This window comes from Castor canadensis, chromosome 10 (genome assembly GCF_047511655.1).
Source record: "Castor canadensis chromosome 10, mCasCan1.hap1v2, whole genome shotgun sequence".
NCBI lineage: Eukaryota > Metazoa > Chordata > Mammalia > Rodentia > Castoridae > Castor > Castor canadensis.
In genome coordinates this window covers 1267518-1400709 of record NC_133395.1, presented here as the reverse complement: position 1 = coordinate 1400709, position 133192 = coordinate 1267518, and the positions used below count along the sequence as shown (strand labels likewise).

At 46.5% G+C, this 133192-nt stretch overlaps 1 protein-coding gene and 1 pseudogene across 3 annotated transcripts; one reads left to right on the top strand and one right to left on the bottom strand.

Moving 5' to 3' along the window:
- Positions 1-67116: 67116 nt before the first annotated feature.
- Positions 67117-132980, bottom strand: Tubgcp3 (tubulin gamma complex component 3). 3 transcript variants are annotated; one of them, XM_020163775.2, is made up of 22 exons: positions 132804-132980; positions 123892-123999; positions 120851-120918; positions 116699-116776; positions 115659-115876; positions 113869-114041; positions 111779-111897; positions 111032-111157; positions 106807-106875; positions 106333-106465; positions 104790-104956; positions 96176-96286; positions 95542-95650; positions 92394-92583; positions 91160-91295; positions 90458-90526; positions 86492-86627; positions 79585-79673; positions 79370-79501; positions 75865-76005; positions 74795-74911; positions 67117-72941 (listed from the first exon to the last, which is right to left on the bottom strand). In XM_020163775.2, the coding sequence occupies exons 1-22, from the start codon at positions 132877-132879 to the stop codon at positions 72783-72785; spliced, it is 2724 nt and encodes a 907-aa protein (XP_020019364.1). In that variant the 5' UTR covers positions 132880-132980; the 3' UTR covers positions 67117-72782. The 3 variants fall into 3 exon arrangements, with proteins under 3 accessions (XP_020019364.1, XP_073899071.1, XP_073899072.1); XM_074042970.1 differs by lacking the exon at positions 123892-123999; XM_074042971.1 differs by lacking the exons at positions 111032-111157; positions 111779-111897; positions 113869-114041; positions 115659-115876; positions 116699-116776.
- LOC141413225 (small nucleolar RNA SNORA51) lies at positions 69383-69505 on the top strand (annotated as a pseudogene).
- Positions 132981-133192: the final 212 nt, after the last annotated feature.

The window sequence follows — 133192 nt, the reverse complement described above, 5'->3', positions numbered from 1 at the left end:
CCCTTTTCTGGGCATCAGTCAGACTCAGCTTCTGGCTCCATGTGAGTAGAAGCCACAGAAGCAGGTACTTCCAAATGTGGGAATACCACCATCTTCGCTCACATCCTCAGTGTCTACACCTTGCCTTCGTCCCAAGCATCACACTCTCGTGCTGCAGAGCCACCATCCCTGACTTTATGACTCAAAATAACTGCACACTTTTACCTCCCATGGTCCTGAGGCTCAGCGGGGCGGTCTGAGGATTCCTTGTTGCTTGTCTGGGCTGCCCAGAAGTCAGTCTCTTCTTCTTCTTCTTCTTCTTCTTCTTCTTCTTCTTCTTCTTCTTCTTCTCTTCTTTCTTCTTCTTCTTCTTCCTCCTCCCTCCTCCTCCTCCTCCTCCTCCTCCTCCTCTCCTCCTCCTTCTTCTTCTTCCTTCTTCTTCTTCTTCCTTCTTCTTCTTCTTCTTCTTCTTCTTCTTCTTCTTCTTCTTCTTCTTCTTCTTCTTCTTCTTCTTCTTCCTCTTCCTCTTCTTCCTCTTCCTCTTCTTCCTTCTTCTTCTTCTTCTTCCTCCTTCTTCTTCTTCCTCTTCTTCTTCTTCCTCTTCTTCTTCTTCTTCCTTCTTCTTCTTTCTTCTTCTTCTTCTTCTTCTTCTTCTTCTTCTTCTTCTTCTTCTTCTTCTTCTTCTTCTTCTTCTTCCTTCTTCTTCTTCTTCCCTTCTTCTTCTTCCTTCTTCTTCTTCTTCTTCTTCTTCTTCTTCTTCTTCTTCTTCTTCTTCTTCTTCTTCTTCTTCTTCTTCTTCTTTCTTCCTTCTTCTTCTTCTTCTTCTTCTTCCTTCCTTCTTCTTCTTCTTCTTCTTCTTCTTCTTCTTCTTCTTCTTCTTCTTCTTCTTCTTCTTCTTCTTCTTCTCCTCCTCCTCCTCCTCCTCCTCCTCCTCCTCCTCCCCTCCTCCCCCTTCTTCTTCTTCTTCTCTCTCTCTCTCTCTCTCTCTCTCCCCCCCTTCTCATTCTCTTTATCTCTGTCTCTTTCTCTTTTCTCTCAACAAAAGACAGACATCCCTGCATCTTGGAGAGAACTCCAGGGAAGCTGGGTTTCAGAGGTTCTGTGTGCCTCCTGGTCTGCAGAGATGCTGTGGCCTGCTTTCAGATGAACACAGATTCCTCCACTGAAGCCCCAGTGGCCTGCCAGGTGGCTGCCATGCCTCTGCAAGGAGCCTGAAAGTCAGGGAGGGGTCCGGCTGGATCTGGAGAAGCATCCGCACACAGCACACAGCGTTGACATGTCCTCCAGCTCTTGATGGGGATCCTGGGTCTGTGCTGTACCCACCGGCCCCTGGCTTCTCAGAGAGCAGCAGGGCAGGCAGGCAGCTCAAGTGCTGGAAAAGCCCATCTTTTGTGACCCTCTCCAGCATCCCACAGGGCACTGGGAGGTGTGCAAGGTTCCTGGAGTCGTCATCTTCCAAAGGTGCCATCATAGCTCAACACATCCAGGAACATGGAGACTTTGGGAATGTGACACCATGCCCTGGGTAAACTTGGGGCCTCTGAGTCTCACTCCAGAAGTACGGGGACCTTCACCATGGAGAGAAGACCTCCCTGTGCCAAGGCAAGGCCAGGGACAGCAGGCCTGGCTATAAGGAAGCCTCACCACACTTGGAACAGCTCTTCGGGTGAACACACTAGTATGTCTGCCAAGGCTAACTCTGGTTTTATAAGCACAAATAAGTTGATTTTCTTTCTTTAGAACTTTATCAGGAGTTGTTCAGTGTTTTGGAACATCGAGGCCTAGATTGGAAATCCATCCCTGCTGGGTGTCTGATCCTCCCCCCACAGATCATCAGGTGTCTGTCTGCATTTTTCTTTCTCACATCCTGAGAGATCTCCCCGGGTGTGCACGGAATTAGACAGACTTCTTAGCCCCTGCTGCAATCATTGAACCTGAAGTGCTAACGACAGTCAGGGAATGTTGCTTTGCTTCTCTTGAAACCAGATTCACTCACTAAAGGAGCTGCAAGCACAGGCCCACTTCATCTTCTACACGTACGAAATCATATTTGGGTATTTGCATATATATACACCAGTCTAAATTAATTTTCCTTCATTACACGATTTTGATTAATTTCCCATGACACATTGAAGGCACAGTGCCACTGTCACGTGTGTTCATTAGTCACCCCACCTGTGACCTGCAATCCAAGCAAAAGGGAGTTTCAGCATGTTTGTGAAGAGAACTGGAGGCTCTCTGGGGATGCAGTGGGGCCCTGCATGTTCGGAGGGCACAGCCTTTCTTCATGACACATTCGTATTACCGGCTACTATACTATGAGCTGGTAAGGCCACTCTCCACCCTCTCCCTGGGAGATGCAGACCCTTCTGTGATAAATAGATAAATAACCTCTTTGAAAAAGCAAGAAGCCCATCTCCAGCTCCCCAGCTCCAACACTGAGGCACTGAGGGCTTAATGGAGCTGTCAGAGTTCTTGTGTTCTGACCCAACCACACAAACACGGTAAATAGCCCGAAATTTGGCTTTTAACACAAGCAGCACTGTTTTAAGAACAAGGAGCTCTTGGAGGCCTCAAAGCAGAGCCAACGCTGGGGCTCTTGTCCTTGGAGCCGCACATCTGTCAGGCAATTGCTGCCTCTAGTATAGTGCTGGCTTTTTGAAAGAGGTTTATCGATCCTGCTGCTTAACTCTGAACATCACTGTTTTCAGCAAAAGCTTAAAATTTTATTTCAGAAATTCTTGTTAGCGTGGCCTCCAGAGCACACTTCACCTGGAGCCAGAGGACCGTGCCCAGCAAAGGAACCTAAGGTACAATGAGGTGGATTCTCTTTTTCAGAAGACAAACATCTTAAAATGCTTTCCGATGTTAAATCAGCGGCAAGAAGATAGGATAAAAATGAAAGAGACAAAAAAGAACGGCACGAGCCGGCAACAGAGATGTTTCCAGTTAAGTCTGAGTAGATGGGGACGTTAGAAAATTTCAAAACGTTGAAATGCTCTTCAAAGGCGAACTCCACATAACACGAACAGGCCTGTTGTTGAGCTAGAGGCCAGGAGTCGGGGACACAAGACCGTCCTGCAGGGTGGGACACGGGTCCCAAGTCAGTTGAAGGAGCCACATGTCTCAGGGTCATCTCCAGATGAAGCTGTGTTATGACCATCAACCAGGTAAGGCCAGGCTCAGTGAAGGACCCATCCAGGTGGGCATTCAGAATCATGGAAAACAAGATCCCTACTGCCCCAGGACATGGATGAGCCATCTGCACTGATCACCAAAGTCTGGTGGAAGCACCAGCTAGAATGCCCAGCGCTGCAGCCAGGGAACCATGCAGGGAGGAAGACGAAGTGAGCCCTGCAGACAGTGCAGCCTAGCCTGGGGGCCTCCATGGGCTCAGGGACAGCTCTTGCTCACTGAGCAGTCAGAACAGCTCTCAGGAAGTGACTGTGACCTTGGAACTCCCTCTGTGCCCCTTGTGGCTCTGTCTTAGGCCCCTGCTGGCAGGAACACCCCACAGGACAACTACAAGCCGCTCTGGGGTTTGGCCTCTAGAACACATTCTCCAAGTTCAACATCAGCCTCCCTCCCAGGCTTTTCTCCTTTGGGCCCGGCTCCAGCCAAACTTCAAAGGGGCGAATGACGTGACTCCCTCTCCGCTCACCCATCATCCCTTCAGGGTCTTGTTTCCTCATGTCTCCCACCTGGAGGGCTCACTGCCTCTCAGACAGGAGCTGGCACAGGCAGAGGCCATGAGTGTGGGAGCAACACACAGGAGGATGGAGAGTGACCACAACACCGGATGCTTACTGTCAGAGCGCTGCTAAGGGCTCAGACCTACTGGGGTGACCCCACATGACACATGAAGAAATCGAGGCACAAGGAGCGTGGGGGACCTGCCCAGGCCTCAGAGGCTTTGAACATAGGTGTCTGGCTCCCAAGGCTGTGCCCTAAGCAAGTGTTCCCTGCCCCTACCAGAGGTACAGATGTGGAGGGGACTGGGGGGAAGTGCACAGGGCAGTGAGGGGCTGCAATGCTAGCCACAGGAGGGCCAGGTGTGGAGGCGTCCTGGGGGAGCCATGGGTATTTTATTGGAATACACCTTGTCAGGTGTATTTGAGGTTAGCTTGGTGCTGGGAAGGACGGGTGTCATTACACAGATTCAGCTGCAGATAGAGACACAGAAAGCCAGTGTCCAGGCCTGGGTGGTCCCTGGGGGGGTGCTGGCTCTGAGTGTTGGCATGTTGGCCCCCTGAGGTTTGCCATCTGGAGAGTCACCACTCTCCTTCTTTGTCAGTCTTAGTTGCTTTGGCTGCTGTGATGAAACACCACAGACCGAGGTGCGCACAGCTCTACAGGCTGCAAAGTCAATGCCAAGGTAGCAGCCAGTCTGATGACTGGTGAGGGTGGCTTGCAGTTCAGAGATGGTGCCTTGCTGTCCTCACATGGTAGAAGGTACATGGGGGCTCCCTGAGGTCACTGATCCTACCCGTGAGGGCCCCACCCTCGTGACCTCAACTAAACCAAATCACCTCCCAGAGCTCCCACCTCCTAAGACTGTCACCTTGGGGTTGGGGATTTCACCCCAGGGGCACACACTCAGACTACAGCAGCTCTACCATCTGCCGCTGCCTGGACTCATGGATGCCACACTGGCTCCATGCTCCTTTCCTTCCTGGCACACTTCCTGTCCCATCCCTCTCTTTCTCCATCTCAGTTCTGATCCAAAATAGCACACTAACCAGCTGGACTGAGGGGCAGCACCTCACTGGCTGCACTTCCCTGGCACACAGAAACATCCATTCCCAAGCCGGGCAGGTGACACCTAGCTTCTCCAAAGCCAGGTCAGCAGCAGGTAGCACTGGACAGGATGCAGTCAGGGGCAATGGGCATCCTGAATGACAGGTCCTTTTGTGAAATTTGCATGACCAAAAACAACACAAACCAAACTGATGAAATCTCATTCCCTTCAAAGTAAAATGATATCAGAAAACTTTTAAATTTAAAAAAATCCTGTAAGACAGTTTAGGTTTGGTTAATTTCAATCCTTACACCATTTTCACTCAGGTATTCTCTCCTGTGGGCAGGCTTCTCACGCTAGCCACCTGCAGAGGACCTCTGAGTGTGGCCAGGCCACCCCTTCCTGCTACAAGAGGCAAGAGCAGAGCATTTGCCCTGGACAGCCAAGTCTTTGTGCACCTCCATTCCCAACGTGACCTCGCTATTACAACCAAAATTAATTTTTTTAATTGCATCAAATTATTCCAAATAAAGATGAGGAAGGACCCGCAAATAGATTTGTGTTAGACGCACGAGCCAGTGTGGTCGTCCTGCCTCCCATTTCCTGTGGTCTCAGCATCCCAGCCCACCCACCCCATGCTGTGCAGCAGGAGCCAGGGGCTCACACTCCTCACACAACCCCCGCAGCTCTGTGCACCCCTACGTTTTAAATGCCCTGTGCTCCAAGCCCTCGGCACACCCTGCTAAGCTTTGAGCAGGAGCGTGATCTGAAAGTAACATTAACCTGGTGGAAATCCTATGACTTCCCCCCTCCCCCCGCCATTGTCTCATGGATCCCTTACTGCAAAGCCCAACTAAATGACCATGACCATGTAAGCCCTCTCCAGGATATGGAATTAAATGTACCTGGGGTAAATCGATAGAAAGGAAATCAAAACTAAAAGTCTACATTGTTTTTGCAGACTGCTTTGTACAAGAGGAGTTTGCACTGATCCAACCCTGCAGCACCTGGAGCCCAGGAACGACTCTGCACCCAGGGTCAGGAGCACTAATGGAATGAAGTGACTTTTATGAGCAGAGGTTAATGACAAGATCTATTAAAATGGAATTACAGGCTGGCCCGTGGTCCTCCCAGAGGCAACAGAATGATAACGCTCAGCATTATAAGGTTTGGTTTCAAATCAAAAGAACACTGCACTGTGACTGTGTTCTTGTCACTTCCCTGCTCCAGGTCTCACGGTGCTTCCTGTTGGGGTGGGTTTTAAATGCTCCCAGGCAGACGGTGGCACACACAAGAGGGAGCCCAGGTGTTCCTGGAATCAGGTGCAAGGTGTCCTTCAGAGCCAGTCCTTCCTCCTGCCTCCAAGAACAGGGCCCTTTGGGGGCTCTCTCCTGCTCTGAACCTTCAGACCTGCCAACCCTCCATCCTTCTTGCTCTTAGCATCAATGCTTGGCAGCAATGTCTGCTCCATTATTAACACACTATCTTTTCCCAAAGCGTGTAATTTTAAGTGGATCCACAGGACTGAAACATATCAAGCAAAGGAAAAACTCTCTAATGGTAAAACTTCCGCACCTTTGGTAAGCACCAATAAGAAGGCCACTCTGTGCCTGTGGATTGCAAGGAGCTGCGTACTGTGTCGACATCTATGGTTGGTTCTGTGAACTGCAGAGGCCCTGCTGAGTTCCACAGAGGTCAGCTGGAGGTGGGAGAAAAGAGCAGAGATCTCTCAGAGTGCACACGCCAGAAGGTAGATTCCATGTCCCTTGGCCTCTGGCTCTGAGGCTGCAGGACTTTCCTCTGCATCGTGGCAGGAAATAGCTCCCTCCATGGAGCAAGAACTGACCAGCAGGGCTGCCCATGGATGGAGGTGGCAGATCCAGGATCCTCAGGGCCGGGCATCACTGGAGGTCAGCAAACAGGAGATGGCTTTTCCACTCATTCATGCAAAATGTGCCAGTCGTCAGGCAGGGTGAAACTTTTTCAAACTTATCTGTAGCACAAACAGATCTTCAAACAACAACAGCAACAACCCTGCACATTCAGCCTCTTTCCTACAGCCTCAGCGTCTGTCTGGGTGCTCCCTAAGTGAGGAACTGAACGTGGGAAAACCCGAGAGAGGTGAAGCGAATGGTGACTTGGGGCTAAAATACAAAGAGAAAAGTGAGCATTGTGTGATGTGTATGTGTGTATCTGTATATGTTCCTGTGCGTGTATGTGCATGCATGTGTGCACATGGGGTGTGTGCATGCGGGGGTTTGCATGCATGTGGGGTGTGGTTCATGCACATGGGGTGTGTATGTACAGTGTGTACATGTGTGGTATACACGTTGGTGTGTGTGTGCATGTGTGTGCCATTTTCATGTGTGGTGTGTATCTATTATGCAACCATGTGTGGTGAGTGTATATGTGCACAAGCATGTGGGGGGCACACGTGTGTACAAGGGGTGTGTACATGTGTGGTCTCTGCATTGTGCAGAATGTGCACTGTGCACGTGTGACAATACATGTGTGTGGTGTACATGTGTCTGTGTGAGTGTCTGTGTATACATGTCTCTGTGTGTGAACATGTGTGCACATGTCTGCATGTGTATATGCATGTGTCTGTACACGCATATGTCTGTGCACGTGTGACAACACATGTGTGTGCTGTACGTGTGTATATCTGTGCACATGTCTGTGTGTGTGTGCAAGTGTGTGTCTGTACATGTATGTGTCTGTGCATGTGTGTGACAATACGTGTGTGGTGTATTTGTGTCTGTGCACACATGTGTTTTTGTGTGTGCTTATGTCTGTGCACATGTCTGTGCGTGTGTGTCTGTGCACGCATGTGTCTGTACATGCACATGTCTGTGCACATGTGGTGTATGTGTCTGTGCATGTGTGTATGTGCACGTGTGACAATACATGGGTGTGGTGTATGTGTGTGTGCACGTATGTGTCTGTGCACGTGTGTATGGGTGTGAGTGAGTTGTAACAACTGACTGGATCACTACGTTTTGAAAAGCAGACCATTTTAATTCTGGTGTTCTTTTGTAGTGATGCCCTTCTCGTGGGAATTGGTATTTTGTGGCTTAAGAACAGGGATCGACTCAGTACAACTTTAGACATTTCTTCTAGAATGACTTCAGGTTAAAAAACACATTCCATGTAAAGCCAAGGTCTCAGCAAGTGTAAAATAGAATTTTACACCAGTTGACGTGCTCCAGCCAAAGACTCCTTTAAGTTAACTATACATTATCGAGCGCGTGCACACACGTTCACATCTGTACACGTTTGCGAACTTTTGTTCTGAGTTTTAAGGAACCTTGACTGATTCACTTCAACGTGAAGCTAATCCTACACTATAGGACTAAGTATAAAAGAAGTGACATTCCCCAGTGGGTGACGAAACGAGCGGGAGGAGAACATTACGGATCCTTCACCACGTGCTGTCACGTTAACTGGGGTACAGCACCAATTTTCCCTTCTCTGCCACTTGCCAACACTATCCCCTTTAACGGGAGTGCACCTGGCAAGGTGAGGCCCACCATAGCTGCTCAGCTCTGGGCACGGCTCTCCCTGAGCGTCACTGTCACGCCATGATCCCAGCAGCTGCCCCAGACCAGGCTGCCGCCCTCCTGTTTTCAGCAGAGCTGGCTAATGGAAACAGCCGGGAATCAGGAGAAAGAAAGGGCCACGCACCCCACATTGCAGCTGTGCGTGCCATGGTGTGGGGTGGAAAGTTCGGGGCCCCCCGTCTTAATCTTTGGTGATGGCCACCCAGTGACTGCAGTCCCGATGGCTGGGCGTGTCCTGGTGGACGACTGTTCACATCTGCAGCTGTGAGGGAGCAGTTCATGGCCTTTCGAGCGGTCTGTGCCTCTGGTGAATGATGCTCCTGAGGACAGCAAGGCTGAATTTCAGCTGCTTCAGCTGAACCCAGCTCTGCAGCGCTACAACTTGCAAACGGCGACCTTAACATTTCTGGAAGTTTTATGCCCGAGCCCTGATTCTTTTTCCCTCCTGGTTTCCAGTGACTGCTGACTTCTCTTAGTAACATCTTTCCTTTCATGGAAGGTGACCCCATCCTCAGAGGACTGCACATTTCGTGTATTACACAGCCATGTTTCGGTCCACAGCAAGCTATGTAGCCGGTGGTGATACCATAAGTCTGTGTGGCCTAGAGACACGGTAGCCAGCTGAGTTTGTCTAAGCAGACTTCATGACATCTGTACCAAGACACAGTCACGTCACAATGCTCCCTCCAGATGCACACTGTGGGTGTGACATGAAAGTGTATTTGATTTTGTCAAAATTATTTCTTAAAGCAAGATCGGACTCCTTATGTGAATTCAAGAAACCAATACAAAGAAATGAATCTGGGCCTGGTTGTGGCAAGCACACCTGTGAGGTGGCGGGCTGTCAGGCCAATTTGAGGACCTGTCACTTTATGTGACCGGCTTCCCAGTGGCTAGACTGGCTAGTTTGATCACCACAGCAGCAGCTGGGATGGGTTGGATTGCAGGAGAACTTTACATCCAGTGTACTGTCCAGTGACAGCAGCACGGATCCTGATCTTCCCAGGAATCAGACTCATGAGAAGACAAGAAAAATGAAAGAGTGACCGAGTGAGTAAGTGAAGGAATGAGTGAGTGAATGAGTGACCGAGTGACTGAGTTAAGTGACTGACTGACTGAGTGAACACAGAAGCAAGATACAGGATTTCCTTACTCAGCAAACCTTTCACTGTTGCTTCCCCAGAAGAGGTGTCGTTGTCCTTGTTCCTCTGTTGTCACCAACCCTTGGAGTTCCCACTAGAGGGATCTTTAGAACACAGAGCTGTTGTGGCCCATTGAGGTCAAGGCTGGTGTCCCCAAAGACGCACCCATGCCCATCAGTGGCCTTGGACGGTCCAGCAGCAGGGCTGATCTGCACGGACATCCCTCCTGTGGACCCTCCCTGCATGGGACAGACCCTTGGCCACAACCCCCAGTGCCCTCCGGGACAGACCTGGGTCCCTCTGCCTGTCAAAGCATCCACATCACATCTCTAGGATTAATCCAGAAAGCTCCAGAACTTCGTGATTCTGTCACAGTTAACCGTCCCAGGATCTATTTACAGCTTTCTAAAGACAAAAGTGTGGAAGACAATGATGCAGATTGCAGAGACCAGAGCGAGAGCGTGAAGAAAAGGAGAAACTCAAGCGCCAACAACAACGCGCCATAAACGGCTCTGCAAACAACAGTGTGATCCCGGCTAACGGAGCCCCACACCTGAGCCACTCACACGCCCGACTAAAGCCAGCACAGCCCACAAAGGAAGATTATAAGTTGTAACGCGTCCTCGCTCGGAGCAGCGTGTTAACCACTGTTTGTAGACCCCTCCAATTACGTTCCTTTAATTCTTTCATTTAGAAACCGGTTTACATTATAATAGCCCGCGCTGCTTCTGTTTTTAAACAATTGGTTATACGCACATTCCAAATTGTGGGTCTGCGGGGTGTTTTCATGAGCAAAACAACTGTAAACGTGCTGGGGACGGATCTGTAACTGGGACTCCGGTGACCCGAGCACATGTGGTCTGATGGCCACCACTTCCCGCTGTTCCGGTGCCCCCAGTGGGGTGGAACAGCCCGTTGTCTCTTCCCCGGTGTTTTGGGAGCAGGGGTTTGTTTAACGGACTTGGAGGAGTGGGAAATGTGAGCCAGGCAGAGTCCTCTCATTGCTCTGAGGCTCTGAGCCTTCCAGGCTGCCAGCCCCACCCTGGGGGACTTCATGCTGGGCCCAAAAGTGTCTCCACTGAATCTGTCCTAGGCGAATCCCCAATCCTGCCACCCCCACCCAGCTTGGTATTGGGCCAACACAGTGTCTGCCCTGCACCCAAGCAGGTCAGAAAACCTGGCATGGCACGCCCAGCACACAGCAGCAGAGCTCCATAAATAGCAAAAACAACAATAACCACACAACACCATCAGACAGAGCAAGCCAGGAAGCTCCTCCCAGTGACAGGCAATGGGAAAGTGCAATGGCAGGAAATGAGCCCAGAGAGGTAGGAGAGGAGCCAGCGGGAGGGTCAGGGTGAGTTTGGGTGGCAGGCGCTGTGTGGTCTGCCATGTGAGGCAGGCACGTACAGGGACAGGGTCCTGACTCCCGGAGCACATCAACATCAACAACACTATTACCAGAGCATCTACAAGAGGGCCAGGCCAAAAGAGCTCCACCAAGTTCAAAGACAGCAACTTGGTGCCTTCATAGATCCACCCGAGGTACCCAATTGCACCTGGTGTCCTGGAAAAGGCTGAAACCAGAAAGGGGTTTCACTGCCTCTACTTAAAACCTTGGAAAGGATGTCAAGACTTCAAAGAGGAAATCAAGAATCCCAGCACTGCCTCACTCCTGGGGACTGAATGGTAGGTGGAGCCTCACTCCAATGGGAGGCCCTGGGAGGAGGGACCTTTGGAAGACAACCAGGTTTTAGAGGAGGTCATGAGGTTGGAGCCCAGGATGGGCTTAGTGGCCTCATAGGGGACACAGAGCTATCTCTCTACCAAGAGAGGACACAACACAAAGGCTGCTGTCTAAACCAGAGTCCTCATAGAAATAGAACCCACGAGCACCATGATTGGTGTCCGCCAGCCTCAGGACAGTGTAAGCTAAGTGTCTGTGGTTTGGCACACCCAGGTTATAGTACTTTGTCACACCAGCCTGTGTAAACTCACTTAACCACACTACAAAACCACGTAGTGGAAACAGAGCACTGGAGCCTGACTCTCCATCCCACACCTATGCCCCCCATTTGGCACTGTGGCTCTGCCCCTCCCCTGAACCCTGAGTTGAGCCATGATCAGCAAAGAAGACAAAACAGAGCAGCTGAGGATGCCCTGGTGGGCTTGGGCCTTGCTTGCCTGAACCCCTTTTCTGGTATTGGCATTAGAACCCACCTGAATCAGCTTCCAGGGACATGCCTCACCTGGCCATCCAGCTGACAATCAGGCAAGTGGCCATAATACACAACAGCTGAGTGAGCCTGGCCCAGACTTGAGTTATCTATCTGAGCCCAGTCAAGATGGCATCCAGCCAAGATGGCATCCAATCTCAGAGTGAAATAAACGCCTATTGCCTTCAGCCCTGAATTTTGGATCATTTGCTCTGCAACAATATGGTGGGGAAAATGACTTCACCAATGGGAACAATTATCCTTGTATGATCATGATGCTGACAGGGCTAAGTGGCCATCAGCTACAGGCAATCTGACCACACTGAGCCATTAACCATGGTGCACACGGCCTCCCCAAAGTGCAGCTGGATATGGAGGCCACCTCTTGCCCCCAGCCATCCAAGACATGAGCGGACATCCACTTGAGGAAACTGGAGCGGACGTCAGCTTCCCTGTCCTCTCAGGAGGTACAGAGCCCTGGACACTGCATAGAAAACATGCCTAAGAAAGCTTCAGGAGGTGGAGCACAGCAGATGGACAGGCCAGGACCCTCGGGGCCAGGACCCTCGGGAGCCACGACCCTCGGAGCTGACTGCAGCGAGGTTGGCCTGATGCTCACAGGTCACAGCTGGTGGCAGAACCTGGTAATTTTAAATTTTCACCATTTTTTGCTCCTGTTGCATTCTCTATGGTTTTGCTTTATCACAATTTTATTTATAAAAACAAAAGTATTTTTAAAAAATCAAGCACTCTAAGATGTTGTTAATTTTGGACATCAGAAGTGAGGCCAACCGCTTGTTCCTTTTAATTTTCCTGAATTCTTATATTTCCAAAAATTAAAGCAATAAGGAAAACTTGTTTCTTAATAAAGCTTCATAAAGAGAGTTTCCACCTTCCCCCCTGGAACTCTGTCTCAGAAAGATGCAGGGAAGAAACCGCAGGAGGTATGTGACATTGAGGGTCTCAACCGACAGGGCTGTCATGGAGAAACTCCATGTGTCCGGCCACAGTTATGCAAGTGAATTCAAGTCTGCTTTCAGAGAGACTGGTATAAAGACTGATTTGTTACGTTCCCTCTGGTTTTAATGTTAAAACATAAACATTCAGTGAATGATATATAAAGTTCTTGCTCAAAAGCAGAAAAGAATGAGAGGAAAAAATTGTCACTAAATTGTCACCAGGAGTTGATGGGAGTGTCACCAATTAGAATGGTGAGAAGAAAGGGATTAAGAATTTACCAGGCACCTCAGCCATCAGCAACCTCCGCTTCGCTCAGTGCAGGGACACACAGGGCAGCAGAGCCCTGTGAACTGAGCCACTCCAGACACCAGACCTGTGCTCCTCCCTTGAGTCTGGGCAGAGCCTGGGACTGGCCAATGGCACATTACAAATGTGACATTTGAAGGTCTGTCTGCACTGGTCTTCTGTTAAGCCATGGTCAAGCCCAGTGAACCTATGGGAGGACACGTGAGATCACACTGGGCCATTCAGCCCCAAAGAGCCAGTCCACGGAACTGTGCTGATGGCTTTAAGTCACCAGGTTTTGCAGTGCTCGTGACAGAGTCCCTCCCTGAGCAAGCTTTCTCTGGTCACCTCCTCTGAGCCCTCTTCTCCACTAGGCCTGGATAGCTGAGGTCTTGTCTCCAGCAGGAGTCCTCTTGGGGCAGTTTAGTGGGGATGCCCTCCCTTGTCACAGGGGTTAGTGTCTGACTTCCTGGACTGGTGGCAGGTTAGAGCATGTTTTTCTGGTCATCAACCAGGTGTGTATTCAGTCTCTCATTCTGAACCCTGATCCGGAGAGCCAAAGTCTGGGCCTCAGGCCTGGGTCCCATCCAGACCATTAAATTAACCCAGTGGGAGTTGGGCCCCGTGACACCTGCAGGTGTCCCCCACACTCAGTATGTCTTTATGGACGCTCCAAAAACCTAAAATAGCCTCTCCCCTCTGGAGGTAGATTTGTTACCATATCCATCAATGAAGCCTAAACTCAAATGTGCTTTTCAGCCCTCACACCAGCAATAAAGAGCCAAGAGCCAAATAGCCCTGGTGGCCAGCCATCGTGGGGTCCTCAAACTCTCAGGGGCACTGTTGGCCTGTGTGTCCAGGAAAATACTCAAAGTTGGCACTGTTGTGCAAGAGATAAGGTTTCCTACAATGCACTGACAGGGGAGGTCTGCGAGGAGCACGTGCAGTCAGCAGCGCTGCTCAGAGGGTCCCCTGGTGGCCGGCTGGACACTACCCTCTCCGTGCTCCGATCTGTGCTGCTATCCTCAGGGACAGGGTTTGTTACAGATGGAATTCTACGCAGCCATGAAGAAGAATGAAATGTTATCATTCGCTGGTAAATGGATGGAATTGGAGAACATCATTCTGAGTGAGGTTAGCCTGGCTCAAAAGACCAAAAATCGTATGTTCTCCCTCATATGTGGACATTAGATCAAGGGCACACACAACAAGGGGATTGGACTTTGAGCACATGATAAAAGCGAGAGCACACAAGGGAGGGGTGAGGATAGGTAAGACACCTAAAAATTAGCTAGCATTTGTTGCCCTCAAGGCAGAGAAACTAAAGCAGATACCTTAAAAGCAACTGAGGCCAATAGGAAAAGGGGAGCAGGAACTAGAGAAAAGGTTAGATCAAGAAGAATTAACCTAGAAGGTAACACCCACGCACAGGAAATCAATGTGAGTCAATGCCCTGTATAGCTATCCTTATCTCAACCAGCAAAAACCCTTGTTCCTTCCTATTATTGCTTATACTCTCTCTACAACAAAATTAGAAATAAGGGCAAAATAGTTTCTGCTGGGTATTGAGGGGGGGAGAGGGAGGGGGCGGAGGGGGTGGTAAGGGAGGGGGTGGGGGCAGGGGGAGAAATGAACCAAGCCTTGTATGCACATAGGAATAATAAAAGAAAAAAAAGAAAGAGGCAGTGACATGGTAAGTTTGCCTTGCCCTTGGGTGACCAGCATTCCAAGGAGTGCAGAAGGCATAGTCTCCTTCGCCATTCTACTTTGCTTGACTCCCACGTTCTTGTGGGAGGCGACTTTCTCTGGACATTTGGGTCCCAGCACACAGGCATTGTTGTGTACTTGGTAAGAGCCTTGGAAAGGGAAATGGACATTTCAGTGACATGGCAACTGATGAGATCCAGATGAAGCAACCACAGAGGTGGTTTGCACGTGACACTAATGGAGAAGGTGTAGCAGAAAGAGGTGGAGAAGGATGGCAGATAACAGGGCCATGTTCTCTGTCCTGTGATCAAAGTCCAACTGTCATGGAGCTGAGGCCAAGAAAGAGGAGAGGAGGAGCGGCTGGAACCTGGGCCCTCAGCCCGTGCTTCTTGCAGAACACATGGGAACCTCACCCCTGTGTTTCACGCAGGATGCTTGGGCCTTTATTCCTGTGCCTCATGACCTTGGGATTTCAGAGCTGGGGGAGAGTTTGGGGACCTGAGATCTGGGCCTGTGTCCTTCAAGGCCTCTGGATCTGCCGGCCCAGAAACGTGCCCTGTAACTCATCAAGTGCCCTGAATCCTGGCACGTCTCTGTTCATGGAAGGAGATCCTGCTGGGTTCAAGGAGATTCTGCTGGGTTGGCCATTTGTACTTAGGGTCCTGATTTGCAACCTACTCTTGGATCCTGGGGGTTCTGAGGACTGAGGACACAGAACAGGCCATGGAAGGGAGCAGAGAGGATCTCAGTTACTACAGGACCCCACCAGCCCCTCCTCTTTCTAGGAGCAAACCCTGGGCATGGCCCCCACCCCCACAGGACAGACCCCCAGCTCACCTCCTGGTCGTGATGTCACAGGCCCATGGCATTCCATGTATCCAGGAGACCAAGGCTGGGGGAAGCCAGGGAAGGTTCTCCTCCTTCAGGGGAAGGAAACATGGTGGCGAGTACAGGAGCCAGGACCCTCTCTTTTGTCCTCCTGCTGTGTTTTTGGGAAGAAACCAAGCTGCAGCCGATAAACACAACTTCAGGTAGAGTCCTAAGGAGACTGGCAGACAGTAGCCACGGGCCTGAGCCCCACAGGCACGGCCTTCTTCTCTCCTGGGTGCCTCTCTTCCCTCTGCCCAAGCTTAACATTTACTCCTTGAGTAATGGAGGAAGTTGAAAAGTTTTTCTCCTGTGGAAATCCAGCGCTCCAAAGGAGAGCTGCATACATTTTGTATTTCAGCTTTTATTAACATAATTATTTTCAAACTGAGCTGGAAGTAGAGGAAAAATGGCATGACCCCACATGCACAACTGTTTCTCATTTGGGGGAATTGAGTCCCATCCTAGCTATCTTCATGGGAGTCATTGTCACCCTGATTGATAAAGGCATTATTTTCATATATCCATCTGTCGTTGTCATACTAACAAAATTCTCAAAATCCCCCATAAAAATTAATACCAATTAAAGGAAAAAAATACTCCTGACACCTGTTAACAATGAGAAGGCAAACTTTACTCAAGAAGGGACAGACAGGTGGAGCTTTTAGAGGGGAGAAGGATTCATGTCCCCATGCAGGCACAAGTGGAGGTTTACAGCAAGGACCGTGTGGGGTCTGGGGGTGAAAGTCCCCAAGAGGTTGAGCAATTGCTGACTGGCCTAAGATGCTGCTGCTGTGTGCAGGCCAGGGCAGTCAGACATCGTCACAGGCAGAGAGAAGGAATTGGTGAAGGATTAAGGGTGATCAGACCAAAGATGGGTGTTTTCACTGAACTGCTGCAGGACGCCTGCTCAGACAGGGAAGGCAGACGTAGACGGAGCTGAGAACGGGTGTAGTTGTCCTGAGAAGGACAGTCCTTGTCTGTCCTTCTTTGTGCTCAAGGAGAGAGAATACGCCCTTTGTCCTTTGAGCAGTAAAGTCCCTTTCTAACTTGGTGGAGGACACTAGCTGGTATGTACAGTCAGGAATTTTTAATATGTGTGTGTGGCCGGAGGGGGGAGGTTCTCTGAAAAGAAGGAAAACAAGTGACTAGTTGGACGACAGCAGCTTCAGGGACCATCAGCTTCTTCCTCACAGTTGAAAGGAGCAGTTCAGGGACTCAGTCTCAGAGCCATCAGACACTGGAACTCCATCCAGATGGCCTTACCAGAGTTTTCTGTGGATCTCCTTGAAGATGAAGAATTTTTTGAAGTGCAGCTGAGCACCGTTTCAAGAAAGCATCAAAGACAGTTGGGTGCTGGTGGCTTACACCTGTAATCCCAGCTACTCAGGAGGCGTTTTGAAGCCGGCCTGGGCAAATAGTTCGGGAGACCCTATCTCAAAAACACCCATCACAAAAAAGGGCTGGTGGAGTGGCTCAAGGTGAAAGCCCTAAGTTCAAGCCCCAGTACCTCAAAAAAGAAAGAAAGAAAGGAGGGAAGGAAGGAAGAAGGCATCAGAGTGAAATGGTAATTTCTGTGGAGGAGAACGGACAGAACATCCATCCCAGCGACCAGACAAACGTCCATTACGCTACAATCAACAAGGAATTACGGCTGTTCCTGAGACAGACAATGTTTTACAAGAATAATAACAGCCTTATACCAGGACACACTGATGGCTAGGAATTTCATACAACTTCTGGAGCACATATCACAAATATCTCTACAAACAGAAGGTTAAACATCACTTCCTGCTCCATCAAATCTCCCATGTAATTTAACATAGCAAATAAAGCTGATTAGCTGAATTATCTGTCTTTTCACAAGATAAGAGCACCTCCTTTGAGGTCTCAGGAAGTCTCAAAGTTAGCTTGAGGTCCAAAAGACTTTATTTAGAATTTGATTCAGGGAAGTTGTCAAAAGTGGTTGATTAAATAGGATCCCAGGTTACTATAAAACAATACTTAGTTACCTATTTAACCAAAGTGACAATAGAGGATTTTAGAGGCAAAAAAGAGGAAGTAACATAGTTGGGTTTTTTTTGTTTGTTTGTTTGTTTTTAAAAAAATAACCTTAGGCCTCTCAGTGTTGAGAGGAGTCCAGTTTCTTAAGTAATAAAAACATGACAAGCACAGGAAATTAGCTGGGTAGGAACAGAACCTTTGTTTCCCAGAGAGATTACTCAACAGGTCAGGAGAAACCTGCACAGTCTCTTATCACAAAAAACAACAGGCCAATAACCCAAGAAGACCCTGTCCTTTGAGCAGAAAAAGAGTGGCCGTCAGCACGTCTGCATCAGCCCAGCTGATACGGGCGCTCGTATTCAGACCTTCTAATGCAGTCATTTACCCCAGACCAGCCTGGCCACGGGAGATTAGATTTCTCTCTCTTTCTCTCACAGACCCTTTACACCTTGCCATTTGGGCTTTTGTTCTTTATTTTCTCTTCTTTATTAAACAACCTTCCTTTCCTGACAAAAGCGGGTCCTGCTCATCTCACCTTTCATTATCAAGTCCACACTCTCATTGCGGAGTCTGCTACAAACTTTCCCTGCACACTTACTGCTCCTCGCTGTCTTGATTACCGAGGTTGGCTATAATTGTAACCAAGAAAACTGGAAAGTAGACTGTTGTGAATTACCTGTCACATATCAGCATTTGGTGGCCAGTGCACACCATCTTCCAGTTTTTAAAGACATTTTTTTTTTCTATGGTTTCTTTTTTTTTTAACGTGGCAGAAACAGCACGTTTAATTAACAGACTCAAACATAGTCTCGTCTATCATCCAAAAGAAGCCAAAAGTGACCACTTCATTAACTTAGATCATCTAGAGGTTACTGAGGAAACTCTATTACTTAATTTATCATAACTCTAAGATGTTTTGACACCATCTTTAGGCAGACATTCTGTAACACCAAACAAAATTAACTATTATCTCAAGTTCTTTCTTTAGCCTTAGTCAGCCAAGAGAGCAGGTGGCTTGCCCACATTGTGTCTGCATCTGAAAGCCTATTGTATTGAACCCGCCATCTTGAATTAGCTTATCCACCAAGGATTATCCCAGACAATGTGAATTCAAAGAACATTTGGGTTAGCTTCTATATTCTGATAGTTTGGGGACTACTTAATTTATTTACATATGCACTTATTTTTCATCAAGCCAGTTTGAATAGCACTCCTCTGAGGAATGTTATAAGTTGATTTGGTAATACCATCTGAAGGTAGAAAAATAGCACATATATGTAGCATACCTACACAGACAGACAGACAGACCTAAACAGAGCTCTCATAACTTCCTCTCTAAACCTCGACCATGAAGAGAGAAACTCACTGGTTTATTCCCCTTCATATTGTTTTCCGAATTATACTAACGACAACATGGGATAAGTCGAATGTGTTCGTGACAGCTAAAGCTGAGTTTTTAAAGCAGTTTTCGTGGGGTGACTTCCACAGATTTCAGCTGAGGAGCTGAAGCATGAGGAGCAAGTTCTTCCCAGGGGTGGGGAAGAGCAGCCCATGGGAGGGAGGACCCAGCAGTGAGAGGGGGAGCAACGAGCAGAGGGAGCAGGAGGGAAGAGGACCAGAGACCAGATGCAGGGAGGTCCGCAACTATAGCTGTCCAGAGAAAGCCATGTCCTTCGTAAAACCACACAACCCAGAAAAGAAGCTGCTAGTGCACACAGTCAGCAGGTGTTGGGGAAGGAGTTTCAGTTGACAGACGTTCACGGGGCAAGTGAGGTCAAACAGAGCAAAAAGTCTTGCAAGGAGAGGAAAATTCTCCATCCTGGGAGTCATGGGATGATTCTTAAAAGAACGAGCCAGGGAGCAGATCTTTCAGCCCCTGTGGCACCTGTCAAAGAAGTCTGGGACCCTTGCTGACCTCAGTGAGGGTTCTCACAGCCACCAGAATCAGGACCTTCCTCTCTGTACTTCTAGACCCTGGGTTGCTCTGACAGGTGACTAAGAATGCAGACAAGCTTCGAAGGGGTCCTAGGCAAGGGTCCAGGCATCCAGAGAAAAACCTGACCTCCATCGGTGATGGCACCATAGTTATTCACGAATTGTGCAGTTCTTGGTAAAGACATGAAGATTTTATTCAAGGAAGGCTTCTCTGAAAGCACTCACCTCTGACTATGGCAAGTCCAGGTGGAGATCAGCAGCAAGGATCAGGACAGGGTCTACAGAGGGAGGTTACTAAGAGATCAAGCAATTCTTTGCTGAGCAACCTAAGGGGATGCTGCTGTGGACAGGCCAGAGCGGCTAGACATCATCCAGGGGGTTTGGAATTTGGTCCAGTATCTGAAGTGATTAGAGCAAGGCAGGGGTTTTTCACTGAACTGACTAGCAGGACTCCTGCTCAGACAGGGAAGGCAGGCCTAGACAGAGCGTAGGCCAGGCTCAGAAAGCCACCTCAGAGAACTCTGGCTGGAGGGAGGCCAAAGAAAGAGTCCTTGCCACACCCAGTCCCTACTCAAAAGTAACCCATTATCTCAGAATACCCTTTTGCAGTTAATTGGTCGGCTGCACCCAGGTCACAATCAGGGGTCCCCTGTAGGTCTTTGGCCCTGTCTCTCTCCTTTTGGTCTGACCACGTCTGTGTGGGGAAAGGGCTGTTGGCACCTTGAGGGCAGAAAACTTAGGATCAGGTAGGGCCTCCCTGGCTCTACCAAGAAGTCACGCCCAGGCCACCTGCTCCCCTCCACTTCAGCCATCCTTAGAAGTAAACAAGGACCAAAGCTCAAGAAAGAGGCCCACCTAGGGTCCCCAGTCCCAGCTCTCAGGGTGGACAAGTCGGTCCCGAGCCCACGAGGCTTACAGGACGCTCCAGAGTAGGACTGAGCGCCACAGTCACAGCCAGAGTTGACCTGGGCAGGACAAGCCAGCCTGGCCCTGTAACTGTGGGGAAGGCAGGTGGTCACCATGGTCCAACAACAGTGTGAAGGATGTCAGCATTCCTACCTTGCTTTTTTTTAAAGGAGCTTAGTCCTGAGGTGCTTACTAAGGGAAGTGTTGTGAGGCCCTAGGGGCTGGAAGGATCTGGAAGAGTCACAGGACATAGAGCCTAGGTAGTGTAACTTCCATCTCTCTTGTCTCTTCCAACACCCAGCTCTTGCCTGTCCCCTGGAATTGCTCAGCAGACATTCATTAAGGGGCTCGTTAAGAGAGCCAATCATCACCTCCCAAGACCTGTTGGAAGCCTTGAGTGACCCTCAGGTCTTCCCCAGACTAAAACCTGGCCATACCCATTGATGATCCTCGAGATCTTCCACAGTCAAGTCCTGTTCATAACAACAGGTAACCCTCAAGGTCTTCCCCACCTGAGTGCTGATCACAGTGATGGGTAACCCTGAAGGTCTTCCCTAGCTTGAGACCTGGTCATGACTGTGGGTGGCCCTCTAGGTCTTCCCCAGCTCATGAGTCCACACTGCTCTGAGAGTGACACAGGTCTCCTCACCCACCTCTGGGGTCTTGCCATTTTCCAAGTGAGCTGTGCCGACCACAGTGTGTGCATCCCTCACACGGAGGTGCTGAGCACTGAGAGGAAGGACAGGGCCTTGGTGATGGAGAAGGGCAAGGTAGTGCAGTCCCCAAACTAACCAGAGCAAACTCGGGACGCAGCGGTGAACTTCATGGAGCCAGAGTGTGCAGTGAGGGGAGCAGTGTCCTGTCCTGACCACACTGGCAAGTACCGTCTGGAAACTGGGACTCTCAGGAGGAGGTGACAACAGGAAAACCGTGGTGAAGCAGCTACACTTGACAATGGACATAACCAGCGTGGATTCTATGAACAGAACTACTTTACGCCAGTGCTCGCGGCTGACTTGCACAATGCTCCATTGTAATTACGGGACAGACACAAAATGAATATTTTTAACAAAGCGCTGGCACGGCACAGCTGTGCCCATTCTTAATGATCCGTTAATGCCTCATCCACAGAGGACTGTACTTCTGTTTGTTGCTTTGCCGAAGGTCGGCATGCTGGGAAGATTGTCATCACCATTGCAGACCTTTTTGCACACTCCCCGCATTGTCGGCCTGCAGATGAGCTATTGCTATGCAGATGGGCCTTCATTAAAACCACTTGAGAATCAGCTGTGTCATTGGTTTCCCTTGGAACTTCAGTTCTGCAGACAGAGCTCGGGCCCAGAGAGGAGAGGTGCGGCGGGCCAGCCTGCCATCCTTCGGGCTGCCCACGACCTGGCACTGGAGGAAGAGGCCCACCTTGATCTCAAGCCAAGGAAGTGCACCAGGAAGGACCCAGAGACACCTCAACCTCTGATGGAGAAAAGCTGTAAATGCAGAAGGGAGGAACCACTTGGTGGGTGCTGAGGAGGGAGCCACACTGGGAATTGCCATAGTGTCCTGACCATTCAGGGCACCACTTCCTGTCCACCAGGGAGTGGAGGCCACAGACCAGACGGCCCTGGACCTTGGGAACAACTGACTTCCTGAACCCTTCAGTTCACACACAAGACTCCACTTCCTACATGCAGTTGGGCCCACTCTGAAATGCTTTGCTCATGAAAGAGCAATGATTACTGAGTCCCCCAAATACAGAACCACAGAGTAAATCAGGCAGCACCAGCCCACAGCAGCTTGGACACACGGGGCACATGGGGAAAATATCTGTGAGGGATTCTCAGAGCAAAGCAAATATGGATTGGTGACTGTAGAAAGCCATAGTTAGAGGCTGAGCACAGGTTTCCTCTTCCTGTTTCCGGTGAGCTGGGCTGTGGGGTGCTCAGGTAGGAATCCGAGGTGTGGTGGCCTCCCAGATAATAATCTTCACAGCTCACAAAGGAGGAAAAAGAGTTGCTTTTTAACCAAAGGAAGTGGGTGCCCCTCTTGCTTTGTGTGCCCCAAGTAGTTGAGGTAGCCCTGGGACCTTGTGATTTTTGTTACCATCCACGAGAGTGATTCCAGTGACCAGAAGGGCACGTTCCTCTTGGGGCACCTGAGCAAATCGGGTGCTCATTCTCATAGCTGCCCTGTGGGTGGATGCCTTTCTGCCATTTTCTACACAAGAAACCCAATCCCAGAGGAGTTCCTGTTACTAGTGAATGGGGTGTTTCAGAAGTTCCTTGGTTCTTGGATGCAATGTCTAAGATTTGCACACTGCCCCGGGGACAATAAAAGAACTACAAAGAGTAGAAAGATAGCAAAGCAGAAATACACCTGGAGATATGAGGAGGGCAGTTCAGGTAAGGGCAGACTGCCTGGAAGCTGTCAGGACCTAGGGCTTTATTATCTAATAGATTTGATGACTGCACAGGGACTACCCAGGTGTGGGAAGTCATAACCTGAGCTTTTGAGAAGGTGAGAGCAGGTGCCTGCCACTGGACCGTCCTTGCTCTTCCTGGCTTAGCGCTACCAGTGTAAGGTCATATAGGGTCCACGATGAAGCCATGTGAAGGCTCATCAACACAGTTCTGTGATGATTAGCCTTGATTGCAAACTTGATTAGGTGGAGAGATGCCTGGGAGATTAGCAAAGCACACCTCTGGGTGCACCTGTGAGACAACTAGATCCTGAGGGCTCTGACCTTATGAATGGTTTTAATCCACTGGTGGATTCAAAACTTGAATAGACTATTAGGAGGTGATGGAACTGTGGAAGGTGGGGCTGGTTGGAGGAAACAGATTACTGGGGGTGTGTCCTGGGGTGCTGTGCCTTTCCTTTCTGTTGTTGCTCCTCTTTGCTTCCTGTCCACGTGAGATGAGTGGCTTTGACCACATGCCTCACCACAGGCCCAGAATTAATGGGGACAAATATATCTTTCCTCCCTTAAGTTGTTCACCTCAGGTAACTTGTCACAGTCATGCAAAGTCTAACTAACGTAGAAAGTTAGTACCAGACAAATGGGGCCGTTCCTTGCTGTGACTACACCTGACCGTGTGGTTCTTCAGCCATTAGAACTGGTTTGCAGGAGGAACTTGGAAAGGCTTGGAGATAACAAACTAGAGGAAGTCTAGAATGCTGCAAGCAGAAACTAATGGGTGATTCTGGTGGGAGCCCAGAAGACCAGACTGCTGAAAGGAATGTGGTGAGTAAAGATGTGTTCATGGAGTTTCAGATGGAAATGAGAACTCTATTTGGATTCAAAGTGAAGCCTGTCTGCGTTGCATGCTGGAAAGAAAAAACTTGTGTACATGTTGTCTGTGTCCTGAGACTTTGTGGGAGGCAGAGTTTAAATGTGATGAACTAATTAATCTGGCAAAATTTGAGGCAGCCCACACTCAGGCTATCACATGGTTATTGCTGACTGCTGTTAGGTAAATTTACAGTGAGACTCAGAGCAAAAAGCCGAGTAGAAAGACTTGAAAACCTTTCGGTTTGTTCAGAAAGTCCTGTGTAAAGGTGGGGCTAAGGAAGTCTTGGTTTCTGAAGAGATTAGAGACATTAAAAAGAAGCCAAGTACTTTACATCAGGTCAGCAGAAAAGATGCCTTATTGGCATCTCAGGAGTTAGTCAGACCCCACTCATCACAGGCTCAAGGGTGTGAAAGTCATCGGTCACTCAAAGCCCACTGCAGCTGTGGTCCAAGGGGGCCTGGCTACTGTCAAGCTGGCAGCAGACTCTAGCATCGTCCATGTGATGCTCCTTTTGCAGACATGCAGAATGCACAAGTTGTGGGATTGTGGAGGTTTCCACCCAGATTTCAAAGGAAGGCCTGGGAGGCCAGGCAGGCAAGACAGGTCAAGATCCCTATAGGCAACCCCTGAGAGGGTGATGTATGAAACCACGAGCGGGAGCCTAAGCCGCAGTGGACACCCCAGGATGTTAGAGATGCCAGGAATGTGGAACATGTGCAGAGAAAAGTAACAACAAGCCAGCCCAGGAAAGAGGCCATGTGGGCTGCAAAGCCACAGGGGCAGGGCCGCCAGCTCTCTGGAGCTCCTATCATGAAACCACGTACCCTGGATGTCAGCCATGGAGCTACAGGAATTCACACATGCCCTGCTGGGTTTCAGTCTTGCTTCGGTCCTTCCTTTCTTGCTATCCATCTCTTCCTCCTTTTGGAATGGCTATCGTGTGCAGGAAGTAAAAGCAACTTGCTTTTCCAATTTTACAGAGGCTCGCAGCTCAGAGTTGCCTTGGAGTCTCAAAAAAGAGCTTGAACTTGGGTTTTGGACAATGGTGGAACTGTTACGACTTTGGGAATTCTTAGTTGCACGGAGTACATTTTGAATTATGAGGTGGACATGAGCTATCTGGGGACCAGGGGCAGAATGTTATCATTGAAGGAGATGTGTTTGGGGGTCAGGTTGATAAGGGATGAACTCATGATGATTTATCTTGATTGTCAACTTGATTGGACTAAGAAATGCCTTGGAGATTACTAAAACACAGCTCTAGGTTTGTCAGTGAGGACATTTCCAGGGACGATTAGCTCATGAGGTCTCTGACCTAATGAATGGTGGTTTGATCCATTGAAGGATTCAAAGTTTGAATAAACCATTAGGAGGTGGTGGAACTGTGGAAGGTGGGGCCTGGCTGGAGGAGGTGGGTCACTGGGGGGTGACCTTGGGGACAGCTGGTCCCCTCCTGTTGCTGCTGCTCTCTGCTACCTATCTATCAAGATATGGGCTGCATGGCCACACCCTCCCTACCATGATGGACTGAAACCTCTTCAAGTGTGAGCAAAATTAATCTTTTCTCCCTTCAGCTGTTGCTGTCAGGTATCTGGTCACAGGGATGATAAAACTGACTAATATATGGGCCTCTGGGGGACCTGCACATCCAAACTAGAGCAGAGGGCAATACTTAGGAGGTACCCAAATGGTCTCGTTTTTCTGAAATTATTTAGGGAGGCAGTGGCCTGCCCGCCACAGTCAAGGTTCTCCAGAGAGTCAGGTCCCCGTCCACCGAGCTCCTGGGGTTCCTGTTTTCCAGCCTCTCTACTCACGGCTCCCTGAGGTTCAGACTGCACACAGGGCATCAGCCCTGGGCCAATGCATCTAACATGTTCTTGTGTGTTTTTTCAAGATGAAATTCTAGTCCAAGAGATTTTGAATACGAACAAATCAGCAATGATTGAAACACAAAGAACACCAATATTATCAACAAGGATATCAACAGATAAAAGCAAGTATATTCTGTTTTAAGCCCTATTCTTTTTTGCTCTTGTAGCTTTATCTGTTTTCTTGTGCTACTGGAGATCAAATCCAGGGCCTGTACATGCTAGGCAAGCACCCTACCATCGAGCCACACCCCCAGACCCCATTTTAAAGCATTCTTTAGGAGCAGCTGCACCTGGGCAGAGGCAGGTGGACATGTGGAAGAAGCAGTTGTCCAAGCCACTGTCATAGCCTTCCTGGGACTTGGGCTGTCAAGCCTCGGTGGCAGGGGAGACTTACCTTTATTCTGGGATGATCTCTGGGTGCACATTCACACACGTTCTTGCGCTCGGGATGCAGATGGGATTTAGCTGCTGCAAGAACACAAGGCGCTCAGAAATAAGGACTTCGAGCCCACACGTGCCAGCCCGACCTGTGCTGCTCCTCTGTGCTCACTGACAGCTTCTGAGCCAGCAGGGCAGTTCTATGACTCCATTTGGCAGGAGGTAAAACCAAGGTCCAGCCCGTGACTTGTCCACGGCCACAAAGAGTAGTGAACAAAACAAGCATGTGCTTTTCCAAAATGCTGCTCCTAATCATCAGATTAAAATAAAATAAAATATCATCAGAGCTGTCAAAACCAAATAAAATAGCACAGAAGGTCAGACAGGAGTGATGGACAGCTGCTAAGGCGGGATCTGGGCGTCAGAAATCACAAGCATTTGAGATGTGCCAGCAGCAGGAAGGGTTGGTGTTTCCTCGAGGTTTTGCTTCTGATGTGAATAAATTTCCGCTTCCTGGGATTTGTTTACCTGACACCCGCCCAGGCTCAAACCTCAGGGCTCAAGGCATTCGAATGGCGCTTGACCTTTACTGACACATTTCCAAATAGAACTCAGAAACTCTGTTGTCATCCCAACCAGCAATACTCCTAGCTGTACTGGGTTTTGAACTCAGGGCCTCATGTTTGTTAGGCAGGTGCTGCACCATTTCAGCCATGACCTCACACTTTTTTTGCTTCAGTTATTTTTCAGATAGGGTCTTGTGAGGGCTGGGGCCAGCCTCAGATCACGATTCTCCTACCTACACCAGCACAGCTGGTATTACAGATGACTGCCACCATACCCAGCTTTTTTGTTGCCAAGGGGTCTTGCTAACTTTTTGCCCAGGCTGCTCTCAAACCTCCTGAGTAGCTGGGATTACAGGTGTGAGCCACCACGCCTGGCCCAATTTAACATTTCAAAGTAAAGCACAGGCCAGAATATTCACAAGTGTGTAATCAAGAAAACTTTCCCCATTTTTTCCTTGTTCTTCATAAAAGATGCCGGTAATGACGACAATTATCAAGGCGATGGTTCTGAGAATTACCATGAATTATTAGACAATTCAGACCTCTCTTCTACCAATGATGAAAAAACTTCCAGTAATGGTAAATATGGCCTGCCAATCCCCTGCTAGGTTCAGAAGGTAACTGGGGAGACCGAGTCAGACAGATACGGGTGCAAACTTCCTCTTGGTGATGGGTGGAATGGTTGGCTAGAGGTCATGGTTATTTCCTCCAAGTTGGGCAGATTCCCCAAGCCTTGGGGAGGCTGAGGAACCCCCAGGAGCCCCAGCTCTGCTCTGGGGCCAGTCCTGGATCACACAGCCCAGAGGATCCCAACAGAAATGTTTTCTCATGGGCCCACAAACCCCAGGAGAGAGAAGAAGTCATGAGAGTCCATGTCCTAGACTTGTAGCTGAGTCGCCTCTCCCAGGGAGGTACAGAGAGAGCCAGTGCGGCCCCAGGTGTCCCAGGAATCAGGAAAAGCCATCCTCTCAGTGAGCTTGCTGAGAACGAGCCGTGTGCAAAAACTCAGAGAGGAAGTCTGACAGCCAAAGGGTGACAGATCTCTAAGTATTAAGATCAAGGAAGAGTGCCTGTGTAGCTCACAGGACATACAAGCAGAATCTGTGGCATGCCCCACACACAGGCCCAGGCCTGGACTCCAATCTTGGTGGCCTCAGGCATAGGGAGGGGAGTCCTGGATGGGCCCAGGACTCTGCATTTCAACCCGTTGTCCTTTCTCTAGGGACCACAGCCAGTGCGGGAGGGGTGGAGGGATTGTTTCAGGGCTTGAACAAGAACTTGGTTCTACTTAAAATTAGTGTCTCTAACACCCTGAGTTTGTCCCTCTACCCTGCACATATAATAGGGTGGTGTTTGCCAAGCACTGATTCTTTCTATTTCTTCTATATTTATGAATTGAGATTCTGATTTAAGAGAGAGTTATCCCTCGCTAAGCATGGTGGAACACCCCTGTAATTCCAGCTGCTCCAGAGACAGAGACGGGAAGATCACAGTTAGAAGTCAGCCCAGGCATCAAATTAGCAAGACCCCATGTCAGAAAAGAAAAAAAGCCAGGGTGGCGGCTCAGGTCTGTGGGCACAGCTACTCGGGAGGTATAGGCAGGGGGTTGCAGTCCAAGGCAGGCCCTAGGCCAAAGTGCAAGACCCCATATGAAACATGCAAACTAAAGCAAAAAGGGCTCAAGTGGTAGAGTGCTTCCCTAGGCAGTGTTCAAATCCCAGGACCACCAAAAAGAAAGAAAAGGAAAGAAAGCTGCCCCTTCCCTGTTCATTTACTTACTCAGTTACAGATTAGGCTCCACTCAGACCATGTTTCCTTTAGTCTGTGACCACAGTGAATTAGTGGGTTTTCACTGCGTTGCCCACCTCACCCTACACTTAGCCCTGGGAGCCCCTGCCAGCCACTCTCTTGGCTCAACGGCCCCATGCTCTTGGGCTCTGCCTGACTTTCTGGAACCACAAGGTGTTCAAGGCGCCTCTGGTACCCTGCCCCAAGTCTGGCTTCCAGGGACCAAGGAACAAGGTGAGTTCCAGGGACACCATTGCTCAGCAGACCGAGCTAGGAGGCGTTGTGAACACACATGTACCCCCAAATCCACACCGTCTTCCTGTCTTCCCACCTCAGCTGAGAAAATGTCCTGGGGCGCTCACAGGCACAGCTGTCACAAAGGGCCTGAAGTGCAGGGGTTGTCACCAGCTGGAAATGAATCTGGAGGGCGAACTCTTAGGCCATGGTGAGGCTGCATTTCTCGTAAGTGTCCAGATATCCATAAGCGTAATGCAGAAAAATGTCCCCCTCTTTTTCATGTTCTTCATTAAAGAACCAACCACAGCTGACAGTCAACAAGTCCACGGTTCTGACGACTACCACGAGGCACAGTTCTCTTCCGGAGGTGAGGACACTTGCCTGCCCACCAGGGGACTCGGGTGCACAAGAGTGCGGGTGACTGTCCCCCGCAGCCTCCCCTTGCCAAGGTCTCACCTCTCTCATGCTGAGTGGGGGCGTTCATTTGCAGTTCTCATGAGTGAGTTTGAACGTCTCAAATTCAAGGGCCTCCTTCATATCGTCTTTTAACTGGCTCATGCCAGTTTCTCACATCCGTTAGGTTTGGGGTCTTTTAGCCTCAATTTCCAAGAGTTTGACTCAATTTTTAAGAATATTAGAAATTTGATGTAGATGCAAGGTACATGTCCTTACCATTTTTTAATTTGTCAATTGACTTTTTGACAGTGTTCATGATTGATTGATTGGTGAGTGCTTGATTTGATTTATTTTTCTATCAGTGGTACTGGGGATTGAACTCGAGGCCTCCCACTGGCCAGGCAGGCCTCCTACCACTTGAGCCACTTAACTACCTGTCGGTCATTTTCTCATGCATTAACTTCAACTTTTGTGTAGCCAAGGTTAAAAATCTTTTGTTGCCATGAGCGATTGATCTGCACCTGACAAACCTCTCCCTACACCGAGTGAAGGGTTCCACTGTTCCCCTCTGCTGTTGCCCTGCCTTTGGTTGGTCGTGAGGCCTGTGGCCGGCTGCGAGTCTGTCTGTGCACGCTCAGGGCTTCTGACTTCCTCTTTCTCTCAGTGGCCACCTAGGTATTGCAGTAGCAGACCGTTAATTTTAAAGTCCATCGTGTTCCCGTGAATCACAAAGCTGCACTGTCACCTACTAAACTTCCATACTGCATAGTGTTCTCCTGCCTGTGCGTCACCATCCCAAGGCTCTGTCCGTCAGTCTGTCCAGGCTGTTTCATTTAACATTCTCAGCTCTGGGATGCACTTCCTCCTCCTGGTTTTTTCCCCTCCTTGAGTTTTTCTTTTTTAATACTTTCTGGTTTGTTCTTGTGTTTTCTGGTACATGTCTGATTTCCCTTTTGCTTTTAAAGCTTCCTATTTTTACTGGGATTCGTAACTTTTATAAAATAATTTAGGAAAGAGTTGCTATTTCCAGGAACAGGTGATATCTTTCTTTTTGTTCAAGTCCACCTGCCTCTCCTGCCACAGTTCCTGAATTTCTCCTTGGATGGCTGCGGGTTTTCCCGTTAAGTTTATATCCGAGTGCCCAATCTCCTTCACCAGGATTACCAAGAAGATTTCTTCTATCGCTCATCACTTTAACTGATTTCCACTGGTTCTTATTTGTTCTATTAATTTCCATAGGTTTATTCTTTCTTCTCTCTCTTAAGGAATTTTTATGCTTTTTTTTTTAAATCACTGACGAGGGGCTCCCCACATGAGCTGTATTTCTGCAGAGCAGAAAAGTCGTCACTAGGAATTTCTCTGCATCTCACTCCCTTCCCTCGTCTCGTGGCATTGCTTGTGTGTCTAGGGCAACGCTCAGTGGCCGTGGAGCTCATGATCCCAGTAAGCACGGTCTGGCCTTAGGACAGCGGCATGCATATTTTAACAGGGGAAGAAGGCACCCATCATTTACTCTACATTTCGTAAGTGGTGTTAACGGATAGTGTAATGTTGAGCATCCTTGCATTCCTGGAATGAATCACACTTGGTCGTGTCAAATGTTTTCTATATTGAAGCCTTCTTGTCAGTATTTTATTTAGTATTTTTTACATCCACACGCACAAGTGACATTAGCCTGTAGGTTTTTACTCTTTGTCAGATCAAAGTATCAATGCTTAACAATAAAGAATAAAATTGAATTTCTTCTTTTCATTCTCTGGGAAAATTTATAGAGCATTTGACACTCTGGCCTTTGGTCTTCTAAGGTTTATTAGAAACAACCGTTGCAGCCATCTCAGCTCCTTCATAACACTATTTCCTTTGGGGAAATTGGTTTCTCCATTAGATGGAGTAAGCCCAGGGCATCTGAAATTTCCTGGGAAGTTGTCTGTTGCCTCTGAGTTTTCTAAGTTTTCACAGAGGCAGTAGGATTGTCTTGTGACCTGTACAGCTCATTTATCCCTCTGTTGTTCTCCCTTTGTCATGTCATAGTTTCTTCTTAAGTAAACTAGCGGCTTGCCTTGTGGGTTCCATGCTCTCCCCAAATCCAGGGTTTTGGTACATTAATTAACTCCACTATGTTTCCTTCTCTATGCTAACTACTTCTTTACTTTGTTCCTCTTTGTCTAGTTTTCAGATCTGGGTGATCTGTTATTCATCCTACATTTTTCTAGTTAGTGTTTAATGCTTAGGTTCTGTGTACTCCACAGGTTCTCGTGAACAGCATTTAACCATCACCATCTTCCCAGAATCCTGCCATTTTTGTTTGTATTTCCCTTTCAGCCAAAAAATTTACAGTGAAGTGTTTTCTGACATTTCTGTTAATAATTTCTAGTCGTGTTATACTGTGATCAGAAAGTGTTGTTTGCAATAATCCTATTTTATGAAACCCACCTGTGTTTGCCAAGCATGCAATCCACTTTTGCGAGCATCCATGAACACTTACAAAGAAGGTGTATTTTCTAGCGTCACTATGTCACAGGGATTTGGGTACATTTATAATGCCTACTTTATTGACTGTACTGTTTTGTTCCCTCTTGCCTTACTTATTTTTTGCCCATTGAATCTTTTACTGACAATGGTGTGTAAAATTCTTTTTCTTTTTAGCAGTACTCACACTTAGGACCTCTCACTTGATAGGTGTTCTGCCACTTAAGCCCAATAAATGGAGGTTCTATTTCTTCGAGGTGGAGTCTTACTGTGTAGTCCAGGCTGGCCTCAAACTCACTATCCTCCTGCCTCTAAATCCTGACTGCTGGGATTATATGCTTGTGCCACCATCCCTAGCTATAAATGTTTCTTTCTGTATGTGTCTCATTGCATTTTCTGTAATTTTTACTTCGTAAGGGTGAAACTCTGCACCTGTTAAACAAGAATTCCCCAACTGCCATCCCCCAGCTCTTGGCGCCCACCTCTCTCCTGTCTGTTTCTGTTCTGTAATGACCCTAGGGACCTCATGTAAGCGGAATCACCACACAGCACTGTCTTTTCACCTGAGATCTTCATGCCTGTTTCTAGGCTCGTCTAGCTTGAGGTACATTACAGCATTTCCTTCCGCCTGAAGGCTGGGTAATTTGCAAGTCATATACCTGATAAAGGGGCAATACCCAGGACACTAAGTGAAGCCCTAAACCTCAACATAAACAAACAGCTCAACTCAAAGATGGGCAAAGGACTTAAAAGCAGACATTTCTTCAACACTTGGTGTTTTCCTGTGCTTATTTTATAGCCTTTTGAATGTCGTGGAATGTCCTTGCAGGTGAGTAGTGTGAGCTGGATTTCCCTAACAATTGGGAATGTTTTTATCTTCTCGTGCACGTGTGTCTGCATGAGTATATCTTTGCAGGTCAAGTGTCTGCCCAACGATTTTGGCCTTTTTTTGTAACTCCACTTCTTACATTGAGTTCTGAGAGGCTTCATCTATCCTGCATGCAAATTCTTTATCATATAAGGTGGTTTGAAAATATTTTCTATTGGTCTCTGGCTCATCTTTTCATTTTCCAAACAGTGATTTTCAAAGATGAAAAGTCCTTAAATTTGATCGAGTTCAATTTAACAGTCTTTATGGATCATGTCTTAGTGTCACAAAGAAGAAATCTTCACCTAACTGAAACATTTTCTATGTTCTTTTCTAGAAGTGTTAAAGTTGTGTCTTTCATATCTAAGAAGTGTGAGATAGGCATTGCTTCATTTCTGTTAGGTTTCGGGCATATTGATGTCAATTGCTCCAGCATCATTTGTTTAAAAAAAAACTCAATTTTCACTCTTTAATTGCATTTGTGTGCTTGTCAAAAATCAACTGATTGTATATGTGAGAATCGATTTCTGGAACTTTTATTCCATGATTTAAGACCTACTCATTCTTGACATTACATCATCTTGGTTACTGTATGTCAATAATAAGACTTGAATCCTCCAGCTTTGTCCTTGATTTCTCAAAATGGATTTGGCTACTCTGGTTCTTTGTCTTCACATATAAATTTGAGAACTATCCTGTGATTTCCACAAAAAAAAAATCTGTGGTGTTTTGATTGTCATTGCCTTGGAGCTACTTGTCACCTTGGCAAGACCTGACATTTCAGCAGAGTGCAGACTTCAAATTGCAGGCATTCCATCTACTTAGGTTTCTTTAACTTCTCGGTCTTTTGTAGTTTTAAATATCAAAAATCTTAAATACATTTTATTTAAACACAAGTGTTTTATACATGAGTATTTGATAGCTATCGGTGTTATGACAAATATTACTTTTGAATCTAATTTCCAAATGTTCATTTCCACCATATTTGAAAACACAATCCATTTTGCATATTGACTTTGTAACCTACAGCCTTGCTAAACTCACACTGCATTACAGTGGCTTTTTCGTAGAGTCTTTGGAATCTTCTACGGAGAGTGGTGTCATCTGTGAGTAGCGTCTTCCTTCCAATGTATATGGTTTTCCCCTCCTTTTCTTGCCTTCTTTCACTAGATGGGGCCTCCAGTGTGATGCTGAGTGTTGAACCAGAGCAGAAGAACAAATGCTGCTTTATAACGTCAGGATGAAAGCACTCTTCCTTCACTAGGAAGGTGACACTCGCTGTCAGCGTGGTCCGGCTCCTTTTTTGGCTGAAGAAGTTAATCTTCAGTTCCTCCTTTGCTGACAATCTTGACCATGAGTAAACAGTAAATGTGGACAGTGGCTTTTTTCTGAATCTACTGTGGGCATAGCAAGCCTTTTAAAGAAAAAGTCGTATAGTAAATATTAGACTTTGTGGCTCTGAACTGTGCTTCGGTGGCACGAAAGCAGCCGTGGACGAGAAGGAAGAGTGTTGGCTGTGTGCACCTCATTTGCTAATGCAGGTGCTGACCTGTCCTTGAGCCACGGTTCAGTTAGCTAAAATTTAGTTAACAGTGTTTGCACCTGTGTCATGAGGGGAATTGGTCCGCAGTCTTTTCATCTTCTAATGCTTTTGTCTACTTTTGATCTCAAGCTAATCGTGTCTCATTGAATGCCTTCAGAAGTATTGCCTCGTCTCCCGTCTTCTGCATATGTGTGTGTGGATAACCTTATCCAAAAGCCTTGAAGGAATTTGCCAGCCAAGGCGTCTGGACCTGTGTTTTCTACGTGGAAAGGTTTTTAGCTACAAGCTTAATCTGTCTAATAGACACAGGAGCTATTCAGTGTATCTCTCTTCTGTAGTCAGCTTTAGTACTTTGAGTCTTGTAGGAATTTACTCATTTCATCTAAGTTGGCAAATATTTTGACAAAAATTGTTCATGGTAACTTCTTGTCCATGTCAATGTCTGTAGGAACTCTAATTGTAAGTTCTCTCATTTTTTTGGTGGTATTGGGGTTTGAACTCAGGACCTCATGCTTGCTAGGCAGGTACTCTTACTGCTTGAGTCACCCCACCAGCCATTCTCATTCTTTATATTGGTAATTTGTGAACTTTTAAAAAATCCCTGTCAGCTTGACTAGATGTTTATCAATTTTATTGATCTGCTCAGAGAACCAAGGTTTTTGGTTTCATCTTTCTCCATTGTTTTTTAGTTTGGTGGGGGGGGGTGTTTTGGTTTTTGGCAATGGGGTTTGAACTCAGGGCTCTGTACTTGCAAAGCAGGCTCTCTAACACTTGATTCACACCCCCAGTCCATTTTGCTCTGGTTATTTTGGAGATGGGGGTCTCACAAACTATTCACCCAGGCTGACCTTGAAATGTGATGATTCTGATCCCAGCCTCCCAAGTACCTGGGATTACAGGCGTGATCCACAGTGCCCATCCTTGGTCTTTATTAGGATGATTTCAGCTCTGGAGTCTGTTTCTTTTTCCTTTGCTTACTGTGATTTTGCTTACTCCTTTCTCCTGTTTCTTATGGTGAGTGTTTAGATTGCAGATTTGGGCTTTTTGTCTTTTCTAATGTAAACATTTAGTGCTAAAAACTTCTTCTAAATACTACTTTAACCATAGTCATAAATGTCAGCATGTTACATTTTTGTTTTCATTCAATTCATTAAATACCTTCCTGAACTCCAGGTTATTCAAACTGTGCTGTTTACTTTTCCCAATTTGGAAATTTTCAAATACCATCATTTTATATTAATAAAATAATTTATTTTATTATAATAAAATGATCATTTACTTCCACTTTGGCCAGAGAACATACATTATATGATTTGAATGCATTTTAGAACTTCAAACATGGCCCAGAATACTGGGTGCACAGCAAATGCTTCCTGTGCACCAAAGGGTCCTTCTGTTATGCTATCGAGTCAGTCATCCCTTGTCCGCGCCTTCCGTGTCCTTCGTGACTTTCTGTCCGCTCAGTGGATGATACAGAGGGCAGAATCAACCTCTAAAGCGACCAGGTGGCTTGTGCCCCTGAGGTAGCTTACAGCAGTGCTTGCTTCACACACTTTAAAGCTCTTTTATCAGATGTCATCTCAACAAGTCATCCCTTTAACCTAAGAAATGACTCCTGAAATCCCTACTATATTTTTGCCCCCAAACACACTTTGTCTGAAATTTAAGTGGCCAGTTTGGTTTTCTTTCTATCAGAATTAGCATAGGCAATCTCCCTTCGTTTTATGTTCAACCTTTGTGTCTTTATATGTAAGGTGGGTTTCCTGTAGGCAGCGTACAGTGGGTCTGGCTTTTTTTTTTTTTTTTTTTAATTTAATCTGACTACTTCTGCTTCTTCTGCTTTCTTGACAGGCTCTCACTATGTAGCCCAGGCTGGCCTTGAACTTGCTATTCTCCTGCCTCCAGCTCCTGAGTGTTGAGATTGCAGACGTGCAGCACCATGCTTATCAAAATATGATATCGAGTTTCACAAAAACTCAGTGCATTTGCTCTCCATCGCCACCATCTGTGCATTTTGGGTCAGCTTGGATTGACTTTTTCTTGTCATTATAATTCTTTTTGCTGCTTCCATGTTCAGTCATTTTTCTTTGGAGGCCAGACATTGTGAATTTTACTTGGTTATGTGTTGGAGTTGTACTGTTTTTTAAATAATATTGAGCTTTTTTGACCAGTTAAGTTTCTTTGAAACAATGTCATTCTTTAGAGACTTGGTTTTAAGCCTTTCTTTATGGGACCAGGCAACATTTATTCTAGGTCTAATATTCTTCACTACTGAGGCAATATAAAATTCTAAAGGAGTTTTATTTTTGCGTTTACTGGCAGAAACACCATCTATTTCTGGCCCGCATGAGCTCTGGTAATTGATTATTTTTCTAATGGTCAAGAGATTTCCTCACATCCACTCACTGACCTGTGCTCAGCTGATGACTCAGGGCATCCCTCTCTCTCTCTCTCTCCCTTTCTCTTTTCCTCCCTCCCAACATCTCCTCAGTTTGTTGGGAACTCTGGGCTCTGTGTTCATTCCCACTGTCCAGGCTGACCTGGAAACTTTCCAGGCAGCCACTAGAACACCCTGAGGCTCCACCTAGTGTTTTCCATCTCTCAGGGACCCCTGGCCTTTACTGCCTGATCTCAGGTGTAGGAGAAATCATTGCTTCTTCAACCATCCCTCTTGGCTGGACATTAAAGCTCAATTACTAGCTTTTTCCTACTGTGGTTCCTGTGAGAACCCAACAGCCATGACAGTCTCTGAATCTCAACTGGGAGAGGCTACAAGGATGATCTGAAAAGCGCAATGGCCAGAGACAGTGTCCATGGATTCCTTCCCAGCTCAGCCACATACCATGTCAGTGATCTTGGGCAATGGGTCTGGCTCACCCTGACCTCTTCTATAATGGAGACTAAAGATACCCATGAGTCTGAACAGATGTACTGACAGTTGGGTCATGCAAATTTTAACATGATACATGCTTCCTGGAAATTCCCAAAGCTTAAAGATTATACTCAGCACATAAGCAAACTTAAGGTGAAACTTTTCATATCAATTGATGAGTTATATATGTTCCCACAAATCATTTAACCTGAATTATCTGCCAAAATTTTCTAAGCAATTTCCTCTAAAAATGTTAAGCTTGGCTTTAAATATTCAGAGCATGGAATTGCAGCAATCTGTATGGTCTAGATGTTCCTCAGGTGAGCAATAGGAAACAGACAGTTACAGCCTCCAGGGAGATGCTGGCCACAGGGGAGTAGATAATTAGAAGCTGTTTTATTTCTTTTTACTGAAAGCTTTTTCTAAAATTTAAAAATTATTCCATAAACTTGTAATGCTTATTCAAAATATAAAGCGAGCACCTTAAATAATTAAGATTAATATTTTTCTAAACCTGAAGCACAGCAGGTGTGGTGGTTCATGCCTATAATCCCAGCTACTCAGAAGGTAGAGATGGGAAGATTGTATTTCAAGGCCAACCTTGGGGAAAATTAGCAAGATACGATCTCAAAAACAAGCCAAGCATGGTGGTGAATACCTGTGGTCCCAGCTACTCAGGAGGTAGAATTAGGAGGATCGCAGTCACAGGCCAACTCGGCAAAGTTAGCACAAAACCCTGTCTGAGAAACAAGCTAAAAGCAAAGGACTGGGTTGTGGCTCAGTCAAGCATGAGACCCTGAGTTCAAAGCCCAGTACTGTCCCCAAAAAGAAACCTGCAGCAGCTTGAGGGGTAATGGACACATCTGTGAGTGTCTTCCTCTCCTTTGCTCTGTTCAACTTCCCCTGGAATCCATGATTTCCTGGACGTCTCAAAGGTTCCCGGATCCTAAACTCCCGTTTACGAGTTGGCTTTATTATACCTCAAACTGTCCCGTGGGTCTTCCATAGACTTACATCACAATCACTGATTTCCTACTAACATTAATGTTAGCAAAAGATTCAAGCACTGGTCTAGCACTGAGCACCTGCTTGGTGCTAGAAAGGCAAACAACAAGGAATCCAAGACTGGGGGAGCCAGACCAGTCAACAAACTGTGTCCAAGAAATATAAATGTACTAAACCTAATGGTATTTAAGTGCTCCAGGGTTGTCCTCGCACAGAGTTCTGGGTCTTTCTGACATGCTCAGGCTTAGAGAGGAGGAAGGACACAGACAGGACAAGGAAGAGACCACCCTGTGGGCAGCAGTTAGGACAATGCCCCAGGAGAGAAGCAGTCATCCTGGGCCACATCAGAGCACCCCCTGGTCCTAGGACCCCAGGGTCTGCACCTGCTCCTTTCTCTGAAGAAAGAGCTGGACAGGGAGTGGGCGTGAACGGCCTTCTTGAGAAGTGAAGTGTCTAGATCCAGGGTCAGTGGTCAGCACCAGGAGTGTAAGAAACACAAAACGGAGCCAGGCTCACCACAATGGTGACACTGCTGTTTGTGGAGTGCTCAGCCAGCATCACCCAAGAGGATAGAAAGTGTGACAGTGTCAGACCCACCTGCCACCAAGCACAAAGCCACACTGTGGGTTCTGGATTCACTAAAGAAGACCATGGTTCTCATGACCTCACTGACAAGTCACGGGGGAGATATGGCTGGGTGAGCTTCTCATCTTCTCAGAGCTCACAGGTTTCTGAAGTTTAAGGAAAAAGGAGTTATGCCTGAATTATGTGTCAAAGCTTCATCACTGTGCTTATCCCCTCCCCCTTCACAGAAAAGAATTCAAAGACTAATCCATATGACAAGCTATCAGTTCTGGACAAAATCCTGCAGAATATAGGAAGATCTTCAGGTAACTTCGAGCTGATAGGCAAGTGACTGCTGACCAGAAGTTCCTCTCCTGGGTTGAGGAGGGCTAAAAGTGCCTCTCACAGCTCAGGGTCTCTCCTGAGCAGGTGGCTCAGCCTCTAAACCTCTAACTCCCCAGGGGTTTCCTATCATCTGAGTTAACAAGTCAAATTCATGGGGTCATGGCCCATGTCACCAAGGGGCTCACTCTTTCCCAGCCACTGAGTGGGGCAATTCCCCTTCTTGCAGGAGCTGTTAGGACCCATGAGGCTGCATTACCCATGCCAACCATGTGTGTGGTTTCTTGCCCCTTTGTGACCAGGCCACCCCTGCCCCTCACCTGGGCCTGCCCCTCACCTGGGACAGGAGGCCTCCCCCTCCAGGCTGAGCCTTCCCCACCTCCACTCTCATGGGGGATGGGGGAGGGCTCCACCTGCTCACCCCCATCCCTTTACAGACAGTTCCATGGGGTCTCAATGCTGAGAAGGTGGTCACCTCCTTCCCCTGTGGCTCTGCCCTGGCCCACACTTCTCTGTGGAACTTTCCAGACACTGCCCCTTCTCCAAGACTGAGGGAGGAAGCAGAGGAAAGGAGGCATCAAACAGAAAGGTCAGCTGGAGAAGCAGGTGGCTGCCCAACCCCCTGTGCACCTCTCCCAGGGATGAGTCACACATAGCTCTCCTCCTGCCTCGCTGCTGGTGGCTCCTCCATCTCTAGCAGGGCCTCTCATCCCTCCTGTCCCCTCACTCACTGCCAGTCCACAGCACCCTCCTGTCCCTCATGCCTGGGTCAGCTTCCCCTCTCTGGGGTTTTAAGAACCCCACCCTGATCATTACAAAGGGTGACATCCAGCTCTTCACACTCAGACTGCTCCCTCTGGACTTGCCTCTCTGACACTTCCCTCCTCCTTCTCTTTCCTTCACTGCCCAGCATCCTCCTGGGAAACAGAGCAGGGGATGCCCCTCACTGGGCTCCTTGTCCTCAAAGGGACCCAGAGAGGCCAATTTGGCTTCTGGGAGCAGGGTCAGAGCTAAGAGCTCAGACTTTGCATTTGATCTGACCTGAATTCAAATCCTGCCTTGGCCTGTATGAGGACCCTGGCAAGTGACCACAGGTCCTGAGCCCCAGCATCTTGCTTCTCAAAGGGCATCTTAGCCTCCATCCCAGGCATTGAGGGGATGGAAGGGGATGACATTTGCAGGATATGAGCTGAGAGCCTAGCACACAAGTGACTCTCAATGCTCACCTGTGGAGGACCACACCTGACACAGCCCTCAGGAAGGCATTGGGGAGTCATGGATGTCCAAGGCCCCCAGCTACAAGGACCACAGTCCAACAGGCTAATTATGGAGGCCAATACCCATGAGGACTACAGAGCTGTGCCCCTTTTTTACACCACATCCCATGGGCTCTTTTGGAAACAACGTGCCAGGCCATGGGACAGTGGTAGTTAGTTTGCTTCTCCTTTCCTGCTGGGATTTGGGATTTGTATATTTGCTTTTGAAACAAATGGCTGGGCCACGAGGGAGCTCAGAATTTTGGGGCGACCAGCCAGGGGCTTCGGTGTGGCTGACATCACCAGCCCTTCCCGTCCTCACCCAATAGCCCTTCCTTCGGAGCCCTAAAATAATACACCATGGGGCCCCCATGTCCACAAAATGGGATCTGTCCAAACTGGGCCTTCCAGTGTTGAAGCCAACATAAGCCCAGGGAGAGGTAGGTGGTGGGCAAGGAGGAGAGTCACCTGGTACCCAAGAACCTCAGGGTGTCCCTGTAAGTCTAAAGCAGTCACTGCTGGTGGTGGAGGCCCTGACCCCAAGAGCCCACACCATGCCACCTGCTACCTGCAGACCAGGAGAGGTTGGTCTGTCCTCAGGCTTGTCTGGGAGGCCAAAGGGAATGACAGGTAGATGTCGGAATTCTCAGGAAAATCTCCTCTTTCCAAGCAGAACCCAGCTTCCAGTAAAGAGAAGAGCACCTCGTTCACAGGAGGAAGCTGGTGCAGGCAGAGGCCCTGAAGAGGGTGTGGAGACGCTCAGGGGCCCTCCACCACCCCCACCTTAGGAACAGCACACACATGTATGTGTATTGTTACCCGTTCCATAAAGAAGAATTGTTTTATCTACATAGTTCCACACTGAGTTGCTTTACTTAGGTGAAAAGGTGAAGGGGATATGGAGTTTCATCTTGTTTATCAAAACACCACGAGTTGGTGGCTCCATCCCCTGCACCCCTGATTGCATGGGGCCCTGGTTACGGCAATCTTCAGAAGCAGAGGTTTAATGGATTACTGGTTTGACCACATCACACTATCTCCTCCATGATGGCCCCAAGACCAGCGCAGTCAACGTTGAGTCTCAGTGTTGTTGAGAGATGGTTGTGCTGTAGAGTTAGGAACTGAACGTATGAGCAAAAACACCAATCGCTAGATAGCGAGAAGCAAGTGATGGGCTGGCTTGCAGGTCATAGGGTACAGGTGTGCCTCTGAGCACACACGGGTGCTGCCCAGATGGAGACTGAAGCCCAGGTGACCCTGTTACAGTTTGGGGAAAACATTGATAAGTGTTGGTCTTCACTGTAATGATTTTGGTCTTTCTGACCTTGCTTCATGGCCCAAATATGTGGTCAATTTTGGCAAATATTCCACTTGGAACTTGGAAGGAAGGTGTATTCTGCAGTTGCTAGGTGAAGTGCAGCCACCCCAGAAAAGATCAAAATTCAAGGCACAATTTCTGCCAAATATGTATTATTTTGTCCCACTGTAAACTGAAAAAAAGCTGTAAGTCCACCCATTATAAGTCAGGGACTGTCCATATATATGCATTCATTAATAGGAATTTATTCCATAAACGTGAGAGAGAAACTCCCGACGATAGACGGGTAGAGCATCTGCAATTCCACTGCCACACTGCCGCTCCTCCTCCTCCGCAAAGCCTGCACAGTCCTTTGATGAGCAGAGTCACTAATTCACCCGTGTGCCTCCAGGAGAGTCTCTGCAAAGTGCTGTGTCCAGGCTTCGTGGACACCACCAGCCTTGTGTGGTCTTGGCCCTGCCACCTCAGCTCCCCTGTTACCCTGCCCTCTTGTTCAGTTCCTGGTGCACGTCCTCCTGCTGTTGAATGGGGTCAGGGCTAGGATGCAATGCTCAGGGCCTTCCCAGCCACTCTGTCTGCAATAGGTAGCATTCGATCTGAAGAACACAGAGCTCTGGGCAGTGGCTGGCCCTTGCGTGAGATCCAGCGCTCCCCACTGGGGCAAACACATTTTCCTCTGCGTGGCTCGAGTCTGTGCCTCACCACACTCCAAGGAGAAGCTCCGGTTTTGCCTTCTTGTGGTTTGTGTGGCAAAACCCTGCCTGCCACACTGAGGTCAGGATGTTGCTGGCCAGTGGCCTCCTCAAGGTAAGAGCCCCAGGGCACTCACAGTCTCAGGAAGTGTGATCCTCCATGCCCCTGCACCAGGGTCTCATCCTCCATGGGGGTCCTGCTGCCATGGCCGCAGGCTGTCCTATTTGTAAACATAAGCCAGAATGAAAATCTGAGCGCCTCGATCATGGCTTGGAGACAGATGGCTGGCGACGGTGGCTCTGCATTGCCCTTCATGAGATGTTGGCTGAATACACATCTTGTCACTGTCGTTCACTGACAGACACACACACTGCAGCGAGAACAAGTCCGGGAGTCCTGCCCACCTCCAGCGCAATGCTGACTCCTTGCAGTGTCTGCACAAAGCCTTGCGAGGCTCCGTTCCTTTCAGCTGCTCACCGTGGCTGTCCCTCAGAGGGGCTAAATGTGCCTGCTCGCCTTGATGCTTGCCTGGCACCTTCATGCTTCATGGCTGAGCCCAGCCTCCAAGTGGCTAAAACAATGTCCTCCAGGCCCCCATCCAACACCTCGGCGTGAGTGTTTGCTTGTGCCTTTGGCCCCAAGGACTTCTGCCATCAGTGTTTGCTCTGAATTTTTTAATTGGCACAAAACTGTGAAAGCGTCCAGGGCACGGTGTGATTATTCGATCAATGTATCAATGAGACAATGCGCATTTCTGCCTCTCCCATCATCGGCCATTTCTGAGGAAGCTGAGCTTCTGCAGTTCTTCACAAAATACAACATTGTAAACTGTAGTCCTCGTAGTCACTCTAGTGTACTTAGAACACTAGGGCTTATTCCTCATATCTGCATTCTGGTACCCATTATCCAACCTCTGACACCCCCCCTTCCCGGGCCCTAGTGAGCACTGTTCTCTCTACTTCTGTGAAAATACCCTTTAGCTTCCACACACGAGTGAGAGCATCAGTATTTACCTCTGCGCCTGGCTCATTTCACTGTACATACGTTCTCCAGCTCTACCCAGGTGGCTACAAATGATGGGATTCCATTCTTTCTCATGTCTGAATAATATCCCACCACTATGTTAGTCAGATTTCCACCACCACGACAAAATTCCTAGGAAACTTACCTTATAAAGAGCAAAGGTTCATTTTGACTCCATTTCAGAGGTTCCAGACCATGACATGGTAGACCCACTGCTTTGGGGCATTTGGTGGTGACATCAGGGAAATGTGTCACAGAGCAAACTGCTCGCCTCATAGTCAGGAAGCAAAAGAGGGAAAGAAAGGGGCTGGGACTCAACAACCACTTCCAGGGTACACTCCCAGTGACCTAGAAGGTAACACCCACGCACAGGAAATCAATGTGAGTCAATGCCCTGTATAGCTATCCTTATCTCAACCAGCAAAAACCCTTGTTCCTTCCTGTTATTGCTTATACTCTCTCTACAACAAAATTAGAAATAAGGGCAAAATAGTTTCTTCTGGGTATTGAGGGGGGGGAGAGGGAGGGGGTGGAGTGGGTGGTAAGGGAGGGGGTGGGGGCAGGGGGGAGAAATGAACCAAGCCTTGTATGCACATATGAATAATAAAAGAGAAATGAAAAAAAAAGAAAGCAAAAGGGAAAGGCAAAAAAAAATAAAAAATAAAAAAAACCAAAAAAAAAAAAAAAGACCACCTATTAGACTCCATCTCCTAAAGGTACCACCACCTCCCAATAGAGCCACCATGGGGTCAAGCCTTTAACACACGGGTCTTTGGGGACATCCCAGGTGTAAGCCGTAGCCTCCACTGAGGGACTCCTCAGCTCATTCTGAAGCTGGACTACTGTGAACTGCATTACCGTGGCCATCCACATAACTGAGACCGATTCTCCTCCTTTCGAATGTGACCCAGTAGAGGGATGGCTGAATCGTATGGTATATCTATTGCTGTTTTTTTAAGGAGCCGCCATACTGTTTTCCATAATGGCTGAGCTGATTTACATTCCCACCAATGGCATAAGAAGCGATCCCTCTCTGCTGTTCTAGCTGGGGTGAGATGACCTCACTGTATTTTTGATTTGTATTTCCCTGGTGAGCATTTTTTACATACTTTTTGACCATCTGTGTATCTTTTGAGAAATGTCTATTCAGATCACTTGCCCATTTTTAATTATTTGTTTTTTGCTGTTGGATTTCTTGAGTTCCTAGCATATTCTGGATGTTACCCATCTGATGAATCTCTTGCAAGCATTTTCCCTTATTTTGCAGGTTGTCTCTCCATTCTGCTGATTGTTTTCTTTTCTTCCTAGTTTGACATAATCCATTTGTCTATTTCTGCTTTTTTGTTGCCAATGTTTTTGGGTCATATTTAAAAAAAAGTCAATGCCTATGCCATGTCTTGAAATGTTTCCCCTAAGTTTTCTTCCAATACCCTTATAGTTTCAGGTCTTACAGTCATTTTGAGTTAATTTTTGTATATAGTGAGCTATTGGGTCTACCTTTCTTCTTCTGCATATGAATATCTAGTTTTTCTACAGCCCTGTGCTGAAGAAATGTTCCTTTCTCTTGAGTCTGTTCTTGCTGCATTTGTTGAAAGTCAGTTAGCTGCAAATGACTTGGGTTTATTTCTGGGTCCTCCATTCTGTTCTGGTGTCCAGTGTGTTGGTCTCAATGATTCTGCCTGATGTTTTGGTTGCTATAGTTTGCAGTGGTTGAGCTCAGGTATGTGACGTTCTGCTTTTCCTCTTTGTGCTCAGGATCTCGTTGGCTATCCCAGGCTTTTCTGGACCCACATGAATTTTAGTGTTTTTCTTTTTCTGTGAAGCATCCCATTGGCATTTTGATGGAGGCTGAATTTAATCCACGAACACTTTGGGTAGTAGAGAGCTTTAATAACATCAATAGTTAATACCATCAGTATGGGATATTTTTCCATTTGTGTGTTTCTTTCATCAGTATTTGGTAATTTTCATTGTAAAGTTTATTTACTTTTTTTGGTTAAACTTATTACTAGGTACTGTATTTTGTTTTCAGTTATTGTGAGAGAAACTGCTTTCTTGTATGGGATGTTTTTCCATTTGTTTGTGTGTTTCTTTCATCAGCATTTGGTAATTTTCATTGTAAAGATTATTTACTTTTTTGGTTAAACTTATTTCTAGGTACTGTATTTTGTTTTCAGTTATTGTGAGAGAAACTGCTTTCTTGATTTCTTCCTCAACAAGTTTGTTATTGGCATATAAAATATTACTGGCTTTGGTTTGTCGATTTTGTGTCCTGAACCTTTACTGAATTTGTGTTCACTTCTAACAGGTTTTCTGGTGGAGTCTTTAGGGTTTTCTATCTATAAATCATGTCATCTGCAAACAAGGATAATTGGACTTTTTGCTCTCCAATTTGGGTGTCCTTTCTTTCTTTATCTTGCCTTATTGTGCTAAGATTTCCAATACTATGTTGAATAAGAGTGGTGAAAGTGGACAACTTGTCTTTACAGATCTTAGAGAAATGATTCTGGCTTTTCTCCATTCAGTATGATGTTGGCTGTGGGTTTGTCATATGTAGCATTTACTGTTTTGAGATAGGCCTTTGATACTTAGTTTGAGGTGGGTTTCATCATGAATCACAGCTGGGTTTTCCTGGATGCTTTTTTGGCATCTACTGAGGTAATCGTATGGTTTGGTCCTTCCTTCTGTTGTATGATCTGTTATATGTCCATACATCTGCGTACAGTGAACCATCTTTACATTTCTAGGATAACTGCATCTCACTTGATCCTTTGCTGTGCTGTTGGATTCACTTCACTAGTATTTTGTTGATAATTCTTTGCATCTATGCTCATCAGGGATATTGCTATGTGCTTTCCTTTTTTGTTGTGTTCTTGTTTGGTTTGGGTATCAGGGTAATACTGGCCTCATAGAATGAGTTAGAAGAATTCCCTCTTTTTCTATTTTTGTTTGTAATAGTTTGAGAGGCATTAGTGTATGTTTCTATTTAAAGGTAGGTGTCTTTCACTCCTAACAAGAGTGAAGCCCTGAATTCAAAGCCCAGTACCATCAAAAAAAGAGAGAAAGAAAGAAAGAAAGAGGAAGGCAGGAAAAAAGGAAAGGGAGAGAGAGAAGGAAAAGAAGAAAGGAAGGAAAGGAAGAAAGGGAGGGAGGAGGGGGGAGGGAGGGAGGAAAAGAGGAAGGGAGGAAGGAAATAAAGAGAAGAGAGAGAGAAAGAGGAAGGAAGAAAAGGAAGGGAGGGAGGGAAGAGGGGAGAGGGAGGGAAGAGGGGGGAGGGAGGGAGGAAAAGAGGAAGGGAGGAAGGAAATAAAGAGAAGAGAGAGAGAAAGAGGAAGGAAGAAAAGGAAGGGAGGGAGGGAAGAGGGGAGAGGGAGGGAAGAGGGGGGAGGGAGGGAGGGAGAAAAAGAGGGAAGGGAGGGAGGAAATAAAGAGAAGAGAGAGAGAAAGAGGAAGGAAGAAAAGTAGGAAGGGAGGGAGGGAAGAGGGAAGGAGGGAGTGAAAAAGGAAATAAAGAGAAGAGACAAAGAGGAAGGAAGGAAAGAAGGAAGGGAGGGAGGGAGGAAGGAAAGAGACAAAGAGAGAAAGAGGAAGGAAGGAAGGGAGGGAGGGAGGAGGGAGGGAGGAGGAAGGAAAGAAAGAGAAGAGAAAGAGGAAGGAAGGAAGGAAGGGAGGGAGGGAGGGAGGGAGCAGGGAGGGAGGAAAGAGAAGAGACAAAGAGAGAAAGAGGAAGGGAGGGAGGGAGGGAGGAAGGAAGGAAGGAAGGAAGAAAGAAAGGTAGGTAAAATTTATCAGGGAAGCCATCCAGTTCTAGGCTTTCTTCACGAGGAGACTTCTTTTATTACTTATTCAACCTGATTACTGTTACTGGTCTGTGCAGGGTCTCCACGTCTCCATGATTAAATTGGTGGGCTGCACATGTACAGGAATGTATCCGTTCCTTGCAGATTCTCCAACTTGTGGACAGAGTTGCTGACATGAGGTCTAATGGCCCTGGGCATTTCTGTGGTGTTTGTTATAATGTCTCCCTTTTCAACTCTTGTTTTCTTATTTGAGCTTCTCTTTTTTTCCCCTTGGTTAATGTAGCTAAAGCTTTGTCCAGTTTATCTTTTTGGAAAACCAACTCTTCATTTTATTCACATGTGATATTTTACGGGCTTTATTTCTGCTCTGATCTTTGTTACTTCTTTACTTGTACTAATTTGGGGGGTTGGTTTATTCTTGCTCCTTTAGTTCCTTAAGTTGCATCACTAGGTTGTTCGAAATATTTATTTTATATCAGCACTACTTTTGCTGTATCTCATAGATTTTGTGCTGGAGTTCCCTTTTTTTTGTTGTTTTTTTTTTTTTTGCTTCCAGAACATTTTTAAGTTTCCCTTTTGGTTTCTCCCGTGGCATGTTGGCATGTTGCTTTGCATAATTTCCAATATTCTCTTGGTGATTTCTACTATTATTCCCTTGTGGTCAGAGAAGTCAATGCTATAGTTTCAAGTTTTTTAAAAACAAATTTGAGACTTGTTTATTTTATTTTTTAGTATTTTGTCTAAGTTATTTTAAAAGACCTGTCTTCAAAGTCAGAAATTCTTTCTTCTACTTAATCTAGTCTCTTGATGAGGCTCCAAGTTGGTTTTTGTTTCATTTATTTTGTTCTTTAGCGCCAATGTTCCTCTGGTTTTCTTGTACCCCCTTCTCTCTGAGAAACTTCCTACTCAGATCAGGCATTGCTCTCCTGCTGTCATTGAATTATCTGTTTTCTCTTGTATGTCATTGAGTTTCTCTCAAATCAATATTTCGCATTTTTCTTAAGTCAGCACACCACTTTCCTTTTCCTCAGTGTCTGTCACTAGAGAATTATTGTTTTCCTTGGTTTTTCATGTTTCTTGTGTCCTTGTAATGATACTTGTACATCTGCAGATCACTTTCCCCTAACAATTTTGTAGGGTAGTCAGTGTAAAAAGGCTTCCTTCTGGAGATGTTGCCTGGGTAGGTGACATTGCTTCCTGGTGGGCACGGTAGCATGGTTTCTTCAACTGTAGTCAATGTTAGCAACCCCCACAGTGTCTCAGTGGCTGTGCTGCAGGTCTGTGGGGTTGCTCTGTCACCTGGATGCTGCTCTCTTAGGCAGATCAGGTCCATTGGCAGTTCTGGACATGACGTGACCAGCCTCAGGTACAGGGCATCTGCCAGTCTCTGACAGTCGTGCCACAGCCTGGGCAGGGGTGGTGCATCATGCCCAGTATAGGAGCAGGGTCCCTGTCAGTGTCAGGGCTGCACAGAGGCTGGGCCACACCAATGGTCCCAGGCAGATGCCCATCAGTATCCAAAGAATGCACAGGTGCTTTTGTGGGGCTTCAGAGGGCCCCATTCCCCAGGGAAAGCTGCCTGGCTGCTTCTTGGGCCCAAGGGTGGAGGGTGGTGACATCTTGCTGCTTCCCAGGTGTCGTCCTCCTCTTTATTTCAAGTGTAGATTTTTCCTCTCCTGACGTGTGAGCTCCAGTGACATGCACTTTCTAGAAACAGCCCCAGAGGCACAAATCCATCCCCTGATGTAGTTGGGAACCAAGTTCCTCTTTCTCCAGGGGCCAGGAGGCCTCTTTGTCCTTTTTCTTGACAGGGTTATTCTCTACTCTGGTGTGATCCCATCTCTCCCTCGGCCAGGGATAAAGGACACAGCCCGAGTGGTCCCATTGCCTGTCCTGCCACTCCCCAAGGAGGCATTGCTCTCAGGCTAGCTGGGAACACACCCCACAGGGAGCACACATGCATGCATGAACACATATGAATACACCCAGGCCCTGTGCCCTGTGCCTCCACTGCAGTGCACAGCCCAGCTGTGTCCCCTGCTTGGCATCTTCTGGACCTGCCCTCTCCCTTACACCTCCCACAGGCCCAGTGCCCAGAAGCCCCGTGTGGCCAGTGTAAGTTTGGCCTCAGAGTGTGACATCATCCACCACCCTCGCAGTTATGTGCTCCTCTAAGCAGAGCTCAGAAAACACCCTTTTAGGAAGAGCCAGACAGAAATCTCTTTAGGCTCTCTCTGCAGGTCTTTTGCAGTTCGGCTCTGGGACTGTTGGCAAACATCAACAGACATCCATAAAAGTGGGTGCAGTGATGACTCAGTGACCTCCACTCACATGGATCAGCGGGGAGCTGGATCTGACCACTTCTAGTACAATGTACACTTGAACTGGCTCAGATGAGGGAAATATCTACATGTGCACAGAAACCGCACACTGTGAGGTTCTTGAGCTGAACTTTCAGTATTAAATCTAAATAATAAGTATGACCGGTGCTCCCCTGCTGCACTGCAGCTCTTCATGGTCCAGGTTCCTTGTAGGGCTCCAAAGCTCTCCTGAGAGCCATTTCCACATTTTATACCCAAATAAGTTTCGCTTTTGTGACAGACCAAATAACTGCCTCATTTATCATGAAAGAGAAATTTTTCATTTGAAGCTAAAACTACAGGCCCAGAGAACACTTTAAAGAGAAAATACTACTTTTTAAGTAGCCAAATATTTATACAAACATGTTTTCCAACCGATGACCCCAAGTCAAGGTGTTTTCAACTCAAAATATGTTTCTCTTCTTAATTATAAATCACTGGTATCAGTCAGGCGCAGTGGCTCACACCTGTAATCCCAGCTACTCAGGAGGCAGAGATCAGGAGGATCACAGTTCAAAGCCAGCCTGGGCAAACAGTTCACGAGACCCTATCTTGAAAAACCACATCATGACAAAGGGTCAGCAGAGTGGTTCAAGGTGTAGGCCCTGAGTTCAAGCCCCAGTACCACAAATAAATAATAACTGGCACTAGAGCTTTGTAAAAGGCGGGTCTGACAGTCCAGTAACAGAAATGCCCAGCAAGCCACACGGGATGTTGGTCACCTTGTCACCAGGTGGAGCAAACAGGGCCTGGGGAGATGAACAAGTGGACGAACCCCAACTCCCTCAGCTGGCCTGAATTCCTGTCCAACACCATGACCTCTGAGCAGACTCCGAGTTTTTCTTCTCACTTTGGTGTGCCATCAGCTCACAGATTGCACAAGGTTTGATGTAGACTGTGAAAAAAGAAACAAATTTGAGAGAAACTCGTAAGAACTGACACCCTTGTCACCACGAGGGGCTAAGCGTGGCCAGGAACTGTCCAAGAGTCTGCTCAGTCAGCACAGGGTGACGTCGTGCTGTCTCAGAGAGGGGGTGTCACCCATGATCACCCCTGCTCCTTGGCACAGCCTGAGGAGCTACACCAACGACACCTGTGCCAGCACCGGCTGGGGCTCTCGGGAGAAACAGCCAGCAGGAGGTGGGGAGGGGAGGGAGATATGGGGGTTGGGTGCATTTTGGGAGGTGAAGTTCAGGCTGGAGACCCAGGGAAGAGTCGACACTCCCGATGAAGTCCTAAGTCACGTGAAGGCAGAATTCCTTCTCCTCAGTCTTTTCCTTCAGTGGACTGGACGTGCTCCTCCCCCTTCGTGGAGAGTCGGTCGTCTACTCTACTTGCTCTAAATTAATTGTTAATCTCACATGAAAAAAAATCTTCATGGCAACACAAAGCCAGCTATCTGACTTAGTCATGCAGACACACAAAATGAACCATCACTGCCCTACCATCCTCACTCTGATGTCACAAAAGAGCGCTCAAGACAAGGGCGGCAATCTGCCCAGTTTGAGTCCCCGATGCTGCCCTGGGGTCCAGGACCTCAATCATTGTCCTGCACTGCCTCCCCATGGCTGACTTGAGAATAACAAACACATTGCCAGTCAGGAAGTTCACATCTGACAGGAGCCACAAGAGGGCCACTGTCCACAAGTTCAAGACTGACCAGAGCTCATCCCAGCCCTAGCTCCACCCAGAGAAGCCCTTCACCCCTGAAATGACCACACAGATCCTGGTGACCTCACTCCTAGCAGCAAGGGCCATAAGGGAGACCCTGCAGAGCCACATGTCATCGCTGGAAGACACAGTCCCTGAGTCCCCCAGAGCAGACCACAAAAGACTGTGGAAGTCTTGGGGGTTTGTGTGGTGACAAAGGCCCCAGATTTGCATGGGCTGGGGCTTCAGCCCTGTCCTGCACAGTGCCTGCATCACAGGCACAAGGCATTTGCTCTGTCCAAGGCTTTGGCTCCACCATGCAAAATGGACAGTGAGATGAAGGGAAGCAATTGCAGCACATGGCTGAGCCTGTACATGATGCCGGCTTGGGTATAACAATTCAGGTTCTGTCCATGAAGTCACTGCAACATACTACAGCGCTAAAAATCCCAAAAGCTCAGCCTCTTGTTGTTGCTGAAAGGCTCAGGCTTGTGAAGGGCTCACAGGCTGGGGTCAGATGGTGCAATGCCCGCTGCCTGTGCAAGGCAAAAGGCCTTTGACATCCACACATGAAATTCCAGCCAGGGAGAACATGTTACCCAGGGCAGTTTTTTAAATTTTAATTTTACTTCTGTATATATTTTTTTGGCAGTTCTGGGGTTTGGACTCAATGCCTCGCACTTGCTAGGCAGCCGCTTTATCACTTGAGTCACTCTACCAGCTCTTTTCACTTTAGTTGTATTTCTACATAGGGTCTCAAACGCGTTGCCCAGGTGGGCCTCTGACCGAGATCTCCCCACTTATGCCTCCCATGTAGCTGGCGTCACACACATGCCATCTGTCCAACTTGTTGTTTGAACTGGAATCTCCATAGCTTTTTTCCCGGGCTGGCCTCAAACCATGATCCTCCCAATCTCTGCCTCCTGAGTAGGTGGGATTAAAGACAAGCCACCCTGCCTGGCCCCTATGGCATGTTTTGAGTGATTTGCATGAGGGGTGTCACGGACCTCACACCCATGACCACCTGCTCACTATCCAAGCAGCTAGCTGTGTTTGGTCCTGAGTCCACAGCAGCTCTAACACCCTGGAGCGTGGCCAGGTTTACCTATTTTTTGTGGAAAATGATCACACTCAACTCCAGTCCTCCCGGGAGTGGGATCTAATGGGATAGGTCACTTGGGATGGTGAGCAGACAGGAGGGACAGAGGGCACAGGTCTGTTCTGGTTCCTCAGGCAGTGTCCCTCACAAGCAAAGAGGGGTCAAGGCAGTAATGCCCCCTGCATGCTGGGCAGACTCCAACATCATCGGGGCAGGCGCCACTGTCTCTGATCCCAGTTTGATTCCAGCTTACCGTTAGCTCACAGCTGAGGAACTGCCTTCTCCAGTCTACTGTATGCAGATGGGCCTTCTCCAGAGCCATGTGTCTGCACCTACTGTGTGCAGGTGGGCTTCTCCAGTGCCAGGTGTGTAATCAACTAACATCGGCCTAGAATGATGGGCTGAGGTCTGCAAAATCAAGTACAACAGAAACAAGCTCAGAAAAGGTCCAAGAGAGTGCCATGATGGAAGAGGACCTTGTTGGTGGTGGGGGCAGGTGGGGGCAGATTGGGGGGCAGGAATAGTCGGGGGGCTTGCCATGTGCTCACCAGGGGGCTGGACAGTCAGCGGGATGGGCTGTCACATGCTAATCCCGCCCTGGATGACTATTTTAAGACAGTGTCCGGAGGCAGCAGTCCCTGTCTCTGCTGCGGCCTCTGGAGGCTTGCTGCCAGGTGAGGTTGTCATAATGAAAGAGGGCTATCAACCATTTGGACATTTTTAGGAAATGTGGGTCCCAAGCAAAGTCATGGAGGTTGGGACATGGAACCCTGTGTCCTGGGAGGCCACAGGCCGGAGCTGCCTCTGCAGGCGGGGGAGGCTGGTGGCTGTGGGCTACACAGGGTAGGGAAACAGAAGGCCACACGTGGCCCTCTCAGTGGCCAGCCCAGCCTTGTCTCAGTCCACTGGTGCTGTTCTACAGGTACACGACGAGTTGACTTATTCGTGGGTGTATTTCGTGTGGTTTTGATCAAGCATGGTCAAAATGTAAATTACCTAAAAAAATCAAAAGAAATTTCAAAAACAAAAAATTCTAATTTCCCACCCATGCATCACGAAGCTCAGTGTAGAGTGACTCTCAGTCAGTCCCATGCTATGGTCAGTTTTGTTTAAATTGTCGCGTGAGCTTCTGAGTGTGCCCCTGCTCTTAAGTTTACAAAAATCTGTCTTCCAAGAAGCAAACTGTATGGAAAGAGCAAGGTAAAAACGTGCTCAATTGAAGTTATACGTGAAAATTTGAGATTGTTGAAAGGCGGCCTGTCTTCGGCAGAGTTACGGGGAAAAGCACTGAACTCTACCCATCCTGAACGTGCACGCTTTGGCCTCCACGGTGGGCTCTGCAGGGGTCTGCTTTGCTAGACGTCATCCATTCCTCGCAGCTCTGGAGGCCGGGAGACCAAGACCAAGACCAAGGTGCCGGCCTGGTCTCCGGTGAGGGCTACTTCCTTCCTCCAAGATGCTGCGTCCTCCAGAGGGAAGAACGGTTCCTTCTGTGGCAGAATGGAAACCAGGATGGGTAGCCTTTCATTTACTAAGGCATTAAACCCCCCCTGAGGGCAGAGCCTGGCGGCCTCATCACCTCCCAGCACCCTTACCATTACATTCCACATGAGTTTTGGAGGAGACAGAAAATTAAAATCCACAGGTCCTCCCCTCTCCACAGACACAGAACACCTGTTCCTTCCTTCGGCCAATTTTTCAACAAAAATCAATGAGCAATTTCTCAGTAGCCCTCCCCACCTGGCACTTCTACCTGTCCACACCACTCTGACAGTTGGCACAACAGTCTCTGTGCCTCCCATTAACCTAAAAACCAACTTCCATTGTCTGTGAACTCCTCAGGTGATGGGCAGACCCTCCTGGGCCTGCAGGCCCCCAGCCTCTTGTCTGTCCCCCACCATGACCCCTGCCTGGGGCATGGGCTTCACGTAGTGATGGCGTCTGGCGAAGTACAGAACTGGAGGGACGTCAGATCACAGGAACACTGTGGCTCTGACCCTTTCACATTTTGGCTCTAAGGAAAGGCAGCTGCCATGACTTCCTCTGCAGAGGCCCATGAGAGGAAGCGAGGGGAGACCCTGCTGGCAGTTGGAAGAACTGCACTGGAAGTCGATTCTCCTGGGAAACCTGAGCTGAAGGACCCAGCCTCACTGCCCTCGAGGGCCCACTCACAGGAGCAGTGCTGTGGATCATTTGTTACTCAAAAACAAACCAAGGGCCCAGCAGGTCTTCCTGGACCCAACTGGGAAGCTGCTCTCATGCAACTGGGAACAACAGCGGGCTGCCTTGAGGTCTCCAGGTGCTTGGCATCAGGAGCAGTCACCAGGTTGCTCCCCTACCACCACACCTCTAGTTCTGGACATGGCTGCCATGGCCTCAGACACAGGGAGCACTAGGGGTGGCAAGTTGTACCTTCCAGGTAAACTATTTAAAATACGATGCCTTTTGCTCGTCCATGCTGCCCAGCTCTGGCCCTCCCTGCAGAAGGTTCCTATGAGACATGAATGGTAAACACAAGACACCGAGCTGGAGGCCACACTGAGTCTCACCAGCACGGAGGCCGGCTCCTCGCCGCTCGCCGCCACTCATCACTTAACTGGTGTATTGACACACTGAGCTTTTGCAGTCTCCATTCTATTTTTAAACCCTTGATTTGTGCCTTTCAGTTGGATCTTATTCAACTAAAACTGTGCTGTGTGTTCAGCTGAAACAGAGTAAACATTTTCCACGGCTGTGGCAATGTTTGCACAGACCTCAATTACAGAATTAACAGGGCAGATTGTGCCGTCTGTTAAGCCGAAAAGATGACAATAAAAACCTCTAATGGAGGGAGACATGAGAAATAAGACCTAAAGACAATACTAAAGAGAACAGCTTCTGTATTCACTAAATTTGATTTACTAACCAGCTGTGTGGCTTCAGTTTCAGAATTCAACCAGCAAGAAGAGAAGGGCTCCACTGCAGCAAAGCCCAGAGTCCTGGCTTTGAAGAGGAGGGTGGGGGTTGGGGAGAAGACAGGGCCGGTGGAGGGGATGGGTGGGAGAGAGGCAGTGGGTGGACGAACACTTTCCAGACCTTAATTGTCGTAAGGCCGATCCAAAGTTCCATGTGAGACCTGACAGCATGAAGCAGGTCTTCTGACCAAGGCTTCCTGCCACGGGCAGGAGGAGGCAGGGGCAGAGGAGGCTGCTCACCTGGAGCAGGCAGGCTCTCGAGGTCTGGCCAGTGGGAAGCCTCACCGCTGACATCCCCCAATGGAGGCCGGAGCTGCTTGAAGCCACCCTAGGCCTAGCACAAACCAGGACAAGGCACATGTTCCCCTGTGGGAACAAAGGTTCCACAGATGGGGGTGAGTGTGCTCCATCCAGGAAGCATTGCAGCTAGGACAACAGTAATGGGAATGTCCTGCAAAACATGGACAGTAGGCCTGTCTACCCACTACAATGAATCATGGGAGAAGAGGACTGTCCACCTGCCAGGGTAAACCATGGGAGAGTGGGGCCCATCCATCTACTAGGCTGAAACAGGAGAGCTGGCCTGTTTATCCACTAGACTCTCCTTTGCCAGGAGTTAGGTCTCAGGTCCTTTCTGCCCAGGCTGGACCTTGGCTTACCCTCTCTGCCTTTGTAGGATCTAGTCTGAGCAAGAACCCTGCTAAGTGGGGGTTATAAAGGTCCCCCACGTTGGCTCTGACACCCTGGCCTTCTTACCACCCAGCTGCCTTCTGCAGGAATCCTTTCAGGCCAGGTTGGCCAGAAGTCCCCTACCTCACCCTCCTCTTAAGCCACCTTCCATCACTTGCCCACAGCCCCACCCCCAACTCTACTCCATATGTCCTGTTGGAGCTGGCCACACTCCCTCGGGGCACTCTGAGGAGGACCTTTTGGCCTCTTCAGACCCTGAGCTAGTCTTGGTGCTCCTCAGCTGGGGCCACACTTCTTGCAGTCTCTGCCTCCATCTTCATATGACCTGGCCTCTTCTTCTTGGGAGGAAACTATTGCTGGAAAAAAAATTTTAAATTAAGTTTTGCCAAGGTGCTGGGCTTCGTATCTGTACGGCAACCAGGTCTGAGAGGGGAGCGAAGCTTGGGGGAACACTCAGAGAAACAGGAAGCCAGGATGCCCAGCAGCTCCGGTCCACCTTGGATTTACCTACCTAGCAGAACTCACCTCTGCCGCCCCTTCTATGCCACTCTCAGGCATCCCCCAAAGGCCAGATCAGCATTACCCACTTTCCTCTCTGGCAAAGGTGTCTCTGCCACAGCCTGGTTTGCCCAGGTTCACAGTCCTGTGGCACATGTTGGATATACAAAGCCCAAGAAATGGACAGCCCCAGCTCACCCTGCTCAGGTAGCTCAGGCAGGGAGGAGTCCTCAGGAAGGATATCATGGAGGTGGAGGCCACTGAGCACCTCATGGCAGACAGGAACCGGAAAGACGCAAGAGGCTGTGGACAAGATATGCCCATCAAAGTCCCACCCTCAGAGGCCTACTTCCTCCAGCCAGGCCCCGACTTCGATTCTCAAGCACCTGCCAATCACACCTTCAAACAATGATCCATCAGTGGACCGCTCCAGTGATGAGGTCAGAGCCCTCATGGTCCAATCACTGCCCCAAAGTCCCACTCTGAACACTGCTGCATTGTGAACCACACATGAGCCTTTTGGGAGACACTTCCTATTCACACCACAACACAGACTTTTGCTTTCTTTTTTTTTTACTAAGTTCTTGAAATCCAGGGTTTTTAAGCTCACACTACTGCTCTCTCTGGACTGGCCACACCCCTAGGCTCAGGTCCCCAGGAGCAGTGACTGCCTAGTGGCTCTGAGCCACTAGAACAGAAAGACCGAGGTCTGTGCACTCACAACTGCTCCTTGTGGAGGAGCAGGCTCCGAGACTCCCAGGAGGGCGTTTTGGAGAGAGGTGTGGGTGCCTGCTTCCCACCCACACAAAAGCACCACTCTGGCTGTGAGGACTTTGTGCAGAAACTAAAATTGGTTCCATTGGAGACAGAACAGGTTTCATCCCCAGGTCACCTCAGGCAGGCAGGAGTCCTACTGTCCACCTTGGTTCCAGGGAACAGGACTCCCAGGGAAGGGACACAGCACGACCCTGGGAAGTGCAGGAAACATGGCCTTTGCTGTCCACACACCTAGCACAGAGCACCTGACCCGGCCCTCAGTCAGCAGGCAGGCTCTTTAGGTACTTGCTAGCAGGGGCAGTTTTGAATGGTCTACCTGAGCATTCTTACCGAAGTCCAGCTGGCCTGCCTCAAAGGCAGGTGGTTCATGGGGCTGCACCAATGGAGAATGACGGGAAATGCACACCCCAGTCACATCCAGACCCTGGGGATCAAGAACTCACCTGAATGGTGGTCATTGGACATTCACAGCCACTGAACCTCAGAGCTGCAGGCTCAGGCTTTAGTGCACTTTTCCGACTTCCAGCAGTGACACAGGGCAGATGTTGTCTGTCCATCCAAATGGCCCCATCTCCCTGGGGATCCCCAAACCCTCCCTGTCCACTTAAGAAGCTTCCAGATGGATGCCAGGGGAAGGGCTGTCCGGGACAGCTGGGCTCCGGCTTGGATGCATGGTAGCAAGTGGAACAGTGCTGCCTCGGGTCAGTCACCGATGCACCTTCTGTTATGTCCCTCCTCAGAGCAACAGCTGTGCTCCCGGTGACACAGGAAGGACAGTCTCCTAAGACAGGCATCCCCCATGCCTCTTACCCTGTGGCATGAACCCCCAGGAGCATAGACGCTGGCTTTTAAGTCATCTACAAGAAGCGATACTTTTCGTACCTGTAATACTACAAGAAGTATTATGACATGACATGACTAAAAGAAACTTTAGAAGGACAGAATTTTAAAATAATGTCAAATCGATCAAATTTCTTACTTTGACAAAGGCAGTGAGGGTTGCACTTGAAAAGATTTCATTACTTCTGATATACCTGGCTCAACACTGCAGTCCAACCCATTTGAAGTGATTTTAATTTTTTTTTTTTTTTGGTAGGACTGGGGTTTGAACTCAGGATTCGCGCTTGCAAAGCAGGCGCTTTACTGGAGCCACACCTCCAGTCCATTTTGCTCCAGTTATTTTGGAAATGGGAGTCTCAGAACTATTTGTCCAGGCTGGCCTAGAACCTCGATCCTCCCAATCTCAGCCTCTCAACTATGTGGGATTACAGGCGTGAGCCACAGGCGCCCAGCTAAACTTGGTTCATTTTAAAACACAGTTTTCATGACTCTGATGTCTGGAAAAGAATTCCTCAGGACGATTGCTCACAAGGACACAGAGATAAGGAGGAGAAGCCATCAGCTACACCTTAAGCTGTGCCACATATTATTCAATTATTTAATTATTCTGCAATAATTCAATTGATTCAATGATCGCTCAAACCTGGACAATTCCTTACAGGTTTATGTTAAAATCTGGGCAATACATTTCTAAGTACTAGATGAATGTGTTAAATTTTAAATTTGACAAATCGGTCCACCCAGCTGAGACGCATTGCCTTGAATATTTTGCTGTTCTTGGTGCTTTGGTTGTTTTTTGTTGCCCTTGTTTTTTCGTTTTGCAGTACAGAGTTTGAACTCTGGGCCTCGCACTTGCTAGGTGCTCTACCACTTCAGCTGCACCCCCAGTCCTGCCTTGGGTATTTTTGAACCAGTTTTAAAACTGTGTTTCAGTTTTCTTAAGTGTTTAAGACAAACCTTTAAAAACCCTAAGTGACACACATTCTTATCAATAATAAGATTTCTGAACATTCGTCTTCAAATGTGCTCTCCACAGACGCATTTCTTTTGCAAAGTAACAACTTCCTCACTTGCTGTCAAAACATCATCGGGAGAGTTTGCCTGGAGGGCCGCAGAGCGTGTTAACGTTTTTGAAAACATTTGTTCAGTTGCACACTCTTGGCGCCATTTATCATCTCAGAGAAGAGTGGCAAGTTGGACACTTATTTCTTTATAGCACTTTGGTTTTCTATTTTTTTTTTTTTGCACTTCCCTTTACGTGTAACGAAGCATCTGATGATGGCACAGCATGGTCTCTGCAGTGCCTCTGAGTGCATGGTCTCTGCCACACAGCCACCTGAACCCTGTGTATCGGGAGAAGCTTCACCCCATCCCCTCACAGGGTAGTGTGAAGAGCAGAAGGCCATGAGGAAGGCTGCTCCCACTCTCAAAGTGAGAGCTACCGAGATAACCCCCAAATGCAGGCGTTGGGCCAATGGCCAGGGAAGCTGCCCAGCACAGACCGGCCTCTCCTGTGGAGAACCAGCCAGGCCACGATGGGGAAGAAGCTGCTCCAGCACAGCAAAGAGGAACAGACCAGCTTCAAGCAAATGTGCACAGCTCAGTTGATGCACACGGCTCAGCATGCCTGTGAGGGAGAATCTGCAACTCCAGTGTCCTGGCCATCAGCAGGTGCCCTGTGCCCTCGAGAAGACAGGGCGATGGCAGACGGCTGAGCACAGGAGCTGCAGCCTGCTGAGGACTACAAGTGGGGCTAAGAACTGGGGAGAGCCCTCCAGGAGTCTCGTGGCTCCTGTGGGCCCAGCAGGGACAGGAGAGCCAGGGAGATGGGACGCACCTGTCGGCACACGGGGCCTGCTGAGGGCCAGGGCAGAGGCTGAGGACTCCGAGGCCCTGCTGCACCTGCTGCAGGAGGGGCAGATGCAAAGAGCGGGGGAGCTTCAGGGTGAGGCAGTAGGATCAACAGACACCACCCCACGGCCAATAGGGAAGCACCCCAATCCTGTCCTCAGACATTCCAGGGCACGGAATCCACGTCCTGGTCAGCCACAATGCATGCAGGCTGACCCGTGACCCAGCCTGCCACAGTGCAGCCATCCTTACTGTTCTTAGCACACCGACAAATGACTTCCACAGTCAATAAAAGATGAAGACACACCCCAAAGCAAGAGAAGATGACCCACCACCAGGAGAGGAAACAGTCAAACCCAGAAATGACTCAGATGTTAGCATTTCAGAGAGAAACTCTAAAATGACTGTAACAAATATGGTAAAGAATTGAGGGCTGGTGGAGTGGCTCAAGTGGTAGAGCAAGTGTGAAGCCATGAGTTCAAATCCCAGTGCTGCCAAGAATTTAGGAATAAATGGATAGCATCGGTTAGCAGAGCCAAATGGACATTCTAAAAATGAAAACTAGGACAGGGAAGGATTCTTTCTGTGGATGAACCTGCAGCCCAGAAAAAACACAGGAAAAGACTGGAAGGCATGTAACTAGAAAGAGCCCGAACAGAAGCCTAAAAAAATGGAATGGATGGAGGAGGGCGGGCAGAGCAACCCAGAGGCATAGGTGAGGACTGACAGGTCCTGGTGCAGGTAGTTGGGGCACCAGAAGGTGAAGAGAGAACTGAAGCCATAAAACACCTAAAGAGTAGTAGGCACAGAAACAGGAATAAAGAACCACAAACTGAAGAAGCTTGCCGTCTTGGCCCACTGGGGTGCTGTGACAGAGTGCCTGAGGCCAGTCATTTATAATGAACAGAAGTTTATCCCTCACAGTTCTAGAGGCTGCAAAGTCTAAGATCAAGTCACCAGGGTGTGTCCAAGGACTTCTTGGCTGTGCCATGCCACCCGGGAGTACAAGTGCAAAGAGACAGGGAGAACAAAAGGGGGTGAGCCCACTCCTGCAAAGCTCTTGTGGTCTAAACACCTCTTCACTTTGGAGGATGGGCACCTGAACCACGGCACAGGCCAGCCCAGAGCGGGAGAAACACAAAGAAACCCACTCTACAACGTCACCGTCAAATTGCTGAAAACAGCAGCTAATGGGAGAAACTCTAAAACAGCCAGAGGAAAAGATGTCCAGGGGAAAAGAAAAATTACCACGCTCCTGTCTGGAATAGGGAGGCCAGGGATCATGAGACAGTCTAACGCCATGAATGTGCCAAGCGGGATTTCCACAGCTAGAAGAAACATCCAGCAAAATGCAAGTGAAAGTTCAGTGAAGACACTCTTAAACCAAGAGAAACACTGCGAAAGGCAGGAGGTCTTCAGTCTGTTCTGTCTTTTTGTTTGTTTGTTTGTTTCTTGACAGTACTGGGGTTTGAAGTTACGGCCTCACACTTGCCAGGTAGGCACTCCACCACTTGGGCCACAACACCAGCCCCTAAGGTCTTCAGTCTGGTGACAATGCAGACAGACAGAAATGACAGATGCTGGGCGTACACAGGACAAATACAAAATATCTTTAAATAGACATTATGTTCTACGTGTATGTTTAAACATTATATTTTCCTCCATGTGTTGAAAGAGGTATTGATTCTTTAAGTAAAAATAATAGCACCGAGTGCTGATTTTAAAGTGTGCAGAAATAAAATACAGACAGCAGTGCCAAGGAGAAAAGGGTGGAATCAAGCTATTGAAAGATTTCTCACATGATTCGTGAGGCGGTCGTTTTTATACACAGGGAGTTGTTCCAGATGGACATTTTGATCTCCAAAACCACCATTAAAAACCGGACAAGAAAACAATACCAAAAATTACATAATTCTCCCCAAAAAGGGGCAAGGAAAGAGAAACAGGAAGAAATGCAGGGCAAAAGAGACATGAAAAAATGTACAGGAAAATAGAGATAAGGTGGAATTACCCCAAATACACTGACAGTTACACTGTGTGGAAATGGACCAATACCCCTGTCTAAAGGCAGATATAAAATGAATAAAGATGAAAGTTTGGACGGTCCTGACTTTCCCCGTTAGGATGGTGCGACAGTGTGCCATACTGTGCGGCCACCCTCTGCTCACGTCCACGTCAGCGTTCAGTAGATTGCACGAGCTCGCCAGCGCTCCACCATAACCAGGCTGTGTGCTGGACGGTCCTGCCCACTACGCTGACCTGGAAGGCAGACAGCTCATGCGTGAGGCTCTACAGGTCAGGTGTCTCCGAGGCATTTTTGGCTCACAATATTCATCATTTGTGACGAGTCCCTTGGGATGCAGTCCCAACATAAACCAAGGAGCATCTCTACGGCCAACTATGTGTGGTTTGCAGAAACAATTTAGACGTAAGGGCACAAAGAGACTTAAAAGGAGTGGCAGGGATCTCGCACACACACAACAAGCACAAGAAAGCTAGGGGAACTCTGTCCACAGCAAAGTCAGCGTCCTTCAAAGAGTATTCAGAGGAAAAGAGAGCGACTTCATGGTGATCCAGGCTCAACTCATCAAGGAGCCCTAACGGTCTTCAATGTGTGGCACTGGATATAAAATCCCCAATCATGTGAGGCCAAAGTTGTCAGGAGATGGACTCAGAGTGGGACCAATTTCATTGGCAGAAACTCAGATCCTGGGAGAACTGGCCAGTCCCAGGCTGGACCCTGTGTTTTGGGAGGAAGGCGGTAGAGCTGAGTGATGGGTCATGTGGAAGGGGCAGAGAGGGGCTCCTGCTAGCTAAATCTGGGAGGATTTCAGCATGAAATAATGAGAATGACAGGTTATATCCCAGTTAAATCTGCATACGCTGATACAAATATGGGACTGATTCAAAGTTTCAGTGAGGAAGGGGATATTTATAGTCCCAAAGAACCCCACCCCAAATTGTGCTGTTTCCCAAGAGGGAAAGAGCAAGTCCACAGTGGACAGCTAGCAGACACCTTGCCAGGAAACCAGAGAAAACACCAGGCAATCGACAGTATGTGCCCAAGAGCAGGGCTTCTGAGGGTCTGCTGCTACCGTGAAGTTAGAACCCACGAGAATGTCAGGACGGAGCCAGGCTGAGGGGAAAGGGACGAGGGGACTGGCTTACATTCCTCATCAGCTCAGGGCCAGGAAAGACAGGCAAGAACATGCAAATCCAAGGAGAGCAAGGTGCCTGAGGCCTTACACAGTGCGGGATTGTGAACACACGACACTCAGGACAGCTGTGGGGTCTGATGAAGCCCGAGGTTTGGGCAGTGCCATGGATCTGCATGAAATCCCAGCTTCATGGGATCATGCTACAGTGATGTAGGTAGGACATTGCTTGTTTGTAAGGAAACAAGCTGAAAAACTGGGGAGCGATGGGTGTCAGGTCAGCAGCTTTATTAGATGGCTTCAAAATGATTTTTCCTGTACTTGGAACTCTTCTAAAAGCTTGAGGTTGTATCAAAGTGAGGAACCCTTTCCAATGAAATCAGCAAGTCATAAACAGGATGATCACATTGGCAATACACCTGACAGGAGACTCGCATCCAGAATGCACAAAGCTCTCCTACCAACCAATGAAAAGGAAAAGCAACCCAGTAAGAGTGGAGTGCACTCGAGAAGCACTTCCCAAAGGAAGATGGATGGCCACCGCTCAGACCATGTCCCCACAACCATGAAATCCTACTCCAGACCCACCAAATGGTGAAAATAGAAAAGACCAGCAGCCCTGAGCATGGGTACGCACATGAAGAAACCAGAGCCCACAGATCCTGCTGGTGAGAACACGAAAGGTATGGGCTCTTTCCAAATTAAACGTGTGCTTAGGACACAACCTAGAAATTCCACTTGAAGGAGCTGTCCAAGATATAAAAAACTCATGTGCACACACAGTTTGCACAGAAGACTCATGGTTGCTTTATAAACTTATATTAATAGACAAAGACTGGAAGCAAACTGAGTGTCCATTAAGAGAGAAATGGACAAACTGTGGTGTGCCCACACAGGGCACTGCTTGCTACTCGGCAACAAAAAGCAGCAAATTACTGTCAGAGGCCATGTGCATCTTGGGAGGGAATGCAGCATGGAGCCAGCCATGAGTGATGTGTGCAGCAGGGCTCCCTGTGCCAGAAGCTCTGGATTAGACACAGTGAGTTTGTTTCCACAAACCCCAGCTCGTTCTCTAACAAGTTTAAATGGTACAGAAGGCTTGTGTACACACATATGCACACACAGGGGCACACACACATGCCCGTCAGTCTGTCTGGTCAGGCACAGGTAACAGCCCCACATTTCCACATGCAGAAGACAGGAAGCAGGTTGGACGTCCCACCATTTCTGAGGGCCTCAGAACCCCCCTTTTCCTCAGGACCATGACAATGTGTGCCCCCAGACCACAATATGAACAAAGTGTATTTTACGTATTAATACAGTGCAACTTCCATTTTTGTTTTTCAGTTGGCAGTAAATACAAGCTGCAAACATTCTCCAGTGTGTGCATGAGACAAATACCTGGGGACCACTGGGCTGCAGGACACGTGGTTCCCAGTCTCCTGCCGGATGCTCAGGCTGCCCTGCCAGGCCTGAGTCATCAGAGGCCACACCACTCACCCCTGCAGGGCCTACTCTGAAGGACGCTGCCTGTACACGCTTTCGGCTGGTGCTCAGCTGACTGCCCAAGTATCTCTCTCCTTTCACCCAGCTAGCAGGTGCAGACATCACTACACACAGACTGGGCCCCCCACTCAGGGCGCCTCCTCCAGCACTACCTTCACCTCATGCACACTGCAGAGGGAACTTCTTCTGCAGCACCTCAGCTGCAAGGACATGGGAAACAGCACTTCCTGTCTAGACTGCAGGCCAGAGGCCCAGACCCCAAAGGTGCAGAAGCTAAGACAGGATCCACCTGGTCTGCAAGGACCCCGCCAGCTCCAGGTGCCTGAACTCCTCAGGTAACAGGAGCCCACCCCATCCTCCAAGCAGTGCCAGGTGAGGACTCTGTGGGAGAGGCATGGACACAGTGGTCTCTCAGAGGAGACCCTCTGAGCTCACAGGTTCCCCGGGCCTGGCTGGAGGCAGGCAGAACAACTGCAGTTCCCACCAGCAGTGCCAGACTCGCTCTGACAAACTGTGATTCCCTATTTCCCCTCTGCAATTTTATTAAAACCTCAAGCCCAGAGCAAAGGCAGAAGAAACAGATCTACTTCTCTTCAAGAGACACCTGGCAACACGTCCACAGAACAATATCCATACTCACTTAGCCAAATTACCAGACCATTTTTCTCAATCTTCTAGAAAGTGAGGTGTATTTTGGGAGCACAGAGACCTTTGTGTAATTTTCACTTGCCATCCTGTGCACTGGCCCCAGGAGCCTGCAGCATTTTTGCTAGCTTAGCTTCTGGAAAGGGGCCCTGATCAAAGTCCCTACAGAGTGCTGGCCAGCTGAGGAGGGCAGCGGGTGCTGGTGGACACTTGCGGGGGCAAAGGCCTCCAGCCAGGAGGGGAAGGAGGCACTGAGAGCCAGGCCAGGCCCTATGTTGGCCACCTACGTGTGTCTGAACAGTGCCCTCCAGGAGCCCAGGCCACAAGAGGCATGGGTAGCTCCAATGCTGAGAGTGCAGGTCACAGCTGCCAGACTGGCCTATGCGGGCTGGGCCAGGCAGAGGGCTTGAGTGCTCACAGCTGCTCTGCCTCAGTGGGTGACCTTTAACCTCCTCAGTCTCCCCACTTGGAAACTCTCCTGGTGGTTGTCAGGGTTATAGGTAAACTGTTGAACAGGCCTGGTACACACAGGTGACATACAAGCACTTTGCAACTGCCCAGATGTAGAGAAGCCAGCACAGCCCAACAAGCTTCTGTCCTCAGGACACCCAGAGTACCAGCTCTCCATCTTGGGTAAGGTGCCATTAGCAGGGCAGCTGCTCAGGTACTAACCACACAGACCTCAGATCCCAGCCGGGTGTTTGTGCCCTGACTCAGAGGCTGGTCTCTCTGGGGTTTCTGTTCGTATCAGGAAGGAGGTAAACCTGGTCTCTATTCTCCCATCTTAGCCAGAAGTGGAAGTCCTCCCTTTCTAGTAATATTAAAGTGCAAATTGATAATAGTACATCATGAACACTTGACCTTCACCAAATGAATCACCTAATTTAAAGACAAGAGTACCAAGAAGGTTCTCAGTCATGAGGAAAAATAAGTAGGAAGAGGGCGGATTTAAACCCAACCCACTGAATCATCACAGTTGATGTAAAAAGTCTAGTGATTCCAATGAGAAAGCAGAGATTCTTGGATGGGACAACACACACACACACACACACACACACCAACTACATGCTGTCCACATGATGCCCATTCTAAATAGAAAGTCACCACAGGTTAAAAGAGAACAGATGATATTAATGCGAATCTAGAGAAGTTTGGGGTGGGGTATGACAAAGCAAAGAGCATTACTGGGGACGGAAGGAGTCTCTCTATCACAATGGAGAGGTTAGTTCATCAGAGGACACATGATCTTGATGTTTACAGACTAGCAACAGCGCTTCCACATCCATGAAGCCAAAATGGAAAGAGATGCAGGCAGAAAGACTAATCCTTATTTAGTCAGAGTTCAACAGCCCTCTCACAATAACACAGAACAGTGGACAGAAGCCAATAAGGACACAGAAGCTTTCGGCAATACTATCAACTGGCTCACCCTAATCATGTCACAACACAGAGTAAACATCCCTTTATCCTGTGCTCAGGTAAACCCTATTTAGGGTCATTCTTTAAAGTATCACTAAATTTGGAAGGATTCACCTTATAGGAAGGACCTTATCTGATCACAAAGGGATTACACTGGAAATCTGTAAGAGAAAAAATGTCTGCAAACCAAATAAACTTCTAAATAACTATGGGGGAGAGAGAGAGAGAGGGGGAGGGGGGAGGGAAGGAGGAAGGGAGGGAGAAAGAAAATATTCTATAGTAAAAATGAAATCACGGCACATAAAATTTGTGGAATGGAGACTCATTTAAAATCCATTGGCTCACCTTCCATTTCAAGAAAAAGGGAAACATTCAGAGTGGGCAGAAGGAAGGAAATAACACTCAGATGTCAGTGAAATACTGGGCAGAAAAATAATAAAGAGAATCAACAAGAGCTGCTTCTTTGAGATCAGTGAAGGTGATCAATCTCTATCCAGACCAACCAAGTAGAACAGCTAACCCTATCAGAAATGACAGCAGTAACGTGAACTTCTACAGACATTAAAGGAGTAAGAAAATACTACCGACAACACCACACCCACAAATTCAACGACTGAGATGACATCAACCATTTCTCTAAAAGACAAACGTGATCAAAACTCAGCCAAGAAAAACTGAAGACCATCTGAGTAACAAAACAAAGCAGGATTGTACTATCACGCAAAGTTTAAAGTAAGTCTTCAGACATTCATCCCGACATAACAAATGCTTGCATAAGGAAGTCTAGGAGGGAGAAGACGCCAACCTCCTGGGCAGAATCCCAAAACAGGCCCTTCGCCCTTGCAGAGGTGGAGCACAGCCAAGGCCACCATAGCCGTCCTTCTCCGGGAGGACTTCAGCCAGGGTCCAGACCGGGATACCAGTGCCTCCTGGACACTGTGATGGACATGCGTCTCGCCTCTGGTCTTCCTCCCCAAATCTTCCACCTTGTGCATCCTGAGAAGCGCATCAGACAACACCCATGGCCACTTTGAAAAGGCACTACCCAACAGAAATAAAACACAAGCCACAACAAAAATAGTAAGAGCAAACTGGTGGAATTTTAATCATGTTGTTTTATTTAGCCAAATATATACAAAATATTATCACTTCAACATGTAATCAGTATGAATAAAATATGGAAATACTTTGCATTCTTTTTCATATTAAATGTTTCAAAGTCGGAAGATACTTTGTACTTCACCACACATCTCATTCCAAGAGTTTGCCAGCACCTGAGGGGACAGGACAGACGGAGGACATGAGTGCCGCGGCCAGGGCTGACAGCTGGTGAGGCCTCTGTCACTTGTGGACAATGTAGACATGGCCTCCCCTAAGAGTCCTTTGTACTTACACCGACAACAGGAAAAACACGTGCCTTTCCCAACACTTTCGATGTATGGTGGCATTTGTCGGGTTTCCAATCCTACAGATTTTAGCTGTGGGAGACTGTCCTCACCGTGGACATGAATAAAAACCTCTATGCTGATAAGTGTAACATCTGGTAAATGTTCATATAAAAAAGATATACATAAAAGCCACACACGGGACACATTTGCAAGTCAACTACCTGATTAAAAAAACCTTATCCAGAGGTATGAAAAACTCTCAAAACCCAGTAAGAAAACAACCTAATAAAAATGGAACTATTTTGACAGGTGTTGTTCATGCTAAACACCATTGCACTAGCAAATGTAAGTTAAAACCACAACGACCTATCTGTAGGCACCAACTAAAGTGCCTGAGACCGAGGGGGCTGACCACCCTCAACACTGAGGGCAGTGAACCACTGCACACCCCACACCTTTGCTGAGAGTGAACTGGCTGAAGAGCCCCTTCCACAGCCTCCTGAACAGCTGAGCACAAACCATCACTGATGCGGCCGCTCTCCTAGGCATTTACTCAAGGGAAATGAAGGCATTTCTTCACCCAGACAGTGACTTGTGACAAGCATTTGCAGCAGCTCCATTGATAACATTAAAAAACTGGAAATATCCACAGTCAACCACAGGTGAATGGATAAGCAAAGTCTGATCGGTCACTGAGAAGGGACAACAAGGAAGTGCAGGAATGAACATCATACGGACAACATATGACATGAATCTCAAAACAACGATGCTTAGTGAAGAGGCCAGACAAACACAAAAGCAGAGGACAAGCAGAATTCCAGAAAATGTGAAAGGCATGTCAGGAAGATCAGTGGTCACCTGGAGATGGGGACAGTGGCCAGGGAAGGGGGTCACAAGGACACCTGTGGGACAATGCATGTACCTCCACCTGGACTGTGGACATGGCACAGGGCCATGTTCAACAAGCTGCAGACTTCAGCCATGGTGGCACACCCACATGGGACAAAATATCCAGGCTGGTGAGGCTGTGACCACACGTCTGCTTTCATGTGCTCTGTACATCTGGTTTAAACTGCTTACTGGCGTGCTGCGAGTTATTTGTAGGTTTTACTTCCATGTATAAAGGGCTGCTATAATTAAGAATTCAGACTTCATCACACTTGTAATTAGGTCTCAACTGTCCTAACATTACTTCTCACTGGGTAGCAGTTCATCTTACTCTGTCAACTCTGCCCTTACAGTGACCGTCCTCAGTGTCATGCTAACGAAAAGTTACAAGCCCTGAGATTATAAAAGCACTGCCTCATTTTTTTCCAGTAACTCTGGTTCTCCATATTTAAACTACTTAACATACCTGAATTTATTAAAGCGCTTAAATTTTTTCCCAGATGGCTTGCCTGACACCATTTATTTGCTGAATGCTCAGTCCCTCAACAATGGGCGCTGCTGATCGAGCTCCCATCCCGCTGGTGGCTCTGTTCCTGGACCACACCAGCTTACACACTACGTAAGCCTTAGGATATATTCCGATAAGTGGCTTGGCACTTTTTATTTTCTTTTATTCTTTTCCAAAAAGATAAAAACAAACTTCCTATAAGTTTTGAAATTGTTCACTATATTTGAACTCAACAGGAAATAACAGAAATGTATATTCCTACTATGTAATTTCATGACACTGCAAGCGACCTACATAAAAACACAATATGGCTAAAATTATATGCAGAGGACACTTTATAGTCAGAGATGAGAAGATAAATTCTATAAGCATTCATCACACAACAAACCAAGAGAAAGCTAGTAAATATAAGATAGCAATTAATAAGCAAAAAAAAAAAACTAAACTGTGTATCTCTAGTAAAATGACAACCACCAAGAAAGAGACAATTCTCGAAAGACCTAAACTGTAAGCAAAACTTCAATAAATGTGACCAGGAAGAAAAAAGAGAAAATATACATATGAAATATTAAGAATGAAGACCTTCTGGTGCTCAGCCCAGGCTGTGTTGTTACACTGACCATAGAAAGAGGCAAAGTAAACCTACCCCATGCCCTTGGCCAGGCCCTGTGCCAGGTCGCTACTGTGAACAGGGAGACACGGCAGGCGGGGGCCGTGGGGAGGAGGAGAAGACGAATGAAAAGAGACCAAGTGTGGTGACTCGCTCCTGTAATCCTTACTCAGGAAGCAGAGATTGGGAAGATTTCAAGGTCAGCCTGGGCAAAAAGTTAGTAAGACTCCATCTTCACCAGTAAGTTGGAAGTGGTGGAGCACACCTGTCATCACAACCACATGGAGCGTAAATAGAAGGATCACAGTCCAAGCTAACAGGGCGAAAGACTGTGAAACCCTATTTGAAAAATAACTGAAGCAAAATGGGCTGGATCACGTGGCCCAAGTGGTAGAGCACCTGCCTAACAGATGTGAGGCACCAAGTTCAAACCTCAGTAACAACACACAAACACACACACAAAGAAAGGAGCTGGGTGTGTGGTGGCACTTGCCTAGAATCCCAGCAGTCAGGAGGATGCGGAGTTTGAGGCCAGCCTGGGCTACCTAGCATGAATGTGTCTCAAAAATCAAAAAACCAAAACAATACAACACGTGACTATTTTAAAAATTATAAAAGCATCTGTGTAAAAATGCCAACAAATTTGAAAGCCTAAATGAAATGCATAGTATCCAAAAAATAAAAATGACTAAATTACCTCAGAATTAGGGTACCTATGTTGTTTGAAATCTACCCAGTAAGATGGTGCCAGTGGTTCATACCCCATCAACATCAAGCAGGATCACTAGCATCAGTATCTCTCTGCAAGTGGCAAGAGGTCTCAGAGAGGGTGGAAGCTCCTCTAACCAGTCCTCCTCCTCCTCCTTTCTTCCCCCAAGTCAGATCACAGCAGACCCCTGCCCCCTCCAGTCTGAGTTTGCCTGATACAAAAACAACCAAGCTCGGCCTACCACCTGTGTATTGGATCCCTTTCTCCCAGCTGACACACACACACCTGCTGTTTCCCAGCTCTAAGCTCCTGCATGCTGCTCGTAGCCCCCACATCCCCACATCCCCTCATCACAGCCACTAACAGAAGGCTCAGCTGTGCTCATGGGGTCACCTCGCCCTGAGTTAGACACCGTTACAACAGCAGATAGGCATGGTTTGTCCTTACCACTTAAAACTGAAGCTCTGAAACCAAATACAATGCCAGCAGCCAGGTCACACTGGAGCACAGGTTAATCCAGAGGGCAGTGGTCAGCGCACAAGGCCAGGCCATCTGCACCACCAGCTTTGGGCCTTGAGAGCAATTTTAGGACCTGCTTGTGTGCTCTTTTCCTACAAGTGTCACTTCAGGTTAGTCATGCCCTTCTGCCCTGATTTTAGTGTGTGTGGACACATTCTTGAGAAACCTGACACCATCCTCCTGCTGGTGACAGTAGGTAAGGGCGTCACACCTCTCAGGTCACAGGGCAAGGGAAGCAGCCCTGCCACTGAGGACAGTGTGCCTTCACCAGTCACTGAGCTCCCCAGGAGGGCCCAGAGGTGTCCTCACTGGCTTATGTGGGCTGCCCAGGGCCACAGGACTAACTCTATCGGAACACAGGCACATCCTCGAAGCACCTCCTCACACCAGGCCCTCCACACAGAACATCCCTCATCATGGCTTCCTGAAAAAGGCCCACTCCCAAGCCACATGGCCTCCACCTCGAAATGCTTCCTACCCTGCCACTGACCCTCCAGTAGCTAGTAATTTGTACCTCAGTAAAACTGAGTGGGCCATTAGCACAAACACCCATCCAAGACAGCGATCTTTTCTGAGGGATCCCCAGACCCCGCCAGGCCACGGCTCAGGACAGGAGGCTCCTGCTTGGAGGCTCCCGCCTCCACCTCCTTTGGCTCTAGTCTGACTGCCGACAACACTTGGGCTCAAATGGAGTTTCAATCCCTAAAGCCAAGTGGAGTCTTCCAGAGTGGCTTCCACTGAGGATTAATCCTAGAAGCAATGCTTCCAATAACCCAGGACAGGAGCGGGCTCCGTGGTCACTAGCACTGGACAGTTCTCCTGAGACACACGAGACACCAGAATTCCCAGGACACCTTGTAGAACAGAAACTTGCTTCAGTTTCTGGTTTGCAAATTTTTAAACTAAAAATAAATCTATAGCCTAAGAACGTCTGGCTTCACCATGGACTCATTTTGCATTGCCAGGACTCCACGGTGACCTGTGATTTCAAAGCGTGGCCACAGCTCAAGGAATCAGAGGTGGCCGTCAGACAGTGAGTGCTGGGACTCCCCCTGGCTCCATGCTGAGAGTCGCACCAGGACTAATTTCTTGGTGTCACAAATGAAATAATTCCCACTGTGACACATGAAACCCAATGCAAGCATCACCCCAGACCTGGCAAGTGAACTGTCTTGTCACAGGCTATCAGGAAATAGCGGTGCACCTGAAAGAACTGTTTAATCTCAAAGTTCTCATCTTTATGACATAAGAAAGGCAGATTTATGTGACCCAATGTAACATATTTACAAAACAGCTCCGCCAGCATCTGGTGAGTGGTATAAATATTTACAATGAAAAAGCAGGCAAGGAGAAGAAATCCTGTTGTTCAAGTCGGCTTCTTTCAACGCTTGTCAGAGATTGAAAATAACACTCGGTTCACGTCTAAGTCATTCTTATTCTCACACTGCTTCACCTGGTGGTTTCCAGAAATCTGGGTTGCACTGTTTAAGGGTGTTTCTCTTCTACATGGCTATTTTTTTTCTGTACTGTTTACAAGTTATCCGAAATAGTAAACTAAATATGAAAATGTAAACTTTGGAAGAAGAGAACGTAAGAACCATGAAGGCGAGGCGTTGAGAAATGTCCTCCCGTGGGTCAGTACATTACAACACCAAACAAAAATAAAATAGGATGCTCTCAGTGTCTCCTTAAGCGGGAACAACGGCATCATGGCAAAAAAAAGTCCTCTAAAGAGGATTTTAAAAAATCGCAGATGTTACCATCTTAACTTATGAAGACACCACTGCCCGAGTTTTTGCTAAAAGGAAGCTGTTTTGTTTTTTTAAAGTGACAACTATGAACTACGTCATGGAGAACTTAAGAAGCCTGACATCACAGTGTCTCCTGACATGAAGACTTTCAGGAGGAATCTGAACAGCACGAGCCAGCCTGTTTAGCTTAGCGACATCACAGACATTCAACTCCAGTGTATAAAACATGACTTTAATTCTACCAGACGCCATGCCACTGAAACACTGCAGGCCTCCTGGGCAGACAGGTGACCAAATGCAGCGTGCCAGCTGCCTGGAGGCTCTGAATGTGAACCGATGTCTGATAATGCTAGCAACAGCAGCATCTGCGGCGCCTTGGGACACAGTGCTTCACGTGTGGGAGCTACGCCGCCCTCTGGTGCCCAGAGACACACGGAGCCTGGGCTCTCTGGCTTTATAATGTTCGTTGAAGTCCAACCTGAAGCTAAGAAACCGCAGACTTTCATCGGAGCTGGTCGTCAATGATACCAAAAACTGCTGCACAATACCCTAAAAAGAAACAACAGAACAAAGTATTCATTTCTAAAAAGAACCAGCCACACACTCACCCCTCCCAATCCCCTCTGGGTTTGTTCTCCTTCCAACCCTCAAGCCTTTAACAGACACCTGCCAGGCAGGTGTGCAGGAAACAGAGCCTGGAACCCTGGCAACGCTCAGCCAATGCTGCACACACCAGGAGGAACTACTGTGCTCTAAACACAACTGAGCGAAGCAAGCATCCTAGGATTCTGGGAAGCAGGAACTGGCCAGCTGACCCGCCCCATCTGCCCTTCAGCTCCACAAGAACAAGTAAGGCAACTGATGCTAAAATAGCCAATTCTTTTGTATTCCGAAAACAAAAGTTGCTGCACTGCTCATCTCTCACACTTTGTGAGGTGCCCTCAATCATCATCCTCCACCCCAAGGGAAGATCATGGAAGCATGAGAACTGGATCCAAGCTTAGAACCAAAAGGCAGGCCTTCCTGGAGAGGTTTAGGACGGCCTGGCTACTATGAGCACATTATCAGAAGGATTTTATAAAGAAGTTCACTGAGATGTTAAGATGACAAGATGACTGTCTATTCAGGGCTCAGAGTCACTCAGCAAGCACACTCCATCCCGTGCAGTCCACAGCTGGCTTCCCTGTCAGCACACCCACATCTGCTCCAGGACACTGCTGCTCATCTCGTCACTCTGGCAGCCCTGGAGAAGTCCTCCTCCACAGAGGAAGGACCTCCTTGATCGCTACAGGCTCACTAGCCGCCTCTCCCTCTCTTTCGGTAACCTGACTGCCATGTGCGTGCAATCAGCTTGCATTTCCATGGTGAGGATGGGAGCCCCTCAGGAATTAAACTGCCAAATCTAGACAGTGGCTTCCTGTAAGCAATGAACTGGAATCACCATGTATGAAACTAGCTCCAAGCAGGCATGATGAGCAGATCTGCAGAGAGCAGAGGTTCTGCGGTAAGAAGCACTGAATGGCCACAATGGATGGACACTGCAATTTGAGTAAAACGGGACTGCGCTAAGATTACTCCCAGAAATGTATCAACTCCATCAGGGAACTATAAACCAGAAAGTCATACAAATGAGCACCAGGCAAATTTTTGGAATTACACATTACTACTTCGTAGCTACACAACGGTTCAGAGTATGGACCTAACCACCAGCTTCCATTATTACAATCAGGAATACTCCACACACAGCACAGGGTCACGAAGATATTCCAGGTCAGACACCCACAAGGTACAGTATTTCTGTACTGAACAGTCATAAACATCACTTTTGAAACAAGCCAATGAAGACCACCTGTCAAAGAGGCAAACATTCCCCTTATTTATGAGGAAAATGTAAAATTAAAAACCATGAGACCCTAAAAGCAAACTAGGGAACAGGGCAGGTGACATTCCACTGGAACCATGAGGCCCCACCAGCATATGGAACCAGGGTTTCAAAGGCTTGGGGTCAGTGCTTGGTGTCTCCTTCCAATCAGTTACCACAACTGAATGGAAGAACAAGACATGGGCCACAAAATGCAAACATGGGCAGAGCACATCAGCCTCCCTCTCTCAGCCAGTTCCAATATGTGCACGTGTACAAGGGTGCACGTGTCTGCAAGGGTCAGAAGCAGGAGCTGCTGTCCCACTGTGACTGACAGCACAGCCACCTGGAGCCTGAAATGCTGCAGCCCCACACCCACACCTGTCGGGTTCTCTTCCTGGCGGCCCGGCTGCCCTGAGATGAACACAGGCAGGCAGCGTCTACTGAGGGGTCCACCTGCTCCTCAAGGGCTCCCCAGTGCCCCCGATGCCCAGTACCCACATCTACTCAAGTGCAAGGTGGCTTGTTCTCCAACACGCACCTGGTAGAAGTGTGTTAATATCCGCAACTGTGAACACATTTTTGGTATGGATTCTTGAAATTCTCGGATCCTCCTGTTCTCTTCCTCCTCCTCTGCCGCTGTCACTCCCCACTGGCCCTGAAGAACCAGCAGTACCAAATTTAATTTTCTGACACGTCACTGTTTTTAAAAACTATGGCACTGTGCTGTTCAACACATAGCAATCTGTTACTCACTCCAAGTGGACCAGTCTTTCATGACAACAGCGCTGTAGTGACCAGCTGCATCTGCATCACTTTGCTCATGTTTGTTATTCAAACAAACGGAAGAGGAGAAGCAGTGGGTTCCAGCGCCCCATAATCCTCACACCCTCAACCCCAGTGGGAATACTCTGACTGTCTTCCTGACACTGTCCATCTGCTTCTACAGAGCATTTCCAGTCATGGTGAATCTGACTGAATCCTTTTTAGCAGCGTAAACAGGAATCACGGAATTCCTATCAATTAACATGGTGAACTCCTGCATTCCTGACACAAACCTGAAACTTGGTAAATGCCTCAATTTATGTAGATGTTCACTCACACTGCATCTAGGATTTTTCTGTCCATACTTATTACCACGTTTGTTCGTTTTTGAGTTTTAATATCAGACCACAGCAAATATAGAAATCCCATAAACAGACAAACTTGCCTGGTCTTCCTAATTCCAGATCATTGTCAAGAGCATGCCTTAGGAAGGCAACTTGGAACTATCTCTCAGCGCAGAAACCTGGTTCATGAATTTTCAAGGTAAGTCCTGGTGTCTGAGCTCCCAGCTTCCAGTTGCAGTGATCCGGTGCTGAGCCACTCCGGAGACCCCAATACAGACAAGGCCTCCCTCCACACTGAGATCTGAGACCTTGTGAACACTCCTGACCTTACTTATGTTTTCAACATGGCGGTGATGGTGAGAGGGGCCACTCCATCTTTAAAGCACTCAAACTTCTGCGTCGGCTTGTGACCCTGAGCAGGAAAGTGATCTGCGGCCCTATGTCCGCTGTGGCAAGACCCAAGTTCACAGCTGAAATGATAAGCACCAGTATAAAGCCATACCTCAGGTTCACGCTGCTTCTTCTTCTCCTCAAACTGCAGTCGTCTCTGAAGTTCTTCCAGAGCAGCTCTGTAGATTGCATCTTGTGTGTTCTGAAGTTCAATAATTTGATCAAACACAGCTCTGAGTTGGTTTAAGAGTACCTGAAAACATATGAGCATGTTTTTAATGACTAGAACCTCAACATACTTACGGAGTATTTAAAATGAAGTCTTTCTAATTAGAAAAGACATTTGTCAGTTTGTCTCCTCTAAATCACGCTGGAATCTGGTCCCCACTGTGACAGTGGTGAGACCTTGAGAGGTGTTTGGATCATGAGTTCCTTCCACCCTCACAATGGGATTGATGCTGCTCTCTGGGGAGCAGTGGATCCTACAGGCGGGAGTCCTCACTCTCACAAGTGGGCTGTTCTAAAGCAAGACCACCCTCATGTTCTGACTCTCCCACACATGGCCACTTGTTGTAATGTAGCACGAGCCTACACCAGAAGCCAAGCAGGACACGCAGCCTCCAGAACCATGAGTCAAAACAAACCTCTGTTCTTATAAACCATCCAGTCTCAGGTATTCTGTTTCAGCAACAGAAAACTGACAAAAGCGATACAATAAAGTAACACGAGTCAAATTCTCAGTTTTTTAACTATTCACAGATGCCCAGCATTTACTGAACACCTAGTTCTAAACAGCATTGGACAAAGGGCTGGCAAGATACTATAATGCTATACTTACTGCCTTCTATGACTTAAAAATGGTTTGTCCCCCTAAATGTGTGTGTAGGAGGCCTGGCACCCAGCTTAACAGTGCTGAGAAGTGCTGTAACTTTTATGAGGTGATCAGGCTCTGAAGGGGATTAGTTACGGAGGGAGTGAGCCTGTTCAAAGTATACCGTACACGTGTATAGAATTATCACAATGAAATCCCCCATGTTATCATGTACACTAATTCAAAAATTAAACTAAAAAAAAAAGTTGGTTAGTCTTTCTTGTGAGACCGGACCCGTTGTCACAGGAGCAGGTTATTGGAGAGCGCAGCTCCTCTGACCTGAGGGAAAGCAGCACTTGGCCCGTCCCACAAGCTGAGCCCATGTGGGCAACCATGCTCTTAGATTCCCAAATTTGCGAGCTAATTAAACTTTTCTAACTAACCATCCAGTCCCAGGCACGGTGGCAGCAACAGGCCGCATAACAGGCCGCAAGAGCTGTGTGTGAGACTGACGATGTAACGTCAGGCTCTCTATGCAAGCATCCTCCAGTTCTCACAGCACCCCGCAAAAATGAAGTCCTGCCCGAATTTTAAAGTCAGAAAATAAGCAGCTGAGTCAGTGGAATTCTTCTAAAGATTCACAAAGAATAGGAAAGCACCTTTTTTTTTGGAAATATATCAAAACCAGATATGGAAACTAAGAGAAAAGAAATTCTTAGTAAAATGTTAAAAGCAAACTTGGCAAGCTTTTAAAAAAAAAAACTGGCTATGAAATTTGTTTTAGGAATTTAAGGATGGTCACACAACAACAGAAAAACGTGGCAGATGAGGGGAAGGAGCCAGAGAACTGATTTCCTTCCTCCATCCTTCACTCCCGCTTATTTTTTCCTTTTTGATAGTCCTAAGGATTGAACCCAGGGCCTCATGCTTAGTAGGCAAACACCCTACCTCTTGCACACATACCCACTCTTTTGTTTGTATTTTGATTTTGAGATAGGGTCCCACTACCTTTGCCTGGACTGGACTCAAACTTGTGATTCTCCTGCCTCTGCCTCCAAGAAGCTGGGATTGCAGGCATGTTCCAGCATACACAGTTTGTTTTCATTTTCCGTAAGGCTTTACTGTTTGCTTTTTTCTCTATTGCAATCATGTACTAAACAATTTATTGTTTGGAACAATGAATTACCATCCAGGTGACTAAATGATATGCACTAAAGCAAACGGTTAGCTCAGGGGGTCACACACTGAGGTCACACCTCAACTTACATGGTGTGTAAAACATACACACCTGCAACTTTAAAGTTACGTATATCAGAACAGCCTTGGTTTTTATAGAAAGCCATATAATGAAACTATTACACTTAAAGTTATTTGTCAATAACAAATTGCTTTAATTTGGTTTATATAATGTGTTTCTTTCTTTAAAAACAAACAAATAACCTATAGAGCCAGGTGTGCACACCTGTAATCCCAGCACTCAGGAGGAGGATCTTGAGCTCCAGGCCAGACTGGGCTACACAGTGAGAACTTCCTCAAAAAAAAAAATTCCCTCCAAAAAACCAAAAAGTCTAGCTATTATTTTAAACCAATTATCAAACTAAGCCTCAGAAAAGGCAGGATTTCAGAAGAAGGAAGCCTTTGGCAGGGCTCCATAATGAAGCGATGGGGACCAGAAGCAAGAACTGTTTGCTACAGACTCTCCTATCTCCAAGTGGGCTAGGCCCTGGGTCACAGTGCCTGGGAGGCTGCTGTTTGCCACAGTCAGACAGCATGTGTGTGGCCCTGAGTGGTACTGTCTGCTGAAAAGCATTAAATCTAAATCTAGTAGACTTGTGTAACTGTCCTCCATCTGTAAAATGCACGTGCCCACACAAATGTGCACACTGGCACACAATTTCACTTGCTTAGCAGCTAAACCTCGATGACAGTTACCATGGTAAACATTTTCCACAACCCATGCAACTTGATTCTCACAAACCTGCTAGACAGAGACCAATATATGCCCCCTTCAAAACAGGGGCTATGAGGTGGAACTCAAGCCTGGGTCTATCACATGCAGAGCTGCTACCTCTGACGCTAGTGACTTTGCCGTAGGGACAGGCACACCTGGCCTAAGAACCATGGGCTGTTACTACATCTGATTACCAGATGTAGAGTCCTGAGGATGCTGAACAGACACACTGCCAACCTCACACTTTGAAGCCCCTGCAGTGCAGCCTGGTGTGGACTAGGCCTAGTAACAGGAAGGAAGGCAAAAGGCCCTCTGACTGCTTCAAATGTTCACTTCCCTAAAGGAAAAGCGTGTCAACTAAAAGCCTAAGTCCATGGGAATGCCCCAGGTTTACCTGATAAAGAGTCTATTTTCAAATGCACATAGCCAGATACTACTGACTTAATGAAGGTAAAATGTACCTGGGTTAAGAAAATGGAGACAGGGCTGGGTAAAGCACCTGTGTAGTGTACACAGCACGGGAGCAGCGAGGGGAGAACCAGGACTCTAGTTTTACTCTTTAAATGTTTGGTCTCTCTCAAGACCATCACTTGTGATGGATTTTCCCACTCCACCCCACAATAGGGCATTACCACTTCCCCCGTTTTCACATCCATCTCAGGCATTTAGAGCACATCCTGGGTGTGCCGTTTTGTTCCAATTCTGTTCAGAAACAGCGAACCTTCTCATGAGACTTAATACACCTGTCTTAGTTATTACCAACGTGGCTGCATCGGGCAATCTGTAACTCTCCAATTGACGGAAACCCAGGAAAGGCAGCTTATGATGTGAGTTTCTGGTTTCTAAATGCCTTACCCTGGAGTCCCCGTCCAGCAGACAGCGGGAGGTGATGGTGTCCAGAAAGGCCTCGTGTGCTGCAATAATGTGGTCCAAGTCCTGGGCCTGCCGCACTCTGTTCCAAAGCTCATCCCATGAGCACTCAAGCACCTGGGAAGGATGAGTGGAGGCTGTCCCACTGGGAAGTTCCTGTGGGACTACTGAGCTGCACTGAACTCAGAGGGTTGCCGTACCTCGAATGTGATGTAATACTGCATCTGATGAATGAAGTGCACCATCTCCGAGGCCAGAATGTGACACTGGTGTAGCACCCCAGAGAACTCTGCAAGAAAGGCAAGGTGACATCAGCAAGGAAGCACTCTTGCTTTTCCACTTGCAAGCCAGCGTTTGAAAAGCTCTAGAGCTCCAAACATCTGACCCTTCAGCAGGAAATGAGATCTCCACCACCAACCTGTGCTCTTCAAGTAAACAAGGTCCCAGCTACAGAAGTCAGTAGTATATTATGTTACCAGATATAAGGACCTAAAGAGGAATGGCATGAAACAAAATACAATCATATCTAAAAGGTAAATACAAATATTTTATTTTACAAAGACACCGCATCATGGAGTAAACACAAGCTCTATTTTATGGCTTCTTTATAAATTAGTCCACCTCTTGTGTGTAAAACACTTTCTGTCCCTAGCTGTCTGGAGACAAAAGGCACTTCTTTAAGAACCTGCTGTGGCCTTGTCAGCCGCAAGGAAAGTAAACCCATGGAGGCATTAAGGCAAGGCCAGACTGCTGTGTGCTCAGAGAACACAGACCTCAAAGGGCTGGAAGGTCACCAGGGACCTGCTCTCTGTGCTCACTGTTAACTTTCTGTTCAAAGATGACATGGGAATATTCTCACACTAATGTACGTGATGTTCAACTCAGAGGCAGGATCATCAGTGGAATGACTACAAGATGACAATTACCTGGTCACACTGAACAGTCTGTTACCTCTCTAATGCCGTCAATCAGCAGCCTTGATAAGCAGAGATTTATTAGGCAGACAGTCAAGAATACAGCCCTGCCCCTTTTTAAGAGAGACACGAGGAAGTGGAACATTAAAGTGTACAAAAAGTAACAGTGTCGATGTGCACTTTCTTTCATGTTGAGATGAGGTCATTAGGGTGGGCTCTCATCTTTTTGTTCTCATTTAAAAAAAACACTCAGGGCAAATACGTTCATGTAACAGCAGTGCAAAGACTGGAGGATGATGCACCCAGAGGAGGCAGAACTCCTGTAGACACCAGCCACTGGAAGAGGCAAGGATCCTCACACAAGTTTCAGAGTGAGCAATCAGGGCCTGGCTGCACCTTCCCTTTGTACTTCTGGCCTCCAGACCTGGGATACAGCGACGTCTGTTGCTCTGAGTGACACAGTTATGGTGCTTCACTGCAGCAGCCCTGGGAAATGAGCACCCAGGTCACCAACTTTGCCTCCAAACACTAAGGTTAGGTGCACTGGGGGGCATTCTGCTGTTATGACCTAATGTGCCCCTTTGTGAGGAGAGACAAGGAGGAGCAGTGGCCGCTCTCTGTCAAATTCTCCGAGCCTCAAGAAGGAAAGCAACTACCAGGGGCACTGGCATTCGCCCTGCCCAGGGCTCTCCACAGCTGTACCTGAGTCTGTCTCCTCTGCTGACCCCTCATCTTCATGCTCTGTGCCACACCACCCAGGCCATGGTGCCCTGTGCAAGCAGAGGTTCACATCACCATCACCTGGAGCTTCTCCAACCACCCCGTATGATGGGGACAAGGCAGGTCCCACTGGCCCTGGAGCTTTCCTAACCCACATCTGCCAGAGGCCTCCTCCTTTTCCTCCCATAGTATTTCATCTTTTCTGAGCAAACAACTTAGGAAGGTATACATATTCTAAGTGCCTATGTCAACATGTCTTACCCCACTAGGCAATATTCCTGAGCCAGGGAGCTTATCCATGATTGGAAACCAGCAACAGCTGGCACCAAGAGGACCCTCAATAGGCATACACTGAGTGGATGGGGACCTAGATCTCAGACCGGGTTCATCTACACTCACCAGTGCTCAAATCCACATCCTGTCAAACAGTTTCCATGACCAGGCCAAGTTAGCGAATGCTAACACAGGTTCTTTCTTTCCCACATTTTTCTTTCTAGGAAAACTGCCATCTCTCCATGTGTCTAACAGGAGCCCAGAGGACAAGTTCTTCTAACACCAGGCCTAACCATGAGGTCACTGCCTGCTGGAAGTGAATCTGAAGACCCAGTACCTGCTCTGTGCCCTGGCAGGAGTTAGTAAGGACTCTGCACAGTAACTTCTGAACTCTAGCTGCTTTCAGGTTCTGAAACTTTAACATGTACAAACTTCATTCACAAGGCACAACTCATTCCTTTAATCCCTGAAAACACAGCTCATGCCTGAAACTCCCCTTGGCTCTCCCACCCTGAAAACACATGCAAAATTATGCTTAGGGGTAGTGGAGTGGCTCAAGGGGTAGAGTGTCTGCCTAACAAGCAGGACGCCCTGAGTTCAAATCTCAGTATCACCAAAAAATTTAAATACATACATGCTTAAAATGTTTTTATGGTTGCCCCACAAACAACTGGCACAGAGATGCAATAAACACATGAAGTGCACTTTGCCAGGTTACACCTGCAGCTCACTTAGAACCTTAGATCTAGTCCTCGCTCTTTGCCGCCCTCTAACGGCTATGGGAAGAATTTCATGTGACCTGTACACAGCAGCTCTGTATGTTGTCCAAGCACCTCAGCCAGAAGCACCTGTACCAGGAAATGCGCTATAGACAGCACTGAGTGCTGCCCTGAAGCGTCAGAATTCTGGAGGTTTTCTTTTGGGAGGCGGGGGGGGGGGGTATTGAGATTTGAACTCAAGACCTTACGCTTACTGAGCAGGCACAGTATCACTTTCTGCTGTTATTTTTCAAATAGGATCTTGTGTTTATGTCTAGGCTGGCCTGGACCACAGTCCTCCTATTTACCCTTTCTGCACAGCTGGCATGACAGGTGTGCACTACCATGCTCGGCTTTTATTAGTGAGATGGAGTCTCAAGAACTTTTTACCCAGGGTGGCCTGGAACTGCAATCCTCTCAATTTCCACCTCACAAGTAGTTAAGATTACAGGCCTGAATCAGCACACCCAGTCCTATCAGGTTCCTTTTTAAGAAATATCCTAGAACAGGTTCTCAGAGCTTTAGTATCTCCTCCCCAAGCCTGTATTTATACTCTCTTTAAGAGGGACTTGATCAAAGTTCCCACCCGATTTATTTTCTCAAGGCTATTGATTCAAGATACTTTAAGAACCAGGATTTGTCTGCATGCCTGTTTCTCTCCTAACACCATTCTGTGTGCCATGCATGACACCTCAAACATGGCTGCCCCCGCTCAGTGCTCTATACCGGCTGGGCACTGTTCTAAGGACTTCCACACAAACTTAATCCCGACAACCCTATTATCACCAGTCCCAACTCTTGGATGGGAAAACTGAGGCAGAAGATTAAGAAAACAAACCTAGGCTACACAGTTGGGTTGGCGCTAGCTCAGGCATGCAGGCATGCGCGCGCGTGCACACACACATACACACACACACACACACACACACACACACAGCAAACATGAAACAAGATAAACACACAAAAACATCTTAAAGAAGAAAACTTCAACTCATCGTTTAAGGTACCATCTCAAGTGTAAGGCGTCATTTTATGCATGTCACCACAAAGAAAACAGCTGCCTATTAGGTGGTAACAACTACACAGCAGGCCTGTGGCGTAAGTGATCTGCGGGGCCTGACCCTGTGTGACCCCATGGGCCTCAGCACCTGTGGCTTGCGTACACCATCCTTCCAGGTAGCACAAGGCACATGGTGCTCCTTTCTAAAGGGAAAAGTAGAATTCTGGCTATTTGCTTCACAAAGGCCCACTGCTGTTTCTACACCTTCCTGCAAACATGGCGACTTTTCCCTCCATAGGGAACCAGGAGGGAACCATGGTGTAGTCTTTCCAAAGGCAAGTGAGCACACCGTGAGGCATAAAGTACAGTCTGAGTGCACCAAGAAGAGCTGTGGCCACAGCTACACACATGTCCAGTACACCAGCCTCATCACTGTGGCCCGGCAGCTTCAGATGCACTCTGACAGGTTAGGACAGGAAAACAGTGCTCACCTTGGAAGTTAAAAGACAAGCAAAGGAACTCGGCATGAACTGTTAAACCTCCGTTTATCATTCTTTCTCAATATACAGTTGAGCCAACCTGACTTTCCCACTTTACTGGTTTTTTACTGTCAGTGCTAAGTGAGGACAGGAGTGCCAGCCACTGCAGCAGGTGAGGGGCAGAGTAGGCTGCCTCTTGGGTGCCCACTCTGACTTCCTCCCACTAGGCTTCCGTAGTGTGCGGATTAGAAAACTGACATGTGTGCCTTCATCTAGGTTTCTCAACAGCTCCAAGGCCAGATGGAACTTAGGTTCTTCCACACAGCTGAGCTCATAGGAAATGAGGCCCTAGCCTGTGACATCCATGTTCCATGCAGCTGTGGCAGGCACAAAGCAGGTCTTGATCCACCAATCCAGGCAGCGACACCTGCAGCTCAGGTGACAGGACTCTTGCCCTTAGGGATAGCTGTGCCCCAGACTAGCACCAGTCCCTTCAGTCTTCTCAACAACTCTATTAAGTACCCGATTTCCCGCATTCAGACTAAATGTTAGAGCCGTTCCTGACATCTTCCTTTCGTGTTAGCTAATTCTTGACTCATTTTCTTTCATTTTTATTTTCAAACAAACTTGAGAGTTAACCATTAAGCACAGACATGTAGTTATAGGCACCTGGGCCAGCCACTGCACAAGCTGGGCCTTGGACTGTTCTCCACTAGAAAAAAAGGAAATGTGACTGAGGTATCCACAGCACCCTCTACTGGGTAGCATCCTGCCTGGTTGGCCACTGGCCCCCAGGTGCACACAGAGGAGGAAAGACAGTCCCTCAGCAGGTGACAGGGTCTCTTTCCAGACACCAACTATCAGAAGCAGCATGGTTTCATTCAACAAGGTTAGAAAAGGTAGAGAAAAATCAGGACGTTTGATTATCATTTTAGTCTTTTGGTGAGAGACTGTACAAACTAATTTTAAATATTATCATCTACAATTCTTTTAACCAACAGAGTTCTATCATATTGAACAGTCAACATGAAACCACCACTGGCGAACGTCCCATCACCAACCACTTCAGAGTATTAACATTCTTTTGTGGCTGTCTGAAAACTCAGGGTCTAAACATTACCTTTTGTATCAACAAAGTAAACGTTGAAAGTAAGTAAATGTCTTAAAACCCAAAGGGAATGAAAGGAAATGTGATTTTTGGGTAGAACTTAGATGGGGACCTGTGCAAGCTTCATCTCACTATTTGTGAACGTGAGCACATTCTTCCTTTTCCTTGACAACATAAGAGCCCAGTCTCATATCCAATAAGGGCCAACGGGGCAGAAAAACCTTCATTTCCCCTTTATCAAAATCACAATTTACTTGAATGTTAATAGCCAACATTGACAAAAATACAGGAATAGAGCTGTGGTAATTGGGATGTACACTAAATTGGTACATGTTTCCTGTAAAGCAATCTGAAAATGTATACCAGAGTTAAAATAAAGATAGTAAACAAAAGAAAAACTGAAGTCAGCTCCACTTCCAGCTCATCTGAAGAAATAGTCAGGGTGACACATAAGGACACGCTCACAAAACTGTGTATGACATTCTTTATATAAGTGGAAACGTGGAGGGATAAAATGATACTGTGCCCAAGGCACGTATGACACAACGACAAATGTCCTGTAAGACATTTCGAAGGACCCAGTGATGCAATTAACTTGATATTCTCACATTCAAAGGAAACTGACCAGAGGCTTATAAGTTTTGTTCAAATAAAATACCAAACCCACTGGTGACCACTCCATACAATAAAAGAAAATCAAAGTCAGACACTGACAAGGCAATGTTCACATAAGAAGAATGGAACCCAACCACCAACACTTACCATACTCCAGAGCTAATGTGCAGGAAGACCAACACAGGGACAAAGTCTGCACTACCTCGAAGTGGTCTGAATCCAGAGCAAAGGCTGACTTCTAAAGCCAGCTGGTAACACTATTCTGACAGCTCTGTAAAGAATGCAGAGAAGGGAAAGTGCCAGAGGGAGCTCTGACAGCACATGTCTGTGACACGTGGTAAAAACCAAAGGGAAACAAAGGGGAAGGATGGGGACTGGCCATAACGGAGCCCTCACTAAGCCAGCCCATGCTGACAAATGGGTGGACACTGAAGGTGATGTCTACATCTATAACCATCACTAAGGACTTATCAGAAAACGTCCCCCACCCGCACTCCTCTCAGCTGCTTCACAGGACCCCTCCAACCAGGACTCTACAGAAAGTCCCACAGACACCCAGGACGACCTGCTCACTCCCGTAGCCACGGGCTTAGGCTGTGACGCTCTGTGAGCAGCTGCTCGGGAACTCTGGATGCTGCTTAGTAAGGAAGTAGGGATCATGAGCGCTTGTTGAAAACCTTTCTATTTGTAATAATTCTCACCACAGCACTGATCAAAGGGCATATGCACTCTGGTGGTTCTTTACACACGTTTACTAAACTACTTTCTCAAAGGTTTTGACCAAATTGATTCTGACATAAAGATTTTGCAACTATTCATAACTGAAGTCATTCAATATTTGTAACATTAAATAATCTTAACTATCTGATACCGAGACATTTTTATGTAATGTAAAACATTTCCATATCCTGGTTTTACGGACAAAATAAAACACAAAAGAAATTCCCAGAGAGAAAGGGCACTAGGCAAATATTAAATGAGCAGTGACTTATTAAATGCTTTTCCTTAAAAAATAGTCATTAAAATACACATGAACACTAGCAAAGCACAAATGTCGTTTTAAAAGGAACCTCGCATCTGAACAAAATCTGGTGTGACTCAAGTTTCTTTTCGTATGCACTGAAATCAAAACAAGCAATGCCACGAATTCCAAGTTCAGAACCGAACTGCGAGTCTCTTTCAGCTCATCGCTGCGCTCAGCCTGTGGCCAAGCCACCTGGCCGTTTCCGCCGGCTTTTACCTGGCATGCTCCGTAGCAGCCTGGCGTTGCACATGTGCCCCTTGCGGATGTCCGTGAGGATGTACTCCATGCGCTTGGCTCTCCACAGGAAGTTGAACGCTCTTAGGTAGTGGCTCATGCACTCTCGCGTGAACACCTGGAGGGACAGCAGAAGACAGGCATGGCACTCGGGAGGCCCAGTCTTGGCCTTCAGGCAGAAGCCAGTGAACAAACTTACCCAGGGCATTCTAAGTGGTATGCAAATAATATAGCACACACTTCAGGAGGAGGAGCGACTCAACAACCACACTGAGTATATGCCTAGCAGATTCACAGCAGCATGAGGCAGGTATTTTTATAAGCAACCCCACTGGGGTTGCAGGGCTGGAGGATATGGCTAGAAGGTGGTTCATCAGGACTTTAAACTCAGTCCAAACGTGGGTCTTTAACATAACCTCCCAACTTCCTGGGCACAAGGGCACGGGCAGCGGGAGGGCCTGCTTCTGTAATAACACCTCCAGGGGCCAGAGTAAGCCTCGCAGAGTCTCCCCTGAGGAGTCCTCAGCCCACCTTCACAGGTCTCCTTACACTTTTGAATACCTCTGTTCTGTGCCCACAGACACAGCTTCTGGAGCAGGTGACAAGCCCCATTGTGGAGACTGTGCCAGGTCTTCCTTCCCTGCCACCCCTCCCATACTGGCCAGGTTTTGCCAATTAAAATACAGGATGTCCAGTTAAATTTGAATGTCAGGTAAACCACAAGTAACCTGTTAGTGAAAGCATGTTCCATGCACATTTGGAGCAGGATTTTCTGTAAACTGCAGCACAATTCTGATATGAATACGAGTACAGCACAGATGAGGTCTGTGTCCACCCTCCACCAGATGACCAGTGTCCACCTTATGCCACAGCCACCTAGACAGACTTCCTGGCAGGCCCTGTCTTCAGCACCAGGACAAGGCCAGGCTCTGCAGTGAAGGGAGCACCCAACACTTCCCTAAACCCTCCCATCCCCAGGACACAGGCACACTTCCTTCCCAGAACCACCACTTCCTCCTTCCTCAGACACTTGGAACAGCACTGCTCCATCCCTGCAAAGACAGCATGCAGCTCTGTACTGCTGTATCTTGTTTTCTCATCTCATATATTCTGTGAGCATCCATTCACTCTTCCTATGCCACTCTGTACCAGAACCTGGTATATGCTCTGAAATGACGGGTGATCAAACATCTAAATAGGAGTGATTAGAAACTGCTTTAAAGGTACTCCAAATCAAACTCGAGTGCTTTGGAGATTATTAGATTTGCTGTGCTGCCCACACTATTAACAGTCTTAAAATTACAGAAATTAAGGGTGACCAGTTTAGATAATGTTATGAATAAATCAAATGATTCTTCACCATGCAAATGACATGTTACAGGGCAGGGGCCCTTTAAGGACCATGTTCCTGTATCACACTGAAGATTATCTGATATTTAAAAATTCAGCTAATCACAGCTCTTTAGGACATCAACTCTCTAAGAGGAAGACATACATGTTCTAATACATTTACTTGGGAGGAAATGTCGACCACACCACAGTTTTGCTAGCCATACTCAGATCACCTCCTACTGCAGAAACACTGACAAAGCTCCCGACACCTCATCTGAAACTGACCCCTAGATATCAGTGGCAGAAATGAACAGGTCTTCTTCCTGCCTGCTACAGAACAGCAGCCCTCACCCAGAATCAGGTCCTGCCACACGTCACAACCTCATGGCTCAGAACACCATCCACCTCCAGCTGGGGAGTCAACGCCAGGCAACCTCATGACACTGAATTCAGAGTGAAATAACATAACCGATTTTACCGGAAAGTTTAGGACTCCTTAAGAATAAGGTGAATTAGAAATATTTTAAATGTTTAATGAACTATATTTGGCTAATTTTTTTAGTAACCTGAGATTTTAATTTCACAATTTCTCAAATTAGACCTATCCAAAACTTTCATTGATAATTCATCACAGAAGCTAAAATTGCTGTTATACAAGACATAATTATATGACTATTACAAGATATGTACCCATTATAATTAAATTCTGTACAAAAGTGACAACTTCAATTAGTGAGAATAGAAAGGAAACAGGTAATTTAAAAGTTTAACAGGAAGGAAAAGCCATTTTCCTTCCAACCTTGACTCTAAATATTTTTTAAGATTACAGGCCTCCTTTCATCTTTCCAGTAACTTTTGTATATGACTGCATGCAATTTAATCTCTGATAAAAATTATTTAAATTTCTAACATGGGTTTGTTTAAGTCCTTACAATCATCCAGTTATGGTGATTTAGCCAAAAAAAAAAAAAACACACAAGACGAGAGAAGCTAACCTCAGAACTGGAGTGGCAGATGACAGACATGTAGGAGAATACTCCTCACACTCTGTCCCCAGGCTGAACTGCCTAACCAACAGACACAGGACTGTTTCCTCTCCTTTCTCCACCTGCAGCCGGGCCTGCAGCCGGGCCTGCAGCCAACAATGCCCTGAGCTGGCCTTCCCTGAGACTATGTGCCACAGCTACAGCTGTCCTAGATATGGTTTTACAAATAAACCTATGACACAAACTGCTTTACTTCATACCTAAGATTTTAACGATATTGCATGAGCAACGGTTTGTGTATTTGGCACACAACGCACAACCTCAACACTCTTAGTGAAGTGTGCAGTACTGTGAAATAATTAAATCACACTCACTTCACCTACATGAGGCACTTACGCTTTACTATGGTACATTGGCTTTTTGGTGCTGGGGACTGAGCCCAGAGTCTTGCTCATTCATATAGGCAAGCTCTGCCACAGAGCCACACTGCCAGCCTCTTTCTATGCATGAAAATGTGTAATGTACACAAACTAAATAAAGCAGATAATATGAAAGTTTCTAAATAACATGCTAAAATATCACATATTTGTTGTGCACTATAACTATTTAATATTGCTTAGGAAATAAAGGAGAAAAAGCTAATTTCAATATGACAAAAGATGAAAGATAAGACCAGCTATGCATTTACACTACAGTAGCTTTGATCTGGTGAATTAGGTCAAGCATGATAATTTATTAGTTAAAAAAAATTTTTTCCCAAAGCTATCAGTCCACAGTAGACAAGACAATTCAGTGGGTAGCAAATTTGTAAGCATGACTTCAATGGTAACATCCTATAGCAGATGTAATTTACACTGTGCAAGGAGAGGAAAAGCCATGACATCAGTCTGTAGGAAGCACTAAAGAAGAAATCTTAGAGCCAAACAAGGTTACTTCTTAACAAAATATTTCCCCAATAACTAAAATAAAATTTTTCTCCTCAGTATTTGAGATATAAAAATGACTGAAATAAGTTTAATGAGATATAATGGTCAAGGAGAATTTATTTAAGACAATAAATAATAAATTCTCTGAATAAAGAGAAAATGAGCCCCAGAAAGAGGCATTTTAATTGCAGACACATGAAGACTACTCTCCCTGGACAGTCTTGGTAACTATGATTTGTTAACTATTAGGAGAAATGGTACCTTTCTTTACATTAGTAAAAGCACTATGAACAATAGTGCAGCTATTATCTCATCAGTTTAAATGAATAGAAAAATATTAAATTTCATCCCAGTAGTAAAAATACCATCCCCCTAAAATACACTTTATAGCTTCTTTCAAATTATCCTAAATTAGTTGCTACAGTCTAAGATAACGGAACAAAGTAATCCATTTATTAAGTACTTTGCTGAAGCCTAGAGCAAATGATATGTTTAAGAATTCTTAAAATAAGAGAGCGTTTCAGCATCATTAACAATTATTGAAAATACACACAACCTTGGATTAAGAACTTATTCAATGGACATATCCTAGATGTTTTGTTCACTTAGTCAGAAGTGCATACAGAAGAAAGCCAGTTCTAAACAACAAATGTTGAGCAGTCTAAACAGCAGTGAGCGTTCACGAATGCACACAAGGATCTTACAGTTGCAATCGGCCCATCCACGTGATAGTCCAGGCTGAAGACATCCCACCCAGTGTCACCTGGAGAGACCTAATGCCAAAAGAAAACAAAAAGAACCTGTCATGGTCTCAGAGAAAAGGCAGTGAAGAAGGTCCATGTTTTAAAAACTGCTTAAGTGCTTAGCTACATAAGAGCAAGGAAGTGCCCCTTGTCACCTTCTGCATCCTCAGCACACGGTCAGGAAGACACTGTAAATACATTTCTCAGGGCAAACAAGATCTCACTGCCTCACAGCAGGCTCCAAATCTCCAAAAGTCTGCATTTTAAGAAAACGGATGGGTTCAACTACTTGGAAAGTGTGTGCACGTGGTCATAGCCCTGCCCAAAAACGTCCTGTGACACTGACACTGCAAAAGGTGACTTCCTGGTGGATAGATCCTACCCAACTTACTATGAAATGTGGTACGCTTTATCAGCATCTGTGATATGCTCCCACCCTCTGGAGTAAGTGTCTTGTGCATTTTACCCAACCTGAGCCAGAAGTCCTATGAGATGCCCCCTTTGTGAGATGGCATGACTTGGAGGAGAGGGACTCGCCTACAGCCACCAGCAACAAGTACAGAGCAGGGTGACACCCAGGCTGCCCAGCCTCCAGCAGTGAGCAGACTCACTGTCCCTTAAACAAGGGAATAGCGGCGAGGACGCCCCAGTCTCACACCGTACCTCCAGCAGCCTCACGTCCAGCCTCCGCAGGGTTTCAGGGCTGTCAAACTGTGCATTGGTGGCTCTGACAGCAGTTTCAAGAATTCCTGTCAAGTTATGTTGGTACAAAGTCGTTGCTGGGCGCACAAGTTCTGGTCTTAACAAAGTTTTGAAAAATTACAGAAAAATGTTACTTGAATATCTAATGAGCTTTTTTAAAAGCTTATAAATTTAAGAAGAGTTCAAATTATAAAAACTGAAAAGACAAATGGGACAGATACAAAGCAGTAACAAAAGCTCCATGGCATTAACTGCAAGCCTCAGATCAAATCTTCATTTTGATTCAGCTTAAATTGAAAGCGTATGGATATGCACATGTTCATGAGGTTTGCACACCAAAGCCTGGCCTAAGAGCAGTGTAGATTACCAACATTTCCCAAAGACCTAACGAGAGGCAAGTGCGCCCTGCAATCAACACATGCAGGCATGTGGATGTCACTACCCATCACACCAGCACACATTTCTGCAGGACAACTGATGGCTGCATTTCCAAACAGGAAGCTCCCATTTCTCTGACCAAAAGCTGACTTGCCCATCTCAGGGGTGTCTGTGCAAAGATGAGGTGAAAAGACATATGACATCACTGTCCTCAAATAGGTCTGCAGCAAGTGGGAGGTACACTGAGGGTGCTCCCTTTAAAAGCACATGCTTGAAGCACATCTTTGAGGAGAAATCGGCACTGTCAGTATGATTCAGCACAAGGCAAATGCAGTGAAAGGCTAGAAGAGGTAGCCTGATGAGGTCATCCATCTTGGACCTCTACTTTACTCTGCCGCACAGGCTAATTTGCCTGTTCCATCTTCCATCCTGCATGCCCCACACCCCGTGCTCTCCCGGGTCAGCCTGGCATCTGGAGAACACTTTCCCTTCAACAATTTAAACTGCCAAAGTTAATGATGACTGCACCTGATCCTGGAACTCAGGGGCCATTGCCCAGTCACAAGCACTCATGGGACCAGGCTCCCTCATGACCACAGCACAGCACACATCTGCAGCCTTGCTGGCAACCAGAGCAGGGGCTTCAACCTGTGAGGGGTTTATAATTTCATCTATGCAGAGTTTATTCTAAAAATACCCTCTGCAAAGAACTCATTTCCCTCTAATGCCATTTATTCTTTCAAACAAAAACAGCAAGCTCTTCATCGTGTTAGAAGTACTGCATATTTATAAACATAAAAATGATTCACTTTCTTACTTTAGCAAATCCATTAAGTGCCGTATAAAATCTCCCTGCCCAAGAAGCAAGTATCGCCTCATTGCCTGCATGTGGTCCAGCAAGTTGTACTTCTTATTGAGAACATCCAAGAGATATTTGCTGGTCTCAAAATAAGCAGCATCAATTTTCCCTTGAAATGCGTTTTCTAAATCCGTGAATAAATCTGCAGCTGTAAAGAACAAAAGGGAGAAGCATGCACATGAGTGACGGTGTGTTTTAACAAAGGAACAGCAGAGGCACACAAAGACACAAGGACACAAGTCAATGCCAAGCCAGCAGCACCAGCGGCAGACCTAACCGGCACCACAGGTGCAGGTGGCGAGGGCAGGAACTGAAAGCACCATGCCCAGCCAAACATCCAGAAGGAACTGGCCACCAACAGTACTGTTCAAGTTCAAGTACCACTGTGCTCACTGCAACTACCACCACGTCTCACGAGAGAACTGTGGTCGTAGGACACAGAACCAAGCAGCACACACCTTGCAGGACATTTTGTAAATTAGTCCTGAGACCAAAACGACATGTGTGAGCTCTGTGCAAGAGAGAACAGTGCCGTTACACGGTCATTACACAGCATCACAGGGTGACATCGCTGCAGATCTTCCAGGAGACAGAACCAGACTGTCACCAACTCAGAAGCCTAACTCTAAGCAGTAACATAAGAAAAGTGTCTCCACACTTCTTCTAGCTTTACAATGAAGGAAACATAATGTGCACACTACAGACATAACAGCTCTTTATGGTGCTAATTTACATCCGTGTAGCTCAAATCCATTTATAAACAATTGATTTTTTCTTTTTCTTGATACTGGGGTTCAAACTCAGGGCCTCACACTTGCTAGATAGGCACTCTGCCATTGAGGCCAAATACCCAGTCCCACGTTGATTTCACCTAAAAACTAAAAGAACGGCTGACCCACAAAATAATCCCTAAGTCAAGGAACGACCAATCTAAGATTGTTCAAAATTAAGCAGGCATAAGAGAGGCAACGCCTCTGATCCCAAGTTCAAGACTCCCCACTACCTGAGACAACCAACACGAAAATCTCAGAAAGCCCCAGATGCTACTTGTCCTTCAGAATGGCACTGGGTGTCCCAGTGTCATTCCAGATGCACAATGGGGCAGATACAAGAGCCCTATGAAGAGCACATGGTCACCTGCAGCAAAGCGAGGTCTGTGATGCATAAGCATCAGACCCACTCCACAAGCTCACTGAGGTCCTGCTTTAGGGCAGCGGGGCATATTTCTGTTATCTATGTAGTTTGAAAATTGTAAATATTTTCCCCTGGAACATTTTTCTGATACCCTTCTTTAAGTTAATAAAATCTTTCATTCTGATGAATGATATTTAAATGTTAACTAATATTAGCCCTGAGCAGCCTACTAGAAGTCATGAGGTCTAGAGCTTCAGCACCTTCTTTGTTCCCCAAAGTTCAGGCAAGCCTTGTGCTCCAACTTTTCAAATTTCCCTCTGTATAGTCTTTGTTTGCACTTCTAACTTGTCAAATTTTTCACAGGTAAATATGAACTTGGTATTTCCAGTGTTTTGGATCCTTCAGTAGTCTGTTGGGATCTGTACCTGTCTTCCCTCCATACTATAAACGGAGCGGCAGAGCCTTGTTTTCCAGACCCTGGCAGCACAAAGGCCACTGAGAAGTAGCAGCAGTGGAATAATAGCAACAGCAGAGGAATAACAGCAGCATTAAACGCAGAAGCAGAACTAAGGTATGGCTCAAGCAATAGAGCACCTGCTTTGTAAATGCAAAGCCCCGAGCTCAAACTCAGTCCCACCAAAAAATAATTAATTAAAACAAGAGTAGAAGCAGTAACAATTCAGTGGTGGCAGCAGTCTAAACCCCAGGCCTCTGGTGATTCATAAGCACTACCCATACCTCTCTTCAACTGTCCCCTTAAGCACTACAGAAAGGTCAAAACTCCAACAACACAGTACTCTCCCAGCTCTTCCTTCTCCTACCTCTTAAATGTACGTCAACCCCTTCCCCAAATGTGCGTGGGCATCACATATCTATGCTAACCTGGGGGACACAGAAAACTGATACAAACACACGTGAGCAAGAGAGACTGTAGCTCTCCAGGACTGCAAGGGCCATCTGCCCTGACCCTGGGAGCTCTTGCCACAGCATCCAGCCTTGCCCTCAGGTACCAAGTCTCTACGTTTGGATGCAACCCTTAGCTGGATTTCTGAATACCATTTCTACTGTAGTGTCATATGCAAAGTAAAGTTTTTGAATGAAGATGACAATATAAGTAGAAAATAAGCCAGGACTGGAAAGCTATAAAAATCAGTTAAGCACACATGAAATTGCCAGGGCTGGGGCAGACAGCAAGTAGAGGAGGAGGAGAGAGGTGGCAAATGTGCCTGAATGAGGGAACACCGCAGCACTCTTAATGCAGGCAGAAGATTACACAGCACTCAGAATATTTCTAAGTCTGATTTCTAAAACAGTCTCTGAGTCCCAAGATGTGCCTACCATTAGAACCACTCTCCTCTGTTTTCTTATTTTGGCACACTGTCACTTTACCACTGGGGGAAAAGTAATAAAAATTACTAAGCAGGATGAAATAGCTGTGTGTATTGCAACGCCTGCTCCCAGGTACCTCTGTATAAAGGGGGAATTAAACGCTAACAGAGAAGTATAAAAATACATATACACATAAATATGCGTACATATGATGTGCTACGTATTAGATGTCTGAGTAATTCAGACAATCTGCAAATGATATGGAACAAAAAATGCCAAGTAACACATCACCCTTATCACCTTGACGTCACCATCACCTTTACATGACCACCATTGTCCTCATCACCACCATCATCCTCATCCCATCCCCATCATCTCCATCATCATCCCCATCATCTCCATAATCTTCATCATCCCCTTCCTCTCCATCACCTCCCTCATCATCACCATCATCCCTATCACCATCCTCATCTCTATCATCTCCACCATCCTCATCTCTATCATCCTCATCCCCATCATCTCCACCATCATCACCATAATCACCATCACTACCACCATCACATCATCACCATGATCATAATCACCACCAGGTCACATTGCCACTGTCACCACCACCATCAGCCCATCAGCAACAGCATCATACCATCCCGAGGTGACTCTGCAGACTTGGTCACAGCTATCATCTTTGTAGTGGGTGTCTGATCATGGCAAACTTGATGCAAGAAATTTATTGATTTTCCTATCAAAAGAACCTAAAAAGAAAAATATCCTATGGTTACCTTTAATGTAAAATTTTTTCTCAAGGTATTTTTATTAGCATACATTAGCTATGCAGAGGGATTCATTGTGACATTTCTGAATATGCTTACATTGTACATTTGGTTAGGTTCACCCTTCCCCCATCTCACTCCTCATCTCTCTCACTGGGTACTTGTTTTGAATATAAAGCACATAGACCATACTCACCTTCCTTTATTCCCTCCATCCACTCCTCCAACAAGTAATGGTCACCAAGTACTACAACTATTCATACATTACAAATTGGTCACTGATTAAAATAAAGAGCACTGGGTCTAGCATCAAGTGAGTTCCAGCAGTTCAAAAGATACATTAACAAGCATATTACTAAGCTGATATTCAATTAGCATATACTTTACCTCAGGAATTTAACAATCTTAAAATGCAACAAAATTTATATAACTGAAAATTCATTTTATCATAAAATCTAAATACATACAGCAATAAAAAAATCAAGATCACAAAACCTTTAGCCCTACCTTCCTAGACTGATCCATGGTAATAAATGAAGGAATCATTGATTTCCTCAAAGAATACTTGTCATGCCATAGTCGATCTGTTTTAACCGTTGGGTCTGATGCTACAAAAAACTGAAAGCAAAAGTACATTGAGCATTAAAAATGTTATTTATGCAAAACATTAGCAAACAGCAACAAAGAATAAGTTATTCTAGAAAGTTACTCAATTCCCCAGATACAGGGAGTCATACCATTTATCAATAAATTTGTTTTATAAAGCACTGTGGACAGAAATCTACATTATATGTCTCCCAGACTTTTAAAACCAAGCTGTAATACCAACAAGTTACATTTTTCCTGAACACTTGGGATCCTCAGCATGAGTAATGTGAGTATCAGTTAGGCCTCAGTACCCGGATCCAAGTTCAGGGGCTTCTGTATCTCCATGGACCCTCTTCTACCCTGGCAACAACACAGATCTGTGCTGCGTTTCTCAGTACTCAGTTTGTGCTGTTGTGCCCATCAGTGTCCTTGACTTACCTCTATCTCACAGAGCTCCAGTCTGGAAGGAGGTGCCTATGCTGGTGCACTGCTCACAAAAGAGCGCAAGGTGAGATTGCCACCTACAGGCAGATCCTAAAGCACACAGGACCATTCACACAGAAGTGGCACTGTAAGAAGTGCCCTTCTCTTTGTGGCTTTCCCTGGGCACCACCTGTGATCAAGAACCTTCTCTCTCACCCAAGCCACAGCTCACTTTCTCCCTCCCATACCCCAATCCACCTATAGCCCAGAAAGGACGCCCAGCAATACAAAGAAAATTCAACTGTATGCTTTCCACATTATTTACAGTATGTACAAGGCCGTTTTCATCCTCAGTGATAGGCCCAGTGCCCGTGTCTTCCAAAAGCACAACTGCTGAGTGGAGGCATGCTGAATAGACCGTGCCAGAATGCACGGCAGAATGCACGTCCCAATGGCCAAGGCATATACCCTGTCAGCACCACCCTGTTTCTCTCAGGTTCCGCCAATCAGTGCAGAGAATTAGTCATCTTGGACAGCTATTTCACTGACTACAACTGAAGCTGAGCAAATAACTAATTCATCTTGCTTTTTTTTCCCCTCCTGTGAACTGTCTTTTTCTGTCCTTTACCCATCTTTCTGCTGATTTTGTCTTTTTCTCATCAATATAAAGATTTGTTTTTTGATGGTCTAGGGTTTGAACTCAGGACCTTGTGCTTGCCAGGCAGGCACTCTACCACTTGAGCCACACCCCAGCCTAATATATAGACTCTCTGTACATTAGTGAGTCATACATGCTACAGATTTAATGCTCCTAGACTAATCACTTGCCTACGTTAACAGTATTCCCCCTGCCTTTGTTTGCGCTCTTTTCTGTTAAATGAACATCTGTCTCCCTATGATCTTCCCATCCCAGGTTATAAAATGTTCTCCAAATGTTCTCTCATGTTTCTGTCACATTGCTTGTATTTATTTGTATGGTTTTCCTCTTTAGTCCCTCTGGAACTTGCCCTGACAGGCATTATGTTCAAGGGCACCCATTCCTCCACTGTGTGGCACTTCTCTCCTTGCTGAAGACAGACATCATTCTGTCTTCTGGGTTAAGGAGCCATCATCACCATTAATTACATCCACAGGTGAATGAGAAGGGACAGCCAGGATGGCCGCAGTCCCTTTACTTGCACTCCTCCAATGGTGACCACTCACTCTGTTTTGTCTTAGTACCATTACAACCATGGAATTACGTGCGCCTGGTGTTTCAGCCCATCACAGTTACTATCTCAGGGAATGCCATCCTTCCCTTCTGGGAACATGGAGCCTCTCCGAGCTGCTCCCAGTCCTTACCATGCATGAACCCCAGGACCCTCCCTGGCTTCCTGGGAAAGAAGGTGCTCCAGCGTGTGTCCATGCCTCCCAAGACCCAGCACTGGTCAATTCTCCACCGGGCCTCTCACATCCTCAGAGGGAGAACTGGTGGTAAAACCTCAACCTCAGCACTCACAACACTTTAGTTAGGAGCTGCAGGGACTGACACTCAGCACTGGCTGGGCCATATGTGGAGCTGAATTCTGTCAGACTACAAAATCCATCCAAATCATTCAGGCCACTAGTGCCTCCATAATCTCAGACCATCAACAGGGGAATGACATACAGCTGTGACTAGAAGCCATGTCCACAGACACAAAAGGAATTTAAGGATTTTTAAAGTATTTTTAGCAATTACAGAGCAACATGAAATTATGGATTTCCCAGAAAAATATAAATGACCAAAACTAACCCAGGAAGAGAGAAGAAACCCAGAAGTATATTATCTTTAGAAGAGACTGTAAGTGCAAAATGCTGTCACTAAGGTTGAGGGCCTTATGTTTAAAAAAAGACATCATTCTTTTGTATGTTCAAAGTATTTGAGACCATGGAAAATGCACAGAATGCTCGCTTATTTTATAAAATAAGCATAATGCTAGCATAACTGATAAGAAAATACGAAAACATTGTAGGTCAGCTTCATTTCTAAATATAGAATAAACTGAATATATTATCCATAAAATATTCTTGATCAAGATGTATTACACTTCCAATATGCTACTAAATGGCTAAAAACAAGTGAATTAAAGTTTCATCAGGTGGTCATTAAAAATAAAGGTTACTGCTAACTACCACAGACCCCCCAAGAATCAGAGAAGAGCAGATCTGCCCAGGAAAAACTGTGGACGTTCACAAGTACGCACTAATGTGAAACAAATACTAGTTGAGAGTTCCAGAGACCATTTGAAAAACCTCCTGAAACAATACTCGTGATTTATGTCCATGAAAAAATGACAGATTAGAAAATACTACAGGTAATGTGACACACACAAATACACAGTGAAAATGGCTTACGAGTAAGTCCTGTCTGCTCATGGCAAGATGACTGAAGAATTTGCAATATTCTCCTTTACAGGTAGTTACATAACCAAAAATGTTTTCAATTGCACAAATATTTTTAAGTCAGAAAAATACTGTTTAACTAAGTAATTTCAGCCAAGTACTGAACAAGCAACCAAGTATTTTTTGAATAACATCATTTTCTCTATGTAATTAACTTAAAGTCTTATTTCTTTTTCAGAAATTTACTAGCAAGGATAAGCATTTGAAGGAATAAACTTCTAACGATGTCAGGGTCTTATATCGGAGAATATCAACTTTGCACAACCAATCACCACTATAAGTAAGTCTATGAATAAATGCCAACACTTTTATGACCACAGAAGGAAATGACTCAATTATTTCCCATCAAAACATCTTATCTTTGCATCAATTTAAATGACTGAAGCAGTCATTGATCCGCTTTAGGCTGTCTTGGCTTGTACTACCTTTCTAATTTTAAGTTCGTACTAATGACAGCTTTGAGAGATAAACAGCTCTACTCTAATGAGGTTATCATCACTTTAACATATACTGAAATTATGCCTGGTAGAAATTTTCAAAAACACTATAAACCTACCATGAATAACCTCCACAGTTACCCAATCACTGTGTTATGATTGCTCTGTAGCTTGCCATTCAACAGATTAGATTAATTGCATATAAATTGTATTTCTCTGTTATTCACTTAAACAGAAGAGCTACTTTTTATAGACAACACGCCAATTTGTCCTGATACTTGGAGTGTAGCTGATTTGTGTCAGAATGAACAATAAGAAAATTTAATTTAAACCATAAAAACCTCAGACAATTCAGCCCATCTTTAGAAGTTATGGACACATTGCTTCCTCCAGGGGCAAAGGAGCATGCAATCACACTACTTGGCAACATCGAATAGCGAGCACAAAGAGCCCAGGTACCTTTAGAATATAATTAATTCTGTGAGAAATAGATGGCAGTAGAGGAAGAACCAAGGTCAGAATGTAAGTACGGTAGCCTTTATTTTATTGATGCATTTCCACTCAAGGTCCTTTAATTTTCACCATTATGTCAAACACAGAAAGAATTGAGAAAAAAAATAAAATATAATTGTGTCACGATTTCTCATTAGCTGCTGGACAAGTGCCAAGGCCTCCCTACTAAAAAGAGAAAGGAGGAGGGTAATTTTCTCAGCAAGCAACTGAGTTCCTAGGAATTCCATCCATCAACAGACTACAGAGAACCCCATCCTGCCACCGCTGCCATGGGAATCCTGCCCAGGACACAACTAGAGAAAACACCATGGTACCTGCACACAGTGGGAGTTGAGCTGGTCATGTTCTGTTTAACAAAGGTTGCAGACCAGGCAAACTTACCGATCACAGCATTTCAGAGGGCACAAGGCTTGCAAGTCCCTGGTCAAGTTTACCTCTAAGTATTTTGTGCTTGTTTTGATGCTACAATGAGTGGAACTATTTCCCTAATTTCATACTTGATCACTGCCAAGTGTATAGAAACAAAACTGATCTTTGTTACTGATTCTTATTCTTATAACCTTTGAGTCTTCTAATTAGACATCTATACCTACGCAGTGTACATGTGCCCACTCCAGAGTTTTCTGTACGTAAGGTCTTGTCCTCGGGAACAGGGGTGAGTTTACTTCTTCCTTTCCCATCCAGCTGGGTGTCTCTTCCATCTCTCCTGCCTTGCCTAGATGTCCTGGCCAGAACCTGCAGCCCAACGCTGATCAGGTGACAGGGCACACGCGTCCTGCTCCTGATTCAAGGAGAAAGCAGGCGGCCTTTCCTACCCACAGGCATGGGCTGTTAGTGCGGCAGAGAAGTCTTTCATTAGTCAGGTTCCTCTCTAGTGGGCTGGAGTATTTTTAACGCAAAAGGTGTTGAATTTTGTCAAATCCTTTTCTAGCAGCAACTGAGCAGACTGTGTGTTTTCCCTCATTGTCAAAGTGATGTGAAACATCGACTGACTCTGATTGCAACGATGACCCTGCACTCTGGGAAAAATCCACGAGGCTGTGACGTACAAGTCTTTCAATATGCTGAACTCCATTTTCTAGAGTTTTATTGAGGACTTTGGCATCTTTACTCATAAGAGATTTGCACGTATAGCTTTTGTTCTTTATGTTGGCCTCATAAAATGACTTCAGAAGTGTTCTTCCTATCCTGTTTTTTGAAGAGTTTTGTTGTTAATTCTTTAAATATGTGCTCAGAATTCATCAGGACACCACCTGGTCATGGGCTTTCTTTTGTTGAGGTTTCTCAATCACTGATCGAATCTCTATTTGTTGCAGGTCTGTGTGGATTTTCTACTTCTTATGAAATAAGAAGTCATCTTGGGCAATTCATGCATTTCTAGGAACTCACTCCGGTTCTATTTATTGTGACTTTCTTCTTTCCCCATTTGTGAAGGAGCATTTTGGAATGAGTTTTTCTTTCAGCGTTTGAATGCATCAACCTTCCACCTTCTGAACTTCGTGGTTTCTTATGAGAAGTCAGCTGTTGGTCTTATTGTGGCCTCTGCAAGGTGAGTTTGCCTCACTTGGTGCCCTGAAGAAATTCTGTCTTTGGCTCTCCAAACCTTGATTATAGCATGTCTTCTTGTGGATCTGAGTTTGCTGAACTTTTTCAATGTTTAATTAACGTCTTTCATTAACCAAGAATCACTAATCAATGACTCCACCCACTATCCTGTGTGCCATGTTCCTCTGAAGCACTGTTCGCTTTCCTTCCTTCCCATTCTTCTGGTTTCTCAAACCGGATGACTATACTTGACCTCCCTCAAGCCACTGTTCTCTTCTTCCTGCTCAAACCTGCTGGGGAGCCCGAGGTCTTTCTTCTCATAGTAGTTACGACACTCTGCAGCTCCACAGTTTGTATGTGGTTCCTTTTTCCAACTTCTCTTCATAGATATCTTACACTTTCTTTTGGTTACAGAAAGCAGCATTTCCTTAAGCAGATATTCCATAAACTATTGGGAAATGAATAATTATACAGTCCATGTAGAGTCAAAACTTGTAATGACAATTTTACAAGTTTTAACTCACATTAGCCAGAGTGAGGAAAAATTAACCTACACAGGAACTTAAGACACAAAATTCTCCAATCTGAATTACATGATGAGCAAACACAATGTAATCCTCTAAACTGCCATATACGTAAATTTACATATTTACATATTGTAAATATGTAATTTACAATAAAGCTTAAAGGTTTATGTGAAAGTTTGCCAATAAAGGGTTCATCAGAAGTTACGGGACATCAGAGATCTGCAGACAGACGAGGGAAAGGCCACAGAAGCCTTGAGCACAGAAGACACTCAAATGCCGTCCAATATTCTTCTTAGGTTGAGGATGACACACTGCACACTTGCTACCTGTCTGACTCAAGCTGCATCTCCACAAAGAATCCCCTGGGACAGGTGCAGCCATTATGCACATCTGGAAGATTGAAGGAAAGGCTGAGGGAGGCATAGCCCAAACTACCTGACTTCAGCACGGATGAACGCACAGCAAGATTGCAGGCAGTGGTGACCAGTAAGCGATGCAGTCCATGGCACTGCAGTGCTGAGCGTGCCAGTCCCACAGCAAAGAGCACAGCACACTTCTCCTCAAAAAAGACTCAAGTCACTCAATTAGTCCCAGCATTGTTGGGAAATTCCACAAGCAAACCAGAAAGACAAACAGGATCATGAGGGTGCAAAGGTGACTTCAGCAAAGGAATGGCAGACAAAATGGTTAGGAGCCTTGGCTCACCCAAGCCCATGCACTGGGATACTATGCGTAAACTTCAGTAACTGCAGACTCTTTAGAATGCAGGGTGTGCATGTAGAGCAGAAAGGAGTTAGCATCACACAGACCCAGAGGAAGGGGTTTGTGTTGTTTGTAGAGTGCTTCCAACTTTTCTAGAAGTCTATAATTAAATAAAAAGAAAAATGTTTAAAATCAATCTTTACCAATGAGGCAAGAACTCAGGAAGTCCGCTGAGTGATAAAAAGAGCTACTCATTCTAATACTGCACTTAATAGACATGGGCACCCAGTGATTGACTGATTTATTTACTTTTTAGAAATAAAGCTGGAATGTTGCCTGATGCCTATTTCAAGCAACTGGAGGCTCTTCAGAAAAACACCCCAAGTTTAAAGTGTACGAATCTCGCTGCCATGAGTCAACATTTAAAAATGTACAGAACGATTTAAAAGGGTAGAATAAAGGCTTCTGAAAGGTTCCACCACAAAGAATGATAAATGTTTGAGAGGCTAACATGTCTAATTTAAACATTACACAATATATACATGCGTTGAACATTATATGGTCACCCTAGTAATTATGCAGAATTTTTATTTTTTAAGTATCAATGAAAAATAAAACAAAAATAAGAAATATGACAGCCAGGCACGGTGGCTGTTGCCGTAATACCAGATACTCAGGAGGCAGAGATTGGGAGGATCATAGTTTGAGGCCTATACAGGCAAAAAAGTTTACAAGACCCCGTCTCAACCAATAAGTTAGGTATGATAGCGCACCTGTGGTCCAGCTACACAGGAAACATACACAGGAGGATTGTGGTTGGAGGTTGACCCCGGGCAAACATGAAACCCTACCTGAAAACCACTAAAAGCAAAAGGGCTGGAGAGGTAATTCAAGTGGTGGAATGCATGGCCTTGAGTTTAAATGCCAGTACCACCAGAAATTTAAAAAAACAAAAATTGGAAAGGAAAAGCTAGAGGAAAATAAATGTCTAGGTTTTGCCCAGCTCTCTCTCTGCTCCCCAATCAAAAGCACACAAAAGCAGTACCATCTACAGTCAGTTCTGCTTTGTTTGGTTTTAGAAACAAAAATTTATAATAGCACAACTGATAAATTAGCAAAAGATTTGGGCAAAACCTAAGGTCATGTTTGCTTACATGCAATTTCTGCAGTAAGAAAAAGCTGAAAAATATAATAAATAAAAGGGAAGTTAAACACAAGCTCTGAGCTCAAGGACAGGGAAATCCATAAACCTTGCACATAGCCCTCAACTGCCTCCCCCAGCTTACTTCTTCACGGGCTGCTGTGCCAGTGTGCCCACCCCACCTACTTCCCAAAGCACAAACTGCAGTCCTTCTGCACCAACTTCCAAGGCAGGTTTCTTTCAAGGGGAATGCCACATTTATAAAGTATTTGTGTCTTTCTTAACACTCAGCATGTGCTAACTGGTGGTAGCGCTTCTATTACTTCCTATCACTCTGCATTTTAATGTTACTGACAACATTTTTGAACGTGATGCCCCTCACCCTTCTTCCCTCGAAAAGCCATACGGTCTTTATTGTGTTAAAGAGTACTTGTCACACTGCAGAACAGCCTACATTTCAAAATGTAAATATAAACAACTGCCCACACCACAGTTGACTGAAATGAGTTCACAGCTACCACGTAAAGCAATGAACACAGGAAGCTGCACCCTCGGTCTCATGGGGCCCAGTCCTGGCTCTGACATCAACTGGCCAGTGAACCTTGACAAGTGGCCTGACCATGCTGAGTTTCTCACTACTCAAAATAGGAGGGTAATTTCACACTAACCAAATACAGCTCTGATGACCAGAGGGGTACTGGCCTGCAAGGACTGTGCAGTGGCATGGCATTCAAATGAAGAATGGACACTCCCTGTCCAGAGAGGACAGCGACGGGAATAATGGAGTACCCATGGCTCCTCACTTCAGCCTCGGCACCTACTTCATGGTACGTATCCTCCAGCTCCCCATCGTAGATCCAGCGGTAGAGGAAGCTCAGGACAGGATGAGACACCAAGCTCAGAATGTGCTGCACCAGGGACCGCATGTACGGGTCTCCCGTCTTGGTATAGGCATGGACAGCTGAGGCCAGCTCACCTCCTTTCCTTCCTGAGGGGTTGAGAGAAAATACATGAAAACACCCAAATTAACCTTCATGGCACGAACTCATCACTGAACTCCAAGCAGTGATGGCCAAGTAACCTAATTTAAAAAGGCCTGTCTCTCTTCAGTTACATTTCTGGACTTCGAAGCAGCAGCAGCAAGGCCAGGCATCAAGGTGCTATTTGCAGCTTTCCACAAATTTGAATCGGAGTGAGTCAAGACTGGTAAGAAGGCTTTCAGTTGCAAAAGTAGCAAAAAAGTGACTGGCTGCACAATCGAGATCTCACATGACCTCATGCCTTTTTGAGTGAGACCCAGGAAGATGCACGATTCGATAAGCACACCGTATGCATTCAAATACTGACACTGCCTGGGTATACTGTGTTTGTCTCAACTCACTGACTTCATGGCCCTTAACCAGCAGTGCAGCAGCCTGAGATGCCGCTCTGTGTAGGCAGCAGGAGAGTTCCAGAAACCCAAGCCCAGGAGGAGCCGAAAGTGCTATGCCAGGAACTTGGAGCTGTAGTGGGCGCTGAGGGGGCAGTGAGCAAAAACCTGGGCGGCTGGGAGCAGTTCTTACAACGGCACCCACCACAAAGACCAAACAGGACAACAGGATGTCCCTGGCTGGCTATGGAAGTGATGAAGGAACTGAGGGAAGAGAAAAGAGGAGAAACGCAGGGGTTAAGCCATTGTGTTCCACTTCTTTTTTGAAAGAAGCATGAGGAGGTGACGGAGGCAGGGCAAGGATGGCATGACAGTGAAGGAGGACTCAAACATGCTCAAATAAAGGCCCTGAGAATCACCTGTGAGGATGGCAGCAAGTGTGGAGCTCTGTCTATGGGGCAGGCAAATCCCATGTGGTCCTAATAATCCTAAGAGGTAATGACTACCAGAATCCCCTACTACAAATGAGAAAAAAGAGGGCAAGGTCCCTGGCCAAGGTAACTGGCAAACTGAGAAAAATATTCAGAAGGCAGTCAGGAGACGCTAGAGCCCAGGAAAGGCCTGACAGACAAAACATGGGATCTTCTAACAAACAGATGGCAAGAATGGACAGACCCTCCCCTCAGAAGAACTAAAAGCAGAGATGCCAGGAAGGCTGCGAGGCAAGACCAGAAAGAGGTGCCTCTGAACAACAGTGCTCTTTCCACATTCGTCTCAGCAACACCTGAGCTGCCGCAGGATAAACGCTAGACCACCCTGGCAAAGGGTTACTTCTCTGGTAAGTTCATGTCAATTAACAGGCATCCAAGGGACATACTTTAGCTATTAAGAACAAAAGAGCAGCATACTGAAGCAGAACCGGAAGACCTGCACTACACCAATGAACTTTGCACTCAAACACCTCTAGAGACAACATAAGAGAGATGCAAAGGGACCTTGGCAATGATCCACCAGTGCCGCAAGGGTTTTCAGTCTTATTTTGGGGTCATACGTCCAAACCAGAAGACGCCGCAGTGTGAGGCTACTCTCGAGTCCCAAATTCACACCTTGATCATCCTCAAGTTGTAGCTGTAAAACAATACAGAAAGTTTAAGTACCATTCATCATATCATTTCTTAATCCATACAGTAAATATCAGAAAGTGATTACTCTCATAACAAGGAAGTCAAATGTCCCCTTTGAGAAAACAACAGTATTTTGAAGCTCCAAGTAGTCTTTAAGTGGTAGACAAAACCCCAAGAAGGAGCAATTAACTGGTTCTAGGACACAATGAAACACTGTAGCTATTCGGACATTATGAAGGTGATTGCTATCTTTCAGAAACACTGTATAAAGCAACTTAAAATATTCTATGTAATATCAATTAGCTAACTCTTCAAATCATGAAGACGTTGAAACAAAACATTTACCTGGGAATGTAAAACAGAGAGCAATCGGTAGTATTCTTTGAGTTCTTGGTGCAAGGCAGCACAAAAGCTCTGCAAGGAAAGGATAACATCTAATTAAAGCACACGCTCATTAACCATTAACTCATCAGAAGTGCAAGAGCACACGCTTTTAAATAAGGTTCAGTTAGAGTCAGTGTGATTTAGATTCTGGTTCTGTCAATGGTCTTCCAGCAGTTTCAACCACCCACAATATACATTTTAATAACATCAGGGAACTATTATTTATTAGTACAAAAAGCATGAACTTTGCAGAAGGGAAATAAAGAAAATATAGTATGGCTTTTCGTGAAACAACATGTTATCATTATAGAAAATGATGCTTTGTTTTAAGATTATGGACCTTCTAATTTTTTACAGTTAAAGCATAACTTTAATGTACTTAACTGACAAAATTTCAACTTGGCAACTCAATGCCAACCCCCAAATTTTGCTTTGGTGTGCACTGTTTATTTTCCCATCCACAGCATAAAAAGCTTTCCTGCACATCTCCAGGTCTCAATGATGTGACATCAAATTAGAAGGCCACTATCAGAAGCTACAAGCAGGGGCCTTCGCAGCCTGCACGGGTCCTATGACAAGCCTTCCTGGCACGGACTCAGGCTGTAGAGCACACACAGTGAAAGCTGCTTTACAGGACAGCTCGCCACACATGTGGCCTCCAGCAGGTCCCATATTTTCTGCATACCTTCATGTAACATACAATCACATAAATATGGGTTTATTTTGCTGTATTTATTATGTGGATTGCTACTAATAAGAAAATTTTCATCCTTTTAGTTAGAAAAATGAGCATAAAACATATCAACTCTATAAACACAAAGTAATACTTCAAAAGTGAGATTTACAGGGTGGAATGTTCTAGTTTTGGGAAATCAGACAGACTTTACAGTAAAATCCTGGGCTCCCAATGAAGGTCAACCCCCCACACACCATCCCGAGCTTTGTTGGCTCATTTCTTTGAGAGAAGCAAAACAGATTTTATATAAGGAAAGCACCTGGCACGGGGTGGGCACAGAGGCACTTAGTAAACTTAGGTCAGTCTCTTTAAGTAACATACACAGACACAAAATGTGAAATTTGTTCAGGTGTGGCATCACTTTTTACAAAAGCCCATCTCAGTCTCCAGGGCAGGCAAACACAAATGCGTAAAAGTTCTTTTTAAATACCTGCTGTTCATAGGAAGTAATCAGTTGTCAGCTATCATGGAGAAAACGAACGTGTACAGGAATACACAAGTTAACTTATAAGCCAGCAGTTTCACACCCAAAGTCCCGTGAGAGTACTGCAGCCCGTCTGTCCCCAGATGAAAGGCGAGGCCTGGCAGGCTGATCAGAAGCACTGCTGAAGTCCAACCTTAGGATCCTTCCTGGCATGTCTAGAGCCATGACACTGCTGAGGCTTACGGGGCCACCGGTAGTAATAATCCCAGGACAACAGACACAAACCAATACTTCAACAAGAGCACTCAACTAACTTCTAATAAGACCAGCCATGACTTAGACAATGAGACTGTGCAAAGCAGCTCCTATAATTAGCAGGAAATGCAAGGGAAGGAAAGAGCTTCAGAACAAAAGTCAAAGATCACCTGACCCCACACGTGGTGCCCACCAGGCAGAGCAACTGGAGCTAAAACTCTGAGGTTCAATTTTTATATCTGCAAAACAAGGATAATTAATACACACCCTGCTAATTTTAGAGGTCTGTTAATAACAACAATCTACCAGAAGATGAGAAGATGCTTTAAAATATAGTACTACTCAGTGACTATCAACTTACTGGACTATAATGACTAGGTAAAGTACATTTGACAAGTTGTTAACATCCAGAATATATAAGGGAAAAAGAAATTCACTTCTCAAAAGAAAACATGCAATGGGCAGCGGGTATGTGAAAAAGTGCTCGGCATCATCAGCATCAGGGAAATGCACTCACTCTGCCAAAATAGCTATTATCAAAAAGACAAGACAGAGAGAAAAGGGAGCGTGCACTGTTGGTGGGAGTGTACATTAGTTCAGTCATTATGGAAAACAGTATGGAGGTTTCTCAAAAAGTTAAAAATACACCCAGTATTCCAATACTGGGTATATGTGCAAGGAAATGAGTCAATGATAAGGAGGCATCTGTGCTCCCAAGTTCACTACTGCAGTACTAATCCTAATAGCCAAGAAATGGAAACTACCTCAGTGCCAACTGATGAATGGTAAAGATGTGGCACCTACACACTATGGGATGCTATGCAGACATAAAAGGGATAAAATACTTTCATTTGCAATGAGGTAGATGGAAGCAGAGGTCATTCTAGGTGGCAATAAACCGCACACAAAAAGATAAGTACCACATGACCTCTCTCAAAAAAGTGGGTCTCATGGAACTTGAGACGAGAACAGTGATTATCGAAGGCTAAGGGGAGGAAGAACGGGGCTACTGTAACAAGGAGAGAGGACAAAGGCATTCTGGTGGGCAAATGTAGATAATGACTTCACCATAAAGAAATGGTAACTCTTGGGAGCAACAAATGTTTACACAGATTTGAACATTACCCAGTCATACAGGCATCAAATGTCACGAGGCACCACAAATACAATTTTTAGATTGACTCATTTTCATTTTCTCATACTACAGTCTGGCACACATCCATGGAATCTGCGTGGAGATGGAACGGCATAAACACAGACAGGAGAAGATGGCCCCTTTGGAAAGGGGTAAGGAAATCCTAGCTTGCTGCTGGGAGGGATGGCCAATTAGCACCACCTGCCTCAGGAACTCCACTCATGGGCCAAAGGCTCCATCCCGAGCTTGCCTACTCCTTACTGTCTGCCCTCACAGTGAGGAGGGTCGTCTAGCCAATGTGCTAGACAGTGACATGAAACTGTAGGCTCAGGACCAGCAGCTGAACACAACTCTCTCCTCATCTTCAGTCCCAGAGGTAATCGTTGCCCCCATTCTGCATACAAAGAAACTAAGTCTACCAGGAGCAATCTGCACAAGATGACAAACAACTAAGAGTGAAACTAAAACTTGAACCCTGAGCAGCCTTACCTCAAAGCCATGCTCCTGGCCACCAACACCACCACCCTGCCACACTCCTGGCCACAGTCAAGCTGCAGCACCACTTAGTGTTTAGAGCGCACAGCAGCTCTGCAATTTTCTCAGGAAGCTTCTGAGAGATATCATTGACAATGATGACTACCAAGAATCAAGTTCTGAGGGGCTGGGGAGTAGCTGAAGTGGTAGAGTACCTGCCCAGCAAGCACAGGCCCTGAGTTCAAACTCCAATGCTGCCCAAACAGAAGAAAAGAAAAAGAACCAGACATGTTGGCTCACACCTGCAATCTCACCTACTCAGGAGAACAGGAGGATCACAGTTCAAGATCAGTCCAGGAAAAAGTTGGTGAGCCCCCTCTCAACCAATAAGCTGAATATGATGACACGTGCCTGTGCTCATCTGATCCCAGCTACAAGGCAGGCATAAATATGAGGATCAAGGTCCAGAACAACGCAGGCAAAAACACCAGACCCTATTCAAAAACTAACTGAAGCAAAAAGGTCTGGGGGCATGGTTCAAGTTGTAGAGTCCCTGCCTAACAAGCTTGAGGCTACGAGTTCAAACCCCAGTACCACCCAAAAGCCCAAAAAGGAACCAAGTCGTGGACTATACCATGTGCTGCTGACCCACTATGAGGGGCTGCCAGTGCCCCCAGGTTCCAGCAGTCAAGAAGAGGGAGACAGCTGCCTTCTAACAACATTCAGCTCCATCAGTGCTGCCTTTCACGGCCAGTCAGTCAATGACGGGGTGGGTTCCCACCTCTGGCATCTGTAGCACTGAAACCCAGCTTACCCACAGACGTGGTCATTTCCCATTACCCCTCCCCCTGGGCCCCGGCAGGGGCAGCAGCAGCAGCAGGGCAGACCCCTTCCTCCAAGTCTGCCTGCTCCAGTCCCCGCCTCTCCCAAATCCCATTCCTTTGGCTCTGAGAGCCTCTGACAGCTCTTGCCACCTGCTGCACCCATGTCTGTCAGTGCCTCCGTTGGCATCAGGCCTCCTGAGTGGACACCAACCCACATCACCATCAATTACCAGAGCAGCTTTCTTTGGAAAGAACTTCCCAGGAGGGATTTTTCACTTAAATAAAGTTCTTAAAGGTCTTAAATTAAGCTTTTCCAAAGCCAGGAAGAACGCACATACCTGACCTACAAGTCCAAATGAACGGTCCAGACTCCTCTGGTCAGTGTATTTCCTGATTTTATTATGTAACCATCCCAACTCAGCAAGTCTGACTGCCGTGTCCCTCAAAGATTTATTTAGGTTTGCCTAAAAAAATAAGGTAACAAAGTCAAAACCAAAAAGCAAATACTGGAACTTTCATTATTATTTTCCTCAATCACTTGTACTCTTAATATTATAATTCTTAAGCTTTGACACAAGAAAGTTAAAAGTAACATCAGCATTAAAAGGAAGGAATGCACACAGATGACAGAGCAGAGGGAACACCAGGAAGGGATTCTGAGCTCCAGCCTGGACCCTGCAACAATCCTTGGTGGCACAGTCTGTGACCTCAGCCTCTGAGAAAGGCCACGAGCTGAGATTCCACAACACCACGCTGGGCAAAAGCAGGCTCTGGAGAAGAAACCAAAAGCAAGCAAAGAGCCCTCGTCTGGAATACTGTGTCCATAGCAGACACCAAATGAGGCCTGTCTCTCACAGGAACCTGTGACAGCACTACAACAGCCACACCACTGGATTCAGGGGAAGCAGCAAACACTGACCACAACACACCAGTCGCAACTGGACAAAGGAAGTCAGCCAGATCTATGAACGTGCTGCTGCAGCCACACTTGAAAAGCCTCAGAACCCTGGTAGGCTGACAGCTCGCTACTTAAGGAGAGATCTGTTCTCTGTGAATATTTTACACAAGATTTTCTGTTACTGTACCTTTCCTTCCACTTTGTAACAATTTTCAGTGCTGCTCATTTTGATATTCTTGCCATCGATCCCCTGGAAGACGTACAAAATGTCTCTTACAAGAGCAGCTTCAGTAATTTCCATAGTACCTGTAAAATGATTTTTTTTAAAGACAGCAATCACTTTAAGATAAAATGCATTTTGACATGATTAGCTCTGAATTATACATTTACCACCAGACAACATTTGCAAACTCAATAAATGAGCTAAGATGAGAAAAGTACAAGGCTATGAATAAGTAGGGACTTTCTGAGAGGGGGCGGGGCTCATGCAGAGTCTCCTCTAAAGCCCTGTAAGGACTGCCTACACATGGTCATCAGGACAGCAGGAACACTTATGCAACGGCCAGGTCTGCAGAGCTAGTAACCAAGCACAGCACACTGAAAAACAACCTCACAGCACAGAAAACTCGCCTGTGGTTTCCACAACTCCTCTGAACAGAAGCTAAATCAGAATCGAGGGGCTGGTCCAAAAGAAGGACAAGGAGGCAGAGGGAGCACCCAGAAAGCCAAGACACCATGGAGGACAGCAGGCCCTGGAAGATGCTCTGCACGTACAGACATGGCACACAGTGAAGCGCAGGTGTGCACCACAGTCACAGCAGGCTGCTCAACAGCACCACTCCAATGTCGCAGGTCCTTGCCTGATCCCGAAACTGATCTACCCAGCCATAAAAGCTAGGGCTCTGTCTGTTTGCTTCCCCTCTGTCTGCCTCACTCTGTGCATGGAAAGCTCTCTCAGGTGGATATGACACAGGACTACAATTACTGCGTCTTCCTGAAGATCGGGGCATGACACGAACTTGTCTCAGGTCCTGCTTCTTGATGTTTACTTTGATAGTGACACTGCACCCATTTGTCTCATTGCTAGTGTTATAGATATGTTTGCCCGACCAATTACTTTTAACTTATTTGTGTCCTTATATTGAAAATGTGTCTCTTGTAAGCAACACATACTTGTCAGAACAGAATTACTTTAAAAACGACTATCATAAACAAAATACTTAATGCATTTAATGAAATCACTAATCAATCCAGGTTTAAGCAACCTTCCTGCTATGTTTCCTATCTTCCCCTCTACTCTTTCTTCCTGACCTTCTTCTTCTGCTTCTTTTGAATTAATCTAGAATCCTTCTCAAGTCTACCTTCCTACTCAGCATGACTCAGAGGACTGGCTAGGGCTAAGGAGGGCAATGCTCTGAGTCGTTCAGATACTGGCATTCTATGCCCAAAGCACGCCTCACCCATGACACCACAGTGTGGCTACCACTGGTGGAGGATGATGTGCCAGCCCTGCCTGAAGACAGCAGCTGTGCAGACACAGGGCCTCTGCACAGGCAAGGGCTCAGGGTGCCTTCACAGTTCCACAAAACACTCTGAACCCTACATGCTACCAAGGCCGGGTAACACCTCCACAACCTCAGAGTCAGGAGAATACACACCAACAGTAAAGGTTGCTCTCACTGTCTAGGACACATTTCAGCAAGGCTGCTTATCAAATGCTCTATACAGACTGCCTTTGGCTGTAGCAGGACTTTAGAACTCTCAGTGAGGTCTTCACTCATTAAGCAAAGCATCAATTGAGTTTCTCTAACACTCCTGCACTGTGCAAAGCACATGCACTGGGGTCAAGACAGACACCACTCTCCATGGAACCCAGACGTAGACAAGAGGGTGACTTTCCTGAGGGAGTAAGCAGCCACAGTGGTTTCCCGGGACGGATGGCCAAATGAGACAGGAAGAAGACTTAACAAAGAGGGAGAGTGTTGCAGAGGGCAGCAGACTACATACAGCCAAGAAGTGAACAGCCATGGAGCAAAAAAGCCAGGTGTCATAAAGTGAGCTCCCTCCACATCAAGCCGCAGAGGAGCCCTGGGACTCATGAGGTGCATGATGGGCATCAGAACGTGAAAATAAGCACAAGAGGGCTGGCAGAGCGGGTCAAGTAGTAGAGCACCTACCTAGCAAGAACAAAGGTCTGCGCTCAACCCCCAGTGTCGCCAAAAATAAATAGAATAAAATAAGGACAGGACAAATTCTGATTAAGACACATTTACTCACCACCCACATCCCCGTCTCTCCTTGACCTTGTCATGTTTCGAGAAAGAGCATTTGGGACGCCCTTTGAGGTAGGGGTTTGTGAAGAAGGCTGATTTGCAGTTATCGTCCATGCAAGTCGTGACCCCAACTGCTGTCGAAAGCAATCCCCAACTCCTGGAGCCTGATGGGACTGTCTAGAGAAAGGAAGTAACACTTAGGTCTTCAAACAACCAGGCAGTTCACTGAAGAGACAGAACATTCCAAGACAGTCCTGTCAAGTTCCTACACTGAATTACATTAACGTCTAAATCTGAGCAAGGGGAGAGCACAGCCTTACCCGACCAGACACACCAGTAACACTCAGCCCCTAGCTGATTCAGGGTCCTTGGGATCCTGGCCCAGCAGTCAGACCCAGATAGCATGGGTGAACACCCACTCCACCACCCACACACTGCTTCCCTACTGGACTTTCCTCCACAAATACTTGACATGTGTTACCCAAACACAGCACTTTGAGATTCTAAACTAATTTAACTTCCAGATTTCCACCTTTCACTTGCTCAACTCTTTCTGAGCTAAGGAATTTAAACACCAGTCCTACCTGCCTGTCCTTACTCCCCTCCAACCCTTAGATGCCATAGCTTCAATTAATTTGAAGAAATGTACAAACTCATAAAATGGAAGGCAAACATTCAAAGTTAGAACAACCATTTAGTAATCCTGCTGCATCACAGCTGCTCTCTTAGAATCTAAGAATCTGACAGCTGATCTCTAATAACATGTCTGGACAATTGAAACAAAATGTCATTTCTAGGACTACAAAACACAAAAAAGCACAGACAATGAACTGCCTCCAGGTGCCAAAGCACTGATTCGGGACCAGTGCAAGAGGGGAGGAAGCTCTGGCGCAACCATGTGGGAGACAAAGTCAGTAACAGCCGTGACTAAAATTGCACTTGACAACACTTGTAAATTAACAACTGATTTTGTTGGTCAAAGTTCTCTAAACAACTTTTTTATATCATGACAGTAATCACTTCAAATTCTAAGGCATATGCTTCTGTTTTAGGCAGAATATGCATTGCAAAGTACCTCTGCCGAGTGCTGCCTGTGAATGTATTAAACGTTCTCCACAGCACATCACACCCTCCCTAACACCTACAGGGTAGACATAGTGCATCTTTCTAACAGCCTGAACTCCATTTTCTAACTCATAAAGTGATCTGTGACTCTACTGTGCTCGCATGGAGAATGCTACAAGTTCAATGCTGATTCTCTAGTCACTTCAGCATCATCTGCTTCCCTGTGACATCCAGGAACTAATAATGCAAAGAGCACAGCCACAATCAGGTGGCTGTGCTCTTTGCATTACACACAGAAACGTGGACTTAAAGTGAAGAAAAACAAAGTTCTGAGGCCCATTAATAACACTGACACCTGCTTTATTCTCAACCATGAGTTCTGTATTTTCCTCAAAACACAATTTGTCTAGACAGCATGTGAAAACACAGACTGTCACATCTTAACTGTGCATTCCTGGATCCTGTCATCTTCACATGTGTGCACTAACAGGCCAAATTATCCATGTGAAGAGGATAATTCAATCCTGTTATTTATTAAAGCATCCAACTCACCCTGGACAAAAGCCTAAAGTCATGGCCTACATTGCTAATGAGGCCCATAGGAGGCCCTGGGCAGGACAGTACACACAGAGGGCTGGCCAAGAGCCCTGGGACATCTCAGGTTCTACGGTGGCAGGAGCACACGAGCGTGTGTTGCCCCGCGAGCATGTGTCACCCCACATGCGTTACCCCGGGAGGAGAGGCTGCTGTGCGGGCACGGGGCCATTGAGGCCACACATGCTGATGCTGCTGATGCCGCTGCTGCCCAGGCTTCCTGAGCTCTGTGCCGCCTGGGTGCTCCGGTCCTGGTAGTTGAGGGGGAGGGACTGAGGCCTGGCGTAGTAGTAGGGAGTTGAATGAGCGTCTCTCGGGAGTGCTTGTGCAAACAGTGAAGCATAGCCAGGCACCTGAAATGGAAGTGCATTGAGAGAGAGAAAAGAAAGTACAGGACAGGCTCCTCATATTATGAGAGAGTTCATATTCCTCTTCTGCTACCTCTGAATTCAAGTCAGATTTCACACTTATTAAACGATGAATCAGTGGAGATGCTAATTCAGTGCAGTTTCAGAACAGACAAAGTTTTACAAGTTTTCTGAATTTCAACAACTACCAGGTCTGAGCGCTGGGCAGTATTTACTCCACATTTGCCAAATGAAACTCAAGTAATTTCAAGTCTGCCACTGTTCTATCCTAAGGAGAAGCTGGAGGCATCAGAGATAAATAGAACTCTTCCGCCCACGTGCCTCAGCTTTTCACATCCTCCAGTAAAGCAGTAGTGTGCTTTATTGCACTAAACCCCAGGGCAGGAAACAGTCAGACTGTACTCCCTAGGTCTGCACAGTCAAAACAGACCCACGTGGCAGCAGGAAGCTCCGTCACTGTGGCAGTGAGGAGTGCCCCTGATCTGAAGGCACAAGAAACCCCGCGGGGCTTCCAGACACGAAGAATGACCCCTCCTGGACTGATAGTCCTAGCTTCCCAAAGCACAGTTTTTAAACTAACAATTTACACTAATGTAACTGCACACAGATATTTCAGAAGAACCTAATTCTGAAACAGACTCTTAAGAAACTGCACACTAACTGAAAATGTCCTTAAAAAGAAGAAAGAAATGACTTGACCTCCATGACAAAACGAGCTTTTTGCTTTTCTCCAATAATTGTCTTGGCTACAGAAGCTGATTCCCATCAAAAGTAAGCAAAAGACTGCTGTTCACGGGAGCCACTCACCTTGCTTGCTTGCTTGCGAGGGTCCTCACTGAGGTTCAGCAAGAGGTAGAGTATTGACCACTTATTTTTCAAAACTCCCTGTTTAGAAAAAATTACAAGAACTATTTCTACAGCTCTCCAATTTAATGCTCCTGTCTCCCAAACTGTTCTTACTCCCGAGGTAGAAATGCATTTAAAATTCACCTGACAGCATTCAATCTGTGTTCATTTCATGCACAACAAACAGCATCCAAAGCAGTATGAAGGGATGCTCTGCTCAGGGAGGTCCTCCAATTCCCCTGAGCACCAAGTCTTCAATAAGAACGCCTCTTTTACATTACCCCAGTATTGCCTCCTGTGAAAGAATTCTTAGAACTTCCCAAACACAATGATAAGAGAAATGTCATCATAAAACAGTGAATTGTTTTCTTATTAACGTGCCACTTCAGCTATAAAATAGAGAAGTCCATAAAGGAATTCTAAAGTGTAAGTGCGGTCTCGGCACCAGGCAGACCTAAACTCAAGAGCTGCCTGTCGAACACTCAGCTGCCAGGAAACTTGAGACAGTAATTTACAGATATTCTTCCAGAAATTCAACCAATTCCCAAGCTAGAACGGCAAGGATAAGAAAGCACACTAGCCTTGATTCAATCCCTGTCTAGTGGTAAGCAGACAAGCAGGCCAATCAGCACGAAAAATGGCTTCACAGCGCATGGAAGGACTCCCAGAGGAGGCTCAGGTCTCCAGAAAGATCAGCAGTGCAAAGGACAGACAGGAAGTACAAACAGATCACTCTGACTAGAGCTAAGAGTCAAAGGGAAACCAAAAACAGAATGAAAGGGCCTCATGCTGGGCTAGGACACTGAGTTTTCAAACAAGTCAGCAGAAAGCCTTTGAAGCATCCCTGTAAGAGTGATGTCACTGACTGTGGATGGACTGGCTAGAGGATACACAGGAAGACTGCAGCCACCTAGAGGAGAAATATAGCTGAGTTATGCTCGAGGTCACATCCTGACCATCCCTGTAAGAAGACCCAGAACCAGCACTCTGTCTGCTCCAGAAACTCTCTCCCCCAAATCCCATTTCTCTAGTATCATTGAACAATCAGCCAATATAGCAGCTGCCATTTGGAGATGCCTACAGGACCACACAGTACATACACCATCTCCTTCATCACCACAACACCATGACTGAATTTATTCTCAGAGATTCCACCTCAATCACAATGATTCAGACCAAGGTCTGCCTGACTCCAAAAGGGACAGGAAGGGGCATGCATAAGAGGAGCCTCCACGGGATCTGGAGCCAAGATGGCAACAGTCAGGGTGTTGCCACAAGACAGCACAGAGGGAAAGGTCAGCAATGTGCAATACAGGTACGGAAGGATCAGGTGCTGCCACATGCCACAGCCAACACAGAGGGAAAGGCTGGCAATGTGAGATGCAGATGCAAAAGGATCAGGTGCAGTCATACACCACAGAGAACATGGAAAAGGCAGGCTGCATGCAGATGCGAATCGACACAAAATGAGGAAAAGTGCTCCTGTGGACTCTGAGGAGGCCAAGCTGCAAGGCTCCATGGGGGTGTCTTATGGAATGTGTGAGGGAAGGCAGCCAGGAGCACAGGAAAGACAGGAAAAGTTCTTTGCAATACAGCGAGGTCCCTACCTCAGAAAGGATATGCGGGAGGTAGGAATATACAAGTTCCAAAAATGAAATGAACAAATTGTGCACAGAAAACTAGCAAGTGATAAATCTGGAAAGAAGGCAGCTTTTGGTTGTTGCTGTCTGAGGTTTATTTGAGACAGGGTCTTGAAATGCAGCCAGGCTGGCCTTGACCCTGTGATCTTCCTAATTCAGCCTCCCCAGTGCTGGAATTACAGACATGCCCACCACATAACAAAAGAGCAGGTATCAACAGCCAAATCAGCCTGCTTAATTAGCATTCAGTGTATCCAAGAAGCAGGAATGCACCACAAAGAAGAGGCTGCAGCAGTTGGGAACTCCACTAGCCAAGAGCTCCCTCTGCCCCACTAGGCTGTAAAGACAGGGTGGAGAAGGTCTGCCCAGACCTAAGGATGACACAACTGGGGGCTTCCTGTGAGACTTTGGACACTACCAAACCACACAGCCACCTGGCAACCAGGAGCCACCAAGCAGCCTCAATCTTTTCCTTCCTGCAACCTCACCCTGGTGCTTCAGACAGCTCCAGCCAAAGCCCAGGAGGCAAAGAGGAAGAGACCTGGAGGAGCACAAGATTATCATCCTGACAACTCTAGCAGCATCAACGCCTTAAACACTCTCAAAAGGGCCTCCATTCAGACACATGGCTTTAAGAATTGTGTGAAAACTGGATTTGAAACAAAGAAACATGACAGGACAGGATCTAGGATGCTTCTGTACAGTGGCCAGCATCCCACACAGTGGCACCAGGGACCTCAGCTGCAGAAGAGTGGCCAGGAACTACCCAGCCCCTTACACCCATGGTCCCCTCACTGCCCCATCCCTGTCATCAGTCCCAGCTGTTCAGTGTGCTTCCACGTCACCCTCCTAAGCCCAGCTCAAAGTCCCGTGCCCCTACATCACGCCGGCCCTCCCTGCATCAGGACTAAAAGTCACCTTGGCGCGCACAGCAAATGAGAGGCCCCACTGAGAAGAGACAGAAATAATTCAAATGCCTTACTCTCTTTTCTTGGCAATACGGGGTTTAAACTCAGGGCCTTCCATGTGCTAAGCAGCCACTTAGGCCATGCTCTCACCTTCTGATTTAGTGTTGTTTCAGAGAAGGCCTCACATTTCTAGACCACAATCCTACCTGCCCTCCCACGTACCTGGGATTACGATGCACACCACCACACTCAGGTTATTTGTTGAGATGGGGGTCTCTTGAACTTTTTTACTGGGTGATCCTCCCCGTCTCCATACCTTCTGAGTAACTGGGATTACAGGTGTGCACCACTACACCCCGCTTGACCACCTCACTTGTGAGGAGCTGGATATTTTTAGCACGAAAAGATAGAATGGCTACTAATCTGTATATATATATCACTTTCATCTCCTAATACTGTTTTAGCCACACAATGAAGAAAAATCAACAGGTTAGGTTTAGGGGCTGGCTCTAGGAAGCTGGTGAGCATTGAAAACACTGATGTTTAAGAACTGAAACAACATTCAGAATTCCAAGCAAAATTCTGGAAACAGTGATTTCAAATTAACAAAGTTCCTAAATTCGTTTGCACCCAACAGCCCGTGAACAGATGCCATAGGCACCACCAGATGAAACCATCTCCTGGGGATCCCAGCAAGGCTGAGCATCTCGGGAAACGTGACGTGGTAAGCACAGCTCTGTAACATCTAACATGCAGAAGTCATGTTTACCATTGGAGGAAAAGTAATACCAAAGCATGAAACAATTAGCCAGGAAGTAACCGCACAAAAGAGATTCCTACTTCTTACTTTGTAAACATGATGAGACCTAGAAAAGTGTACTCAAACAGTGAACCAAAAGTCAAACTGAACTAAGGCATCGAAGTGGCTGGGAAAAAGACGTGAGCTTGTTTTCAGGGCACGATAAACAAAGAGAGACAGAGGCTAGAAGATGAGTTACTGTCAGCATTACGCCCCACAGTCATTTCGCTTTAGAACACTAACTCAATCCTTCTTGAACAAAGCATTAGCATTTGGAGAAAGTTGGATGAACTCTCCCTGTACAGTCAGAAACCAAACCTTATGAGTCTACTGATTTACTGACACATACCTTGACACAGTCTTTTCTAAAAATATCAGATCAGGAAAACTATTTGTTTTCAAGTATCAGCATCCAGTCAAGTGCAAGTGAGGCCTGATGGACCACGAAGCACACAGGCCAGGTACGCCCCTGCTGTGAGGTGTGGAAAGTCCACCCCTCCACCAGCACCTCCTCCAGCCGTGGAGTCCAGCAACACAATGCAAAGTTGGAGAAGCCCCAGGCCTTTCCAACAAAAGTTTAACATGAAGTCCAGCTAAGGATTACTTCTAATATTGAATCTCTTAAAAGGAAACACTATCCATAATTAAAGCCATTTATGATCGTAGAAAAATTTAATGTGATAGCACCAAAAAAGTTTGAAGTGTTTCCAACCCCCAAGGACCACCCTCTCCATACATGGCCTGACAGTGAGAATACCTGGCATACCTGCGAGTGAAGCTTTCTGTGCAGTTCTGAAAACAGCGCGGCATCTGCCTCTCTCCTTTGCCGAATAACTGAAAAGTCAGAAAAGAAATGAAGCATGTTAACCGCATGTACCAAAATTCATTTTCATGACACTCTTACGCCAGCAAGTGACTCGGAAGTGCTGAAAAGAATCCTGAGTCTAACCCCAAGAACTTGCTGAGAGTGATCTGTAGCTCCATGAGTCTGATGGCCTGTCTAATCTCTCTGACTTTTGCTACATATGGGGAAATACTAGGCTAGGGTGGCAGAGTTTATATGAAAGTTGGCGAAGTAACAGAAACAATATCATTATTACAGTCTATCTACAAATATCAATTTACTGTGAGGCAAATCATCAGCTAAGAAGAGGAATAGAAAGTAGGAATGCCTTTGGCATCCTAAATTCAAAGGCAATAAATAATAGTTCACATATTAACATTCATAATAGTTCATCTGACTTAAAAGCTCATTTTTGTTAAGATATACAGCAGTGCTTCACCTTGTTTTAGTAGGAGCTACTATTTCAAAATAAAAACTAAAATAGCTTATTGATTAATTATCATTATACTAGTAAGTGTCTTTGGATGTTCTAGTTACACTCACAAATTATCTGAAAGAAGCATGGCATACAAGTTCATCCTGTGCTCTGTTCCATCGCAAGGGAGAAGCTGCAGACCAGACATGGTCCCCTAAGGACCCATAGAGCACACACCACTGCGTACAGATGCCTCTGGAGGAAACCACTATACCTGCCAGGAAAGGTTCCATGTTTAAAGGCAACATAGGAGCTGGGCATGGTGGTAAGCACCTGTAACCCTAACCCTTAGGAGGCTGAGGAAGGAAGATCTCATAGTGCCAGTTCAAGGCCAGTATGGACTACATTGCAAGACCCTACCTCAAAAAAATAAACAAACAAATAAAGTCAACCTACAATTTCTCTGCTCTCTCATGATCGCTACACTGATCCCATTTTAGGAGTGAACTTTATGAAAATCCCATTAGCCCATGACACTTATCTTTGAATGTTCTGATTCCTTTATAGCTAGATAATGATTAGCTTTCCACATCCACCATGGAAAAACAGATCCTGGTATCGGCACTAATAGCATCAATCACACACTAGAAGCTATGTGCATTCACATCTGTTCTTTCAGCTTTTTCAACACAGAAAGGAAAGGCTAAATTACAAATGTATTATAAAAAGGATATTCAACAAAACTAATGCAGTTAAAATGTAGTATCAAAAACCAATAAAAAACAGAAATATACCCCAAATAAATACACCCATTAAATTAACAAGTGATGTTCTTTCTAAAGAATAAAATTTTCCACAGGAATATTATTGTCATAATAGTAAGAGAAAAAGCAACAGAATATTTCCAAGTGATGTTTTACTTATAGAACTGCTGAGCAAATCTTGAGTTACAATGTCAAAAATTAAGGAACAAAAAGGTCTAAAATACTACCATGCATGTTCACTTTTGTTATTTGTTTCAGTATGGAAACATTTTGTATTTGTATTTGAAGTCAGCCACACAAAATAGAAAATTAACTTTTCTGTGATATTCCAGAGTGCAAAACTACTACAACTAACTCAGCTATCCGAGATGCCAACAACCATAACCAAACTTCAAATGCCTAAGAATCCACCCAATGTGACAGGTCAACGTGACCACCACAGAAGAGGACCACAAGCAAAGAGAGGGGGTGCCCAGTGAAGGGGACAAGAAAAGCCAGTGGACGCCTGCTAGGCACACCATGGGTGAGCACACAGCATCAGCAACTCACACCCTTTATGGCTTCTCTATGTGTGTACAAATTGCGAGCACCACTGCTCTGAGGCCATTAAGAAAAACAAGGTGGCCAGGCATGACGATGCACACCTATAATCCCAGCTACCTGGGACAGCAGGAGGGAGGGAGGGAAGAAGGCAGTGGATCGGCAGGGCGGGCAGCACACACAGCATGGACATGCTGGACAAAGGGATGATGATTCACATCCTGGTGGTATGAACTGTTCGTTTCTGGGATTTCCCATTTGGTATTTTCAGACTGTGGCTGACCATGAGCAAATTAAACCAGGAAAGGCAAATAGCTGACAGGGGTGGGGCCACTGTGCATACCCTGATAACACCAAGGTCCTGACAGTAGGCAGATGGGTCCCTGCACTCACCTGCTCAAGCCCTAAATGGGCAAAGTCAGTAAGGCCAGAGCCATCTACTCACAGGCCACCACCCCAGCTCTGTCACCAGCCAACTCTTCCTCCTACTTGGTGACACAGCTCTGAAACACAACATCCACGTGACTCCTGGCCCAATGCAGCAACTATCACGGGTTCGGGGTGGAAAATTATGCCATGCAGAACAACTTCTAGAAGTATTATTGCCAGCCTGCAAAACACCTGCGACCAAGGCCAAATACGCTTCAATGGGCAGTTTAACAGTGAGACAACAGGAGGAAAAAGGTCCTGTTTTTCAAGACGGGCCTCTCTCCAGTCCAGCTGAAAAGCACCAGCTCTAGCCACCAGCGTAAACCACCCTCCAACCAGGACCACAGTAACTCTTCGCAGTCTGCCTGCCATAGAGCCCATAATAGGGTGGCTGAGCCTGCCTCATCCAAGCTGACAACCATTAACAAAACGAGTGCTACCAAGTGCCACCTCAGAATGAAAGTGCTCATGCAGTTCTAAAGAGAAAGCCAAATGATGACAGTGAATGTGTGCAACAACTGACTCACTGCCAGGACAGTGCTTTGTGCTAGCTGGTCAATGCAGGAAGCTGCATTAAGCCATCTTATCTTCCATTCTCTAAAACCAAATATCACATTACTTAAAGCCAACCTCCTCCACTATGTTGTAATGGATTTAATTCCAAGACAGACTTGAGTAGTCCTGTTTTTAATAGTACCTATATTAAAATGTGGCTAGGAACTACCTACATAAATACATACATGTGCATACTTGTATTCTTAAGCTTTGACAAGCTTCAGGCTCCAACACATTTAACAGTTAAGAAGAATACGCACGTTCTTTCTTGATTTTTTCAGCTACTAGAAATTCATCTCTTTCAACAGTTGGGGCAAAGTTGCTGCCAATAACTCTCACGGCAAACTGGAACTGCTGGGCTACGTCAGCTGAAAAGTAAACAAAGGGGACACATTACCACCAGTCAGGCTGTGTTGGCCACCCAGTGCTCTCAGTTCAAGAGCAGCCTGGGCACATGAATCTACCTGCCTCCTCCCCCAGGCCCCAATTGAGAGAACAGAGAAGCTACTAAGAGATCTAGCAAGTGAGTGAGTGAGTCAGAGGAAAGAGACAGCAAGAGGCCAGACAGCTGGAAAACTCTAGGAGACTGATGATCACAAAAAAGAAATCATAGACTAGACCTTGGACATGAGAAGCAAGCCTCCTCAACACAGTCTCTGAGCAGCTCCCAAGTCAAAAACACAAAACACAGGCACATTTGCAACAGTCAGAGAGTTTGTAACTGCACTTCTAGATAAAGACGACTTTAACACGTGTTTCCCTCTACTCCCTTCAAAAATGCCGTTAAAATGAGAATAAAGCAGTTTTTCAAAGGCAAAGAAAACAAGGAAGAAGTGAAGCCAACAAGAAGTCCACAAAGCACGAGAGTCCACAGCTGGATCAGGAGGTGGGTGCAGGATGATCAGGAGGACGGTGATGTCTGAGGGGATAGGCAGGGGAAGGAAAGTGGGAGACAAAGGCAAGGGGAAAAACAGTGCCCTCTGCACAAGCCCCTGCATGCAGACCAGGTAAGCGCTCCATTCTCCAGGGGTACAACTTCCATGGCAAAAGGAGCAGTCTGCTGCAAGTCTGCATGGAAAACAGACCCAAGTCCTCTACCCAAGCCCACCCTACTGACCAACACTGACCCGCACGGCAGAGTAAGAGAGAGACTGAACTGAGGGACCACCAGCTCTCCGTGGAAAACTGACCAAGTCAAGAGATAAGACAATGACAGGCGGGGTCCCTCCACAAGAAAGCACAACGCCTGGCAAAGGCTGCCCAGGCAAAGACCTTCTGAACCAAGTTAACTCTTAACTATTAAAAGGACAGATGTTGTCAGACATTTGAAAATAACATTCAAGACAAAAGAGATAAAAACAGAAAGAGAACAGAATCCTCCACAAGGAGCAACAATACAGTACATAGGAAAATGGGGGAAAGACTACTTAAAGCAGAAATCATCAGGTATAAAATGTAATGCATCTAGGAAATAAAAACCAGATGCTACAGATACATCCAGAGAGAACATAACGGCAGTGTTTGTTAAACCAGCAGAAGGCTTGTATTTAAAGCTGAAGAACTGCAAACTGTTGTGATGAGGGCAAAAGTAGAAAAAAGGTAGAAGGGTATGATCAATGCACACTTATGCATATATGGAAATCTCACAGCAAACCTCATTAACATGCACAATTAACATGTACCAATAACAGAAAATAAAGCTGAGGGACTCTCTTAAATACTAAAACAAAAAGGCAAAAAGATGGAAATTGGAACAGGCAAGATAAGAAAGTACAAGATGGGGCCAGGCAGAATCAGGGAGGAACTGGAGCAGAATGAATTTCCAAGTGCAAGAGAATAAAGGACAAGGGCACAGTGAAAGAGCCCCTGGCAGAAAGAAGACGAGAAGAGAAGAAAGGAACTGGGTTACTAATTACCTGGTTTATAGCAGCTGCTTCACCCAGAATGAAACCCAATATTCCACCTAAGAAGGGAGCTCCCAGCCTTGAGGCCTCTCAATGCAGAAGTGAGAAGGAACAGCTGCCCCCTTCAGGCTTGGCAGCAAAATGACACCCAGGGTCAGGAGGATGTACTCTAGCCCTGGCCCTTCTAGGAGAGCAATCGCCTTTAGGGGGCTGAGGGTGGCAGTGGGTGACATGACCTGCCTGTCCGCCCACTTCTGTGAAGTATGAAGTGAAGGCTCCACAGATAGCCCTGGTTCTGCCCACTGTGGGCAGTGCCCACTTCCACCTCCATCCAACGAAGCAGGCAGGCCATCAGAGAAGAGACAACCCCTGCAGCAGCTACCAACAAAAGTCCGCACTGCCCTGCATTCATCAAAAGGAATGTGAACTACGAACTTGAATTTCACCTCAGAATTCAAGCTGTACTCAGTGTGCTTCCTTCCCCTCAACTTCATACAGAATCCTAAACTCCTAGAAAGGCAAAGAAAAAATGAAGGAACTCAAGACACAAAGAAAGCCAGAAAACTAAAGGAGAGCTCTTGAAACAAAAACTATGTAGCACCTCTGAAAGATGGAAACGGCTTCATTTTAGAGAAGAAATGACAGGCATCTCAGATGAGTGGAGTAGACTGATGTGATGACAACACAACTCTGAGCATTGGGAATTGGGGTACACTGGGTGTGCTACTCAGGAATCCAGAGACCTGGAGCACTTCCCTGGTTTTTGTTTGTGTTTTTCATACTGTTTGCTTGCTTGTTTGCCTCCCATACACTCCAGCTGGGGCTGCATAACCTTCCAAACCACAAGTAGGCAGACAGAAAAAGCTCCAGACAGGCCCCTTCCCCAGCCCCCTTCCCCAGCCAGAGGCTGGGAGGCAACCCAGTCCCACAGCCAGAGATCCTGGGGAACCAACACCCTCTGCTCTTCACCCACAGCACCACCTGCAATGCACTGCCCCTCCAATACCAGCACACACCAGTAACAGAACAACACTCCCACAGTGTGCAACGCTGGCAGGCATTCTAGCCAGAACAGAGACCACAGAAGAGGGAGCTGGAAAAGTGACCCTTTAAATCTATTTGCTACCTAGAACCACCCAAAACACAATGATGAACGAAGGCAGCTTAAAACAAAAAGATGAAGCCAAGCATGGAGGCTCACACCTGAAATCCCAGCTACTAGGGCAAGCAGAGGTCAGAGGATCACGGTTCAAGGCCAGCCCCAGCAAAAAATCAGGGAGACCCTATCTCAATGACTAAAGCTGGGTGTGGTGGCCAGTGCCTGTTATCCCAATAATGAAGGAGGCATAAGAGAGAGGGTTGAGGTTCAGGCTGGCCTGGGCAAAACCTCCAGACCCAATAACCAAAGCAAAAAGGGCTAAGGGGGCGAGGCTCGCGTGGTAGAGCGCTTGCCTAGCCAAGTGGGAGGCCCTGCAGTCAAACCCCAATTGGGGGAGGGGAGGGACAGAGAGAATGAAAATGCTGAGGAAAAGGCATCTGCAAAACACATATACAACAAAGGACATGTATCCAAATATATAAAGAACACTCAAAACTCTAAAAGAACAGAAAAAGCAATCCAGCAAAACACAAGCAAAAACCGTGAATAAGCTGGGCACTGGTGGCTCACGCCTGTGATCTTAGCTACCCAGGAGGCAGAGATCAGAATTATGGTTCGAGACCAGCCCAGGCAAACAGCTCACCAGACGCCACCTCAAAAATACCCAACACTAGGGCTAGTAGAGTGACTCAAGTGATAGACCATCTACCTAACAAGCATGAGACCTTGTGTTCAAACCCCAGTACCACCAAGAAAAAAAAAAAAAGCTGTGAACAAACACGTCATCAGGAAGATATTTATTTAAATGGCAAAAAAACAAAAAAAAAAAAGGAGTTGTGAAAGATGGTCAACATCATCAGGCAAAGGAAATCTAAACACAATGAGCTCTCACTGAACACCTAGCAGAATGGCTAAGATAAAAACACCAACAGTGTGAGCACCACCAAGAAGCAACCTTCAACTCCAGACACAGGTCCAAATAGCATATTCTACATCTCAGTGTTTCAGACACCAAGCTCCCTACAGACTTGAACTCCTAAAGATGGACTCACAATAGTCACCCTGAATAAGTATCACATTTAGAACCTCGAGATGAGAAAGTATAGCATTCACTTCAGTAAAACATCTCTGCCTCCTCACTGCCCAGCTGTCAGTTCCCTTTCCCACATCCACCAATGTTGCTAGGTTCATGTGGACTCCTGAGTGATTCCAATGCATACCCAGTTGAAAGCAATGCTCTAAAACAAAAACAAAGCAAAAAAACATTACTCTAGACCTGTGGTTCACAAACTTTTTGGTCCCAGATCCACTTTACAGTCTCAAGATTGAGGACCCCAAAGAGTTTAATTATGTAGCTTATATATATCTATACATAGTTACCACATTAGAAATTTAAACCATGACAATTTTTTAATATTTACAATTTCACTGTTAAGTAATTTAATGAACTTTTATATTTTAAATCATCTCTAAATTACATATAATACCTAATACAATGTAAACGCACCATAAAGCATTGTTATACTGTGTTGTTTAGGAAATAATGACAAGGAAAAAAAGTCTGCACCTGGTCAGTACGGATACAAATACTGAAGGACTAAGCCCATAGTACACAATCCTTGACTGGCTGAATCTGCAGACGGTTTAAATATGAGTGCAATTATCACATACTCAATGGAAGATCATACATTATTTGGACCTTCACTAAGAGCTCAACACTTCAAAAATATCCCAAAAGCAACAGCAGCACTATTTGTAATACTAAAGCACCCTGACAACAATCCTCAGTCAGCTTGTGGCTGGAAGTGCAGTGGTCTCATTTATCAGGGCAACCACATAACTTCAGCGTGTTGTGTACATCAGTCATACCTGAAAATGAAATGCCTACCTAAGCACCTTTTCTTTCTTCTTTATCTCTTAGTCAGAAAGAGAATTACAAAGGGTTTTGAAAAGAACTGTTGCCTCTCAGAGTTGAAAAACTAAGACCAAGCATATTGTCACTAGTGACAGGAATAGTAACTATGCAAAGATCAAGCAAAACGTGCTCCAGATGGACAGGGATATGGAGCCAGGATATTCACGTCACTGGGGGCGGGATGTGTTCCAAGCAAATGTGCAGGGGTTACATGTAAGAAAAGTTGGTATCACAGTTTGAATCTTGGAAATCCTCAAAAGGCCCATGTTAACGGCTTGGTCCCCAGAATAGGGATATGGAGAAGGGGTAGAACCTTTAAGAGGTAGAGCCCAGTGGGAAGTCCTTAGGTCACTGGAGATGTGCTCTCAAAGGGGACTATGGAACCTGGGTCTCTTCCTGTTCCCTTTCGCTTCCTGGCCACTGGGCAGGCAGTTTTATTCTGCTGTGCACTCCCAGCATGATATGTTCTCACCACAGTCCCAAAGCAACACAGCCAACTGACCATGGACTGTGAGCCTCCAACACCATGTGCTAAAATAAAGCTCCCCTCTTTTTTGGTTATCTAAGTATTTGTTACAGTAACATGAAGCTGACTAACACAGATGGGAAGCAAGTTACATTAACGTTGTGACACTGTTAAGCACCATTATGCACCTAACTGCTTTGCTTCTCAAGTTGAGTTGAAGCCAAGTACATGTTTGTTTGTTTGTTTTTGAAAAAAAAAAGATAACTGTGAAAATCTGATTAATGTGATGAAATTCACATTAAAAGTAATGAGTAGTGGAGTGGCTCAAGTGATATAGAGCCTGCCTAACAAATGCGAGGCTCTGAGTTCAAATCATAGTACCGCCAAAAAAACAAACGTATGAGTATCTAGTCTGCCCGGATTTCACAGTATTTAAAAAATACATTATAAAAGCATAAAGCCAATTGTTTGTAACATGTCATTAGAAAATGTCATTAATCAAATGTCCAATGGAGTTATTGATGCACGGATGACACGCGCAGGAATTTCAGGTGCTCAAAGTTCTTGAGCCTGCTCTAAGAATGAAAGCACAGACAGATTCTAACAGCAGAGGTCAGAAAGATTTTATTTGTAGAGAATTTAGTTGGAGAAAAGAGAAGAGAAAGACTGCATATTGGAGAATGCAGGGAGACCCGGAAACCGGTGATTCCATGGGTCAGGGTGGGGAGTGGGGTTTTATAGCCTATTTGCATTGCCTGATGGTGGAGATGCCTTTCTTTTCCTTTTCCAGGTCCTTCCTTTCTTTTTCTAAGTCCCTGTTATAGTATACAGGCTTAGGTACTTATGGAAAATTATGCTGCCCAACCTGACTTAACTGATTGGCCCTTAAAAAACTCAGATCTAGAATTATACACTGATGGCAGTTCCTTTGTCAAGAATGGTGTCAGACATGCAGGGTTTGCAGTTGTGACAGAATTTGGCATCCTCAAATCAGGTCCTCTTCCTCCTAATACAAGCGCTCAATTGGCAGAATTAGTGGCCCTAACAGAAGCCCTAAGACTGTCAAAAGAACAGAGAGTCAACATCTATACAGATTCTAAGTATTCCTTCCTGATCCTGCATGCTCATGCAGCCATTTGGAAGAAAAGAGAAATGCTAACTACAATAGGAACAGCTTCCCATAGAAATAAGAGAGGTTACTTTAATAGTTTTAGGGATAACAGCATTAGTTGCAGCCCTTGATGGAATCAGTTATGGGGTAATTGCCAATCACGTAGCTGCAAAAAACCTAACCAAAGTGGTAGAGGACACCTCAGACCAGGTAGGCCTTGCCATTAAGGACATGCAAAGGTCTTTGTCGTCCCTTGCCTGTATGGTAACGGACCACCGCCTGGTCCTAGATTTTCTTCTGGCCAAGCAAGGGGGGGTATGTGCCATCGCCAATACCTCCTGTTGCACGTATATAAACACTTCAGGCATTGTAGAGGAACGTGCAGACTACATTCTCCAACAGGCTAAATGCTCCTTTCATGGAGCAATCTCTTGAAACTCAGGTTTCTACTCAGGTATGGAAACAAATAAAATCCTGGCTCCCCTCCAGGACTTGGTTCCTACCCTTTCTGGGGCCTATAGTTGCCATTATTCTCTTGCTTGTGTTTGGGCCTTGCATTTTAAACTTACTTGTCAAGTTTGTTTCTTCTCGCCTAGAATCCATCAAACTACAAATGCCTCTGGTGGAGATGAAAATGATCTACTACTGCAGTCCCCTTGACAACCCCTCTCGTGGTCAGCCCTGATGCTGTGGACCCCTTCATCGCCCCCTGTTAGCAGGAAGCAGTTACTGAACAGACTTCGTCATCCCAATCCCTAACAGCAGTTAAAGGGATCACTGAGAGAGGCGGACTTGAGGGACAGACCGAGGAGGTCAAGGAGACACTTCTCCCTAGGAAACTCCTGTTTGCATCTGAAAGGCATCTCTGCCCTCAGGCAATGCAAAAATAGGCTATAAAACCCACTCCCCACCCTGACCCATGGAATCACCGGTTTCCGGGTCTCCCTGCATTCTCCAATATGCAGTCTTTCTCTTCTCTTTTCTCCAACTAAATTCTCTACAAATAAAATCTTTCCAACCTCTGCTGTTACAGTCTGTCTGTGCTTTCATTCTCAGAGCAGGCTCAAGAACCCTGAGCACCTGAAATTCCTGCGCGTGTCATCCGTGCATCATTATCACATAAAATGCCCACTAAAGAAATGTCATAAACGCCAAATATCCTAAAGGCAGTAATTAGCATTGCTCCTACATCACCAACATAGAGCAAATAAAAGAAGAAGACTAACTACTAAATACTTACAAATTATAAATTTCATACATATTTGGCAATCCTAGCTATCCAGACATAGCAAAGAGAACATCATCTTTCATGGACTTCATTAAATACTCTATTCAAGAGGATCCCCTCTGGATCTCGCTGAGAGCCTACTGACTCTTAACTCACACACAATTGTAAACTGGGAGGGAAGAGGATACAGAAGTTTGCCGAAGAGAATTTCAATCTCCTACAACAAAAAGAGCCTCGATGTAAAAACCATTTAAGTTTAGAAATGCCATTCTAGCCAATGATGAATAACTTTCAAATCCTATCATGATAATAGGGATGCATGAATATGTGGTTTACCCCTGAAGGAAACTTTAGTTCTCTGATTTTTTCCTATGATAGAGAACATGAAACCAGAAAGGTAATTCAGGGTGGTAGTTTTAATAACAGACACAGGTCAAAGTAACACCCACCTCAGGGCCTCTGGACTACCCCTCCCCAGAGGCTGGGATGGACTTCCTCCCTCACTCCTTTCAGGTGCTGCTTTAACACTCAGAGGCTTGCACCCCCCCCCCATCCTTATGCCCTACTCTTCATCTTAGCACTCCTCACTAACAATCACCGTATGCTCCCCAATGCATTCATCACGTCCTCTCCACTAGAATGTAACATCTAGACAGAAATGATCTCTGCACCACTAGCACCTGGGCAAGCTGGGGAGGGAGGTGGGACCTCAGAGATTTCTTAAATGAATAAAGGGAGAAGAGTGAAAAGGGGGACAGAAGGCACAGAACTATGTGAAGTCAGCCATCCAATAGTGACACAAGGTAACTCATCGTTTGCCCCTAAGATTATCACAGAACATCCAATGCGTTACATCCGTTGACTGTTGTAAATCATGAAAGGTCAAAACGTATTCTCAGTAATTTAAATGTCAGTGTACTTACAGTCTTCCTTCAGAAATAGCAATATTTTATTCCCCACGTTTGGGGTGTTACGGAGCAAATGGCCTTGTCGCTCCCATTACTAGAAAATTCCCTCATGGTGCTACTCTCTCCCTAAACAAGTAACAAGAGATGACATCTCGTGCCATTTTTCTTTAAGTACCTCAGCAACAGAGTGGATGTGCACAATGCACAGGACTGCCTTTTGCATCTTCGTAGCGATATTCACTAGGTGAATATCCTATCAAATCAAGCCCTTCACGCAAACAGAAGGCAGCAGGCGAGCCCGGAACCTGCGCCCCCGGGCGGAGCTGCAGGCCGCCCGCCGTGCTGATCGGTGGCCTCCGCCGGCGGCCAGAGCGACCCCCGCCCGTCCTCCGCGCGCGGCCCCCGGGCGGGCTGCGCCCTCCGCCACCTCGAGCCCGTCCCCCGCCCCCTTGGCCCAGGGCCTCGACCGGGGCCCCGCCAACCCTGACTCCTGACGTCTCTCATCTGAGCGCCGCAAGGAGCAGCCGCATGACCCGCGTACCTTCGCTCCGGCCCAAGATCCGGCAGCACAGGTTCTGCAGCAGAACGTTGGGCGACTTCTGGTCAGGGGTCGCCATCGTCACGCCGGGAATGCGCGCGGCGGCCTGCCCCGCGCTCCCAGATCCCGCGCCCCGGCTACGGCGCCGCCATGTTCGCGGAAGCGGCGAAAGCGCGCGCTTCCCACAATGCCCCGCTCCTCAGCGCCGCGCCGCGCATGCGCTGTCACCCCACCCCGGCCGCTTCCCGCGCGCCAGAAGAGTTCCGGGTGGCGCGGGAAAAGTCGCGGGATCCAGGCTGGTCCCCCGGAGCAGAGCGCAGCCGCGGGGCCTCCCGGCGGCGGTCCACCTCTGCAGCACATTGTCTGTAAACCGCACGGGTGTGATTCACACT

Excerpts from the sequence above, each read along its gene's own strand:
- Tubgcp3 (XM_020163775.2), bottom strand. The coding sequence starts at position 132,879 with ATGGCGACCCCTGACCAGAAGTCGCCCAACGTTCTGCTGCAGAACCTG. Across the intron at positions 114,042-115,658 it reads CAGCAGCCTCTCCTCCCGGG|ACAGTCCCATCAGGCTCCAG; the intron begins GTAACGCATGTG and ends TCCTTTCTCTAG. Across the intron at positions 72,942-74,794 it reads TATTAACACACTTCTACCAG|GGTATTGTGCAGCAGTTTTT; the intron begins GTGCGTGTTGGA and ends GTTTCTTTTTAG.